The sequence below is a fragment of the Myzus persicae genome, unplaced genomic scaffold (genome assembly GCF_001856785.1).
Source record: "Myzus persicae strain clone G006 unplaced genomic scaffold, MPER_G0061.0, whole genome shotgun sequence".
Lineage (NCBI taxonomy): Eukaryota > Metazoa > Arthropoda > Insecta > Hemiptera > Aphididae > Myzus > Myzus persicae.
The window spans coordinates 25592-135600 of NW_019103933.1; the positions used below are offsets into that span (position 1 = coordinate 25592).

The 110009-nt window shown below is 32.1% G+C and overlaps 4 protein-coding genes and 1 non-coding gene across 9 annotated transcripts; 3 read left to right on the top strand and 2 right to left on the bottom strand.

Annotated features, from left to right (window-relative positions):
• Window positions 1–585: 585 nt before the first annotated feature.
• Trnat-agu lies at window positions 586–659 on the top strand. The gene has a single exon. It is a non-coding gene; the product is annotated as a tRNA-Thr (tRNA).
• A 9864-nt stretch (window positions 660–10523) lies between these two features.
• On the top strand, window positions 10524–12278 carry LOC111036542. The gene is made up of 3 exons (XM_022318595.1): window positions 10524–11520; window positions 11671–11915; window positions 11988–12278. Exons 1-3 carry the CDS (start codon window positions 10528–10530, stop codon window positions 12217–12219), a joined length of 1470 nt encoding a protein of 489 aa, XP_022174287.1. The 5' UTR covers window positions 10524–10527; the 3' UTR covers window positions 12220–12278.
• A 20523-nt stretch (window positions 12279–32801) lies between these two features.
• LOC111036530 (MKL/myocardin-like protein 1) lies at window positions 32802–96721 on the bottom strand. 4 transcript variants are annotated; one of them, XM_022318568.1, is made up of 10 exons: window positions 73753–73813; window positions 53908–54186; window positions 37728–37793; window positions 37069–37365; window positions 36106–36680; window positions 35839–36034; window positions 35378–35733; window positions 34572–34816; window positions 34081–34492; window positions 32802–33780 (listed from the first exon to the last, which is right to left on the bottom strand). In XM_022318568.1, the coding sequence occupies exons 1-10, from the start codon at window positions 73811–73813 to the stop codon at window positions 33400–33402; spliced, it is 2868 nt and encodes a 955-aa protein (XP_022174260.1). In that variant the 3' UTR covers window positions 32802–33399. The 4 variants fall into 4 exon arrangements, with proteins under 4 accessions (XP_022174260.1, XP_022174259.1, XP_022174261.1 ...); XM_022318567.1 differs by having other exon boundaries at window positions 32804–33780; window positions 34081–34495; XM_022318569.1 differs by lacking the exon at window positions 73753–73813 and adding an exon at window positions 96448–96721 and having other exon boundaries at window positions 32805–33780; window positions 34081–34495.
• A 174-nt stretch (window positions 96722–96895) lies between these two features.
• On the top strand, window positions 96896–103416 carry LOC111036529 (ATP-dependent RNA helicase DHX8). Its single transcript, XM_022318565.1, has 18 exons — window positions 96896–97096; window positions 98325–98410; window positions 98488–98708; window positions 98782–99198; window positions 99327–99522; window positions 99604–99713; window positions 99775–99919; window positions 99992–100162; window positions 100349–100511; window positions 100583–100764; window positions 100842–101089; window positions 101198–101723; window positions 101802–101942; window positions 102018–102158; window positions 102227–102379; window positions 102443–102768; window positions 102835–103014; window positions 103098–103416. Exons 1-18 carry the CDS (start codon window positions 97003–97005, stop codon window positions 103318–103320), a joined length of 3723 nt encoding a protein of 1240 aa, XP_022174257.1. The 5' UTR covers window positions 96896–97002; the 3' UTR covers window positions 103321–103416.
• On the bottom strand, window positions 103341–105402 carry LOC111036532 (RNA-binding protein 40-like). Of its 2 annotated transcripts, none has more exons than XM_022318571.1 (4): window positions 105050–105402; window positions 104766–104977; window positions 103692–104696; window positions 103341–103609 (listed from the first exon to the last, which is right to left on the bottom strand). In XM_022318571.1, the coding sequence occupies exons 2-4, from the start codon at window positions 104906–104908 to the stop codon at window positions 103447–103449; spliced, it is 1311 nt and encodes a 436-aa protein (XP_022174263.1). In that variant the 5' UTR covers window positions 104909–104977; window positions 105050–105402; the 3' UTR covers window positions 103341–103446. The 2 variants fall into 2 exon arrangements, with proteins under 2 accessions (XP_022174263.1, XP_022174265.1); XM_022318573.1 differs by having other exon boundaries at window positions 105046–105402.
• Between the last annotated feature and the right edge of the window lie 4607 nt (window positions 105403–110009).

Here is a 110009-nt window from a genome sequence, read left to right on the forward strand (position 1 = left end):
ATAATTTAATGAACATAATTCAAAATATTTTGACATTTTTTTAAACTATTTAATATATAATAGACCTTTCAAGGCCTGTAGGCCTTTAGAAATATTATAAAAACTTACAATATCAAATTTTGGAATAAAAAATTACATTATTTTTTTTTCAAAAAAGACCTTTGCAAGCTTGAAGAAACACTCTGTGTATTTTAAATTTTACGCCATGCTAATATGAGTGAAGCATAGAATAAATCCAAAATTGTATGACGGAAAAAAAATCTAGTACTTGACAAAACATTTGATAGAATTTAACAATATAATATAGGTGCTTAGATACTACCCATTATTCTATGCGATGTAAAATTAAATACCTAAATAAATTAACTAACAAATCATTACGAAGGATTATTATATAAAACGTATATTATTATTTATAAATTTTGTTACAATATAGGTATACTATATTACTACCTACTAAAATAGATAGTAGATACGTTTTTACTAGCTACCATAGTTAATATTCTCCGAACATAATATTATAAAAGCTATAATATTTTTAAGAATATTTGTTAAATTTGCCCAATTTTTCCCTTTGTCCACAACGGCGCCGTGGCTTAGTTGGTTAAAGCGCCTGTCTAGTAAACAGGAGATCGGGAGTTCGAATCTCCCCGGAGCCTTTGTCGAGACCAAATTACCTCGACAAAATTTTTGCAGTTTTTTTCAATTTTGTTTTCAATATTTTAGTGTTTACTTTTATTGTTTGGTTTCTATAATGTAAAAAATCATTAAAACACATTAAAAAGAATGATTAAAACACATTCAATATCCGCAGTATATTAGTATATTATTCTAAAAATGATGTACCCATATTATGAATTATAATACACATTTTAATTGCACGTCCACCTGACAACATCGATATTAGATTTTAATATTATTTTTGTCATAAAATATTGCATTAAATTATTAATTTTATGACATATTTTCCAATATTTTATCTATTTAGGTTCGACAGTAAAAAATATATTTTTTAATATAAACAATATTAAACATAGTGCATTTTCGAATAATACGTTAGTTTGAAAATGTATTTAAAAGTGTGTTGAATATTATATCACACCAAAAACACTTCGTTATAACTCCGTGTAAAAAAAAGCTAAGTTAAAAAAAAAAATTAATAATGATTAAAGCTTTAAAAAACGTGATATAATATGGAAATTAAGTAAAATTACATTTTATAATATAACAAATACCTATGATGAAAAATAAGATCCATATTATAATGTGAAATACTTAGTCAACATATTGTTGATACATTATTAATTACTGTAAATACTGTAGAGGTAACTTAATTGTATTTATTTAAGTTTACTTCTAAGTCCTGCCAAATAGTTAAACATAATATGTTGACTAAGTATTTAACATTACAATTGATCTTATTTGTCATCATAGGTATTTGTTATATTATAAAATGTCATTTTACTTAATTTCCATATCATATCACGTCTTTTAAAGCTTTAATCATTACTAATTTTTTTTTTTTAACTTAGCTTTTTTTACATGGAGTTATAACGAAGTGTTTTTGGTGTGATATCAACTATTTTTAATGTTGATGTGTTAATTATCTTGTATTCTATTATAAACTGCAAGTTACGAAATGGTTTGTTGTTTATCTTTGCAATATTGTCAGCTGTCACCATGGAGTAATAATATCGTCCGTGGATCGTTGTAGTACATCGACTCATCGCTTATCCCCACTCTTCCTTCCGCAAAATCGGTCTTAAAAGTACTTTTAACATTTTTGCTTATAACTTACAAACTATCAAACCAATCTGCTAGCGAATTCTTCTGTTCCCACCTGCACAATATTTCTGATCGATTGATACCTCATACTACTTTATATGTTCAGCCGTTTGCCCTATAGATGTTGGCAAAGAGTTGACATACATTTGGACGATTTTTTCAATGTTAAAACTCGGGTGTCCTGTTATTATACGTTAGTGGCTATTTCGCTATTTTTGCTCAGTTTTTTTTTTTTTACTTAGCTTCACGCCACTACCGTCACGCTGGATTGATATTAAAATGTGTAGTATTTCATTACACAAATATCATTAAAATTTGTCATAGACGTTTAATTGGTCTTGAGTGTAGGTATCTAGTTGCGATTTTAGTGAATAGATAAGGAAAAGGGTGGCAGTATTGTGAAAAACAGTTCCCACACATTCCTGGTTTTTGAATGACGAAAAAAAGGTATCTGCTCGATACAACATCCTTGAGTATTATGTCACTGTAATATATTATGGACGTGTTAAATTTTAATTTAATGATAAATCGTTGCATGCTAATTCTTAGTTTCTATTTCCAAATATTTTATAATAATTTACTTATATTGGTATTGATATTTTTTTATAATTTACGCTAATTTTTTCCGAAACCATCTCAGATATTTGATGTATTATAATTGAATTATAATTATTGTAATACGTATTGTATCATAATAATATGTAATAATATTATTATGTATCATATTTTTACTAATAATTATACTCGTGTGCACATAATAACTCCTGGGCCTCCACACGAGAATACTCAGTGAGGCCCAGAGTTCGTTTTTCGAGAAACAAATTAATAATAATAATATAAGTATATATTATTGTTATTATTTATTGCATAATAATGACCTATTATAAGTCAACATAATTATTATAATATCATGACATCAGTTTGGAGAAAAAAAATGTTTGTCTTTATTTGTGATACCTAAGTCGGTTTTCCTCATAAAACTCAATTCGTTTTGGGCGATTACTGGCCGTAGACCCGAAACCTTATTGTTCCTCGTTTGAAGCGAAACTGGGTAGCAGGTAAGTGTCGTGAGATTAAAGGCCGTTTCGTGTGTTTGGAACGAGCGGCGAAGACGGCGTGTTAGATAGGCAAAACAGGGGCACCAGCGTCGACGTGACACGGAAATTCTCAGAAACCAAAATTATTAAGACCGTCTTTGAATCTCGGAGGAATTTAATCGAAACGCACTCACCCACAAGAGTACATCCCCGTTCACCAAACGATAATCATGATATCTTACCCACAGCTCCAGTCTGTCCGACACGATGTTGCAATGACGATGACGACGATTGTAACAACAACAATAATAATAATACGTAGGTAAAGGTATACTTTATGATGAATTATATTTTACTCGATTTTCTGTTTATCCGTCATCTGTACATTTAGAGTTTCAAATTTGGACCAATACCTCCGGGCTACGACAGTCGTATTAAATAGAACCTATTTATCCGCTGTCGTTCTCCAAAACTACTCGACTGACCGGCGATTCGTTTCCATTGAGTTTCATGAAATCATTTTCTATTATTATCATTATTTTTGATTTAATTATTGCACTATATTAGTTTATTATTGCTCTGTACTTAAGCATCGTATATTTATAATAATATGTGATATTTTCACTTTTGAACATTTCAGTTAATTAAAGCTGACACTCCCGATGACCGTGCAGATGACTGCGTAGGTAATCATAATAATTATAACGAAACGCAAATGAGGATTTTTTTAATTGATAAGCACGTAAATAACTGAAGATGAGAAAAAAAATATCTAATTATAGGAAAAAACGAAATAAAAGTCTTGGTGAAAATATATTATCAATACCGTCGATAGTCGGTTTGATTAAGGTTATTTAATAAACACGAAGACGTAGTAGTGCTATTAAGACTTAAAATAAATTACAGTCCTCGAATAATTATAAATTATAATATTCTAATGCCATAATTTTTGTCGTTATTCTTGAACCACGTCAAGATTGTTCTCGTAGCCTTAATTTAAATTAAATGGTTCAACAAACACGGCAACTTTTACGTTATATAACCGTTCATTACCTACAATAATCTCGGGATTTACGAATCGTTCTTGATTAGCTGGTAAAATAATTTATTATATTACCAACGCAGTATACCATATTTGATAATTCAATATTCAGGGTTTAAAAAAGTAAGACATAATAATATTCAAAAAATTGAACTTCCCAAATATGTATCTAGTAAAATATGTTTTTTTTTAAGTTCTTAGAATCTTAGAGTTTAAATAAATATAATTATATTGTTATCTACAAGTGTTCAGTGATTAAACACACGTTTGATTTTATATGCACAAAGACATACACACACAAAAATTCGTACCTATGCATATTACCTATGCAGATATTATATAATTAGCAATACTATTATTAAATGCTGTTGTTATTATTGAGTTGTCTCTAAATTCGAAAATTATACACCACCAGCCGTATTTGGTCAGATCGCCAAACACATTGGTTTCACAGCTCCCGGGTAATGATATTAACTAGACTCAACAGTTTAATACTTACATTATACATAGGTACGGTGATTTATTTTTATAGTAAACACTATCTTGAAAACTAAAACCCTTGTTTTGAATATATTTTATTATACCCTATGAAGTCATTAAAAAAATTGTTGAACAAATATTATATAGGTATAAACCTACACATTGTTTTGAAGTTTTTTAGTTGTTTCATAATTTCTTATTCTGTGGCCTAATATTTTACTCAGATGGATGAAAATCGGATTTCAAATGAGTTATAATTATTTAAAAATGTGGATGTACCACATTGATCATCTTCGCGAAATAATGGTAACTACTACTTTGCTCATAAAAAAACTTAAAACTAATTACAGAATTAAATAACTATACTAGTTTGACATCGTATATTCGTATACATCGAAATAATCGAAAAATAGTGTCCATACTCCATAATATGGAATCTATTATATATGTGGTATTTCAAAAAAGTAAAAAATACATAATAAAATATTAAAACGTTAGAAAAAAGATATTTTGTAAAATTGTTTCAAATTGCGAAAAAAAATATTTTCAAAAACGTTTATGCTTTTTGAAATAACGAGCACCAGCCACCAATTATAGTCGTTTCTAGGTATTAAAGAAGTTTCATCGTATCCCTACCTTTATATTGTACAATGTACATAGTATTATTATATCACATAGTAAACACTCAGGGCCCGATCATACTAATCAGGCATAGCGGTTTATGTCTAGCGCCTTCAGAATAATAGTATTATACATGTGTAGTATGGTTTCATTTCGGAATATAATTTTTCCTGATCCTGCGCACCTGGTGAAAGCCCCACCAGTCGTGGTACAAAAGTTTCGTACATTAACATGCAGGTCTTTTTTTTCATACAAAAGTTTTGCTTATAGAATTAATGCATTCAAACACAATATAATGAGTTATTTCCATCGGGAATATTTTATAATTATGATCAGCGTTGTGAGTTTACTTTATTTGCATATTATTTTTATTTAATTGAAAACCCCGAATGCTTTTGTCGAAATCCATCCCATAGTGATATTTCTGATATAAGTGCGATATTTTGTTTAGCATCCTTTTGCATTATTTAACATATCCACGCATAACTTTGCATATACATTCGTACGTATCATTTTATTCATTGGGTAAAATAGATTTTAGAATCATAATACGAAGATGTGGGCCCATTATGTTTTAATGTTTCAAAAAGATTCAAATTAAAGTTTTAAATCTTTGTTTTTATCTATTCCTCTTATCTGGTGAACAAGTTATGCATTTTTAGATGACGTTATTTCAAATAATTACTCATCAGTTTAATTTTATAAAATTAAATACAGCATTACCCATCGAACCTAGCCACTAAAAAATTTCAAAATTTAAAGAGCAATACATATTTTATACATACCTACAATCGAATATTTTCAGCACGTTTTTAATTTAGATTTCGTCTGTGTAGTTGAATATTTTCAAAATAATAATAATATAATAGATTCTATGTGTATTTATTATGCTTCAAATCTTATTAATGTAAACAATACGACCTTGCATTAATTTCAGTGAAAGAAAAGTAGTTCCTTCAGCTTCCTCTTATGACAACAAAGACTTTGATTTTGATGTTGTTTTTAGCAATATTGGTACCTACGACGAATAACAATGAATACAATTTTAGGATAAAAGATTATAAACATAATATTTATAACAGAACTTAATGAAAACAATATCATAATAATTCAATAATTCATAAACAACTCAGAATTTACAGACAATAATAAATTGTCATATGATAAGTGCATACTGTTTTTTTAGAAAAATTGTGATATTTTGATAAACGTTTTAAGAATTTTATAAATTGTATAATATTCGATACTTATAAATTAAAAATGATACATATATATTATGTTCGTCACATTCAACCTCTTAGAAAGCTATAAGTATACAGTGAGTTAAATTGGAAAACGAATTATAATTATCATCTGTAAAATAAAAACTTACTTATTGAAACGAAATTATATACTTCAAAGTTCTATCAAAAAAAGGTATAAAAGTTCGAGAAATGGCTTATGTTTCGAAACTGGATATTCATTGAACTTTGATATTTATCAAGGTAAATAATGTGACCCAGCAATAGGTTGAGTGAAAGAGAAGCAGCTACTTTGGCTTTCTCTTAAGTTTTATGACAATAAAGACTTTGATTTTTATTTTGATGGTGTTTTTAGCAATATGGGTGCATTCAATGAATAACAATGAATAAAATGCCGGGAAAAAAATCTCAGTCGCGGAACTATAAAAGATAATGGAAAGTATTTTCCTCCGGTACTTCATAAAATGAATAAAAGTTTCAAGCAAGGAGAATTTGATAAAGTTACTTCGAAAAGCATTTGTCATAGAAGGCAGAACATAAGAGGAGCTAAATGTGTAAATATCATAACAGTAGAGTTCTGATGTGGGCGTTTCCACCAACTACACATATTCCGATTCGTATATTACATAGACTAATATGTATGAAATTAAGCTTATCTTTTTTCGTTTGGTTACAAAAAATGAATTATTATTAATACATCAAATTATTTTTTTTCCGACGTATTTGGATAAAAATAAATTATGTAGAATTGATATTTCGTATTATTATACCTTTTGAGTAATTTTATGGGAGATATTATGAATGGAATTTCGTGAGATATTTTTGCATGTAATATTATACATAAATTATGTTGCATTATGTTATTTCCAACTTGTACATATTTTGTACTCTCTGCCCTTGGGGGCATTGCTTTCACTAAATAAATAAATAAAATACATTTATATCAATTCCTAAAATATTGTTGTAACTGAAAATGTCATTAAATATAATTTTTGTAAAAAAAAAAACTCAAACGTTTTAAAGGTCATTTTTTTTTTTGTGTGTACTTATCCTCATCGAGTTACAGTATGCAAAGATTAGCCATAAATATTTGGTATCAACAACGTGATACCTAGTCCATTACTTAACAACAAGTGCCTATCATAATTTGTATACTATAATGAAATATATACTGTCATAAGGATATCGAAAGTGTTTATTTTATTAAAAATATTAAATACAATGTATCTTGTAATATAATTATTTATATCACTGTAGACACTAGACACACATGCCTTGCTAATGAACTAATAGTTAACAGTATTGCACTAGTGCACTACATATTATATATTATATAAAATTATTATTATCAGTTGATGAGTTAAAAATTTAAAATTAAATTAAATGTAACCGAAAACCACATATTATGGCTAAACTCTTAAATTTATAAAATACCTATCAAAATATCAATAATGGCATAATGGGGACAAAAATGGCTAAGCTATAACAATTATTACTTTAACAAAAATCATATTAATTATTTAAAAATAATAAACGAAACCATATAAAAATAATTTAACCATTTTATATTAATATTAAATATCGCTCGTTGATCATAGTATAGGATACATTTTTATTTAAATTAATTACAATATTTTATTTTAGCTCTGAATTGTAATAACTACCCCGTCTGGTAATATAACACAAATAGTATACATGTTAACAATTGTATATGTATTTTCGTTTATTAGGTCATTATTGATTTAATTGTTGAAAATTGTCCGAATTTTGAAGTCAATTTTAATAAAAATATTTTTTGTTATTATTAGCACAATTTTTTTTTAAATTTAAATGATATTATTATGTATTATGCATTATCAAATATCTATTTAATTTAGTTTAAATATTCCTGAATCTGATTTCTAGGAAATCGGGAGACGTCGATGGTTTGTTTAACTTAGAGAGCTTACTGCTATTGCAAATGTTCCCTTCTCATAAATTACAGCTATTTCTAACTTCTGTAGATCAATTACTATGACATGGCTCTAGTGAGCTTACGCGTGTCATATATGTATAAAAAATCATTATTGAGGAGAATACTGACAATCCCAATGGCCAATGATATTTATATTAAATATAAATATATTTTGTTTTAATTCTTCAGTGTGTTATTCGATTTTGTTGTAATCATTTTTCTATGCCATCTAATGAATTGGTTAGTTCGTGTTAGTTGTTTAATTTGTCTACATTCTATATTATTCTGATATTGATGTGGCCACTGGCCATTCAAATGTCCTTATTCCTATAGACTACAGTTATTCTATTATTGACTGTGTTCCTATTTTCTGTTTAAGATATACTTTTTTTTTTTTTTATCGTACTTCATTAGTTGGATTTAATTATACGTCATATTCACAAGCCATCCTACAGTAATAATTCTATTTTCTCTTAATTTATAATACAAGATTCAATAACCTCCGAACAACTTTATACAGACCATAGTACCCAGTGTGAAGTATTAAGTGTATAACTACGAATTTTTATGTTTTAAATTATGATTTATATTTTTCATTATTTGTATTATTCCCTGGTTCGCTATTATCAGGTTAAGCTTCTGAGTTTTCGAGAAACTTAATCTTGCACGTGGCACGTTTGGATTATAGATTCCAGACATACACATTTAAATTTTAGACGTTTTGTGAGTTGTTTCGATTATTACGTAACATTTTAGTTCAGTTTCCCCGAAAGTAGTATATTGTTTTTGAGTTTAAGTTTTTACTACGTATTGAAAGTTGAGTTTATAATTTTCTTTTCATAATTATATAAGTCTTGTTATTACGTGACGTTTTCGGTGATCTAATATTATGTAATATTAATTCTACTTCTGTAATCAAAGGTATTTTCCTTATAAATACTATTCGTATTATTGTGTGAAATATGGTTATTTTTCAAAATCCGTACATTTCACTAGATTGGGTACCTTTAAGTAAATTCAAATTTAATGCTAAATTTAATTTAATTATAGTTAATCGACATGCTAGTTCTCTAGAGTCTATGTGTTATGCGCCTAGTTTATGTGTTACCAACTGTGTATGCAATATTCCTACACGTGCAGATATTATTATCGTTATTAATGTGGTTGTTTCGTATGCGTATGGCATCAGTAGCGCAGATTTTCAGTTGAAAATACACTATATTTCCATGCGTATTGTCCATAATTTACCATCATAATCTAAATGGATGTTGTATAATTTATTAATTTATTTAATTGTACATATCATTTTTCCTATCTTTCTTATGAAGACTTTCATATAATTTACCAACATTAATAGTAACATTTTCTATTCCTGGCATTACTTCTTAAACTAAAGTGGTTTGACTTTTCAGTGAACAGAAGGATTCACCAAGCACGCACAGGCCTATTTTTTTAAGTTTAATACTGAGTTTATTCAAATTGTGATTTTTTGGAATTTTTGCACTATATTTACAAATTATTGAGATTCTTGAAGTGTCCTACAATTTCAATACAAGCTTCTGTATTTTGACAAGAATTCTCTCTTTTTATTGTAAATTATTCAGTGGATATTTAAAAAAAATTATATGTACCTAATTCAAAATTTAAACTATTAGTTTTTTAGTTATTAAAATGTTTGTATTCAAGATAATAGTCCTTAACAAGAGTTTTAAAAAAATATTAAATAAACGTAATATTGGAACTATTGTACATTGACTATTAAATATAACAATTATAAAAATTGATAAAACATTAATTGATAGTTTAACTAATACAATTTTAAATTTCTCATAGCCCATTATCGAGTACTTTTAATTATTTTCCTCTGTACACAAAGATAAATAAATCAAAAATTACTTGTTCAAATTTTCTGAAAAATTACCCGTATATAGTAGAAAAGGAGTGTCCTCATTTGAAAAAGTACAAGTTCGTATCTACACATGGGTAGCGTGTCATGTGTTCGAAAATCATGTGTTCGAATGCTGTATGTTCGAACGTTAAGTGTACGAAAAATTGTCTGTACGAAAGATTATATGTTCGAAAGATTATATGTTCGAAAGGTAGTATGTGCGAAATTGTCGATAAATGAAACTAAACAAAAATAACCCTAATAACATTAATCGAGTTTTCATTATATTGGATTTCACACAAACTTATCTTTATTGATTTTACGTGGGGAAAGCATTATAGATATTATTAAAAGTAATTTTTTGTCATCTATCAGTACAGTTCGATACATCATTACAAAAGTATCGAAAACAATTTCCTTTGAACGTTGTTTTTAAATAATATTTTATACAATTTGTGTAAGTGGTTTTTTTTTTTTAAATGGCTAGTATACAGACATTTAAAAGTATACATGACAAGGAAATGTTACTTGTAAATAATTATGAATACATGTTTGATAAGAAAAGACTGCGAATACGAGATCAAAATAATATATATTATTGGAAATGTACAAAACGATGTGGAGCAACGTTTCGGACAATATTTGAGCACGGTGAACATAAACAAGACAATTGTTTTATTAATAATGACCATTCTCACCCACCAGATACAGTTAAACACCATTGCAAAATTCTAAAAAATAAAATTAAAAAATGTGCTCAAAATTCACAAGATTCGCCAAATCAAATATATCAAAACGAAATTGCAAATTCCAACGTTATAATTTCATCTCAAGTAACTAAAAACGCATCCAAGCAAATCGTAAAAAGACAAAGAAAAGGAAAAGAACTAGAACCAGTTTCATTAAATTTTATACCTTCCTTAGAACTTCAAAATACAATTTCAGGACAACCTTTCCTTTTGAAAAATGCAATCGAAGGAAATAATAAATTTATGATTTTTACAACTGTTCAAAATTGTATATACTTGAGGGAATCAAATTTTTGGCTCGCTGATGGAACCTTTAAAGCTTGTCCTGGAATTTTTAAACAGATATTTACAATACATGGATCAATTTCACGAGGTATTAATGACAACATTTGTGTACCATTGGTATACGTACTGATGACCAACCAAACTGAAGATGACTATAAAACAGTGCTAAACGAGTTTAATAATTTTGCGATTAAAAATAATATTTATTTCGAAAGTAATAAGGAACTTGAAATAATAACGGACTTTGAAAAAGCTTCAATCAACGCGATCAATGACGTCTTTCCATTTGTAACCCATTCTGCTTGTTTTTTTCACTTTTGTCAAAATATCTGGCGCCATATTCAAAAAGAAGGGCTATCTACAAAGTATATGGAAGACCTGGAATTTAATTTGATTTGTCGGCATTTACCTGCTCTTTCTTTTCTTCCAGTAAATAAAGTACGTATTAAAAAAAATTACATAACACTTACTTTTTTTAATTTTATTATTTATTTTATTACTATCTAATATTTCAGAGTCATGCAATGTTAATAATAATATTATTCGTGGGAACTTGCAATTTTTTAAATATATTAATATATTTTTTAGGTAATCGAAGGTTGGGAAATTGTGAAATTATTATTTAGTGATAACGAAAGAGAACAATCACTTTTAGAATACTTCGAAAATACTTACATTTATGGTAAACCAGCTATGAGACTACGTGGACGTATTAAACCTCAACGACACCCCCCCTTATTTCCAATTGACATGTGGTCAGTAGCTTCAAGAATTGATGCAAATTTGCCAAGAACAACAAATATTGCTGAATCATGGCACGGTCGACTTAATAGGTATAGGAACAATATATCAATAACCATAACATAATTGTTACAACTAATTAAACTATTAAAAAATGTTTATAGATTAGTATCAAAACAACCAGGAGTTTACAAATTGATGAGACAGTTCCAAAAAATTCAGAATGAAACTGAAAATTCTATAGAGCAAATCATTCAAGGCCGAACAAGTAAAAAAAGAAAAACATGCAACGAAGAACGGGAACAAAGAATTAAAAAATTAGTTCTAAGACTAAAAAATTTAGACATAAGTATTATTGAGTTTCTAAGAGGAATATCGTATAATTTAAGTTTTTAGTTTTTTTTTTATTTAGCATTTACATTTATTAACGACTAATTTATTTTACGAATTTTTGGTACCTATTTTTAAATTTAATTTTTTACGCAGAAAATCGAATTAACGAATATTAAATATTTTGGTAAAATTCGTGTTTAATTTATCGATAATTTCGAACATACGACTTTTCGAACATATAATCTTTCGAACAGACAATTTTTCGTACACTTAACGTTCGAACATACAGCATTCGAACACATGACTTTCGAACACATGACCCCTTACCCTATACATGATACTTCTTTATTCCTTTTACCTTTATATTAACAGAAAATATCTAAATAATTTAAAAATATTTAAAAATTCCAAAAATCAGATTTTGAATAAATTCAGGATTTAATTTTAAAAAATGCGGCTTAACGTGAAACACCATGTTCACTGGAAAGTTAAACCACTTAAGATAAAGAAGCAATGCCAGGAATAGAAAATTGTACTATTAATGTAAATACACTATACAAATAGTCTTCAGGAGAAAGATAGGAAAAATGATATGTACAATTAAATTAACTAATACATTATACAGCATTATTGAAGAAAAATTGAGTAAGTGTGCTAGGTGAATCGTCCTGTATATAGTAAAGTACTATATTATACATTTATTTTCTATGTATGGTGTAATTTCCTGTGTACATTCGTCATCAGTCATTATATACACATTATATTTATTAATCGTCATTTTTCGTTGGAAACTTAATTCTTAATGAATTTATATTGCATAATCTTCTGTTTCCATTTCTGTAAACTCATACACGACGTGTTTGCTTCATAAAGATATTGCTCTTAACATAGTTTTTGCTTTTTAGTAGGTCATGATAAAATCGTGATCTAATTTCAAAGTTCGCATTACATGGAATACTAAATTAAATAATTATTATTTCTTGATTTAATAACTAACTTAGGAATATCTAATCGTTAAGTGATAGGTTCAAAGGTAGTTTTAATTCTTATTTACGTGGAATTTAAATTATTATGACTAGTTTAAGTAACTTTGTTTATTCAAGCGATGATTCAGATAACGGTCGGTACTTGATCAAATTCAGACACGTTTGGATAAATAACACTAGTCAGTTAAAATTGACCTATTTTCTGGTATGAGAAATTCGTTCAATAGTGCTTGATTAAGTGCTCCAAAATTTATAATTACATGATATTTTTGTTTTGTGCGCGTGTCTGATTATTTTTTACTACTAAAAGGGACGCGTTTCATATGGTCATATGGAAATCTCTATAATTTTGTCCTTATTGTCCTTTGGGTAATTTGTGTGTTGAATTTCTCTATAGTTGAGATTGTGAAATTTGTAGGATCTGATCTGTATGTAATATAACAACTAAAAATACATCTAATAATAATAAATATATGATATATATATATATATATATATATATATGATAAATTTAATCAAATCACTAATGAATAAGTATTCAATAATACTCGTAATCACGAAGTATGAAAACTCAATCACGAAGCTTTTAGAAGACAGATACTAATATCACTAGTTACAACATATTATATTAATATATAATAATATATGTTGTATTGAAAATAAAAATAAAAATAAAAATATTTTAATAAATTTATTAAATTCTATATTGTGTTGACTAATCAATAACTATAACATCATAACATATTATTATATACTACACTGAGTATATTTTATTGCAACCAATTAAAAACACTATATTATAGTTATATTGTGATCAATTTGTTCAATAATTTATTAAAATATAACACAACGCACATTCAAAATATTTGTACTGCGCTTGATTGCAAAAGATTTAGTTACAGTATTTTAGTACATTCACCTTTCTGAGAACTGAGGTGTTATAGACCCTGGTCTTATATAACTATAAATAAAATAAATAAATCATAATATGCTTCAGAAACGCCAACAACACTGGTAGTTGAGGCGTATTTTTAAATAAAAAAAATAAAAAAAGAATCGTAATATATGATAAAAACATTATCACAACGCAAGCATTATCAGAATGACGTGTGAGGCCACAATAACCATATTATAATAACTGTTGTAATCAAAACACGGCTGTACAAACATCATTACAATCATCGGCCATTAAGATATTGACTAATACACTGCAGGAGTCAGCCGGACGGCATTTGTAACTTTGTAAGTATACGTTATAACCATAGTGATTAGTGAACACGGAACATATTATGTATAATATTATAATATTATGACCAATGTCCTACATTACAGACCTCTTGGATGAGTCTGTTCTTTGGTATCTAAAGCTGAACACCTATTACACGCCAATCGTCGCAATAATTTATAACTACTCAACACTTAAAAAAATTGCCATCAAGTGACATTCATTTTTGGACTGATAATAAAACAAATCTAACTACATATTTTCATTCATACAGTGTTATTGACTTTTTAGCCATTTAATTTAAATATACAGTAATAAATTATTTGTGTACATTAATAAGGTCCTCCAACTTTATCCATTATTGCGACTCGATCGAGTACCAGACAGCTCGCAACAATATTATATTATGTTTACTTACTAGTTACTACACTGAACACTACTAATAACTTTAACGTCAATGTATTGTGTTGTACCTAATAATTGTTATTTAGCTCTGTGAATATAGATTATGTGCACTCGTATAATTTTAGATTCTGAGCGGGGCGATGAATGTATTGATTTTACAAAGATGTGTGTGTTTTTTTTTGTGTTTGTCATCACGGTTTATCGCACAAAATTGCTTCGATTTTCTTCAACAGCAACTTTTCTATTAAGAATGTGAATCTAGTTGGTGCATTTGAGGTAAAAATATAAAATTCCCGATAGTTTTCAAAAGCAACAAGAATGACAAACAAACATTTAAGGGAAAACGGGAATTTTTACGCAAAACCAGTTTTCGAAAAAATCGATTTTGATTTTTAGTCTAACTCTAAAAAAAATGACAGTAGAGACATGAAATTTTCACTGAATATTTGTGTTAACATTTTCTATACATCATAATATTTTCAAAATATTTTGATTTGTTTTTAACTTATTTGTCGGTATATGAAATTTGCGATTATTATTTGTTTTTTTTTTAACTCAAGTTGATAAAAAAATTTTCAATTGGTCAAAAAACTTGTAAATGTAATACAAGGTTCCTCGTAAGTTGTTATTGCAAATTAAAAAAAAATTGAGAGTAAATCAACAATAATTTTTTATGAGCATTTAAACTTAGAGTTTTGACAAAATTTGTGAAAGTCAAGAAAATTAGAAGATTATATTTAGTTAGAAATTCATAAAAAATTTTCTCTTTATATATTAAGTTAAAAAATTTAATACAAGATTTCCTATAAGCTTCTCTACCTTTATCAAAAAAAATTTTTACCGGAAAGTCAAATTAAATGTTTATTGGCATTTGAAATGTACAACATTGGATATTCACTTGATTTATCTTGTGATGATTTTCTTATTTTGTTGTAATTCAAAAACAAATTACTGTGGACACTTGAAATTTATACCAAATATTAATTTCATCAATTCATAAACTTGATAAATTTCGCAAAATGTATTAACTAACTTTAAGTTGTTTTCAATTCTCATTTTTTTAAATTGTTTTTCTATAAATTTCATTAAAATTGTATTTGTTGAGTCAAAAAGCATGGAAATTTAATACAAGACTCCATGATATATTATTTCAATAGCAGTTGAAAAATACTAAAAATACAGTCATGATTTTTTTTATAAGCATTATAAGTTATTTAAGTTCAAATCTTGACAAAATCCATCAAATGTAATATTGAAAATGATTTTGTATTTAAAAATGTATTAAATTTGTTGGACCTATGTAATCATTCGGTTTGTGCAGATTTTATAGTTCTTGAGATGATGTGCATAGTATGATTCTGTATTATACATTATGTGCATGCTGGCGAGCAGTATTTGGCAACATCAATGGAAAGGCTAAAGTTCGGAGTCCTTCATCCCCAGCTAGGGCCAGCTAGCTCAGCTATGATGTCAAAATTTAATGAAAAAATATTAATATTTTTAAGGATTTTATTGTTTTGAAAGAAAGGTTGAGGCTTCAGGCTTAAAATTGGCTTGAATATAATGTTTTTCAGCTTAAGTCTTCCGAACACTTTGTAGACCTTGCAAACTGCAGTACTTACAAAATGTATGTACCTGTGCATTGACCGATCAGAGGAATGTAGACGATTTCACCAATTGTATTTTGTTTGTATTTACGTTTCATTGGGTCGAAGACGTGTTGTAGTAGGTAGGTAGTCGTTATTAACCTAATCTCGCCATTACATCGAACGAAAGCAACACGTAGTAAATCGCAATAAAGGCTAATGTTTATGGTGGGTAAACATTGACCTGTTGTACAATCTCAGTCGGTCATACACAACTCCGAACGAATATAACATTTAAGCAATATTAGTTGCCAGTTAGTATAGGTACCTATAGCGGATGAGTGGCACATGACATGACAGACAACACGACTGTACTTAACCGTCAAGATAATGTATAATATAGTAGTCTATACTATTGATTATTGCGTAGGTTATGTAACTCAACAAAGTGTCAAAGTCATAAACGCATTTATCAGACGGACATTTTCGATACAATGTACCTACACAATATACGTTAACACGTTCAATAATTTGTATACATAATAATGATGATAATAATAATAATAACTATATATAATAACTATAATAATAATAATAATAATAATAATAATAACGGTAATTACAATAAAAAACAATATTCGGAAATCGTAACATTAAACAAATTAAGTTTAAATATTTGATCGAATACAAATCAAATTTTCTACCTACTTAGCTCTACGCAAATGCAATAACAGATGCTTTTAAGTTCAATCTAATATTATCGTGTATTAAAAACACCTAACCTAACCTTTGTGTCCGTCTACCATCAAAACTCATCACCATGGTTACTAATGAATAAGAACAGTTATTGTCTATATCGAATACGAATTAAATGAATTTGTATTGAATTACATGTACAAATATTACAATGGCTGAGCGTTATAACTTCCCTGCTTTTTATTTAAACAGTCACTGATTGAAAGAGAATTATTAAATGTTCATTTTATTTCAAATATATTCCATTATATTCTATACATACATAAATGTTTGATTGAGTTAATTAATTTATTCAGAAGTCAAAAAATTACATTTCAGTAGAGATATAGTTATAGACGAATAACAATAATTATTTTTAAATATTATAAAAATATTTTTTTTTATAGATACGTAATATTGTTAAAAATATTTCTTGACAGCTTTTATAATCTAAATAGAACAACCTTTAAAAAAAGTATGTTTCAACGAATAATTATTAATTAATAAAAAAAAAACACTAACACAATATGACTAAAGCTTGTTATGAGATGAACTAAGCAAAACGAGTGCTTGAAATCCGATCTCAGTTCTACGTATTGTACACAAGGCGATTCATTTAGAAGTGTCTACACTCATTATTTCGAAAAGTCTTACGTTTTTGAAATTATTATTTTTTACATAATAATAATTGTGAAAAAAATATTTTTACCGTGGAGATTTTTAAGTTTTTGGATGACTACATACATTATTAATTTCATATTTCGAAGCAGTATAATTATTGAAGCATTTCAATTTTCAATACCTACTTTCAAATCAAATTTCGGACGAATAAGTCAAATACTTATAACTTATTAAAATACCTTCGATTTTCCGTTTTTGTTCATCGATATACTTAAACAATTTTCTGCTTCGGAATATAAAGTTAAAAATGTATACAGTTATTTTAAAAAGAAGAACTTAAAAAATTATAAAAATATAAATTGAATTTCAAAATCATTTGAAATTTAATTATGTAAAAAAATTATCATTAAAATAACAGTGTTGATACTGAAATAAATCACCATAAAATATAATTTGTGACTAATATTTTTATTCCAAAAATTACATTTTACTTTTGTCCATAAACAATTTTTGAGGCAGTAAAAATTCTACAAAATACTGAATTTACTCAAATTTCATCTTATTTGTGATTTCTAAAGTTATCACTTTTATTTTTCAGTAGTCCAATTAAGTTTAATCTTATTAAAATTTAACGCAATACGGAAATACGCGTAATTAATGTGATATCCTTTAACGCTCCATTTTAAGGAGATATTGATTTTGCAATTTTAAGTGTAACCTATAGCATATATTTCTATAACGTACACTGTCTACCTGCTTCATGGTATAATTATATACAATGTTAATCGGTTAGTTTACAAATCGAACGGCTGTATTATCTTGAACCGTTTTAATAAAAGCGCTATTAACAATATCCGTAAAACCTTTTTAATGCTCAGATTATTATAGTTATTATATACAATTTTTTTTTTACAGTTCATTTGACGCGTTAAACTGAACATCGTAAAATATTATAATAACACGCAAAACAAAAATTATTATTACGGCACATTGTTATGTGAACTGCCAAATTATAAAACTCAAACTTATCAGGATCATAATAATATCAATGCGTTTATTTTTCTAGTTTTTATCATAGTTTTTTATCTATGCGTATACGATGATGCATAAAAACAATTATCCTTGAACCGAATTTCACAACGAACATTTTTAATTTATCTCTGCAGAATAATACTGCATATTACAATCATTTTATTATGCGCACTACATGATGGATTTTCCGGTAAGTATTCCCAGCATGGTCTGCAGGATATGTTTTCATAACCTGCAACGCGAAGCACATTCCACTCAACTTGTATCATAATAATAATATGATAATATTATTATGTTCCTTGCCTGCTGATAGGTACAGGATGTTTCATCAAGCATGTTCATACTCGTGCTTACCTTTAATAATAAATGTTTATAAATTCTCTGTTTTATGTGATTTTTAAGTATGCTTTTAAGCCTATAAGGAGATCGTATTTCAAATACTTATATTTTTTAAAGTGCAATTTTTTTTCTGTTCACAACAAGGTTCATATTATTAAATAAATAAGGACTAATCTTCTGAATATTATCATGCAGATAATTTATTTGAAATTTTGTTTCTGAGTTATTGATATGTACAATATAAACATACAAAAAATAACAGAGCTCAAGAATATGTTTAAAAACATATAAAAAATAGAATAGATATTATCTAATATTTAATATACCTAATGTTTATTATTTTCTGATAATTTTCATAAATTTTACAATGCAATTAACTAATATTCAACTAAGTATCTTGCTTATATAATTTTCAATTCACCATAGCTCCCACATTCCATATCTTCCAAACCTGTCAACATGGACATAAATATTATCCATATAATTAGGTACAAAGAGTTGTATACCTACGCCAAAAAATAAAAGTTCCAATTTTGAATTGGATGCATAAAAAAAATCAATCAAAAAAGTGATCTGCTTAAAAATATTTACAGAATAAACAAGTGAATTCTCTATAAAAAAAATGATTTGAAACACTCTTTAAATAGTGTATAAAAAAAATCAAAGTATTTGAAAATATATACCCTTACACTTTATAGTTTATAGTATAAGTCATAAACATTTCAAAAATAAGAATTTGAAAAAAATCATTATTGAATAAAAAAGAGGGGGTTCTCAGTGAATTTCCCTGTGCATACAGTTACGTGTTACAATACTTTAATACATAACCGATTACCATGCAACCTGTACATAATAATTAGTACATACAAATATTATTATTTTATTTGAAATGTTCTTATTAATTCTTCGTGACGGTTAGGTTCTTTAATGATCAATGGTTGACGGTATTATACGTGCACGGATTTAACGTTTAAAATCCAAAACAATGACTCGGCTTCTTATTTATAACAGAAATAATATTTTTCCGAGAAAGGTTTTTACTCAAAAGGTTACCTTATACCACAGCAATGGTTACACTAAAAGAAACAAACTAAAAAGAAAATTAATTTTTTTAGCAACGACAGATGTATACAAACGTTCCACTTTAGCTATCGTGAGCAGTTATTATAAAATATTTCTACTGGTTCAATTATCCTTAACGTATTTAAATGGTGCGTCCATGTGTGTGTTGACCAATAATTTCCCCAGTGTATAAAAGGGAACGACATCGTAAAATGCATTATTTTTCACTAGTTTTTCCACTTCGATTATACGCATTTTTCGAGTCAATTAAATCTCCAGTGAACCAACACCATAATGTTTACTCGTTGGTCGTTACAGTTTCGTTTAATCATTTATTATTGTGCTTATATTATAATACTATGACAAGCATCGATTATAAAATCGTACAATAGAGAATAGAGATACATATTTTATTTAGTGCGTAGTGGTTGTTTTCTGTAACAATATTAAAGGTCTAAAACAATAACATTGGCTTTGGAAAATATCAGTACATCGGATACGGTTCTCGGCTATCTATAAATGATTAGTGAATAATGATCAATTACGTCACTGCAACAAAGTGAAACTTACACAGACCGCTTATTATATCGTATCCGCCCATCTCTTTCTGATATGTTGTTAATAACGTATTATAGGTAGTGTATTTGTTTTTTTTTTTGGAAGAGAAAAGTACACGACGTCCCCTGCAATAGGAAAAGTCGAGTGGAAAATGCGATTACGTCAATAAGCTCCGTACAATGCACTCCTGTCGGTATGTATCAGAAGAAGTTTTGCAAACGACTCGCGTTAAATTTCTCCGTCGGCGCGTTTTGTTTGGCAAAACTTGAGCTCGTCTCCGTCACTCGCTTGTCCGGTGCGGTGTGCGCACACGCGAAACTTCATTCGTTCGTCCGCAAACTTATCCATAACCATTTTGATCAGACGACCTCTATTTAACAGTCGTATTATTATCTCTGATATCCCGGCAAACCCGCTCGGGTCTATGTGACCGCACAGTGCTCGCGGCATACTTACCATAATATTATATTATTTATAACAGTAAACGCATCGGTGATGCCTTTAACCATAACCCGAACTTTAAAGTACTTACAACACTAGGCAATATTTTTATCTTAGGCCGCGCTCAATGGAGCGTGTATCATAAAAATATTGAAGTTTCTGAAATAATTTTAGATGACCTACCACTTATAACATTGTTATGCAGACCTTTACAATAACCTATTTTTCTTCTATCAATGCCCACTCACCCATATTTAAGGACTTAAGGTGTTGCCTGATCTACACTAGGAAGCTGCTTATTACACGCCACCGATGGTAATACATCTGATCTGAATTTCTAGAAGTCGATTTGTTGGAGTGCGAAGTGCATTCCTCGAGAATTTACAATAATTATTTTTACATCGTTCTCATATCTACAGAGGTATTAATATTATCACTAAATACAGCCAAAGTAGGTAGGCATTAGGTAATTAGGTTATAAAAGTATGCAAAGTGTGTAATTAAAATTAGTTTTTTTAACTTTTGACAAAAAAAGATATGACGTAGCACGTAGGTATAAAAATGTAATATTTTGACTGAGTTGAGTTAACATTTTCTCCTTAATATCATACTTATTGTTTGTTAACCACTTTATATTTATAGCATACCTAACTTTAAACGTTCTAAAAGTTGACTTAATATTTTACTATCTCAAGTTATTATTTATTTTTTATTAACTTGCTCACCTTTGAATATAATAAATTGCGAACACGATTTCGATTCAGAAACTACTCAGATGTGCTTTTTCTATTCGCAGACATTATGGCTTGAATATCGCGGCACGGTGATTATTCACTTTGCATACTAAACAGTGGTGTACGCGTTATTATTTGTGGCCAGGTATGATGTAATATTAATTTCTCCTCAAGACGAACGATTCGTTATGTGCAAAATCGATACAACTGCACAAACGTTAATCGTATACGATAATTATGATATACCAACAATCGTTGGTTAAATATAGTAAATAGTAATAATTATTGTAAATTATAATTTAATCAAAAAATAAATAAATACAACTATACATATATATACCATAATAGTCTTATACAATTTAACATATTTTCAGTAGGTAACCAAATTGCATAAAAAATCGTTGTAACTGATGTGTCATTTGTGTGAATATATGGTAAACGGTGTACAGGCTGGATCCTGTAGCGGTTGCCTAATTTTCCATGTCGTATGAGTATAAGATGATGGAGCAAGAAACCATGGTGGTCCATTCTGTATACATTATACGATACATAATATACTGATTAAGATACAATTTAATACCTAATCGCACGTCACATTATAATAACATACGTATTAAAACTTTAAATCAAAACCATAGAAAGTAATAGTTTAACGGTTTAAATGCATGGATAATATTATCATAGTAAATTTATTGAAGTTGAACAATTTGTTAAGAGTTTGTGAGACACGCTTCAATTATCAATAGGTATTACGGTAAAATATATAGCTTATGCATGTACTCATCACATTGTAGTTGCTTGATTGTTATTGTTCAACGAAATACAATCTATTTGGTTCTAATCATCAGCTGCTTTTAAACGCGTATTTAAAAAGCTAATTATGTATAATAAAGACATAAAAAATATTTTTAATTAATATACAGTACAATTTTTATATATAACAATTATATATTAAGACGCTGAAAAACATCACAACTGTTTTAAATAACATTGTATAGATCCTATATTTTAGTACAATTATTCACAAATGTTTGATTAAATAATAATGCTTTCTATTTTCGTGAACCATTCAAAAAATTGCATTAAATTGTCCTGTCAATAAATTTGTTTCGTATTAAGTTTTAATTAAATCTTGTCACTAACTATGACTAGTACCTACTACCTACCAACAAACATTTCGTAAATTAATAATTATACGTCTACTTCATTAATATAATCTCTTCTAGAAACATCGAAACATAAACGATCAGTACACTAATATGCCATTGATCTTAGGCTGAATCTAAAATATTTAATTTTATTATTCCACTCAAGTCCAAAAATTATTTATGATTTGCGAATATTATTATTTCCATATTTTTATTTATACGAAGCAATTCCTCAGTACAATAAATCAGACATATCTATGAAAGTTTAAATAAAATATTTGTCTCCATCCTCAATTTTCATAAACATATATTGCAACGTTGGATGTTATTTATTATCAAAATAAAAAATTTATTTATCATTTACCTTAGTCTACAACTATGGGTGATAACTGTTAAATACATTTTAAACTAAAATCATCCATATCACTAAGTACCTGACTAGAAAAGGTATTCCATATTCAGTTAATTAAACTCGAATCAATCCTCTATTTACTAGTATAATAAATATTGATCTAAGTATGAATTTAATTATGATTATATTTAAAAGATGAGTATAAATAAATAGATATATAAGGCATAATTTTACTGTTCACTTGACAAAATTAATTAAATTCATTTTACACATTTTTTGAAAATCTTTTTTAATAAACATAACTAAGTTTTAAAAATGCAATTAAAATAAATATTGAATTTTATTACATTTAATTTATGATATAAATTTAACATGATTGAATTATTTTTATAATTCCTTACAACTTCGCATATTATTATTAAAACAAAATCGTATTTGCAAAAACAAGAACAACCTAATACAAATAAATATAAATAAAAGAAATTTTTTGAATTCTTATTTTTTTAAATAAAAAACTTTTTAAAATTTTTTTACACATTACAACCACCCTATTATAAAATAAGAATGGTACCACTCCAACTGCAAAAACTATGCATCATACATATTGTGTTTCATTTGTCCAGTACATACCTGAGATCACACAATAATATCTTTTTATTTTTGTAACAGTTTTCAATTGACATTTTTAAAAACGAACAACACATTGTTATAAATAATAATATTACGTATCTATATTAATAATCATTAATCAAATACCAAAATAAAAATAGATAAATGAATACGGCGTTTTAGATAGGCAATTTAGCTACATTAACTACATTTTTTTATACACTACACTTGCAATAATTTTATTATCAATTAATTATTCATATTAAATGTACTACTGAACTACGACAGATTTTACCCACGCATTGAATAGGCGAATAAGCGAGTTACCTGCGTCCAAATTAAGTTGGTTGTTATTTAGTTAAAACTTTATTAGTAATATAACTTTAACTAAAGCAATTAATTATGCTCATGGACCATGTATATAAACTGTAAATTACAACAATGACTGCCTCGTGAACGTAATACATAATATTATGATGGCAAAAGTATACAATGGATGCATTTTTTTCAAGGTCTATGGGCATAGGCCGTGTAGAACATGAATAACATTACGTTCGAACCACGAGCACTATATTATAGAGGAGCTCAATAACATACTTTTCAGTTTGATTAACCATGCGAGCTACAACATTGCTTTTTTAATAATTCACCTTTTGTGAACGTATCTAAAATAATAATAATAATAATAATAATAATAATAATAATAATAATAACTACAATAGATGCGCATAATAAAAGCATAATGGACACAATATCAAACTGCGATGTATATATGCGGATAATATAATATGTAAAATACTAAAGTTTTACATTTACTATAATATGCATACGCATAGTATGTATTATTATTATGCATGTACGAAAAGAAAGTAAAAATGAACGTACGTAAAATATAATAAATATGGTATGATGATATAATATTATCTATAATATAAGATTAGATGACCGTCCTGGATCGACCTTTTTTGCATTTTAAGTACATGTGCATCGTGCCATACTGTGGTCACTACAAAATTATAGCCTATATGTTACCATGCTAACCTCCTTGATATCACTGATGGTCATTATTATAATACGCCATAAAGTAAGACTTAAATATGCCAAACATAACTATGCGCCGCAATTTAATACGTCAAATTCGATCACTATTGTTATCATTTTATTATTACTACCTATTTTCTATATGTATTCAAGTATATTATGACTATATTATTCGGTCAGTTTTCCAAATTCGAATAGTTTTGTCTATAGTATTACGAATACGTTTATAAATAATTAAAGATCTACAGTGTTGTGTCAATGTGTCAACATACCTCTAAAATTTAAACATAATGCAATATAGTTTCCATAAGATATAAAGATATGAATAAATAAATGAACCTTTTATGGATATTTGAGTAATTTGACTGTTTAGTGTTTACAATATGATATTCACACACTATCTGACAACTCACAACTCACCGGCAGGCCCGTTCAGAGATATTTTCGGAGTCTGGAGCAGAATTATGCAAACCCTTTTTGATTTAAATTGTATTTCTGGATAGTAAATCTAGGGAAGTAGGGACATACTTATCACAAAAATGTGCTGATAGCTCTAATAGTCTATAGACTATAGTTTTTAGACTTATTGATGGTGGCTTATTTTATTTTTGCATGGATAAATGGGGCATCGAGGGGCCCCACGGTCTTCTGGTGCCTGGGTCAATTTTGAACGAGATACTCACCCTCCCCCTTTCTGAACGTGCATGCTGACAACAGATGACAAGTTTCTAAGATGTTAAAAAAATAATAATAATTAAATTTATAAAAAAAATATTCTATATAATTTGATATTTATAAGAAAATTATTATTTTTTTTAACATATCAGACACTTGTTATCTTCCAAGAAAAAACTAATATAAATTATTATATGTATTCTTAAAACAGATAATAGTCGTAAACAAGATCTAGTTGCAATTTACGATACAGTAGACAATTCGATCGATTCTGATGATACATACTATTTGTACACATATTGTTTAGTTATACTTAAGCAGTTTAGTTTTTCATATAGTGTAAAGTTTTTATACTATAAAATGTACAAATGACCACTTAACAATACCTAAAGGCTAAAGGTGACGATAATTCTACATACACAGACCCATGAGACGTTAGGAGGCTCCCTTTCTCTAACCTCGGCTTGTTTTCTTCATTAGCTTAATACAAATATGCCATGAAATCATAATACTAATAATAATAATAATAATAATAATAATATTTGAGTCTCGCTTTTGACAACACTTTTAACCAACGCTTAGATAATAATATAATATTATATTATATTCAACAAAATAATGAACACATACCTATAAGGCTATAACAACAATTTATAAGCACCTACTAATTGTATAATCAGAAAGAAATTGTGAGTATTTTAATAAAATAAAACTGAACCGTCGAGAAGTACAAATGTACAATTATAGTGTTATTAGTTATTAGTAATATAATATTATGTATATTAATTCAATTAAAAACAATAAATAATTTTAAAAAATCATACTTGTAGCAATAGATGAAGTGAAACTTCTTTACAGAGGATGTGAAAAGAAGATTCAACACGACTGTCAAATATTAAGTTTGTAATTTGAAAAATAAAAAATAAAATTTTTAGTAAATGTATTATTATTGTACAGAGATAAGCTGATAAGACAAATTGATTATTATTAACTACCACAGAAACTGTGGGATCCTAACAGAAGACCGGATTTTGCCCATTGACTTTATACTATTAGACAAGCTATGAGTGTATGGAAAGCGTAACAACGCATAAAAGGAGCTTTTTGATTGTTCGATTACTCGTACGCACGGTAGTTTTTTTTCAAAAACATGACAAGACGACAATGTATAAACTAAATAATGACAATAAAATGAATAAATTAAGTCATTAACAGATACTCATTTTACCACGTATTAATCTTTATTTTTGAAATTTATTTTGAACAATAAAGATAAGAATTCCATTCTAAAAATAGCATTTTCAAGTTTTTTTTTCGTAAAATAGTCAATAGCTATAACAAAATTATCAGCGTTTAGAAAATGTTAAGTATAAATTAATTATAAAAATACTTATATGATATATTTTAAAATTTACACAGAATAACTTTTAAAAAAGCATTAAACAAAAATAAAGTCAGTAACGAGTATACTCTGTCCAGCGGGAGAACGCGCAGAGCACCGACCAATTCTGTTTCCCCCACGAGACACCATACCATAGGGGAACCGGTTTTATAAGCGAGTGACACGGATAGAAGCGGAAAACCGGTGTGTTATCTCGTTGCACAGAGTATAATCTAGGAATTTAACCAAAAAAATTAGATTAAACAACTAATTGCTTAAGATAAAATTTAATTAAATTACCAACAAAAAGTTACCTAAAAAGTAATTTCGTTACACCAACTTGTAACTCAAGTATTACCAACCAACACTGTACATTTAAATTATTGTATATTGTATACACGATGCATCACCGTGAGATGTTATTGTCATTCTAATCGTAATGTTGTTGTTATACTCAGTTTTTGTCTGGGAGTATAAGGTCTTTGATTTTGCGACCCATTTTCATTTATGTATTATATTATGGAGTCGGATTGTGGTAAACAGGGAATGACGTTTTTTGCCAGCCAGTCAGTTTACTCAGTACACCGCCGCCGGAATGCCGGAATATTTACTGCGCTAGGAGGAAAGCGGTGACAGGCCGGCTAGATCCGATCATCTGATGTCGAGTAAAGTTACGCTTTTTGGTCGCAACGGCCATTATTTTAATCCATTTTATACTGTAGGTCACCTTAAAAAGTTTTACTTTAAAAACACAACGTAGATTAAATACATATAAGATAAAATAGTATTGTTATGTAATATGTACGTTTATATTATATTTTATAAATGTAATATTTGTTGGCCGATGTAGGGCGATTACGAAAACAAATTAAATGCCATCGGAAAAATTACGGTAGACTTCTCATAAGTATTATAGGTAGGTACCCACTGTAAGGGTGAGCTTACTCATTGAACTTCAAGTACCTCGCATAACTAAAAGTAATATCTAACAGCTACAAGGGCTTTAGGTTCAATATTTCATCGTTTAACATGAGGGAACAATGTAATGAAACTTCAAATGCCATTTTTTTGATAAAAAGTCCCCCGAAGGTCTCAGCACCGTGCCAAAACGTTCGGTCAGGTTTTAACTTCCGTAGGTATGTAGGTACTGCGGCTTCTTTCACAGGTCATCCGCGTGATGGAATTAAATCCCTGATAAAATTCGAGAATTAATTTTTTATTTTTGTAGTAAATTATTAGTATTTGTGGCTTGCAACTGTCACATGAAAAAATGTCAAAATCTGCATATTATATATTTACAGACAATTTATGGGTTCTTATATTTTATATATAATTACATATTTATATAGTTAAGACAGATAAGACATTTAGTCAGAGGTGCATAATAAAATATTAATTATCAGGTGCCACAAAGCCGTCTACGTTTGATATGGAATACATTTTTGATTCATTATTGTTTAGATATTATAGGCACAAATGATTGAATTGGCGCTTAAATAATTTCGTGGACTGAGGCAGCAATATAATAGCAACTATCAGTGATAACAAATGTTTCCAAATCAAATTGAACAGGTACTAGGAGCTCTACTAGGAGACATATATAGATACTTCTCCAAAAATAAAATAATTTCTAAGTAACTGAATATTCAATAAAACTGAAAAAAAAATAAACATCATGGATAGTATAACTGATGGTACCTCATACCTCAGTTATTGGACGGCTTTAGACAAACACAGTTGTAGTCAAACACACAACCGAGTTCTCCTGTCTATAATGATATAATGATATTATTATAATATTATGTGCTAAAATATTAGCCTATACACAAATTATACACATAATAAGTCACATATTTTTCATTGTTTTCAAAACGTTTTTAATGCATCAAAGTAATAAGAAAATCATTTTTTAACTATAGTCTTTATGTTTATAGGCTTGTGCCATATCCACGGGTGGATACTCGTGATCTGATCGACACGAGAAAAATAGAATCTTCAGCGGCCGCCATGATCATATTCAACAAAACAATTATATAACTAAGTTACTTAAGCTAACCTAACCAACCACATATAAATATTATAATATGTCTAAGGAAAAAATATAAATGTTATATTACACTATTACAACTATCTATCTATATCTATATTTATACTATTATATAAAATGGTAAGGGTTTTCTTAGACCGCGCTAACCGAGAAAACTGTTTTGGCTGAAATTTTTCACTGTTATACTTGACAGTCTGCTGGAGGTCATAGGACCAACATTTGTTTAGAAAAATCCACCAGAAAGTAGGAAATATGGATGTCAAAAATAAAACAGTGGCGCAATCTGTATAGGAAAAAATAAACTAAATAATAAAAAGTTGTTGTTGTTGCAGATTAATGTAATAATAGTTGCTATTGGTTAATCGGGCATGTTTGTTGATTTGAGTTATTATTTTTCGTGAATTACGTGTACGCCATTTACGAGCATAATTTGTGCTTATACTTTTTGATTATTCTTATGAGTTAAATTTCGGGTAAGTGGCTAATTTATCATCATGCCAAGAGCGCCAAGAGCATACATTGGCAGAAGAACTGCCAATGCTACTCGAATGTATAACAGAATGTATAACACAACAGAATGTTCTCAAACACTTGCATAGGAGCAACGTAACGCTTTGAGTATGAAATCAGCGTTTAATTATCAATCCGAGATTGATTATTTAAATATTAAAGTGCTTCAAATAGGACCAATGACGATATTATGTCCTAAGTGCCATGCAAAAAAATGGAAAGATGAAATCAATGGATTTTGCTGCGCTGACGGTAAAGTTGTTTTACAACAATTTGAGGATCTTTTATAATTAATTTATTTTAATTTTAATTAAATTTTTTATTTTTATAAAACTAGAAAAATTAATGTAATTATTTATACATATATTGTATTTATTATATTTTATATTATTTATATAAGTTTGTGTCGTTTATATTTGGTACATTTATTAACGGGTAACGAAGTACACGAGATCAGCTAGTACATTTAATATTTTACTATATTATTTTTTTGTTTTAATGATTGACTTACTGAAACTAGGTACTTTATAATTTTTTTCAACATTCCCAAATATACTTTTTATGTATTATTTTACACGATATGTTTTGCTCACTTCTAACAACGTTTTTAGTTTTTATCTCTCTTCTCTTCTGTTCCTCTTTTTCTTTTTAATTCGATTCGAAGCATAGTTAAGTAGAATAAAATATGTACATGGCGGCTGTGTTAATATGCGCAGTCCGAAGAGCGGTGGTCAATATAGTGTTGCGAATAATCAAAATGTTATATAATTTACAAAAACAATGATATGAATAATAACAATGATTATGATATGCGCGTGTGACCAGTTAAAATTATAGTACGAACATTTACCTATACTTGTCTAAACCCCAGAAGCTTCCACAATAAATCCAAATAGATTGGTAGGTACGTAAGATTACTTAAGTACAAAGTCAACAGAAAGTCAAGAACAGAATGACGTAGTGACTAGTTGGGCAAATTTTACTGTAACCTCTGTGTTCGATAATGATATATATATTATTTATATTGGTTGATGACATCTGTAACAGCAGATTTGAGGGTCAATAAGCAAAAAATAAATAATACCTCAATTCCAAGTTAAACAAATGTTGTAGACTGAAGTGAACTGTGATGGTGGTCAGTCGATAACGCTGGCGCACAACTATTTTTCGTTGGGGCTATGATACATGTGAATAAGGCGAGATTTTTGTCATTGCTCAGTCATACTATGCTAGTCTATAATTATAGATTTAAGCTAAGTTTAAATATGTATTAAAGTATATTTATTTACATTTTATTTGTGAGTACGTACATTTTAAATGTATAATAGTCATATTTTTCAGAGGCCCATTTTCATCAACATAAGTAGTGGCCCACAGGGGAAATCCCGGTGTCCCGGCGGCTCTATCCGTCCCAGACCGTAAATATCCTTAATTTACTCCCGACCAATAACCTAACCTTATTATTTGTACAAAATAATCTAACCTAACAACCATACGTAGTGAAACCCCCTAAGTTTTTTTTTGTGTTTGTATCAACTGCATCAGTTTATATTTTTTTTTAAAAGATTTTTTACAAGTCGGCAGAACATAAATCTTTTGTGTCAAAAGAATTAAAATTGCTTACAGCGCATTTATAGAGTAAAATTGTTTAGGATTCATGCAGCTTCAAAACAGTTATCTACAATGGTGAGCTGTTTTACAATAGATATATAATATATATTTTATACTCTAAAATATTTGTATTTACTTACACAGGTAAACTAAATAAAAACCCTTTGATAAAAATGTTGTAGAATTTTTTTGTGTAAAGACGCTTTTTAATAATCCCTTCAAAAGTACTACACAAGAAGAGGGGAAAAACAATACAAAATATTTAACAATCATTTTTCGATTTACTCACAAATATATATATATATAATTATTCAGCAAAATGTACATAAACAAAATACATAATCAAATAAAATAACAATAATTTGAACTTAAATTAATTCTATTGCTTTTATGATTAGGTATACCTACGCATAAATGTTAAGTCAAAAGTTATAAGTATAGGAATTTTTTTTATTATCTTTTGATTTTTGTTTTTTTTTAAATTTTTTTTTTTTTTTGTTTATAATTATAAATTTTGATCTAGAATATTCTTGACTAATTGACTAATTGATTATCATTTAATCACAATGACTATGGCATACATTATTATTATAGTATGATAAATTATGATATACATACACAATATAATAAATTAATATCGCTATAGCAACCAATGATCATGAAATGTGAATTTATTTTTAGCGAAAACCTCTTGATAAATTTTGTTTGATAAAAATTTCCTAACAATATTTTTCTAGTACAATATTCGTTTAGTGTTTTTGGAATGTTTAAAATAATTTTATCTATTGATTAAAAGGAAACAACACATGGATTTTTTACGCGTGATTTACTTCACGAATGGGATGACAAACATAAAATATTGTTTTACAGATAACTATGTATGGACTATTACATAATATAGGTAAAGAGCACCATTGTTTATATACAGAACAAAAAAAAAAAAAAAACAAAAATAAAAAGAAAGATAAGTAATAATAATAAGAGTAATAACAGAACAGATTAAAAATGTTACGTATACAATCGTTCTTATCAAAATATGTCGATGAAGGAAGCATAAAAGGAAAATGGTAAAAGTCACAAATGTTTAATATAATAGAGCCGTAAGACGCTGAGAAAAGGTTAATAAATATATTTGTATTATACATTGGAGAGAAAAATATTTTCTACAAAAAAAAAAATAATAATAATAATAATAATAATAATTCTGTTTTCGCCCGGTACGACGCACAGCCCATCGAGGTAAATGACGGCACTAGGTGTGCCGTATGCCGTTTCACATGCGCTCACTATACAGTATAATATGGTACTATTTAAATAACTATTCAGCACCTATTCATTGGTTAAGCGGACATTACAATTATGTATATCGTTTTTCAACCGCTTTTTTTTGTCATTTTATTACTCCTTATTTAAAAATAAATAAAAATATAATTTAACTATGAAATTAGTAATACTTAATAATAATTTAAAAAAGACGGTTTAATACAAACATTATTATACTATGTACAAGATACTTATTACAAATAAAATATATGATATTGAAAATAATGTTTTTGTTTGTTCATTAAACACTATAATATATCATTATGCCGGACGTTTTTATTTTAATCTTTTAAATAAAAATTAAGGAATGTAAACCACAGATAATGGATTTAATGGGTTAGTTTTTTTTATTATTTTATTTTCAGTTTAAAAAAATAAATAATAATAATAATACAATTTTGAGCAATGAAAAAGAAAAGAAACATTAATTATATTTTTATAATTTCTCTAAATAAATATTCCTTAAGTAAACACGACCCTGGTAAATAAATGAGCATATATAATAATTTTTCGTCAATTCAAAGTATTGTTTTTAATTATTTAAATAAAATGTAATCAATTTTTTTAAAAATCTTTATACACATCGGTCACCGCGACCAATCGACTCGAGGCGATGCCACTATGGGAAACGTAGACGTATGCGTTTATTTCATACATTCTTTAACGGCGTTGGACGAGTCACGAAGAGATGAGAAGAGACAGAGAAAAAAAATAGACGAAGGGGAATGGCGATAACGATAGCGCGCAACACGCACGTGCACCTATACTGAAGTAAACGTTTACACGTCCGTAGCGACGGTAAAAAATATTTTACACGTGAAATTACGTCGCGAAGTCTATTCGGTCCCACAGGAAGTCCATGTTGGCGGGAAGTTTGAAGTCGTTGTCGGTGGCTTCGCCGTTGAACAGGTCGGCCAGCGGTTCGGCCGACGGCGGCGGCAGGTCCAGCGAATCTAGCCAGTCGGTGTCCACGTCCATCATCAGGTCGTCGTTGCACACCACGTCCATGGCGAACGGATCGTCCATGTGTATGTCGAAATCGGACGTCGCGTTTACCGCCGAGTGTTCGACGCCGGATCCCGCTGACGTCTGGTCGTGAGCCGCCGACGCGGGCAACTCGCCGTTCCTGATCAATATCTCCAGGACATCGTCCATCATCTGACTTTTGGACACATTGTGCCGGCAAGTGTCAACCAGATGGTCCTAAAAACGCCAAGACAAACGACAGGTATATAGTTTATTACGATATTATCATTAGTAATTTGTCAGTAAAAATATAATATTAAAATAAGAGGGACGTAACGTTCGGGTTCAAGCAGTATGTGGGCACCGACGAAACGCTCAACGATGTTTATATTTTAGGATAGCAAAACAAATTGTAATGCTTCGAATAACATTGACTAGACGAGAAAATTGAGGGAGTTCCCATTCACACGATGTTCTGGCTGAGTATGGGGATTTAGAATATTATGTTATAACATTATAATATCAGTTTCGACTCACGTTTTGAAACAGTTTCGTGTCGTCAAACACCATTGGTAGACTGTTGATATCAATGTAAGGTGGCGATGACGGTGACTGTGGTTTTACATCTTCCTGTTTTGGACTTAGGTTGTTGTTTTCCAACGTGTCCTGGTGTCGATTTTCCGACGATGACTCAACAACTCTTTCTACTTGCTGCTGCTGCGATGGCAAGCTTACAGTGGTTTGCTGGTGCAATTTCACGTCATCCACAACCATGGGAATGTCGACTTTGTCGTCGTCAGCCACTTTTTGGAACCCTGAGGGGGTCTGAACAACCGTGATCGTCGGCTTATTGTTATTGTTAATACTAGTGTTGTTGTTGTTGATGACGTTGGTGGTGGTTAAATTGGGTTGAACGAACGTACCCAAAAAATTCGGCAGAGAAGTCGTTCTACTAAAATATATATAATATAATATAAGAAACGTGACGAACGATTAGAATGAAATGGAATGTAATGTGTGACACATACCTTTGACTGTTGTGGTCCAACTGACTCAAAATTGATGCCGCTTGTTCCTTGTCCAATACTATTGTATTGCTCCGCCGTTTAGTCGTCTCAAGATTGTTGTTGTTGTTGTTATTGTTGTTATTCTTCATTAAATTATTATTGTTCGTCGTTAAAATCATGTGTTTCTGTTGTTTTTGCTGTTGATTCAACTGTTGCTGCTGAAGGAAGGCTGCCAGATTCGCTTTCGCATTAACCGGCTGATGAGGCTGCAAAATAGATGATATCGATTAATAATATGAACAAAAGTTTTTAGGTTAACGGTTATGGTTTTGATCATTAAACCTAACTGGCAACAATTGCGAAAATTGTACATATTATGCTGAAACAGAGGACACACATGGTGTTATTTTAAGGTAGGTACCTATAATGTCGAAAAATTGACCATGGACAATACGTTACCTATTTTTCATATAAATATTTAAAATATTTACATCTTTATGTATGTGTATGTATATATACATTATACATATACATATCATACATGCATTATCTTAAAATAATAAGCTGTTGTAATCAACAATAAAATAGCTTAAAATGGGTTTAAACATTATTATTTAGGTCATTAAATTTGAGAACGGGTCGACGCCGAGCCCGTTGATTACATTTAATTGACTCGCAATATAAATTCGATTATGTGAAATTACATTGCAATCATTAAAGTCTGTTACCTAAATGCGTTGTTATTGCTATGGAGTTTTATAAATGTACTTAAACCAGTTATTTTTTGGTAAATGTGTGTTAAGTAGTCTCATTTATATTTTCATTACCTGGAATGTTTGTACCCTGGTCTGCTGTTGTTGTTGAAGCTGTAGTTGGGAGTTAAGCAGTTGTTTTTGTAACTGTTCAATGCGCCTCTGCTGTTCACGGATGATGCGATCTTCTTCTGGTGTATTTTGTGATCCTGGTGATGGTAAGGGTGGTGGTGGTGGTGGGGGAGGTGGTGGTGGCGGCGTAGACGACGACCGTGGAGGACTGTTTGGATTCGAATGGTTGCCGGGCGATAGCATTATGTTCGACAGTTCCGAATTGTGTTCAGCAAACGATCGTAGCCTTTCAATCAACTGTGGCTTCGGCCCAGACACGGGTAAATTACGTTTCTTCAGTTCAGCCTTTAAGTCACTCACTAAAAATAAAATGAATGATTAAGCTCACCAAAAATAAAAGTATATTATAATGTTTGTATACAGGCATAAAAGTATAAATCGATATATTCCTATATAATACTGACCCTTTAAATCGTCGAGATTTCGTAACGAACGGGTTTCGATAATCTGTGGTAGATTGTTGATGGTCTGGGCGGACGTCGTTGACGAAGCGGACGATGGCGAAGACGACAGCGACGACGACGATGATACGGTAGAAGATTGTTCAACGATAGACGAGGTTGATTTGTGTGGGGGAGCGGGAAGTATGAGTTGAGGATACTACGGATAAATAAAATTTAATTGATATCATTCAAACTTCAGTCAGATAAAAGGTACAATCGAACTCATACTTTTTGTTGCCACTCGAGTTGCCACTGCAAGAACAACTGCTGCTGCTGCAGAAGCAGCTCGTACGAGGTCTCAGCCGAATTTGCGTTTAGATTTTGTGACTTATGCGCACTCGGTGGTCCCTTGTACTCATGGAACTTGATCGTCCTGGTCTTCGCCTGTGACTTACTCTTGCTCTTCTTTCGATTCTTGTCCTTACCCGGTGCCGGCTGCTGCCCATGCACCTGTAACGGTAGGGTGGACGGAGGCATTGGTGGGGGCGCCGGGGGCGGTGGTGAGGCAACCGAACTCATCGGTGACAAGCTGGACGTGGATGAGCCCAGGGGTGAAGGTAGTAACGTTAAAGTGACGATACCGGCGTTGGCAGCGGCCGTCTCTATCATGTCATACGCTGGCCTGTGGGTCAGCGCTACCGCCGGTGGCGGTGGTGGAGGAGGTGGTGGTGGCGGTGGTGGGGAACACGAACTTCCAGCGCCACCAGAACTCTGAGAGTCTTCGTCTAGTATCAAGTACTGATCGGGGAGTTCAGGCTTGATTTTTTGTCCTTCGCTGGTTGCTTTGAACTCAATTTGACCCTCTAAAAAACAAATTCATTCGATCAAGACACATGCGTAGAACGAATGCAAACACAACAGCTACAGAAAAATGGTTTTATACTAACAACTGTATTTCGCTCAATGTACAATAAAGATTCTAGGTTCCATTGATGCCTATATTATAATTTACAGCATATGTCTATAGGCAGATCTTAAAAGTATGACGTAACCCATACTAATAATATACCATTTATTATTTATTATTAATTTTGTGATATTTTTCTACCTACTGTAAATATAATAATTCTCTAAGTTAGGAGTAGGTAAATGGAATCTGTTCTTTGCACTTTTGGTTGGTTCTTATAAAACAGTTAACTATGCATTTTTCTGGAATGTTCACCTGAATTTGCAACAAATGCATAAGCATACCTTTAACGGCCCTTTCAATGGGCTCGTCCGTGTGGAGTATATTCTTTTTGATCAATTCCAAAGGACCGGGTCTGTGTGCTAGCTGGGTATTTAGTGAATCAGCCAAACGACACTTGACCAACATGCGCTGACGTTCGGCTAATGATCGGTCCACGTCGCCGACGTCTTCTAATATGTGCTGTCTAACCAGCTGCTGTTTGTCAGGCCTCTGTTGAATTTTGGCTTTCAACAGATCGCCCATCTTGGCCCTCTCCAACTTTTGTCGTTGTTCATGGAAGGCTGGTGGGCTTTTCAAACCTGAGAATACGCCAAGAGACGATTATATTAACGACTAAAGCACAACTGATACACTACCGTAGTAGTATCGAAAAATAATAATTAGACAGCAAAATGTGGACCGCAAGACGAGGCGATTGAAACACGATAATTTCATCAGTATCTATAATACATTATAATTAACGATCGAAGGCCTTAGATTAATACACATTAGTCAGATTGAACGACTAAAACGAAAGAAGCGTTGTACGCCGCACACACAAGCTAATTTTAAACAGTCGTTCAACCCTGAAAGGGCGGTGGTGCATCGTAAAATATAGGGGCGAGTCTAAACACCGTCTTGCGTGCCGTTAGGTATCTGCCGGGTGTGGTTGTATACTTACAGGGCATAATTCCTTGGGCAACCAATTGGTTAATGGGTCTCCTCAACATCAACTTGACTTTGAGAGCTGAAACAAAACAAAATACAAATTCATAAAAATAATTATAACCAAGATGAATAAGCCAGAGAATAATATAAATGTGTCGCGTGCGTACACAATTATTACGCTTATGGTTTCGGTCATAAATTAATGGGCGTAATGTATAGTGTGCCTGGACGTGTATGTGTGTGTGAGAGTATAAGAGGATCGAGTAGTTAAAAAAAAAATCATAATCTCCATCACGTCCGTTATTTTTACGAGCATACAAGCGGGTTTTTCTATTTCGGTACGGCCGGCGGCGGTGCGCTGGCTTAAGAAGACGTTAAGACTGTCGCGGGATATTAATTTGAATCTGCGGGCGAGTGAAAAGAAGAACGGGGGAAAAAAAAATTACATAACACGCACCGCGGAGAGTAAAACGTTGAGATTTTTACAGGCTGTGGCGCGGCAGAATGAATTATACGTGTCATTATGTGGACATTGTGGCGGCGGCGGTCGGACGCCAAAAAATAGAATTTTTTTTTCGTCGAACCGATAACAACACATTGTAAAACCTCAGCTTTGGCCGTCGCAGTGAAAGAATTATTTCGGAGAGAGAGAGGCGGTGGTGGTTAAATATGCACACATAATAGTATATACACATCTATATAATATTATATATATTATATATAGGCAAATACTTTGCAAACCTGTGCCAGACAATTAGGTACAATTTTTTTTCCTGTTTTCTGCTACCATTCATACATAAACTTTATACGCCAGGAATCTACAATTAATATTTTTGGCTACTTTTGTAATTCATGAAGTTTTCGGGGGCAATTAAATTCAACGTACGTTTTCGATGTTCAAATGAAGTAGAGGCAAAATGAAAAAAATTAAATTAAAACTCACGAAAACCTCATTAAATTCACCATAAAAAATAACAATTTAAAAAATACATTTTTCGCCCTTGCGCCGCCATCATTTACAGATTTAGAAAAGTCAGACGAGTCGGAAAATTATGGTTAAAATGTTTCTCTTTTCATATTTTACCGACGATAGCAGACAATCTGTCATCGTTGCAAGACGTATTTGACATTACAAGACTGCTGCACCGGTCGGATAAGACGACATTCGTTTTCGGAGAGACGGCTATTGTTTACCCTAGCACCGCCGTTTGGGGTCTGCGCAACAATGATAATTCATGTACGACGACAGTCGTCGACGAAAAATCGAATTTGGCCGGACACGAGACGCGAGCGCGTTATTATTAAGTTTCTATATAGAGATGGGACACGACTACGGCTCGTACGGGTCAAGTCCGCAACGATCGTATCACTGCGAATGCATGCACAACTACCGCGACGATTGTCAACGCGTCGCTAAACGGAGTTACTTAACAATAGTAAATAATAATATTATGTACATATTGTGTACACAGACAGATACGCATATATATATATATATATATATAAACGGTTCGTGATTGATGGCCTGTGCTTTACCATCGCCGCCGTGTGGACCGCACGATTAGAAAGGGCCGACGACGACGAAAAGGGACACCATACCTTGCGTAATTAGGTATATACATATATTATAATTTATAGCTCATAGAACAGCGATAATATAATTACAGTATAGTATTACATATACATATATTTGTGTTAGTATATGTGTGTGCGCACAGTCGCGATCGCTGCAAACGTTTCCGATTATATATTATAATATTATACGAGATGAATATCTTGCAAGCGACGAGGTCTTGCGAAACCGATAGAGCTATAAATGGGAGGTTGTCGATCGGTGTTTTTTTTTTTTTATATTCTCCATAGGTAGGTTATATGCGCGAAATGACCGCCACACAATCGCAACGATCATACGATTGTGTACTATTATTATCCGTCGTGATTATCCATGTAATATAATGATTGACGTGCCAGTGTTTATTTATTAAATTTTTTTTTTCGACGAAAATTATGGTTTCGATATTAAAATCATCTGGACGAGAGCGCAAAAAACCGTACGACGCGACGATATTAAAAAATGTTTTCCTGTCAACAACTGTCGACCGACGGTTGCGCCGCAATCGCTAAATGTGTCATCATTAGCGTGATTAATTCAATGCCGAGCGACAGCCGAGACTTGGCCGTAATTATTGAATTGGGTAAAATATAATATATGCTTCGGTCGAGTAACGTATGGTAAATACTTAACAGCAATCGTATGGTTTTTCTTCTTTTGAGGCTGCTTAACGCATATATATGGCGCATGTATTGGTACATATATATACCAATACGGCCTCAGAAGCCAAAATTCATTTAATTCAAAAAGAAAAAAGAAAAATATTAACGAAGTGAAGGAAATGTACAACCTAGTAGTAAACTCGGCTCTTCTGCAGGTGAATATTAAATTGAATCGAGTCTGGAATACCTGACTCCATCCATTATATATTAATTTAATACAATGTGAAGTTTTAAGTACGATAGGCGACAAGTACAGCTACATGTTTTTCGACCAATTCGTAAATTGGACATATTTACCGGTCATATACGGCCTAGAATTTAAACTTAGTAATTTAAGTCTATTTGGATTTCGAATAACCGTGTAAGAATACAAAAATTATGAAATCATACGTGCAGTATGATACGGCATACTTACAGTTTAAATATTTTTTACAATACACCTTTCACAGTTTTGTGTTCTGTTCATTAATAATTGGAAAATGGTTTGAAAAATCAACATATTTTTTCGAGTCATTAAACGATAAATATACGTTAAGTTATGTTTCAGAAAAATATATTGTTGAGAGTACTTTAAAAACTCTTGGTCTTTGGGTTTAAACATATAGAACCTATAAATGATTTCAATTGTCACCACACTACCTAATATATTTATCGAGCAATTCATTATTTCTAAAAATAAAAAAAATTGTTCGGGCCAAATGAGCTCGAGATAACTTTTCGGGATCACGGGTCGTTGACTCTGACTAAACGGATTAATTAACGAATGTTTTTATGTTACTAAAACAATATTATAGTTTCCGTATTAATTTTAGATCATTGTGTAATTTCACTATCTGTGTTCCACCAATTAATTGCATTATTGATCAACAAAATATTATATCGTACAATAATGCATGTGTAATCTGTATAGTCCTCGGATTATATATTATATCCATTATCCACTGATAGTCCGCGGATCACTGCAAACTTCAGCGAGAACGCAACGATTTTTGTCAACAATAACTTCTCTGGGTGGGCGGGGGTGGGGGGACTTACAATATCAATATTTACCACGGCATAAATTAAGCCGTTACATATTTTTACTAATAAATTAGTTTGTGATTAAAAAGTCAAAAATTCCACATACTTCCCCGCATTCTTCTTATTATAATAAATACAGTACAGTTCTGCAAATTAGAAAAAAACTCAGAAGTATTAAATATTTTGGGCGAAAAGCCTACAAAATATAAACGCCACACGAGTCAACGACAGTACTACAATAATAATCGACAAGAACATAATATTATACATTTTATATATACCTACAAGCGGCACAGTTACGTATTATATATAGAGTACAGTATATAGCGCGTATTGCATATTTTATGTATTTTATTCACACCACCACGACCTGTAATATATTATGGTACAGTTATGTGTTGTCAAGGCGACGATGAGGCATCAAACGCGATTACGCTATATTACGATGACAAAACGAATGATAGTAAAATTAAAAAAAAAAAAAAGATAATGCTGTGTTTATTATCCAAGAAGACCTCGTTCGAGTTTTCGAACAATATAATAATATAATAATTATTTACGTGCGAACAACACTTTGCTGGGCAATTAATCTTGTCGCGGTGCACGTCGTATAATAATATACAGAAATTTATCGCGAGAACAGTACCTACCGAATTAATATTGAACGTAATATAATAAATTCTCTTTTTTTTTTTTTTGTTTTATATATAAACATTCCCACCCGCCGACATTCCATATGAATTGTTAATCGTTGTTTAGGGTTGTGTTGACAACGCGCCCGTCTATTTTTATTAAACACTTTAGTTCATATATTGTATACAATATATATATAGTAATTTGTACATATTATTATTACACACGTTCGGATTACAGGCGGGCGTCATCTTAGAAGCCAGTCGGTCGTAACCTACGATGACGCGACTTTATTGTAATCGGCGTTTTGTTCCTCGCACACGGGAATGGCTTAGCAGCTGGACACGATGCCGTTAAAATAAACGCATAATATTATACATTTTAGTATAATATACGCACACGACGACCGTGTTTATGCTATATACGTCGTATATTTAATATCCATTGCACTTGGTTTGGTACGGTTCGATGTCACGTTACGGTTTTGATCATATCCAGCGCACGACGTATCGTTGGCGAATTGCGACCGAAAACAATACATTTTCGTTAAGTCAATCGCCAAGCACAATAACACATATTGCCCGCCGCCTTATACACACGACAATACTATGTTATAGGTAATACATCGAATGTTATAAGCCCTCTCCCACGCGAGGCACTAGACTATAATATAGAAATACGATACATGCGTACAGCTGAAGATGACCTGCCGATCGTATGACACGTCGTGTAACCGAAACTTACTCGCAGACGGTTTACCGAGAGCATATGGGAGGGACACGTTTAACCGACTTCGGGAGTTGCTGTACACGACAAGAAACTGCGAATGATCTGTGTGAAAAAAATGTCAGCATACACAAGACGGGAAAAAAATCCCTTACCTCCGCCCCCCCCCTCTTCCACAGTTACCCGCATATGATTCGGCATAATGTTCAACGAGCATTGAAGATTTTGAGTTGCAGAAACATCACTGCAGATTACGGACCACGCGGTTCCTGCACAGATACAAGAGTTGGCGGCCGCAGTCAGAAGGTATAATAGATGAAATCCGGGAGCGGTACTACTACTCCATTCGCTCAAAAATAACTTGACTCTTCTTTTCGCCACCCACGTCCTCTCTTCACTCAAACATGATTAAGTGGTTGACTCTTTTAAATTACTACACGGTTTCGCGTACATAAATTTGGGAGGCACTGATTCAAAATTATTTATGTTTGATATTATATTTTAACTCGTAACGATTCTATAACACGGATAATATAGCGTATTAGCGTGTAAGGATTATTACAACATTATGTCATAATATTGTCATTTATCTGTATAATATGAATACCGATCCGATTTACAAACATCGAAGTCTTTATCAATAATACATTTATATTTATTAATCGTGTTAAATACCATAGTATTACGTAACAACAGCTATATCGGTGGACACAAGAACAATAACTTCTTTTTGAAGAGTACAATAGTAGAAGCCCCGAGGAGATCTCTGGTAATGTTAAACGGCTTAATTGGACTAATTTTGGGACACGCTTTCAAAAATGTTGAACTTGAAGTCATGGGCTAAAAGAAGAAACTAATTTATCATATACTCGGGCTAAAAGAGAAAAAAAATGTTGGGCGAAAGGAGTTACGACCCGCGAAAACTGGCAGTCATCGACGTCGGGCGCATAATATCATTATGTAGATACATGTGCATATGTGTATATCATTAAGACACGATATCAGAGCAACACGCAATTGTCGTCAGACGTCATTACGGACGGTTATTAGACGTTTTGTATTTCGTCGAGGCTACGATGACTGCGCCGAAAGAAGGAAATCGTATAAGTCATACGAGCGAAACTCGTCGGGCGAAGCCAATTAATAACCCCGGTCCACCTGCGAACATCACCGCTCCTTCCACCCACCCGGACGGCCGTGAAAATCTCCTCCTCCTCGGGATGGGTGAGCACTTGTCAGGCGCCACAAAATGTGGTGTACGATTCTGTATGGAAAACAGGGGCGGCGGTGAAGAGGTGGCCGAGTGCAGGGAGAGGAGGAAGAAAGTGCCAGAGATTTTGCAGCCCGCGGACAGACCATATGTCGCGACAGCGCATAGACGACGCCGCTGGGCACGTGACATAATCATAATCATAATAATATTACTATAATGGGTTTTATTTCGTAGAACGGCAGCGGCGGCCACTTGTTATTGAAATATTATTGTTTCGCTCGATAGCATAATAACGGCGCCACTGCAGCCGCCGGAAAGTCGGTATTATTATAACCTAAACACTATACGCGTATAACCGAGTATCAAAATAATATTATGCACGTTTCATATTGCAGTCGTCATATTGCATCGTATATCACCGGCGCAGTCGTGGTCGCATACAATTATACGATCGAGATTATATATTATCCTTCACAGCAACAGTCCTTTTATAATAATCATAATAAAATTAATGTACAATACGATACGCGTTGATAAATCGCATATTATCGTATTATTATTACAATCAATAATATCGTTTCTGCTGCAGCAAGCGACTGAGAAAATCGCAAAAAACCATCCACCTCCACCAGCTCCTCGCGTATAAACGACCCACCCACCCACGAGTACAGAGTTGACATGTGTGTAATAATCGTCGGTTATTAGTCCACTGCGAGCATAATAATATTATAATGCACACAATATATTATATTATTTTATTATTATTACTGACGTGCGCGTGTACTGGCTGCAGTATAATTACGCAACGTATAAACCGCCCACGGGCCCGAGTAAAATATATTTATATATACATATCATAGTATACGTATATAATATACGTTATATATTACGGCCGTGTATCATATATGTTTGGTTTATTAATATCGCACGTGTCGTCCGTGGCGAATCAACGGGACACGATTTTATATTTTGCGGTCGCCGTTACGCACGCCGCCGCCGCTGGTCACTGCGGCGGCGGCGGCAGCAGCGATGACTGTGCCGTGCAGGCGGACAAACGAACGACGAATATTCGGCAGACGAGATAGATTTAAAGAAAAACATATATCTAATTTATATAATACATAAATTAATGCACGTTCGTACGGGGCCTCGTAGACTTGGAAACTTCTGATCCAATTGGCACAATATTTTGCACACATCGCGTTCGTTGAGACCCGGGGAGTGTTCTTCGCCTCGTTTTTCAATCCATATAGGTTGCTTAGGGTTGCCACCTGGCTCACACGTGAATTTCGGTTTGGCTCGGAAACCAAATAGTGTTTTTGTTTATATATAAAGGGTTGCCAATGGTTACAGAAATACAATTGTTTTAACTGTAGCACTATAATATGCCATACGTTACAGTGGGATTTCTTTTTAATAAAATAAAAATTAATAAATAGTTTGTTATTGAAATGTTTAATGTTCAACAAAAGGCTATGTCAGTACGTTTGTTGCTTAAGTGTAGACTCAAAAACAACTATACCTATTTGGACGAAAATTTCAGAGATCGAGGTACACTAAAACCGAGATGCAGTAGAGTGCCGTATCTTATGTTTGTTCATTTTTTACCGGACGAATATAGGTTATACAGCTATACAGATCATATATTATAAGTACTTGGCATTAAAAAATCAACTCAACGTACTCATCTCGGTGCAAGATAATGTATAATAATATAGAATAGAATATTAAATCACAAGAAATATAAAGACACATTTTTATAAACAATATTCTGTTAAAGGTGAGAATTTTTTTACACGTTTCTCCAGACACTTAAACTTTAATAGGTGGTTGGAAATTATACTTATCAGTGAGCTAAATAGTTTGTTTTATTGTTCGGTTAACACCAAGTTTTTAATTTATAAACCACCTTCCTATAGTAAATAATAAGTTATTAATAATAACTATCAAAATGCTAAAGGCATTAGACTTATTAATGTCTTGATGCATTATTTTAGACTATTTATTATTTTAAAATGATCACCTTATTTCATACTACTTAATTACTAATGATTTATTACTTTTGTTATAATTATCATTTGAATACGGAAAGTTATATTTTTTTATACCATTGCGTAATGTACTGACGTTAATTATAATTTGTAAATGGAGTTTTCTCCGTATATATAGTAATAAATAAATAGTACATATTCATATTTCATAATATATATGGTCAGTGATAAATCTTAATATATATGGCGTACGAAAAAACCGATTCTGTTAAAACTACGTATAGTTTCTCCAACAATTTTCAAAGCTACAGCGATGTAATCGCAGCATAGTTATGTCGGTCGCCCAAACGGTGTTTTAGATATTACTGAATTACTCAATTTATTACTGATATTACCAAGTGCAATGCGACACTATAATATACAGTCCAAAATAGTAGCGAAAAATCTTGCAATAATATGCATGTGAGTCCTGCATAAAACTGGGCAATTTTCATCACGGCATCAAACAACATATTACAAAAACAGTAAATACAACTTGTTTGTTTTTTTTTTAAATTTAAATTTAAATCCGAAATAGTGTTGGACTCGCAAATATTACATAATGCACATATATCGCACCAATATGAACGTTTATGCGGATATACAAACCGTGCCAGCTGCAGCGGGCTCTCGCAGACGGAAGGGCGCAGCTTTGCGTCGGCAATGTCGTATGGACTGTTTAAGAAATCGCGTTAACACCTCTTGTTTTCGGAAACCGTGTTATTATTATTATTATTATTATTGTTGTTACGATCCAAAGAAATCCGTCGGACGTTACAGACACCAGACTCGCGTGTATACGTGTGGTATATGCAATGAGTGTTATATGTGTATGGTGTATATATATATATATATATATATATATATATAATATATATACGACAACGTGTGGTGTTTTTTAACGTTTCGAACAGGCAACTTTCCAGCATCGACCGAGGCTGAGGAGCAGACGAAAATCACTGTGTGCTATATATATTAAAGACAGCACGAGAATATTTACTATAAACCTAATATTATATTATATAAACATGTAAATATTGCTATACACGCGTCATTATAATACATACATCACACGAATGGAAGAATATTTAGGTGGGTTAGTTTTTCATCTCCGCGTTTCCCCGTGCCAGTATAGGTATTAGGTTGGTCGAGTTTTTCGCCTTCGACTTCACGGCTCCAGCATGCGAGTTATCGCAATAGCTTTATTGTTATATTGTCCGTTTTTTATTATTTTTTTATTTTAATGATTACAGCGAACCAACGGCCCGTGATCGTGATTGGCAGTCTCGGAGGCGGGCGAAAAAAATAAAACGATATTATATATATATACACCAGCGTATACGTATATAATAATAATGTGCAGTATATAGGAGAGCCGCGGTGTCGCTGCAGGGGCGGCGGCGGGTTGGTCATTAAAAGATGTATAAAGATAATTAAAGAATCTTTTATCACGCCAGAACACAGTTGGCAGTGGATGCGAGAAAGCACTTTCATCGAGTGTGTCGCGCGAAACGGCCGCCATCAAAGCCAGCGGGCGCGCGTATATATATGTTATAAAATAATAATATGCGCACCCGCTTCGGCCACCGCCCCATTCGTATATCAATATACGCCGTCGTCACAGCCGGCGATCGTTGCCGATCTTCATCGCGAAACTAGACCAAACGTAAACACCCGATTTCTTCGTATCACAAAACCACGATACATATAGGCGTTATTATATGCATTTCAATCTTAGAGGGGGGAGGGGGTGAGTCTCCGAATGAATTATATTATTTTCTAATTTTTGCTATACTAATAAAATTATAATAGTATGATTAAATCAACAAATGAAAGACTTTTATACATTATATAATATACTTTAACAACATCCATAGATTGTATAATGTAGCAACTGTTAACAGATTATACGAAGATAAAACATTTGTCTTATTGAACAAAAACTTGTTTAAATTCTCTTTCGATTCGACTACATTGAAAACATCTCATTCGATGTGTGAAATAGAAAATAACCAATAGGTACTCGAATATAGTATGGTATTCATCCTACGATTAATCCATGTTTTTTCATACACAGTACGATGTCTAGACCTGAACGGATATGTTAGAATAAATAGTATTACGGTGCAATATTCAGTCATCAAGCGTTATAAAAAACACTGCATCAAATTTTTGTTTTTTAGAGATGGAGATAGCGAGACCCCCAGCCCCGCCCATATACACGTATATATGATGTAAGTAAAAGTATCTGCGGAAGAAGAGATCTCTGTCAAAGTATAACCTATAGGGGATGCATTTTTAAACTTTCGAAGGGAGGGGGGCTCATACATTTATTTTTAATACGCCGTTCCGCTAATTATTCGTTTTATGAGCGTAATAATGTCTAATAAATAATAATTGTATCGTAATGTGTACAAGATACAAACTTATTTCTGACAATATTTCATATTGAAAAAACGATATAACTTTTCGTCACAGGGTTCAACTGCTGCCGCTGCATTAAACAATAATATTAGAAACCATCATAACATGCACTCGTGCCCAAAAAACCTATATATATATTATACTTATCTTTTTCTACCGTACTTCCCGGAATATCGTTTCGGTTTCCAATAGTTTGTCTCGTAGACTTCAAACGAAATACATCGGTCAAACGTTAACTGTCAAACAGTTTTGGCACGCAAAAAGATCGACAACTGATTGCGACGGCTGAACAAACGATCCTAGAATAAGACCTTTAAACGATTCGCCACTATATATTATTATGATTCCATTAACTAACATTTCTTTGTAAAAATTTAAAAAAATATATAGGTACGTTTCTTGTGATAATTAGCAAATATTATGTATATTATGTTGTCTAATATATATTAGAATGTTCTAAATTACCGTTATAACGCTGTAGCGACATGTTTTCAAAATGCATGGATTCAAATGTTTTCGGCACGCACAGGGACGTCTTATGAAATGGAAACTGACCAAATTTAAGTAGAAACAAACGCACCCACGTATTTTTCCGTGCTTTTAATTCGTAGACGCGCATCGAATATAATAAAATATAATGATGATTACCGTCGCATGAGGTAGGAGGCACAAACACAAATATAGCAACGCCCTAGCTGCAGTGGCGGTAAAAAGAAAAATGTGTTCATGGCGGAAAAATGTGAAAAAGAACATTATTCCACTGACATACAAACGTTAAACTACGATATGGTGCCAAAATCAAACTCCAAGCTGGACATGACCTAGCTAGTCTGGCAAAAATATAAGACCAAACATTTAGTTTGCGTGGATAAGGTTTAATATTATAATTTCTCCTGCAGACTTTCCGAAATGAGTTATATTGAAGAAAAACATAAGGCGTCCGAAGAAATTATGTCGGTAAGCAAGGTTTAAAGCAAGCTCTGCACAAAATCATTTTCCAATTACAATAATTTTCCATAATTATTTTTAAATTAAAATCACAGCAGAAACGCATAACATAACACTGGGCAAACGCGTCCTGGAAATTAAGTTTTTAAACCGTTGTGTTGAGCGTTTAAGTGGATCAATAACAGTCCGCAAAATGCGAGAGAGGTGTTTATACTATATAATATACTGAACAAATATTTATAAATAAATATATAGGTCTCAGCCGAAGGTTTGATTTTTTTTATTTCTTTAATGAAGTCTTATCGTTTTGACGATCGGTTCCAATTTATTACTGTCTAACCAGTATTTTATAATCCGCACTATCAAACCATTGTCGGTGGTAAGTCGTCTGCGGGAGTCTGCTGCTCGAGCAAAGATTACGAACACATAATGATTGTATAACTAAAGTATATTAAGATTTATCGTTTATCACTATTTGCGTCGTTTATATTTGTATAATGTAAGTATGTAAAATATGATGATAATATTATAATTCGTTTGGGATGATGCGTAATAATTAAGAATAGGTGACTGTTGCACTGCAGTGCGAAGATTTATTGTGCCGATGACGAGAGATTAGGTTAGATGAGGATTTTCAAACGGTGTGTATCCTGCGGCGACGGTGATATTATGTGCGCGTCAAAATAATGTATACATCTCTAAGTTTCGTTACGATCATAATAATAGTTCGGCAAATCGAACGGCACGTTTTATATATTAATCGACTCGTTTGTGTACAACATATAATATATACTACACACATATTGTCAAGGATGCAAAATTCAGTGAATGGACCCCACGCTGATTGCCTTCAATAATAATCGTAATTAAATTGTCATAAATTACGGCTCTTTTAACGTATTAATATTATATAACATACAGTAGCGACCCTCGTCGGAAAACGATCGCATTAATATATTAAATTATAGCCACACGAAATACATGTTCGAGCATGTATCTAATGACATAATATATTTTAACATCATTTACCTGCAAGTTGCAACGACTAGATCATACTATGACGTATTCGTTTCCTGCTGTGGGTTATATGGAATGAATCAATCGGCTCACGTACCAGACCAGATTTGGCGGTATACGTGACAACTGCGAGCTTGCTGGTCGCGGGATATCTAGTGTTGTTTTTTACGATAGAATTTGATTAAAGATAATGATATGAACCAACCAAATTAAAAACACTGGGAATCTCTGAGATTTAGTAAAACGTACAACTTTTAGGGTTCAAACAGTCATGAACTCAAGTCTGAAGCGTATTTTTATGAACAAACTTATAAAAAAACTTTCCCCTATCATATTTAATATCCTCTACATCACGAATAACCAATTCTAAAGTATCATGTAAGATCAGTTTTATAAACTGTTAAAAGTCCACAAATCAAACTGGGTTCGAATGACATTTATTTTTGTTCATTTTCTTAAAAACATATGAAAAAACGTTTTCGAAAAATATATTTGCTTAACAATTTACAGTGAAAAAAGCTGTTCTCATAAAAAAAAAGTCTGCAGTATCATCATAGACGAAAGTACTCTATAACAGTATGAACCAATCTAAGTAATTGAAAACACAGGGTTCTCGGGTACATAAACTCAATAATGAAAAAAACAAGATTTTTAATAAATGATGAAAGATGGGTGATTCGTGGTGAATCACCATGTACAGTGGACGTTTAATATCCATTGAAGGACACGGGAGTCGTATTTCTTTCAATGATCAAGTCATATATATTATCAAATCGCATTGTATAATAAAACGTACATCTGCAAGCACTGCAGCGACTGGATATAAACACAAACGTTTACATACAAATAACAGTAGGTGAGTATAATAATAATGTACGCGCAAGACAGGCTCGAGCCGCGGTCACGTATCACGGACGATGGTAATAATAAGAAAACGACTTGGTATATTATTTTGGTATTAACACGTTTTTCGTCGAAAAGGATTTACTTGTTTATTAGTTTTTTATCCAGCGGAGGCGTATTAGTAACGTCGTCGCACGCGACAATAATCGCGTGCCAGTCGCGTATGTTTATTTGGGTCATCGACTCTCAACGGCGGCGGCGTCACCCCATGGTCTCTCCGTAGGCCGAGGCGGACGTTCCTCTCGCGATCTGGCACGCCGCCGCTGTCTTCAGCCGTTTTTCTCGAAACAATTAGCTTCCGTTATAATAAAAATAAAAAATGAATGCAACCGAACGCAATAATATCAACGACGATTTATCGCTATATCAATTATATAATTATATACATTGTTGCCGTCGCCGTCGCGCGAAGACATTAATCGTGCAGTAAATAGGCCATCGTTGCAGCAACAACAGCAGCCCAACCCTATCTCGCCGTATTTTTCGAATACAACACTGTCGCCACCGACGCGACGCCGCTACCGCTGACGCCGCCGTGACGGGATGAACGTCCGGCCCAGACGCCGTTTTTTTTTCACTTATGACTATTATTAAGTTATTTTTTCAGTTCGATTTTCGGCGGCGAGGGCCCGGACGACAGATCGTGACATAAACAATGCGATTTGTCACGCGTCGGCTAATAAAATGAATGTTTATATACACAACATAATTATTTTAACTTTAAACAAGCATCTCCTATACACAGCGCGGCTCTAGGCCTACGAGTAATATATGTGTTCATCTGTATATATATATATTGTGAGTGTGTATTAAAGAGACGCCATCTCGAAACTTTTCGTAATAAACGATCCAGCAACAAGAATCTGTCAAAACGGTATTCCGACGACAATATGTTTTCAAGTGTTTTCTTTTCCTATTTATTATAATGTGTACAATATTATTATTATTTATTTATTTATCAACAGACTTGAGTGAACAGAAAAGAAAAACAGCTCGCGATAACAGGTCACGACGATGATAATTTTATCAATAATATGTTTACAACACGCGCCCGCAGTAAACAATCGCTATTCTCGGGATCAGAATGATGAAATTGGACTTTTTTGATTTTTTTAAACAATATTAGAGAGTTTTCGTCGCATCCGCCAACACCAATTGTAACGTAACATTATAAAACACATATTATATTAATTTTAGGAGAACGTCGTATCCACATGTTCAGTATTTTCGTCTTGTTATTTGTAGCGCATGACAGACCAACATAATTTATAACTTTGTGTTATTATAGCTTAAAAATATTAAATTTAATTGATCTATAATCAAATTCGAAAATAAGAAGGATATTTTATCAATAAACACTTTTTTAAGATACTATAATTTTCAGGCGATTTTTGAGCATGTAAAATATAATTATTTAAAAATGCTCATAACTCGCTTTAAATGAAATTATTGAAAAATCACAAAAAGAGAACACAAATAATGTGCTTGCCTTTAAGCCTTAAAGGTCAATTCACTCTAATATATTAAAGCTATAATGACACAAAATTGACTGACTGCTGAACGTACATTTTAGTATGCGTTAGTGAGAACGGAGACAACATAATATACGAGGGTAACGGAATACCAGATCCTCTCATATAATGCAATGAAAATATGACATAATAATAAAAATATGTATTTTATATGACTACAGAAGTGAAAAACGTATTGCAGACGTAGATTGTACTACTATTGAAAGCTCTTTAAGCTATCAATTTATACAGTTTTTCGCCGTCAGATATTTTCGTTTTCATGAATACGTTGATAAATTGTATACTGCCATAATAACAAAATGTTGATTATGTATTTACTTGTAACACGTACAATTGAAAGTTCTCAACAGGAAAACATACGACCAAAACAAATGTAGAGAAATAGAATTTTTAAAAACGGATAAGCTTGCGACGTTTGCAAATGTAAGTACTATAGATTAGTATAAAATATTTGTATTTGTACCATAGATATAGGTACATATTAATAAGTGAGAATTGACTTAATGTTCCCGCGTCATTGAAATGATTAAAAATTAAGTGTATATAATATGTATACACAACAATATAAACACCACGGTATAGTGAAACCACGGTTAAAGTAGGTATTACGTGTAAACCTAACGAACGACTTTAAATTTATGCACGGGAGTGGTGTCATTATCTCGTACAATATATATCCAATAAGTGTTATATCCGGTGATTTGGAAGAGATAAACGGACTGTCCATCGCCCCCGCACAATTTACCCTAGAAGGGAGGGGGGCTGGGCTGCGAATAATGCATGTACGCCAATATAATAGGGAAACCACACCCGCCCCTCAAGTACGGAATCGCGGTTAACCGCTGCAGGTAAAACGTTCGAATTTTAAATCGTGGGCTATTTATATACGACCATTCAAATTGTGTGGTTAACTTAATTAAATTAAAGTAAATTGACCAATAATTGTATTTAACAATAAGAACATTATTATCTGCAGTGGTCTCTCGTTGTTTTAAGATATTTTAATATTCAAGCAAGGCATGTGTGCGTTAAATATTAATATTTTAAAATGCTAATGACTCTCTTGAAAATTGTAACATCATAAATAATCAGTGAGAGATTATAGATAATGTTCTTATCTCTAAATTTGATTTGATAAGTTAAAAACACGAAATGGAACTTCTGAACGTTCATCTTTTGGTATATGTTATGCGTAAGACGGTAAGTTGGTGATTTGGAGGAAATAAACGGAATTTCCATCGCCCCCACACGATATCCCCGGGGGAGGTGGGACTGGACCACGAATCATGCATATGCACGCCAATATATTGTAACTCCGCCCACCCTTCGAGTATGTATTTCATCTCCTTCGATTGTCGAGTCACAAAAATAATTCGCTAACCAGATATGCGATACAGACAGTAGAGTTGCACTTATGTACCTATATATTATATATTATATTAAACATAGTAAACAAGTCTGGTCGTTACTCACATTCTTTGTTTTTGTCCATAGACTTTTGCAGCGGAGATTCGTCCACCTCGGCTGAGGGCGGAGACGATTGCGAAATATTGTTCTGCATGGTCAATGGGTTGGTGTGCTGCTGTTGCTGCAGCTGCTGTTGCTGCTGCTGTTGCTGTTGCTGCAGCTGCTGTTGCTGCTGCTGCTGCTGTTGCTGTTGTTGGCGGAACCACTCGGGGTAAATTGACGAAATGGTGTCCACCAGGTCTTGGTCAAGCTGAATTTTCCAAAACAGCTCACCGCGGCCGCGATCTACGATAAGAACAGAAAGAAAAACGAAAGAAATCAATTAAGAGTCGTAACAAATTATAACATAATACGATTATATTATGCACAATATAAGACACACACAGTAGGCGCGTACTGTTTTATTTCTCATATGATATCACATCCTGTAGTATGGGCTGTTTTTTAAGTTTCGCAATTCGCAGGATGAAGGTCGTCGCCGTGACGTGCACAAATAACAACAACAACGACGACGACGATGAACGAGAGCAAACCACAGCATAAATACACGTAACGTATATTTAATATTATAATTATAATGAAAATTATGGTAATTAAGTTATAATAGTAATAATAATAATATGTATAATGTATATAAATATTATAATAACGCGTTCCATTGTCGCGCGAGCACCGCGAGCTTACAGGTATAAGGCTGGCGCTGGTGGGCGACCTGCCGCCGCCTGTGCCGCCCACGTGCATCTCCACGTCGTGTCTCAGTCGCCTACTCGTCCTATTATATAGCCATTTGCCGTTGCACTGAAATTCAGACGTCCGATGATTGAAGACGGTCGACTCGAGCGAATTTCCGGTGCCAAACACGTTCCGAAAGCCTACCCACCCTCAATATAACCTATACAACCGATAATACACTAAGTAGTTGCCTACATATAATATTATATATTATACGATCAAATATCTACATAATATAGTATATATTGTATTTCGACTACTGTAGTATGTCGGCGAAAGGTCGCGGACGAACCGTTTATTGCATACACTGAATGGGCAATAGTATAGGAGCGATGACACGACATGGTAGTATAATAATATTATTAATAATATACTCGTTCGTGTAATCTCATTATAATATTATAATACAATACAGTGCAGAAAACAGTTCGTCATTCACATTGTATAGTCTCCGATAGGCGGATTATACTATGCACTATATCACAGCTAGACAGATAATATAATAATATAATATATACATTTATAGAATAGAATATATACTACGACCGAAAAGAAGCCAAGGGATATGACACCCTCCCCCGACCCTGTGAGCACTTCCCTGCCAATGACGAGAATGAGAAAAGGTTTACATTTTGTTTTAAACGTAGTTTATTTTCTTTACGCTATCATTATAATATAATTTTATGAGTCATGACGAAATCGTATTTTACTATATTTTCTATTAGTAACTGTATAGTTTATTGTACAATAATGTATTTAATGTGCATTTTATATTAGATCAAATTAATATACTATCCGAGAAAGGCCCCCTTATATTATTACACATTGCGTAACACCATATATATGAACTGCATACTACATGTGTATAAAATAACGGTCACTAAACACACCATACGCGATGTAATATAATATACTCGTCGTAATCGACGACAGTACATATAGGTACTGATTACGAGCGAATGGAAAAAAAAAATATAGCGTCTTAAAACAAACAACCACCTGGACAACAAATATAACACATAACACAATATTTATGCGATACTCGGTCCGGTGTATTATATAAAAATAACGCCTTTTGCGTGAACAAAAAGAAAAAAAAATTATAGTCCAAACTTATCTATATATTGCATTGTAAATGATGGATTATATACCTACTTTCCGACGATGACTTTAACATACACACATATTTCAATATAATCGTTAATATCATCAATATATATATTCGCACCAACTGTTCGTCGTAAATTAATCGTTCAGACATCGTTTTCGATAAAACGAATATTATTATTATTATTATTATTTTTAACCGACTTTATTATACGCGCATCGTCCGTCGATTGGGTTTAAATTTTAAACAAATCTCGGTTTGTTTGTTTACCCGCGATTATATTTTGTTCGTCTAACGCGGCTATATACGTGAGTATTACACGCTGTATATTATGCTGTGGTATAGTGTAAACCATTTCGGTGAATCGTACTCTCGTAAATATGCATATGCTGCGATGTGCGAAATAAACAAGTAAGTTACGATACGATACAACATGCATAATGTATGGAGGAGGTATCTATACATATGCTGTATAAACAATATTATTTTATATCGATACGATGACAGTATCATACATGGCAAAATGGAAATATTATGTATAGGTACCGCGTGTGATCAAACACAAAAAAAAAACGACTGAACGAAAAGAACCGAAAATCGTTTTCTCGTACACATGATGGAAACCTCGTATTTATAGAATTTTAAAATGTTCAACCACTGTTGGCGAATACGACAGTAAAATATATCGGTATTGCAGGTACTCTGCAAATAATAAAAATGTTCATATTTTGTTTTTTCATAATGTCCAAGAACATTTTTTTTTCGAAATCACAATGATTGACAGAAAAAATTATAATGTATAACGGAATGTACAATTAAATATATCATAAGTACCTACACATATATAGGTAATACGTGTATGATATGATATCGTATACTGTATGAATGATGATGGTATATACATATAGGTATAGTCGCAATGTAAACGACGGTGAAACAAGGACGCTGGAACAGTAAAATACAAAATACCTAATGTTTTATGCATCGAACGTATGGGCCGTTTCTGCAGGCTCGTCAGTCGTCATCGTCGTCCGGTAAAAAGCGCGTCATGTTTTTTATTTATTTTTTTACGCGAGGTAGGCCGGGCAATAAATTAACGTCAGATCGCTTGTGCACACCAGCGTACGTGTACGCACAAGAACGAAAAAATAAACAATAACCGTTTATTGTTTTCGCGATCGATACGATAATAAAATATTATATTATATGTATCGCCGATATATATATATACTTTGTATTTATAATATACGCGTTTATACAATAGGATGTCTTATCGCACACGTGTTATTTTCTCTGAAATGTATAAGAATTCAAACAAAACAAAAAAAAACCACAAAAATCATATTGTGAAATTCTTTAATAATTAATCATTGCAAGATGCAGAGTATTCACAATATATATTGCAGTATAAATCATATGCCAGAATTCAATAATTATGATATACACATATTATGCATAATAATAATATAGTTAACGATAAATTGCAACTTATTGCACGTTATTGACGTTACAGTATAACCGAAATATCGACTTGTCAATGGCCAAATGTAAACTCCTATACCTAAATCATCATTAAATGTAAACTCCTACACTAATAACCTTTTAAAATTTTTACCTGAAAATCAAAGATATTGTAATCTCCCACATAGAAATTTTTTCCTTTAAATTATAGGGTAATATTACTTAAATTCACAATTTTGAAGTTAAAAAGCTCAAAAAGCTCAAAATTATCATAACTTGAAAATAATAAATATATATTATTTAATAAACAAACGCTTGAATAGAGCTTGTTTATACGCTGTATGATGATTCTCGAAGGTTAGATTATATCCATATTATATACTATATACTATACGTTCATATCGGCACTTGCAGTACAAAATATTTTAAATAGATCAGCGATATTTGGTATTATGATAATGATTATTGTTTTTTAACATTTTTATTATATTTTTCAAACCATTTTTATTTTATGTGTTAATATATTGCAAGACTGATATTTTTTACAGCAATACCTACGATATTAATTTTTTGTAAGAGTTAACACTATCTTTTATAGGAGTTAACACTATCTTTTGTAGGAGTTAACACTATCTTTTGTAGGAGATAACACTACATTTGTAGGAGTTTACCATTCGGCTTGTCAATTGGGTATATGGCGTCCTCTAAGATACCTAACCGACGAGTGACGATGATATTTTTATGCTATGCGAGTTGACCCAAAAGTGGATTCTCGAACGTGTTTCACTCTTTTTAACACGATTATTGTTGTCATCGTTTTGTCGTGGTACGAACCGCGAGAAGATGTCATCATATTATATATTTTATTTATTGTTGTTTTGTGACCTGTTCGGCTGTGCACGATCCTATATATTATGTATTAAGCTTAACAACGGTTGATGTGTTTTTTAAAGGTCAGAACATCATCTGTTTATCGTATTAGTTTTGTCAATAATTTAATTTCAAAGCGAGACATTTTAATTGACACAATTGAATGTTGTAATTATTATGTATCATACAGGTACTCATACATTAAATTATAGATTATAAAATCTAAAGTATCGACTTAATACAATGGTTAATGTTCTTACCATTAAGATTTAAGTTTGATGATACGTCAATTCACTCAAATGACATTAAAACTAATATCAAAACATTAGAACTACTGAACAAAAATGTGCCATGTTATATGTTTGTAAGTCAACATACTGGTATAGTTAATCTTAAAACTATTAGTACGCGATGTCTTTAAAGCGTGAAAATATACACACGTCGTACCAATTTAATAGTGGACAAATAAGTAAAAAAAAAAACGTTACACTAATGAGTAATGACTAATCACTGCACGGACAGAATAGTCGGATTGGATTTTCCAATCAGGCTGCAGTAAATTCCCAAAGCTGGATGAACATACACACTGGACTGGTAGAAGGAAAAAACGCATCAGTCACCTATACGGCTATACACCTATTTAATATACATCAGGACAGTGTGCACAGAACAACAATTCGTAATAACATTATAATGTCGTCTGCTTGTTACGAGAAAACGAACACAACAATAATAATCGCGTAGAAAAAAAGAGAGAAACACGCGATTACGTGGAGAATCTTCTTTTGGGTCGATGAGCAATAATATAATAATAATATTCCATCGTTATTTATATCATATTATATACGAAAACAAATGTCACCCAACGCTATCCGGCTGCCCCTCGAAGAGTGCTGACCGTAGTTTCGCGTTGGCGGTCCGGCTGGACCAACAGGTGTCGGCGGCCGGTCCGTCCCACGCGCTTAAGCCCGTGCCGCAGTGGTTTCACAGCAGAAGCTGATCGGGAAACTCGGGGACCGGTACATACAAAGACAACGCGTATTACAAGCGCATGCTGGCGCCATGGGAAAACTGTATATTAAGGCCTTTAATTTAAAGAATGCACTACACTCGGATGCAAACGGAAATCAAAATGATGTAAAATGGCGATACTCGTAGCACGTATCCAGCATATATTATAAGAATTAAAATAAAATACAAACGAAAGCTCTGCCCGATATTATATATAAACGCGTCTAGGTATATATATATATATATCTATACACGTATGCTCCGTAAATTTAGAACACAACATATAATACGCGGCCAAACGCCTCCCACAACTGTACACACATCATAACATAATATACGTGTATGCTAACGCGAGATAAATGCACAGCCTTGTCCGGATGACAGACAACCAGACGCAGCCTTGGACGAGACGACGGTGAAAGCAGCTTCTCCGTACGCGAAAAAAAACCAACACGCATAATATACGATCGATATACATATATATTATATACACGAACATATGTGTGTTATACGACAGGTATACGCACACGACAAATAACATAAACATAATATGTAATATTATAACGCGGACACCTGTTCGGCGAAATCCTAGAAAACGGGCAGTCGGTAAGGGTTAAGAGAGTGCTCGTGAACCGGTGTTCACTGGGGTCGAGTGGAGCTGTCGGAAACGCTAAAAAAGTTCAATAAAAACTCAATTCTTTCTAACCAGCATTAATTGTAGAAGCGTACACGTAGATATAGGTGAGAAGACCATCTGTTACGTGGGTGATCACCCTTATTGTTTTTATTTTATTGAAATACATGGATGAGGAGAGAAAATAGGTCCAGTGATCCACTAGACCTAACCGTTACTGCCTGTAACAGTTGGTTAAAAATAGTCATGTCGCTGTATTTTTTACACTCGGCAGTGCCCTATAGCAAAACTCAATTTACTCCAACTGAAGATTCGATCTGACTACTGACCTGGAGTAACATATATGTGCGGTACATACTACATATACTACAATGGGTGGACGAGAGGCAGGCAAATATAGATATTCTTAATACGCAGGTAAAGTATTTCGGATCAAGATTCACACTCAACGTCTAAATGTCGAGGCAACTGAAAGAAATATCACGCAACTTGAACCAAATCTAAAATTTTAGTCAGTTATTAACTACATATGTAGTTACCCTAAACAAATACGACGACACATGTTGTGCGGAGTGCACAGGTCCACGTAATGGTTCTATTAAAAGGCACCGATAGTGACGGTTACCATATTATTTGTATTACCCCACTATAAAAACATCGTCAATAACGTCATCTTTAAAACAGCATCATGATTTATGCAAGCAATGTATTATAATAATAATAATAATATGATGTACTTATAAGTTGCAAACGCGTAAAAATGTAATTTAGTATTTTAAACATTATTACATTATTACACGTGTAAAAATATATAGTGTGTACTGTGTATAGTAAAACTACGTGACTTTTATATTGATACCAAATAATTATATAATAGCTACAAGTAGCGTGATGGTAAATAGGTAAAGTCAGCGAATTTTGGGGCCCACGTGATGGGGAGAGCTAGTGCAGTCCTACCACAGTTCTGTGTGTATATATAAGTACCCATCGATAAATTATAATATATAATGTTTGTGTATGGTTTAGATAATATCATTGGCTCAAAAAGGGGGGATTTATCCATCCCAAATTTTTGTCACGTCCTCCTAATTTAAAAGTCAGTAAGTACGTAGTGGTATAAGCGTATAAAATATATAGAAAATATTATGCGGGGGGAACCGTAGTCGAACAAAAAAAAAAAATAGGATTATATGGTTATTATTATAAGATTACATATATATTATAACGTCAACGTGCTATTTTACTTTTTGACTGTTGCCCGAAGCGTACATGGCGGCGGCGGTGACCGGGAATACGTATCGGCGAACGGTAACCGGTGCGGCGGCGGTGGAGGCGGCGGCGTTTGCCGGTCAGCTTGGCGATTACACGCGCACGCGACGAAAAACCCGAACGGGATGAACACTATACGGCTTGACGCACCGCCGCCGACGACGAAGGAACAACACGCGCGGACCGGACACTTCGGCGGGGACGCGCGACACACACAGCACGGAGACGACCGGGGAGAACTGCGCGCACACTACGACCGGTTCGAACGACGTTTCGGTTCGTGATGCGTGCAAGTTCGGCGAGAACGGTGCGTGCAAAACTGTGGGCGAATCCCACCACTCCAGCCGCGCGATGGTGGCGTGCGTGAGAGCGAGAAACACCGCAGCGGTGACGCGGGCACCGGTTCTCCGCGCGTGTCGGCAGGGTGGGTACCACAGTGCCGATGGGCGACGACTGCAGCGGAAAGGACGCTTGGAACGTTAGGACGTGCGACCCTCGCTTGATATCATACGAGTATAAAACAATGGACATTTCATATTTCGAAATCACATGTCAAAAAAAAAAATCGTATTGCAGAGTATTTCGTATAAAAGGACACCATCGTCATACCTGCGTAAGTGTTGTCGCCAATCTTACAAACGTACAGCACATCAAAATGTCAGTGGAGCAGAACCAATTTCGTGTTGTTATAGCTTAAATATTAGAGCGAAGACCTATGATCAAACTCAAATATAATAGTAATGATGCAATTGTGTGTGATCTCAAGATGGTTTATTACGACATCATTTTTATATTAAAGCGAGTTATGAGCATTTTTATATTTATAAATTTCACATACTCTTAACTCGCTTAAAAATTAAAATATCATAAAAGAACAACGAGAGAACATAGATAGTGTTCTTATTTTTAAGTTTAATTATAGGTCAATTAACTTTAATATTAAAGTTAACAACACAAATTAATTGGCTCTCCTAAATGCATATATAGCTACTATGTTGTACGTTGAAGACGGAGAAACACATGTGGGCACGTGTGGCGTCCTCGGTCCTCTCAAATTTAATTATATCAATTTAAATCTAATTTGGTTTGGTTCTCAAAAACATTTCGCTAAACAGAAAATTATTTAGTTAAATGGAAGTTATTCTCTGCTTATATGCATAAAATGTTTGCACGTGTCGTCTATATGTTGATAGGTACTACAGACATAAAGGTCGAACATCAACGTCAATACAAATTGTATACACCGTATGTGTGTGTGTGATTTTGTGTATTTCGGTATTATATGTAGTATGAAAATTGTATATCCATTGACATTTTTCCAACACAAAACGCGTGGCGGACGAGCTAAATTATTTTGTATTCGTTTTTTCGGATATATATATATATGTGAAACTCTAACTAGGTATATAGGTACCTACATAAATTAATATATAAAGATTCCATATGCTATTAAATAGAAATCTGTGTTCGTGATATCATTAGTCCGACCTACCTGTGATGGAAGCGGTGCTCCACCCGTCGTGCGCCAATCGACGTAAGTATAACTACGAGAGGCACGTGAAAAGGCTGCGCTTTATATTAATGAGTCGCAGAGTGCACGAAAATCGCTTGTGGACATTATAATCGCGCTTAAGGACATTGTTTTTTGGCGACCTCACACACGCGCGCCTTTGAGCGTTTAATTGCGTTAACCCAGTTTACACATCACGGCACGGTTGCCACCGCACGTAATGATAAAATAAAATTTAAACGGTCAAAAAGAACTTGGGTGAGCGGTCGAGTGTGTGTGGGCGTATTATCACCTTTGAGCATATTTTTCGCGATGGCCAGCCGCCCGTCCGAAGCGTCGCGACACGTATGTACGCGGTTTTGGGTACGCTGCCGCGAGTTTCACGGTCATCGGTAATGAATTTCGCGCGCAGTCGGTGTCCGTGTGCGTCTTATAATATCAAAAAAAATAATAATAATAATAATAATAAACGAGAACGGTCTCCGTACACTTCAAAAGATTAATGTAATAAAACGTATACTGAAAGCTGCTAGACCGAAGAAAATATACGTTGGGGGGGACGCCCGTCCGAGCCAATAATATAATAAAATATTATTTTCGCAAAACGACCGCGGGTAAAGGCCAAACGTGACTTTTTTTCGGCCACAAGGGCGTTGAGTACGGCACGTAATAATAATAATAATTTTGTTGTTGTCGACGCCGCCGCCGCCGCCACCGCCGCAGTTGTTATATTATATTATTATTACTATTAGGTATAAAATAATATATGTATTTATCGGTGGACGGCGGCGCGTGTGTGGTAACCGAACGCACATGGTCCCGACGAAGGGACGGCCGGTCCGTCCCAGGTCCCGGCCGGGACGACGGCCGTCACAGGCGTACGTGCGCGTCGGCCACGGACCATGGGTGTGGCCGACCTGGTGGACGGAAGACCGGCCGGAACAGCGCCATATGGTCCGGCCACCCGGCCGGATGACGTCATAACTATTACGAGGACGGGCCGCGTGCGTAGAATGTACATACGCGCTGCCGTACTAACTGCTAACGAGCGGTTTTGAGTTTCGCATAATACAATAACAAGAATAAGATCGCAATGATTACCAAAATACGCTCGTCGCCCCTAAATTACTCAAGTACGGGGGGAGACTTCCTCTGCGCTCACTTAATATATTTTATGCAAATTATTGTCACTCGCGGAAAATAAATAATATTCTTAGGAATAACACACATTTTCGAAAGCTCGCAATTTATTAACGGCGTGTCAAGGGAACGTGTTACGCAATACTGCAATGTATAGACAAATAATATTGGAGTAGATCAGAAGAAATACTAACCTATGAGATTCGCCGAAAATGATTTCCGTTTTTCCCAGATCGACCCTAATCAAGACAAATTTAAATTTTTTTTTTTTATCATCGACCGCTGTTTACTTCATTGTTTTGTCGAAAATCGAGCATAAACCAATTGCATCAATACCATTCCGTAAATCGTTTGATATAGTATAATATATAGGTATCGTATAGTAATATTCGTCTATTAGAAAATTATACATTTATTATTAGGAATATAATTATACAATTAACATCACATTTTAGGTACGGATATCTATAATTATATTATATACGATCATATGCATAAGAATATATAGAATGATGAATTTAACTACAGGCTATATACTCAAGTTCTAAGTATACTTATTTAATTTTTAAAAGAATATTCATATTAATTATAGCATATAGCAAAGTTACATATTCTAGTATATCATTATGATTTATGAGAGCATAAGAAATCGCTTCCATTTTCCAAGTCCAACGTGAAATTATATTCTAGTATACTGCAATGTGATGTTATTACGTAAAATTAATAAACTAAATCGATTATTTTTTCCAATACTATTATCCTAAGTATATGGGTAATTGTAATTATTCAAGTCCCCGACAGTATAATATAATTATATATAAGTAGGTATGTCTACCGAGTACAAATTTTACATCACATAAAAACTGACAGCAGCTGATTAGTATACGATACACGTAGCTATAATAGCATTATTATGAAAACCAATTGGCCCATTCATATTATATACATATTTATGGAAACCGATGGCGAATTCGTTTTGTAGTCATGAGAAAAAAAAACGTATAGCCACGACAACAATAGTTGACTTTCACCGTTAACGTTTTTAGATGAAAAAAAAACCACAATCTCACATTACTTTTAATATCATTATTATTACTAGGTCAATGGAGGCTCCTATATCTGGCGTTATATTTAATAACAACATTTAAAATATCATAAGTACACAAGAACACTAATATTGATGCAACGGGTGGTGTTGAAATATATCACGTATACGTATCATAGTGTATATACTGTTTAGGAGAAAAAATGAAAATATTTATCTATTTTACTAGATTGTGACAAGGATGACCTTATAACAATAAAGTGACAATGTTTCAGGAGAGTGAGGAAAGTGGTTAATAAGAAAATATAACACCCCTTTAATTTTATTTTAACTACCCGACTATTAATTGTAGGTATATATGGTGTTGAACAATTTATGTACGTTTTGCTCGTTTTATTTTATTTCTAAAAGCCCGCATCGTTAGTAAATAGTAATTAGAAAAAATATTATTATACTGCTACGATGACTGAACTAAGAACAAAACTGTCCCGATCGCGACTAGCTTACATCCATAATCTTTTACGTATATAACATCGCGCTCATTCGAAAAACATATGAGTAAGCGGAATAAAGATTATAGAGCTCCCTAATGAAATTGTTTTCATCCTTCGAGCAAACAAATTAATTAAATATTAAATGTAGCCTAGAGTAAAAAATAAAAGATAAAAAACGAAAACAGACGTCTCGTGCCAACGGTAACACAGATTAGTTTTTATTTCGGCGTCTCACCGTCGCAACCGTGCGGTGTAACGCCGTCCACACGAACATAATCGGACGCGAGTACAATATTAATTATTATTACTATAATGATTCGGTATGATTGTAATGTAAAATATAATCTCCAAAACAAACACGAAACGTTCCAATCCCAAGCCAGACAACGCCGCTGTAAAACTCACAGGAAGGCGGCTCGAAATGCAAAAAAAAACCTACCTATATTATAGTCAAGCGAAATTTCTTATTCTCTCTACCCCCACCCCACATTAGCCTATCAACACCCCTCCCATCACCAATCCCTCAACAGTTTATGATAATAACAATAATATATTATAAATTCGTCGTACAGTCGTCACACATATACGGCGCAGACGAGACACGACGCGTATTATATATAGGAATACGCGAGTGTGTTCTCTTCTCCTGTCATAATAATGTGAAAGTCTATAAGACGTACGGGCTACATATATACGTAATAAACGTTTTATTACGATAAATCAATGCCAAGATGACGACGACGGCGTTGTCGCATTTTGTTTACTCGGCATATATTATGTTTATGCGCATTGTACGGTTGCTATTCTGCAGGCGGATACGTAGGTATGTATATAAATACTGAAAATAATATAATACGAGCACAATATTATATCCTCGTCTTAAAACGACAGAGATCGGCGAGGTTTTTCGGAGTTGAGACATGAGAAAAATGAATGGACAAAATCGCGGCGTTTACCGTAAGTCGGAGAAAAATAAATAAAAACGATTAAAATTCAACGTCTAGTATTTATACAGTATAGGTCTATAAATGCTATACACGCATTACACGCTCGTACAGGATAATATATAACACAATAAAATGTTATAATATTCTGTGATATCTTTCACCTTTAATTCGTATAATTATTGTCATAACTCCAAAAATTCTACATTGTGGTTTCACGTTTTAATTTTAAAAAAATAAAACGCATCGTTTAACATTATTAATACCACTTCAACCTGAGTTAAAATCATATAAAATCCAACGAAATCAGCAAACTTCAACTTTTTGATATTAGAGCAATTGTCTCCGTTGTTAGTGAATTGTATATAATAATTAAACAACAACAGTTGAATGTGCAGTTGATAGTTGGATAATAAATTTTAGATTCTGAGCGGAACAATGAATGGTATACCTACAGAAGTCGAGATCAAGATACCGCTCATCTCAATGGTTTCGACTGATCCAGCAAAAGGCCGAACTAGGCGTGCAGGCAAGCGACGAATTAATAGATTTTCTATGGGAGGACTTAATCCTGAAAACTCGTTATTTTTTATGAATATATTTGGTAAAACGGTTTAAAAAACTCTCGCTAAATAACTAAGCTCTAGTTATAATTTAGTATTTTTTTTAAGGTTGTAATTTTAATCCAAATATATATTTGTTATAATCTGCAGTTTTCGAATTGGATAAATCAAAGAAGGGGCTACAAGGACTTTAAAAAAATAGCGTCCCGCAAATTTATATAGACCTCGACTATTGTGGGTATTTTGTTAGCCATTTATACGTACAATCCTACAAATTTAAGACAGACTGCATCTAAAACTATTAATAGTGTATGACATATATGCATTGACATTACTAAACGGCAAAACACCACATTGACCATATCTTAAAAAAAAGATCTGCGAAAGTTTTTCGTGGAATACATTGACTAGTTGTCTCCAGTTTGTCCGTCGAGACAGAATCTCTTAGACTTCTGGCCACGTAGGATTCACATTGAGTGTTATCAATAGTATTATTAGATAATTTTAGTCATATTAATCTTGTACCTAACATGCTTGCGATAGTTGCAGACATCTGATAGAGTGACAACTGACGTGTACGTATAGTATAGGTATGTACCATTTATTGGTAAAGATATTTTATTTCATCGATTGGTAATTTAAATTAATTCCAATGATAATAGAACAATAATAATATGTCAAAAGTTGTAAATGACGAGGTATTGTTTAGTGGGTGCCTAATTTTGTTTTCAAATTATTTATTATGTCCTGCTGTTGACATCAAAATATCTCCTGAAAAGCAATATTGATATATGTAACAGTATTATATGGAGTTACGAAGTAGCATACGAATTAGGCCGCCGATTTGTTCGGTGGCCGGTTTATTGTTGTTTTTTTTCCATACGTATATAATAAAATATATAGGTACTTGTTATTATGTGTATATAATAGCTTTCGTACAAATCGTTTCTGCAGCGTCGACGTCGGCAATCGCGGGTTATATTATATTGGCGGCTACGATGAATTAATCAACCGGCGGCAGCGGCACGAACGTTTGCCAACTACCGTTTGATAAATTCGCGTTTTAAAATCGAATCAATCACGAGCAATATTATTATGACGTATTAATTGCATATATATATACATACATAATTACACATTACATATACGCGAAAAGTGTAAATCGCAAAGCATAATATAATATATTATGGTCGCCGATGGTTAAGATTTTAGCAACGATTACGATGTCGACACGACGCAGCGGTGACACTGTGTGTACATATAAATATATAATATTATTATTAACAGGACGGGGGATAAGTCCCCGTAAAAACTTCGCTTTTTTTATGCGGTGGCGACGACGGACGACGACGAGCACGTTGAGATTTAAACGGCTAATAAAACGCCGGGAGATGTTATTTTTATCTGCACGCTAGCGCCGCGAGACCGCCGATTCGGATTTTAAGTTGTTTTTTATATCGTTTTTTTTTTACACGGGTTCTCGGCATCGATCAACGCGTTTTATAAGTCACGCGCGTGCGGTTTTTAATTTTTAATCACCGTCGTCGGTCGGATTCGTTTTGTGTACTTTCTCCCTACCTATATATAATGATAAATAAAAATACATGAATATGCATTATTATGCATTTACGCATATACAATATACATAGGCATATATACAGTATATATATATATATATACTAAAGAAAAAGATAGAGAAAGACGCGTTTATTCTAAATTATTTATTTTTTTTTTTTTGTAATTCGCATAATTATATATAATATGTATTTAGTTTTGTTTTATTTACTTTTTTTTGTTTTAAAATGTTTACACGGGAAATCGCGAGCAGCACACGCATAAATAATACAATCCTTTACGTATTATTCACCGACTATAATATTAACGAATAAACAACAAACATTGAGATCCTATCCGTCGAATTCTTTTTTTATTCCTCGATAACCCGAAATTCGTCTCGCGCACCATCAGTATTCCACTGCACGTCTGCTCGGGATATGTATAAGTAAACGTTTCCAAACGACTATTCTCAAAAAATGTAATTCCAATCGAATGTTTTCAACAGTAAACTATGCAATAATGTCGTGTACTATTATCACTGAACACTTTACAGAATAATAAATTAATGGATATTGAATGTAAAATCGAAAAAAATGTTAATTCTTATAATCCCTAAACATTATAAACCTATACAGTAAAATACTTATTCATAAGCTAAAACAACAGACGTTTTGAATTGAAATCGGAACTATAAGAAATTGACACTCTTAAAATGTTATAGTAGGCAATCAAGTTAATTATTTAAATGCCGTTAAGAAACCAGATATATTTCAAACGTTACAAGGCAATATATATACAACGCGGAACAACAGATTCACGCAACGGTCGAAAATAACTTAAAAAGTTCGTGACTCTTCCAGGCAAGCCTGCATAGTTCATGTGTACTTTTTTTTATACAGGGTGATCCCTTTAAGTGTCTCTACCACTCATAATTTTTACTTAATGGTTAACTTTTTTTTAAATACTATAATTTACATAATTAGATGGCATTGCAAAACGCCATTTTTGAAAAAAAATTATATCTTCACAATGTCCTATCTTTTAATTGTTTAGCCTTTTGAATGAGAACATATATTTTTTGTACAATTCCGATACATAAAACCGAATTTTGGACGATAGTTAAGTATTTAAAGTTTAGATAAGTAGATTTAATCGGCCAAACATTTGAGAGATTGCCACTTTAGCAGGTAGGTACGTATTAAACTCCAAAGTATAGAAATACTTAAAAATAATTAACTACTTGTTTAAAATGTGGTGTTTTTAAATGGGTAGATATAGGTAGGTTTCCGAAAAATAAGCAGCTTATGATTATGAAAAAAATTAAAACTGATGTATCCGAAAATGTTGTTTTGCAAAAATAATATGATCGTAATAGTCAAAATCTATTGAAAATAACGAGTGAGTAGGTATTACGGATCACCTTGTATTATTATAATATACGTCATATTATTGTTATATTTATAATTTGTAATATGTAATATGTATATCATATAGTATGAAACCGATGGCGCCGCGGACGTTGCACAATAATTTCACACGTCGCGTGTGTGTCGTGTACATAATAGAGTTGTGCAGCGTGCTGCCTACGCGGGCGATCGATGTGAAAAAAAAATTAATCAAACGGCAAACGCGCATAACACGTATATTACACGATTGTACCTATACTACACACGACGACTGTCAACAACAATTTTACGATTATCACAACAACAATAATAATAATAGTAATAATAATAGAAATCATTATTTATATTATTATCATTACGGCGGCCTAAACTATTCCCCTGAGCACGACCGTCACCCGGTCCGCATCCGTTTACACCTCACTGCAGGAGGAGTTGCACGAACCGCAGTCGGGGTGTGTGCGCGCGCGTGTGTGTGTGTTTGTGTGTGTGTGTGTGTGTGTGTGTGTGTGTGTGTGTGTGTGTGTGTGTGTGTGTGTGTGTGTGTGCGTTTGTGTGCGTGAGCGTGATTGGCGTCGTCGTCACTTTATCGTCGTGACAAATTCGCATCGGCATTTGTTGGCAAACGACAATGTGGGACTCGACTATGGTCGGCGAATGCCGAACCGCCGCGGCAAATCTGCTACCTAAACGCGACGGGCGTGCATAGCACAGCGAGTACAGCAAACTCGCGTACTCGCGCGCGTATAGTACGCGGTACACTCGCGCGTACACGCACGCGCAAGCGCACCGCCTCTCTCCGGGCCGCCGCGTTTGTATTGTATGCTATACGTTTTAGAACCGAAAATAGCGTTCATTCCGCCCGGCCGCCCGTTGCCAACAAAACGCCATCGCACACAATCGCGCCGCGCTGGCGTGTGCCAATAACCACCAATATAATACGCTCTAAATAGGTCCGTCTATAACCCCATTACGACCGATGCTGCGCCGCGATCACCTTGTCTCCAGGACGAACGTCAAAATAATCGCCAAACGACCCCGACCGTCACCTGCGCACCGCCCCGCTATGCTCGTCTATATAATTTTCGCAGTGAACGCTCGAGTGTACGCGCTACAATGCGTATACAAATATAATACTGAGGTACAGAATATTATAGCGTATTGGTGCCTTCGAGCGGCACCTGTGAATAATGTCTGGAGCGAGAGAGGGAGAGAGAGAGAGAGAGAGAAAGAGAGAGAGATTCTGCAAGAGTGCAGACGGAGTAAGTAAATAGTTTGGCGCGAGATGATTATGATGAGATGTACACACCTGTAAACCTTTTTCGATGATTCTGTCTCCCGAACCGTTGTCCGTGCATGCGAATAACAATAATATGCAATACACAACGTCACAACAATAATACGAGTACAATAAAATAATACATTAAAAAGATGTATCGAAATACCATTCATTGACAATAAAAAAACTTCATACATTTTACACACATGTATTACAGTCTCTAACGTTAAGATATGGTTTCCCAGTGATATATACTGTTGTACCCATACTAAAAGTTGCTGGTTTTTCTCACTTTAAAGACAAACTAAAATATTGGTTCTACAATGAACTCCATACAGGAAAAGAAAGAAATTATCTGTGTAATAAATCAAAAATGATTATTCATATCATACTACATATCACCGTTTTCATCCTCGTTTTTATTTTTACTCCTAATTTATAATGGTCATTAGTTTTAGATGAGTACCTGTACTACCCACTCTAGTTCTACAATAAGGGGTTTTACCTCAGTGTACGCCATGCTAGATGTATCCCGTTTGTGTTAAAATGTCTTACCTGTGAGCAACATTTATTTAATTCTAGCAATAAATAATACTTTTATTATTATTATTATACATAGTTTTCGTTCCAATCGCATTGCGGTCCCCCACGTCACGGGCCGATTAAATCGTCGGAATATTATGCTTTTTTTTACTCCCCCTCGTCGAAACGGAAGCCGGTCGATTAATTTTTGGAACCTACGCCGAGAGGAAACGTCCCCGTGTGTGCGTGTGTACGTACGCGTCTATTTATGATGCTAACTGGGTCACACGGTTCAGGTGCGTATATAAAAGACTGCCGTAGGGTTAACTCACGTGTACAGTATACGAATAGGTATATATTATATTATATATAGTGTCATATAGTGGCGTCACGGTTGCAGCGGCGGCGGCGGCGGAGCGGCGGCGGTGGTCGTATTTCTAGACTCGGCCGCCCGCACCCGGTGGACCCGCTCTGTGTCAAGGACGTTGTTCAGCGACGACCGCGAAGGATAAAAAGGACGACGGCATTTCGCTTTGCAGCCGCTTTTCAGGCTGGAGAAAGCCGCGTGTACGCGACAAATGATATACCGTAGGTACACGTATATTTGTATGTGTGTGTGCGTATGTGTGTGTGTGTGTGTGTGTGTGTGTGTGTGTGTGTGTGTGTGTGTGTGTGTGTGTGTGTGTGTGTGCGTGTTGCTACTGCTATGTTGTTCCTATCGTTCTATACGCTCTTAACCATCANGTGTGTGTGTGTGTGTGTGTGTGTGTGAACGCGACGTATACGATTATTGTATACACCTAGATTTACTATACGGATTTCGATCTACGCGGTTGTACGCTGTTGAATGAAACGTCCCACTCACGGATGCGGCACGATCTCCACACGATCGCACCAATTCGCCGACGATTGATGTGGTCATGTGGAATAATTAACGGACGGCCGCGTGTATGTACCGTATACCAACATTATATTATAACGAGTATAATAGTATATATACATGAAACGATATTATAGAACTAGTGTTATGTATACGCCCAGACCGTCAGTCCAGAACTCAGCCAGTGATTTTCGTTTCGAGCGATTTATTAAAAGAACAATCGCGTTTCCGGGTTATATCATTATAATATTATTATACTACTACATATTATTATATAGTATATATTACTGCAGGATGGCGACCGGCATGCTGCAGTGTAGCGTAATTACACAGAATAATCCTGCCACGAGAGTATATATACAGTTCGAGCCAATTTGGCGACTGCATTTAATATTTCCTCTGGCCCGGAGAAAAAATAAATAAAAGTCAAGACTCTAGAAACACGGTAGAGTGGTTGCATTAGTATGTTTTCTTTGAGTTTTAAAATTAATTATTATGGTCAACGAACGTCGGCGAGTTAGCGAAATAAAAAATTATGGTTCTGTACATTTTTTTTTTTATTCCGAAATACAAAGTGACGATCGTCGTCAAGAATATAATATTGTACATTGATAATGGCTAAAACACCGATAACCATAGATACTGATTTATTTATTGCGAAAATAAATTATGAACAATCGAGACATTAGGACAACAAACGATTCATCAAAATGACGAAACTTTGCATTGTGAACAATATTCTCCTTATACGCTCGCATAATAAATTACATTAGTACGCATGCAATAAAGCTCCTCTGACGTTGACAATTTGCATCGAACTACGAAATGTCCACCGGGATAATTACCGGTGATAAGATTCGAATAAAATAATATTACTTGGATTTTTAAAGAGTTGACTAGGCGGTTTGGCAAACGTCCTGTTTTTTTAAAACCATACTGTATAAATATATATATATATATATACACACACACACACACACACACACACACACACACCGAAAGTATATATCTATGCGTATCGCGCGAGGATGCGACGTTTATCATTCGTAATCATCTACTGACAGGAATTTTTTTCTGGCGTAAACCGGCCGAAACTAATCTAGGACGTGTTTCGAAATATTATACGAATGCTAAGAGCTATGATTAAAAGGATTTAGAACTTATCCTAGGAACCGATTGCAGAAGAATCGTTCGGCGGCTATAGCCTCAGCGCGCAACAGTTGGTCGGGCCAGAAGAGAGCGACGCGACAGCGGCTGCAGCCACATTCGAAATCCACTCGGGCAAGTGATCTACGCTGTTATATGAACGAATTCGTGCGACTACGTTTATCACCTTTTACTAGGAGTACATGTCTCTATCATTGTTTGAATAACCGCATAATATATCACGATCATTATTTATATTGTATAATATTTTGTGCAACAGTACCTTGACAGTGTTTACAACAGCATTTGGCATCTGGTACCTCTGTGCTGCTGCTGACCGGCATAATGACCCAGTGACTCTACGGGAGACGACCTCCACGCTCGCCGTTCCTCCCATAACACGCGCCCCTCGCCACCTCGCGCATCACCGCCGATGACCGCCGGGACCGCCGCCGCCGTACTTCCGTCGGTGTCGATGGCGATTATGTCAGGACGACTACAGCGACAACGGGCCGACCACGAGAGTAAGCGTTCATCGGCAGATGGTTGCAGGCACCCCGATGACGGGGGTGAAAGAGGTTTTGACGACGAGTTGTTGGTAGTACACACACGACACACCGTTGCGTTACGACGCGATAAAATACGAGACGACGACGGCGATTGATTGTTGTGTGCACAGCACTATATATTGTCACAAATGTATTTTTTCGCTTTATTTGTGTGTAGTGTACCTACGAATGTATAAAACGAGCGAAAAAATCGGAAAACTCGAAAGCGTTTTCTCTCGGATGCGAATCATACGGACCAAAGCTTATCGTCAGCTTCTTTCTGTGCATGCGTGTACCTATATGATTGTGTATTTGTATGCGGGTGTGCCCGTGTAGCGTGTAAATGTGTATATTATGTGCGCTGTTCGTTGGAAAATAAAAAAACTGTTTACATCGGTTTTGCACTGTGCGCGGGGTAGGCTGGCGTTTCGGCGTCTGCGGGCCGTATGCGTTATAGTAACGTGGTCCCGGGGACGTCGAGCGCGCTCGGCATCAGTCGGACGCGGAATTCCTTGGCACCCGTTCAAAATCCCCCGTGTGCGTGTGACTAACGGACGACGGGCCCCGACGATCAGGAACCCGCGATCGCACCCCCTCTAGACGTCAGTATACGACCCTCCTCCGGACGTACAAATAAGTGTACGAAATATAGCTAGGTAGGCTTATAGCGACGACCGCGCGATTTCCGGGTCGTCCGTTCGGCGACGAGAAAACGAAATAACAACAAATATAATTGCCAATTTACAGCGTATTACAATACAAACATCTAGCGTTTCCGAAACCTTAATTGTGTTAAGAAGATTGATATTTAATATGTTATCATCATTAAATACCAAACTAAATACCATCCGCGTGAGTACCTGCAGGATAAATCAATAACATCACCCATACGTATTGTATAATACGCTAATATTCATATAATAATGTATTATCAGAGCAGAATTTATTAAAGTTATTAGAGATACGCGCTCACCCTTTCACAAATTTTAAGGCATAATGAGTAATGATAAATTTCAAAATTCTAATTACAAAGAATAATTTTAAACAATACAAGTTTAAATTCGAGTATTGAAAAAAGAATTTAATTAAATCAAATACTTGCAAAATTGTTTAGAACATCGATAAATAACCAACAATATTCTTGCCTTCAAATATGGTACACATATATACATTATATATACAATATATACATTTACATTCCTTGATTTTTTTTTATGTGACACAGGCAATATAAAATAATGTATAATAATAATTTAGCGACAATACAATAGATGAAATAACTGTCAAAATAAAGAAAACAAATATTTTTTTGGCCACAGTCGTCGCTTACTTGTTGAGACTTTTCCTCCCTTTATTCCCGGTCTGTAAATTATAACGCAAATAATAGTGTTTTTACCATTATCTTTATGATCAGTTTTATAACGTGGGGCGATATATGTATGCACATATATATAATATAATATATATATATAGGTATCTATTATAGTGTATATTATAAATGTATTATATAGGTACGCCATACGAATATTTATGTGTTCGGCGTACGACTAGGAATTTATAATTAATCGCACGAAAATATGCAGCTAGACCCTAGAGAAGATCTATATTTAGAACTCGATGCGAACCCCGGCGGATTTATGGCCCAGTGTGGGCAGCAGCCCGTTAACGATGCACTTTTTCGCACTTTTACCCGTGCGTCGGGGTCAAAGATAAGCTGCATACGCGCGGGGGAGTAGTGAAAACCCGTGGCCGTCAACAAATTCAACGGACCGGGAACGCGCATAACCAGAGCCCAAGGGCGCCACATTATAATATTATCTATACCTATACTGCAAATGATAGATGTGTGAGCTATAAAAAAATGCCACCGACGCGAGACTTAACCCAATTATATTATGCTGTACATTTTTGAACGGGGAGGGGAGGTGGTTGCGTTTGTTTACCAATGCTGCACCGCGGTATCATACCCGATGCTAAGTCTCGAATATGTACAATTAAAATTGCATTCTTGGCGCCGTGTTCCTCTTGCAGCAGACACCTCATCGAGTATATATCAACAGCATATACATATTAAAGCAATTATAGTACTGCGCATTATTCAATACATTTATTATTGAGACATGAATAGACAATATATTTATATCGATCTTTTTGACATTATTGGTGCGATACAATGTCTTTACCGTTTCAGTAACACATGATGAAATCGTAATAAGCAATTACATTAAAAATATTGTACATCCATATTATATACTGAGCTTCGATTTATAATAAAAAACCAACGCACGTGATCATAAAAACATAAGAAATGTTTTTGTCCTTCAAATTTTACACCTGCGGGCTAGATTTTAAGCTTTATCGATTCAGAATAAAATAAACTAGATTTATGTGTACACAAAATAATTTGCAATAATGCACACATTTGCAGACTATACGTAAAATAAAACCACTATAAAACGTTTACGAAATGCGCAATTTAACGAATAAACATTTTTAGGCGTAGGTACTGTAAATACCTAAAATATTTCAAACATAAACTAAGATACATATTATTATTATAAAAATAAATACAGAAAAAATACTGTCACATGAAATAACTCAAGCACTAACCATATTACATTCTGTTTTCTCAATATTGTTTAAAATTGATTTTGTCTATTTATTCATATCATTATAATATAAGATACGAATTGATTATATTAGTTCACGGACCGTGGTTCAAACAACTACACAGAACATCGTCATATATACTCAGATCTATATTTTGAGTCTGAAGCATATGCTTCTACTTAGTAGTTAGTAATAACAGAAATATGTTATAATTAATTTATTAATCTAAAAAATACTGCAGTAGTTTTGTCATTTGTTATTAAACATTTTTGAAACTCATTTTTAACGTTCATAAAATATATACTTGATGACATTGAAAGAACAAAAATAAATTTATAGCATACAGAAGATTGAAATTGTTAAATATGTCTAATAAACTTGCGCAAAAAAATGTTAAATGTCCAAATGAATTTCCTTAGAAAGTAATTATTTTCACTATAACAATATGTTAAGATTTTAAGAATTCCTGGCACAATATCATGGAACTTTAAGTGATAGCAGACTTACTTAACTAAACAATTTATGTAAACATTATATAATATGATCACTGTTGTTGGCAAATAAATGATCATAATTATTATAATTTCAACACGTGAAAAGTGTTTTACAACTTTATAAGGTGGAAGGGGGAAAAGATTGAAAAAATCGTATTCAATTTATTACACAATTACTTTACAATGTAAGAAAGTTTCCATGTGTATTTTTAACTTCATTCTAACTGAATTTTTTAAAATAATATTAAATATTTCAATAAATATTGTACTTTGTATAAATTAAACATTATAGTAAAAGATTATAGTACAGGTTTTTTAAATACAGACATATTGATTGAAGAAAAACGGCTAAACATTCAAATAGACGAGCTGAAAATCGCAGCTATCTACAAAAAAAGTACTACTAGTAAGAGTACTAATAATAAGATAATAATATAATGTTCAGTATACCAAATGGCATTTATGTAAGATCTATAAAATTAGATAATAATATAATTAATTACATGAAACAAGGAACATACCCAAAATAATCAATGCATATTATATTGGCCACACTTCAATTGGAAATCATTGAGATTGCAAATAGAGCAGTTTATTGTTAATATACCAATTCAATAAAATAACATAAATTGCTTACTCTGAATACAACGAGAATTCGTTAAGACCTTAAGAAAAAATATTAGTCAATGAAAATCCACCGAATATATATTTAATTTTTCATCCACTAAACAAACATTATTGTTAAGACACTTAGCTAATTTCATGAATGTTTACCATTATGATACTTAAATTAAATATTCGCACTTCGCAGTTAACTTAATTAAAGTAAACCCCCACAAATGTATGGTGTTGATGTACCCAGTAGAGGACAAGAATTAAAAATATACATAGACTGAAACTCCGAAATATATATATTAATTATGATTATATACTCTTTCCATAGAATGACGGATGTCGGGATATGTTAATTTACCCACACCAATGAAATTTGGAACTTTGCTAAAATGAGTGGCCCGCAGTACATTTCCCACAAAACTCTGATCCAACATCGAACAACGTATTTACATTTAATATCCCCAAGTATATAACATGCGTGTATAATCTACAATGCAGCAAACAGGAAGAACGCATGGGCGCGCGAATCGTAGTGGGCGCCCTCGGTAAGAATGGATCGGACCAGCTGATCAACAGGTTTATACGGCTATTTCGCGATGTCGATTGTGTGTCTGTATGTATATATAAACTATATATATATACATATGAGACAGAGAAAAATAGTATACTGGTTCGCCAAAGCGACGATATATTTTTATTTTTTTTGTTTTTATCCAGGTGGGCGACTGCGATGGGCGTAATAATGCAATAATATCCGAATTACGAAGACAAAATAAGAACGGAAAGACGCCCACTGCACTTGAAATACACAGTGTTTTTATTCTGTAAAATCTATAAATTAAAACAAAAAAAATGCTGCCAACTGACCACTATTAGACTTTCATATACATAATTTTTTATGCTCAGTGTAAGTCATTTTGAACAACAACCATTACTATATTATTCCCTACGTCATGTGAAGAAAAGTACAAAATAATATTGTACTTCAAAATACTCAAAAAGCTGTAATCATCATCATTTCTTGTCGTTACTTTATTATTGCGGACACCAACCATCACTTAACAAAAAAACATACTCATTTTTCCTTTGGGCAAAAACTGATAACAAAAACTAATAACGCACTATATATCTAGATACTGACCTAAGTTAACTAAATTAATAATGTAAAAAGGAACGTGAATTAGGGACTTTAAAAACACTTCGTTAAAAACATAAGTAAGTGAAGTTACTGTAAGCCAAATGTGAAATATAGCTAATAATATTCAAATTCCGAACAAATAAAAGATAATAAAACAACAAAATATTTATAAAAAATAGAGATAAAGAAAAATCTTATTAATAGGTGAGTACCTAGTGGCTACTGTCAGTTGAAAAGAAAATTAAATTGTGGCCCTTAATATACTAAGGTTATTGTGAAACTAAAAATGAATAAGCTATTATGAGTAAATTATGTATATATATATATAAGCATGATTTATAGTTTATACATAAGTATTAAGTATTTATGTACCTGGATTTAATAATTACCAATAACATTTAATAGAAAAATTGTTGAACTTTAAAATATTATCAATGTTCATTGTGTTCATTGTCTAAAAAAGCAATTAAATGTATATTTTTACCAATCACACATTACGTACTAAAATCGAACATTACTTTAATTATTACCTATTGTTTTCAATAATTTCCTTTATCAATACCTAACAGAAGAAAAAAAACGTTCAAATGACGAGTATTAACTCAAGTGTATTCAATATGCATAGGTACATAAATACTGAAAATAGAAAGTTTTGTAAATCGGTATGGGTACTAGTTGTAGCGAGTATCGAAAAAATTACAATACGTAGGCACATAATTACGTATATTATATTTTAATATACAATACATAAGTATATCCAATGCACGTCAAATCAGATTTCATGTGTAGAGATTATCAACTCAAAACACTAATATATCGATCATACAAACACATTAACCTTAATTTGATGCTGATTTAATGTACCAGAATTCAAATTAAAATATCAACCATATTTTTGATAATTTATCGTTTCAAATTTCTAAAACTTGTTAAAAACGTATCAGCTACATTATATAATATAATACAGGTAAAGTGCAGTTGTTCAAGATTACGACATGATTAAACTATATATTATACAGCCCGACCACCGTCTGCACTCGGTAGATGAACCCAACGACGGCAACGTGGACGAGGAGCTTATTGAAGCTGCAACAGCCACTGCAACAGCCACGTGCCTCAACTCGAGGATCGCCGACGATGACGACAACGCCAAGACATATTTTAATGGTCATGACCCTCGTCGTCGCTGTGACTGAGGGAAATAAATAAATAATATAATGCGAAAGTCTCCTCGAACTTTACAGACTCCACGTAACCGTGACTAAACTGCGAACGACTCATAACATATGATGCAGCTTCGCTCAACCAGCTTACCGATAGCTCTGTGCCATTTTAATAATATATAATCTAATATACTACCCGCTGCGGGTAAAAAATATAAGCGAGAGAGGGAGAGTGAACGATTCTTTTGACGAAATTGCACACAATATAATTGTACTGATGATGGGATGGCAGCCGGACGTTGTTTGTGACAACACACATGCACAACAAATTACTGTGCATTTACGGTCTATTCGCCCACGTAAATTGGCACATGTAACTGACATTTTTTCCCCTTTCTTCATCGCCGAAAAAACACGACCCAGCAACAGCGATTATTGCGATTTTTATTTTTGAAACTGGCAACACACACATCGAAAACAACAATTCCAGACGCCTCCGGACAACAACAGGCCGTCGGGGACACGAGATAGAACGAGCCGGGTGACCGCGTACTGTGGAGAAGCACCAAAACTTTTCACGCGACTACATAAGAATAATAATAATAATATAATGTTTCCTCCTACCCGATCAACTCTCTTGCCATACCACAAAACCATCTCTCATCGTTTTCCGTCGCACCCATACGGTTCCTCCGGCTTTTCATCGCGATGGGCATATATAAGCAATAATACATGGCACGTTATCCTTGCAAATTCCGTAAATCAATATATAAACGCACATATTGTATACCTATACGGCCGTTAAGGTTTGACGACTTTATAATTTTGTGTTCTAAACGTAATATACGTGTAGCATTATATGATAAAACATAGAATACCTATAGATATATAAACACTAATAAGTAATAATACACACCTACATTATGTCATTAAACAATATGCTATTTTACGTACTCACTAGTAGTCACTCGTTAATTAAAAGGAGCTCGAACAGTACTATTTACTTTTGTCAACATTTTTTTTTACTGTAAAGCTTTGTAAAAATGTTATATAATAAAAATGACATAATTTCTATAGTTACTAAAAAATATCCAAGTAATATTATGCACATCCAAAGGCCACAAAAGTATAAGTAAATAGTTTAATTTTGATTTTAATAAAGAACACTCACAAGTTATATAGTAAAGAACTACCACCATGCATGACAACAGATGACAAAAAATAATTACCTAAACAACAACTAAGGTTAACATGTTGCCTTCATATAAACAATGAAAGAAAAAAATTTTTCTAGTACTTATAATTTTTGTTTCAAAAAGTATTAACTTTTTTCTAAATTTGTATTTTGTAGTAAGAAATGCGATTCTCATATTTTATACTACATTCCATTATTTATTTATACTTGTTGGTAAAACCACTATATCAACCTTTGGTTTTTAAAAGGCAACCCATGTTTTGAATTTTATAATCTGAATCAGAATATTTTTTAACAATTTTAATATCTAAAAATATTAAGTATTACCTAAATAGTTTAATTAATTAATAAATATTTAAAGCAACTACGGTGCCCTATCAATTTCAACAAGTGCCCCTTATTACTTAACTTTCCATACTTTTCCTTAACGTATATGTTCCTTCCTATATGTTAAGCATTTTCTTATTTACATAAAAAAAACTATTCGTTTTGATTTTCGATATTAATATACATGAACATTTTTATAAAAGTGTTCTGGTTCATATAATTAAATTAAGAATATATGTTAGGCTGCCATTTTAAACATAGGTAAGGGTTAATTTATAAGATGTTTGATTTTATTAGTACCTAATATAAAAAAATGTCATTAAAAGACCGAGAATTTTATATTTTAGTTAAAATTATTGTACATCTATTTCTCGACCAAATTATCATGTACAAGCATTCGTTTTACAGAAAGCTTATTAAAAATAATTTTTTCGTGAGACATAGCTGATCTACAAGACTCCTTTGGCTGAATGATCCGGTTGAAAAGAAATTATCTTTCAACCCAACCGTGGGTGTAAAGAGCTATGGACGGACAGCATTTTTATTGGTTTCTTCAGTTATTTATGTTAAACTTCGTGGCTATTTGGCAAAACCTCGTTAAACATAAATTTTGGTTGACGGGCAGACGAAAATGTTGGCATACAAAATTTTAGATTTCAGTGTTCCGGTGTATTAATCAAATTAAATACAGCAAACACTAGGAGAAATCGAATTTTTATTTAAAAAAGAACTGTTAATTTGGAAGAAATTAAACAATTATATTTAATTAGTGAAAAAATATATTCATTAGATAATTTAAAAAAATAAAAAAGAAAGCCTGACTATTACTATAATTGTGTAACTCCAATTTCCGTAAAACGATCATTTAAACTTAAAAATGCCTATTGTTTTTGTTAGTTCATTCTCATCTCGTGACATATAAAATATCAACTTTAAATAAATGTATGCAATAAACTATACAGGTTCAACTACAGGGATGATTGCCTTGTCATAAATTAATAATAATCGAGTTATAATATTATTATAGAAATACATTTAAGAAGTCGTTCAACTTTAAGTAGGTATAATATAATACATTCATGTAAGTTGCAAAAATACCCATATAATAGTATTACAATATACTAATTGTAAGTTTAACTTATAACTGTGTTAAAATATTATTAATACACTTTGAAAAGGGAGGGAAGTAGGTAATAGCTCTATAGTAGAGTAGAGGAGTCGAGTGTACCTCGTCATTGATATAGGCACAGTAATGGACGTGTTAAATTTGAATTCAAAAATCATCGTGTACGATGAAAATAAACGATTGTGAGCGAAGAAGAACTAAATGTTTGATAACCAATAGGTTACCAAACATTTATTATACTAGGTAATAATATTAACATTTTAACAAATACCTACTCGCATTTTTTTTTAGTTTTTCAAATTATTTTTAAAAAGTAGGTAAGTACTAAGAATTTTTAATTTTGACTCCCCAAATTGTACCTACTAACCAATTGTCAACAAAAAAACCTCCATCAAAGTTGATAACTTTTTTTACTAAAAAGTATTTTTGCTCAAATAATTCTAGATACATTTAAATTTAATTAATTAATTTTTACCCGTTAAAATTCTGATACATTTATAATATATTTTATTATTTATTCGCAGCGGATATATTTCATACGTACAGTATATAATACACTATATATATTGTAGCAAGTACTGCAGCAGGACGAATAATAAATTCTTAAAACATGATACACAAAAATTGTAAATTGTTATTTATATATCACTGTGTTGAAAGTATAAATGCGACATACATTTCAAAAATTGTATTCTAGAAATTAATTCAAATTAATAGTTTTCGTAAAGAAAAAAAAGAAAAAAAAAGAAGTTGATGGATTTAATGATAACTGAAAAAAAAATACTAATATTTTGTGAAGACTCGTGTGAAATTTTAAAACCATAAGTAAGCAGTATTTTACTATATATGAATTAAAAAAACAAAATTACTAGATATAAATAGCATTGCACCTGCCTATGTAGCCGTCTATACTTTGACCCCACAACTTATTCATATTACATAATATATAATATAGTGATTGTCTTTCGTATATTATACTAGATTTTGGCCGATGCATCTTTAGGGCATAAGAAGAATAGTTTTTTTTCTCCTCGAAGCTAAGGTAACAACACATAATAAATCATCAAAAATAACAAGCACACATGTAGTTGTAATTTTGGGGTGACAATTTATACGATTTTGACAACGTGTGCTTATTTATATAAAAGAAAAATACGTACGTAAAACTCTCTACAGACGTTTAACGTGACAATTTCCACGGACTAACAAATCATATTTTCTGGCATCGACATCGGGACACGTACGCCTGTAACACACCGTATGCACCATAAACCCACTGCAGACGCCCCACGTACACGAGTGTAATTTATTTTGACGCCCGAAACTCCCCGAACCTTTAGATTCATTTTCTTTTATATCGTTTACATTTGTAATATTATGTATATAAATATTATACATATATGTATGTATACCGAAGCTTATAATAACTTTATTATTTTAAAATGTGTTGTCAAGACCACAGCGGCGCAGCAGAAAAAATCTTCATTAAAGAAAGTCATACTAGTTAATCTAAAAAAGATTTTGTAATTTACCACGCATCATTCTTACGCCCCGTAAACACATGGTTGTCATAAAAATTGCAGGAACCTCAAAAAGTTGTATTTTTATTCAAATCTATTTAATGAAAAAATTAACATCAAGAAATTTGTAAAACGTCAGTATATAAAATTCTATTTTTACCAAGATATGAAATATCGCTGATGCGGACATATATTGGCGAGCATTTTCTCTGTTTATTATTATTGTTATTGCTGGAAGGAGTAAAAAAATTAATTGCACAACGACCATCGGGATTATGTAATACACACACGTATACTTTACAACACGTAAATTTTAAATAAATCCTGTAGAAAGGGAAATATATCTGCAATCTCAAACAAAACGATAAGAGTGGCAAGCCAAAAATATAAACAACACTTTAGTGTGGTGTAGCAGTTGCAGAAATACTTTACATACAATTTAAAATGATGTTAATAATCAAGAGTGAATCATATGTGATTAGTTAAAAAAGAGTGAATCTAAAGAACAAAGTTACTATAGGACAAATTATAAAATGCTGGCAAGGTGTTTTTTTTTATTAAGAAAAAAAAATAAGAATAAGATTAGTGTCTAACGAATTATTATTAATATTATAGAATGTTTCGACCATTATACTTCAACGATGAAGATACTTGAAATAATGCGGCCATTATTGTTAAGTATAAACATTAAGCGTTGTTTAATTGTAACATGCCTCTCAATATAAATGACACGGTTATACAGTTAATAAGTTGTTTCGCATAAATTGCCTGGAAAATGAATTTTTTTTATCTATTTACTCCAATAAAAAAACGAATGTGTTTAAATATAGGACCTGATTGAGGACTTTCCCTGCAGGGCCTGCACACAGAAAAAGCCTATAGTGTTTTCAGCTTAAAATTTTACGAAGTTACCACTTTTTATGGTTTAAAATGAATAGATTGTGAGAAAAATAATTTTAAAAAAACTTAATCATATTTTTTTTTCATGTACAAAATGTATGAAGCTGTTAAATAGTTACTGACTAACGGCTAACAAAAACTTGAAAAAAATGTATGCACCTACCAGTAACATCTACTGTGTTGTAATTGGAATGTCGGACTATGCATCCACTATTTTGTCAGTGCATGAAATATATAATATAAATATACATATATAATGTTTATGATATATTTTATACGATTTTTTTCTCCGAAAATTATGAGTCTTAACGATGGCAAAAATTATAATAACTGTTATTGTACCGAATATTTTTATCATTTGGGTCATTGAGTCAAAATTAATGAAACCATAAAAAAAATTGAATTCAAAAATTAATATTAATATTTCAATTACATTTATACTAAGAGTAAATACATAACGATAATAGTCTGAAACAAAAAAGCACCTCGGTAATGCAGAGAATAGAAAATTAAGAAAAACATAAACATTTTTATTTTAAACAATGAACCAACTTTTGAAATATAATTTTTTATTTGAAATAGTAATAAGTATGAAAATACAGATATAGTAATTTATATAAATATAAATATTTATTATGTTTAAATGGTACTTCTGTCATTATACTTAAATGTATTACTTTCTTTATATTAGCATTCTTAAGTAATAACAAACTAATACTTAAAAAATCTTATATATTTTGATATTTTAATTAATCATTAGTGATGTTACTGATATAATTATATTATAACACTGTGATTAATTAAAAAATTACGTGAAACTCAATGCGACCAATATTTTATAATGTTCATACAAGGGTAAGAACCACGATGAGAACAGTATCGGTCTGACGTAGGTACAACTGTAATTATTCTAAAATGCATACATATATTTATAAGTTAATATTGGTACTTTTACTTCATATTATCTTAATCAATAGATTATAAATGTATGAAGATCGAAAAAACTGCGCTTGTCTCAATTAGATAAGTATTACTACACGTTTTAAAATCTGATTTAGGATTCTTAAAGGAGTTGTGTTTATAATGATGATAAACTTTTCTTTTTTATCTAACAATATTCAGAGCATAGTTACCCAATATAATCATAACTTGTAACTATTAAATGTAGACGAATTGCATCGAATGATTCAAATGAATTATAGACTTTCTTTTACACATTTTTTAGTTTCACTAACTTATTGTCAAATACGCAAATACAAACAGACATACCTATAGCTTTGATGTGAGCAAAAGAGACAACATACGCAAAAAAAAATGCTTTGAATTTCTATTTTAAAACTGTGTCCAACCTTAGGGACAAACATCCTGTTCCTTTAAAGCGCTAAAGCGAAACGTTGATGTTAATATTTTTTTTGTTAAACAAATCCTAAATATATCATTTCCAAACAGAAGTCCATCAAATACCAACCAACAAACAAAATTTAATAAAATCAAAAAATAATTTTAAATAAACATACATTTTCTATGCATATAACTTGATATAATAAAATAAGTAAGAAAAAAAAAACAATTTAATATACAACATTATAAAATCCCTTAAATATAAATTAACTTTTCTATATTAAAATTAATTGTTTTTTATTATTTAAGATTTATGATTTAAACTTACAAGAGTAACTCATTAGAATTTTAAAATAATAGCTCATTCTTGGTTCTAACTGTCGCATAACTGTATACAATATCATCAAAATTTCAAGGATAAGGTTTAATGAAAAGTTTTAAAAATACATTTCTTTTAAGCTTTGAAAAAATGTACAAGATGATTATATTTGGTAAACATGAAAAAAATAATTTTTGAAAATAATTTTCAGATATTTAATTCATTGCAATAATACAATATTTTTGAAAAAAATTATATTAATACTATTTCTTATCGTTCGGGGTACCTAATACTTATCATTTTGGAGCTTTTAATTTTATGAATGACTATTATTACTGCTGATTATTTTTCTAAGAATCTCAATATAGAAAAATCTAGTTTCAAATGAGTCAAAATATTGGCTCACTATACGTAAGAAATTAAATAGGTATGCTGTCATTTAAAAAATTTTAAATTTTAAAAATGTTTAGCAATATAAAATTATAAAATATTTCATTTTTTCAATAATGAACTATTGTAATTTGTGATGAGTTCAATTTATCTAAAAAAATGTTTTCACGGATTGTTAAACTTAAAGTTTACCGTAAGATTCGGCCTTTTTATAAACTTTTAACACTTAACTAAACTTACTTTTCTAATAAAAAACTTCACCAACTTATTTTTATCAAGCTTATATTTGACTGTCATGATTTAAAATAATAATAACCATTTCCCCGATACTACATTATTTATTTTATATTGGCGAAATAAAATTTAAATGATAAATATATACATTATATATATACTAATACATTTATTTATTTTTACATTCAAATCGTTAAAAATAAATAAAATTTTAAAAATTGACGCATATACTAAATGCATGTCATTATGCAACGAAAGTGTTGCTATTGCGTCATTTACATGTTCTAAATTTATCACTAGGTATTATTTTTATTGATACTATTAGAATACATAGTAAATTTGGACAGGTAATAATCAAATTGATTCAAGTCAAATCGACAAGAAAACATTTTGGTAAGGAACAATAATTTATTCGGTTATAATTATTTAATTCTTAAGCAAATAATAATCCATAACTTATCAGACACTACTTTCGTGACAATGTTATTCAAAAATATATTGTGTTTTAATTATATTCATATAATACGCATAATGCAATAATGCATCCACAAAAAACCCATATTCGTACATAGTAAAAATGTAGCTAATTAGTTGCTCGGAAGTGCAATAATTACAATAAGTACCCTGTCAATCGTCAATAACGACAAAGTAGGAGAGGGTGGAATTACTTTTACTCGCAGTTGACCTACTTACATTATTTCAGTGTTGGCCCAGCCAATTAGGCAGGCCTGAATATGTAAGTCTATTTGTTTAAATGACGCGTTTTTATGGGCGTCTACAGATTCGTGTCATATATGATTGAAGTTCCAAATTCAGATAGCTCAAACTCCGCCCACGGTCATTAAAAAATAGGGGGGCAAATTTAAAAAAAAAAATGTAGGCTGAGCGGGAAGTCAGCATTTCTAAATTTAAGTCACTGAAACAGTAAGGAAAAACAAATTGAGCCTGAGTGCCAACTGTCAACTATAATCCGCACTAAGAGCCGTTCCAGATCCACTAACGGCGACGAATCGACTGAGTATACTGGACAGACAGAGTAGACGTAAATATAATGACAAAAAAATCTGATGATTTATTAATTTCAAAAATTTTGTAACACAAAAGTTAAAATTCTGGGGGAGGGATTTACTGATAAGAACACACAGACAGCATTCGCCACAATTTTTTCGCTTCTAAATAAGAAAAAAAAGTACAAAGTTACACGATACTACAGTACCTACCTAATAATATCACATAAATGCATAACTCTATATAATATGAAGAAGCAGTAAAAAAATACTCAATTACTGCAATCGTTCTACACCGTAAATATTGCATTTTTTAATACTTTTAAATTGATGTTCGTAAAAACTGCACATTTATCGACCACCATTATACATTGTAAATCTATGTATTTTTCTTATTATTTGTTGACTGTTGTTGTCAGAAATAAATATTTAATGAGCTTTCAAAGTTATAGTTCCGATTTACAGTATAATTTCCAAGTATATATTGTAAAATATATAAATAATGCGATGCACCCATAAAAAAAATGAAATAATATTGAAACTTTACTAAAGAAGTAATTTATTAACATACACAGAAAATTGAATGTTACATCATAATACAGAGTGCTCAAATAATACTCACCCCCGTTTATCATTATATTATAATGAATTAATTCAAATTCTGATTTTTGTATTTTTAAACATAGGTAATTACTTAAATTAAATATTTTCAAGTTATCTAGATTTTTTTGTACTACTTAAGGAATGTCCTATGAACCTATTTTTTTTTCAAATCCCTCTTTTTACTGTTAATTATTTAGTACATATATTTTTTTTTATGTTAATTTAACTAACGAATTCAAATTTCTAACAAGTAATTTTCAGTTATTAAAATGTTTATACTTAAACATAAGTGGGTAACAGTGCTTCAAAAATATGATTACAAAAATATAAAATAAAGGTAATATTAGATCCAATAACAGCGCTTATAATTCTAGAAACATTTTTACAAATTATATATGCTGATAGATTTATATTAATTACTAAAGTGTTTAAGTCATCATAGCTCTCATATCTTCCGAGCCCATTATCGTGGAGTGTGGACCTGTTTATAATTTAATGTTAAAGAACTCAAAAACTACTCGTTCGAACTCAAATTTTGATAATTTAAAATTTCCAGAAAAATAATCCGCTAAACAATTTGTTGAAAAAAATGGTTTTCTTACAAAAATTAGAGGTTGGTGTATTCACAGGTTAAGTAATTAGACACTTACGTAGAAGAACATAACTAAAAATCTCGAGAATCTAAAAATATAACCTTAAAGTATATTTGAAAAATTAAAAAAATAAGATTTTGAATAGCTGCATTATTGAGGAAAAATGTGGGAAAATTATTGATGAATCACCCTGTATAGTGTACACAATACAGTTATCAAAGTTCGCGTTATCACGGCATGACTGTTTATACATAACACTAGTCAAACAGTATGAAAATAAAATCATAATATTATACATACTACACTATCGAGTCTATTAAATCTTACGTTAAAGTTTGAAATACGTCGTCCAAATGTTTAGTATTTTTAGTGACAATATTTAAATTAATAATTTAAAACTATTTGTTTTTAGGTTAGGTTTTTTTGGCATGATATACAGCACTCACGAACAAGATAATCCTCATCGGCCATTTTAATGGCATATTCTATCTGTAGTAGTAGCTTAATAAAATAACCGACTGGAAATTGGAATAAACATAAAAGGACACAAATATCCTATAATCTTAGTTAACAGCCGAGTTAACAGCAGACATAAAAAAATTTAAGAAAAGGGTCTTACAAAATAAACTATGCATAAAAATATATATAAGTATAACTATACGTATATTTTTTTATTTAATGAATCCCAAACGTTTTTTTTTAAAACAACATAATATGTTAATATTTATATTTCGAAACGATTGGCGTTATATAGGTGATTCCATTTAATAGTAAACAACTATCAGACATTTCTGAGACTCAAGACTAGAATAAACTGACTTTTGATTGTTAAATTATGTGTCTAATAATAAAAAATAACATAGGTGCTATTAAATTCAAACTATACCATCAAAAATGTATACAATAAAAATATATATATCATAATTATTTTACTTAAAAGTAAGGTATAAAATATACTAGCTGATCGATAAAACTATAAAAGAGTATTATATGGGGTATTATACTGGTAAAATTGAAGAAATATTTTTAAAAGACTGGTATACCAATAATGCACTAATAATTTGAATTTTTTTCGTTTGCAGTACTAGAATTTTTAGTTTAGAATGATAAAGAATTGGTTATACATACATATATTTTACTTTCCTCTGTGTAGTGGTCGTATCCATCAAAATTTAAATATATTATATTAATTTAACATACGCTTTATGTATTAGCTAAAACATTCACGATAAAAAAAATCAATAGTTTCCTATTAAAAATTCTCAACAAATTAACAACATATTTTTATAGACGATTGTCGTATGGGTACACTGCAAACAGCTAGTAAAAAACATAAACCGAAACAACTGCAGTATATTATTTGAATTATAAGTACATGCGCATATATTTTCACTCCCATAAGCTTATCTATATATCTACGTTAATATTTGCAAATGTCACGTATGCTCATTTTTCGCTTGTATTATTTGTATTACACAAACAAAAGGTAAATATTAAAGGAACATGAACATTTTACATTTATACGGTTATAAATTACTATCGTTAGTACAATGTAGGTATAATAATAATGTATTATTACTATTATTATTATTATTATTATTATTAGGAGAAACAGCTGCTAATAGACTTTCCACCGGCAACAAAAATATGACGGTCCAAGCTGTCAGCTCACAACTCTGATCTCGGGAAGTCGGTACAATATCGCTCATACCCAATGTATAAGGTCGGTGGAGTTTTTAAACAATTTAAAAAGAACAGCGGTAAAGGCTACGTTATTATTTTAATGTAATAATTAATAATAAACGGGCTCGAAGGAATAATACGTGGTACGTACTCGTACAAATCTCAACCACTGTGGTATTGTTGATAAAAAAAAGGAACGTATACCTATTAATAATATTATTATACAAGCGATGAAGGACTGTACCACTATACGACACACGATTTCTTAATATGTAATTTCATAAACTCAAAACTAAAAAGTTATATAATACGATATTATAAAATCACACATAATAATATATCACATCTATACATACTATTATATTTTATATTTGTACCGTTCGTACAAGAGTCACGACGTTAAGTTAGCAACAATCGGAGCAATAATTGTTATCTCGTCATTAAGCAAATATGCAATTCAGTAGTTCGAAGAATGCTGTTTTCTAGTCTAAAAATATTCATAAGCCGTTTATATTTTGTCGGGTTCTCGACCAAAAGCCATTTTTCCACCCACGTAACGGCCGAACATATTCACGCATTTACACACACTCACACTCGGAAACACGAGGTACATTATAACTTATTGCGTAAAAGTCACACACGACGCACGCAGACACACACATACAATAAAGCCAATACGCCAGCCTAATATTACCTACCTATAATATAAGCTTGATAAGTAGGTATACATCCAACGAATCAAAAACAACGGTATAATTAATATTTCATCCCCACAGTAGCGGTGGTTAGGTAACCTATTAAATTTGCTCTTGGACAACTTTGAACACCACATACTTATAAGAAACTTAGGAGTGGGCAAAGACAAATCACATCCATACAACAAATACTTATTATTGGCTATTGGCTTATATGTTTCAATATAAATCTGATGTTAATATTTATTTGAATTTTTTGTTACCATATATAAGTAAATCAAATATTAAGAATCGAAGGATTTAAATGGTTTATATTTTTGTAACGATATTGACAATGTCTATTAATGATAACTATAAGTAGTTCCTAATAACAACTCATAACATTATTTAAATATCACTATCACATTATTTGGAACTAAAGCTCCTCTTATAATAATCAAATCCTAAGTCTACCAACGACGACATATCCGAAGACGTCAACCTGAACTTTGATATATACGGTAGTGTGATAATATGTACAGCATAAATCGAACGCATAAATCACAATAACGCACAACTGCACAGAAGAATCGCTGTGATTGAGCGACAATTTTTACAAATCAGCATAGCCACGTATGTATATACATTAATGGCAAAAATATCATACAACATTATTCAAACAGTTGAACACTCGTGATTTAAGACATAGTCCTCAAACAATTGTAACTTTATGTTTATATATCTGTTATCAGCTGGTTAGCATTAACCGACACTTAACCGGACATTGTAAGAACTAACGTTAGACAAAAATTACGAGTACCCGTGCACTGACCCAGCAAAAAGTATATACACACAGGCACACAGCGGATATTTAAGCATACTAATTACCTATATTATAAAATTCTGGATACACGATTTTTGGTAGTAGGGCGGGGCGTACTGGGGCCGAAATATAGACTATACGAGACTTTTATAGAGAACGCTGTATGTACGAGTACCTAATGTGTTTTGAATTTACGAAAATTTATCACGCGCAGTAAAAAGTAAGCAATAATATAATAACAATAATAATATGCAAAAGCCAATGGACATAATAATATTATACATGCCAAAATAATACCAGTACATTGTGCGCGTGCATGCGGCGTCGTTCCAGTTAAGCCAAATAATAAAATAAGGCCATAAACCATGTGCCAGCGCCAAACATAAAATGAGTCATTTGTTTTCGTATGACACAAAAAAGCTCTAAGCCGCTGCCCCAAGACGTGGTGCAGGCGGGGGCGAGACAGACCGGTGGGGCTATTTATAGTCGTTAAGAGTTTCGCTGGCCGACAAGAGAAAATGGTCAACAACTTTACACACCGCACACACATACACGAACGGGCGCAAGCGCACACTTATTTCATACTCATGATGTATACCACGGGTGTGTTTTGCGGCCAAATGCAAACGACGTATGCAGATGCGAAAAAAATAAAATATAGAAATATTATCGCTGACACTGGCAAACACACGAGGCGATGCCCTTCAGAGTCTACCAAAGAAAAAAGTTGCAAAAAGATTCTGCAGCTATCTCGATTATCGGTACTACAATATCCCGCAGAGATTAGGCGATTAGCACTTCCAGTTTTGTCACAGCAGAGCAGGTCTCCCGCCTGATACAAATATCAGAAAAAGAATTCTAACGAGCACTCCGATGTCGGACACTCGGACCAGTCACATATACCTGTGACATGACATCCGTAAACAACTCTTCTGTATGGCTGTATAACGGTACGCCAATAATATGCCATCCACCATAAGCCATGCGATATCGGATATCCTAAATAACAAATATTAAATAACGATGTCGTGCTGTGCATGGTATAGAAACGTACAATAATTCTCGAAGCACTTGCATGCCTATCATTTTTAATATTATATTAATATCAACTGTAGTAAACGATTTAAAACGACGAGATGTATTCAACTACCATAATGGAGTATAATCTAACTACCACTTTTGTATTGTAACAAAAATATACCTATGTTAAGCTCAAATTCATAGGGGAACCTGTTAAATCTATAGTTATTAGTATTTATTCTAAGGCGTTTCTAGCCACACAGCTGTAGCAGTTTAGATTAAACGCTGGTACCTATAGAAACTTTCGATATAAATTGTATTATTAACAAAGCAAATTTAATCAAAAAATATATAGGTACACGAAAAAGTATGAAATCACACCGATTGTCAACATTATTGTTCTATCATTGCCGTAATTAAGGGGGTGAGGTGCTAGCACCAATAAAAATGTAGCCATACTTAATACTAAACATAAAAAAAAAATACTTAGAGGAAAAATATTGATCAGGTAGGTACTCGTATTATAAAGATTGAGAAGGTAAAAATACTTTTATTCCGCTTAATAGTTTGGTCAAAAACCAATAGTTATAAATTATAAATAATTCTATTACAGGTATAGTAGGGTGCCTCAGAAACCACAACATTGATGTATTTAGGTGATGCACACCATACATAATAGCATAGAAAGTATTTTACACAGTTCCTATAGATTTTTTAGTTTTAAAAATGACTTCATTGCCAATGATTATCATTCTTTAAACAAACACATAAAGATTGTGAAATAATTTTGCCTAAATCAATAGGCTATAAGTTCAAAACTCAGAATTCAAAATTCAAATAAACCTAATTCTGATTAGATCAACTACCTAATTCTGATTAGATTCTAACTTATTTTATTATCGATATTCACAATACACTAAAATAAATGTTTATATTTTAACTTTATATGATACTACTGAAGTCTAAAATAGACTTATTTATCATTATAAATTATTGGTTAGTAGTTACATAGTATTACTAAACCAAATATTGCAATTTTGAATAGAATTTACAACTGATTTTAGATAAATTAATTTTTACATCAGTTTTAGAGCACATCATAAAGAAAAAAAAAATCAATATTATCGCCAAACATTATAATCAATCATGAGTCATTACGTTGTGTGGTAACAAAAAAAAACACAACTAGGTATGTAGTATAGTTTCAGTTTGTTCTACCAACACACATTTCAATTAATATGGACCAGTTGAATTAATTATTTCCAAATAATAATGGTTAAATTCAATATTTCATAAAAACAACTATTAGTTCCTACCTAAACTACTATTATTCTATCTCAATAAAGATATAAATAAGTGTGATGAAGAACTAGCAATGTTATACGCATACCTACAAACAAAATTATAAGCCACATGAAAAAAAAAAATAATTGAATGATACAAAAACGTGTAGTTCATGTTTTCATTTTTGTTAATTTAAAGATTTAACTTACTAACTATCACCGTTTAATAATATCCCAGGGAAAATATACCATTTGTAGGATATACATATAATCTCAATTATAATTTACCTAGTCAAATAAATGTAATGACTTATTAGTTATTATAATATTTTAGTAAATATAAATGGGAGTATAAGTTAAATTGTAAATCAGAAATTCATTAATTTGTTGAATAAAAACATGTAAACAAATTCACTTTTTAACATACCTACCTACTTCATAATAAATGAAAATGAAATCATTAATGATCATTATTATTTATTTATGTAGGTCAAGGTTAACTTTATGATATATAATTTAAGATATCGATGGATAAAAATGGACAAAAATGCTTTATCATTGTTATAATAGTGGATTTATGTATTTGAAGAAAAAGTTAGTTTAGTATAAACAAAGGCACTTTGTCCCAGCCTATTTAGTTTCTAAATATTATGATTGTACAAGTTATTTAAAACAACCAAACCACAAGGTCAATAATTTGCTCAATAGGTGCAAATTTAAAAGTAATTAATCAAAGTTAAAAAAATATTTTTTCTTTGAAACTTAATAATCGTATACCTATTTCAAGTCAATGAATAAAATGTCAATGAATAAAATGTCAATGATAAAAAAAAGCACAGTGTTTTTAAATGGTTATCATTTTTATACATAGAGTACATACCCAAAAGTAAACATTGATAAACTAAATTCTATAATATTAGTAATGGGTGCAACAATATAATATTTTTAAGTAAAAAAAATTAGATCTATACCTAGATATGTTGGTTTTAGTCTCTCTATACATTTATCAACACAACTACCTACTTAAACAACATTACATGTACCAAAATATTGAGCATAATAACTACATAATACACAACTTTTGTACCTAATTATGACGTAGTTAATAAACACTTTAGTAAATAATAGTGACAGAAACTAGATACTATCTACACAACCACAACCTAACAAAAAAAATATTTAACTCTTTGGTTGTATCAATACAACAACCAAAACAGCAAGTAAAAACCTATTAGATAAGTATCAAAGAAAATGTGGAAATCATTTGACTACTAATGTCTAACAGACATTTTGGTATTTTGTCTATATAGGCTAAACTACGCGATTTTATTTCACTATTGCCTAGTCAATAATAGTCAAAAAATACACTCACATTATGGCGTTTATGGACGAATTCCGATGGATACTATAATATCTGAGTTGATATTCATTATTCTAATTTTTCTTTTGGTTGTCTGCATCTACAAATTATTGAATTTCGCAGTATATTCATTGACACTGACACTGGTTATTTACCCTAAGCACCAAACTACAAAACATACAAGAAAACGTAAACGAAATAATGATAACATCGACTTAAGTCTCGTTTTATTCGAAAAATATAATATGAATTTTTTTATGTGTAGGTATTACAAATTACAATAATAATAATAATAATAATAATAATAGTTGAATCGTATTGAAAAGTCTCTCGTTTCAATGATAAGCATATCGCCAACCTGACGGAAACTAAATGGAATCATTTTCACAGCGTTGGGGCTCCCGATTCATATCAATTGTTTTCAAACATTTTTAAAATAATAAAAACACTATTTTTGTTGTTCACTGATAATATTCCGTCGGTTTATATTTTTTTTAATCACTGATCATTGATCAATGATCTATGATCATGCTTTAAGTAGTTTAAAAGTTAAGACTTGTGGATGAAATGGATGAATTACCAAAATTGGAACATTTGTCATTAGTGTCGAAAATATGTACCGAATTAGAAAATCATTTGGGACTCAACGACAAAGATTTGGGTAAGACATCATTACTTAAACTCATATTTCCTTATTATTATTAAGTATTCTAAATTTATATTCCTTATATTATATATACTAAATAAACTAAGAAATTATTTCTTCCATAACTTGACCTGCTCACTAACAGTAAAAAAAGGGTAATTCTGGAAGGCAACCCGTAATTGCCTTGAACAGAAAAATACCCAAGCCCTACTAAAAAATAAGAACGGTAATTGGTGTAAAACAAATAAAGAGCTAGCAAAGTCTTTTGTTCATACCTCACGAATGTCTTCCGACCTCACATTGGCTACAACATTCCTGGCAAAAATATTGAAAACTCTCTTCTGCTCTATCAAACCGTTTTCTCCTGGGGAAATCCAATACTGCATAAAATAAGCATTTAAAACAAAAATGTCACCTTTTAAACTTAAGACAAAATTCCCTATATTATCTCCTAAGTAAACATTCCAAACAACCTACAAAATAAATTGTTGCTTTACAAATCTCTTATGAACCATTTTGGACTTATGGTGTCCAATTATGAGGAGCGGCATAAAAATCTAACATTTATAAAATACAAACATTCTAATTATATCACTCCCTATAATTACTAAACCTTCCTTTGATGTAGAGAACGGTAAAGAATCATACACTGCACTCAAATTTGACTGTCACCGAAAAGGCCACATCCTACTACAAATACTTCCACTCCCGCCTTGGGAACCATTCAAATCCATTTATTCTGCTCTCAGTTAACACTCCTGTCCCCTGGTGATCTACCGAAAAGGCTTTAAAGGTGTCTTGACTTGACTCAGTTAAATTAAACAGTTAAAAATAAAAACTAATATGTAATAACATTGTACCTACCTAATCAGTGTTCAGTTCACCATAAAAATGGTGATTGTTAATTTAATTTTTTTTTAATTTTTTATAATTGAAATTATTATAAGAGAATATTATATATTTTATACATATATTTATTAAATGTCAAAAAAATTGAGCTTCCTAAAAATCTTTCAAATTCATTAAAATTTAAATGTAGTTCACATTCTAGTTCAATTTAACAAAAACTAGGAACATTTGAGTTTCATTCACTAAATATAAACGTACGTTTCTTCTTTCCAAACCCTGTATGTAATATAGTCTAATCATGTAGTCAATATCTGAGTTAATCATTACAGATTGTATATATTTCAATAAATGCTATAAAAAAATATTTAAAATTATATATTTGATTAATTTCTAGCTGAATTTATTATTGACCTGGCTTACAAAAACGATACATTAGAAGCATTCAAAAAAGCTCTTCTGCAAAATGGAGCTGAATTTTCAGTTAGTTCACATTACTACCACATACATTATACAAGTAAATGTATGTTTTTATTAATTATTATTTTTTTTTTTTTAAGGATTCATTCATTGCCAATTTGCTACGTATTATACAACACATGCAACCGAAAACATCTAAACGATCAGGACATAAATCATATGATAATATTGAAAAAAGTGACACATTGGCATGTAAATTTCCTGGTTTAGCAATACCTAATGACCTTGTTGGTGAAGAAAATGACCCCATTAGTGCTGTCATGGCAGAATTAGAGTCTTTTGCTCCAATTCTTAGCACCAAGTATGAATTAATTTTATAAAAAAAATAATTAAACTATTAATTAATAATATTGTATTTAATTAATTATTTTTAGTGGCACTGAAGATGAAACTAACAAGCCAAGTGCTTCAGATGATAAACGTCTGTCTAGAAGTCGATCTAAGAGTCATGATCGACAACACAGGAGGCGAAATTCTAAAAACAGAAGTAGGAGTCGAGAAAAACATCGTGGAGACAAAGGTCATGATAAACAGAGAGATAGACAAAAGGATAGGAGTCGTGATAGACATAGGAATAGAAGTCGTGACAGACAAAGGGATAGAAGTCGTGATAGACAGAGGAATAGAAGTCGTGATAGACAAAGGGATAGAAGTCATGATAGACAGAGGGATAGACTGAGAGGTAGAAGTCGTGATAGACATGACAGAAATCGTGATAGACCAGGGGATAGAAGTCGTGATAAATATGACAGAAGCAATGATGGACAAAGAAGAGACAAACATGAAAAAGAGTACGTTATTTAATGTTTTCCATATTCATTAAATGCACATAATAGAGTTCCAATTTATGCCAATTTTTGCATGTCTTGTGTAAAAACCAATTTTTAATATATTTGAATATTTCTGTGGTTTTGTTTAGAATTGAATCAAAGAGCAAATTTCCAGAATTGGGAAAAGTGTATCCTGGTAAAGTCTTGAACATTGTAGACTTTGGTTGTTTTGTACAACTTGATATGTTTCGTCAATCCCAAGGGCTTGTACACATTTCACAATTACGTCAAAAAGGAAGAGTGACTTCTGTCAGTGATGTCGTTTCTAGAGGTGATAAAGTCATGGTAAGTAATTATCTTTTAGCAACATCGACATGTTTAAAAACTCTGTGAATTGTCAAAATATTAGTTATTCAATTTGTACAGGTAAAAGTTTTATCAATAAGTGGTAACCAAAAAATTTCATTATCCATGAAAGATGTTGATCAAGACACTGGAGAAGACTTAAACCCAATGATACAGCCTGAAGATTTAGAGTATGATATAATATATCAAAATAACATAATATCTTTATTACTTCTGCTTTAATTATTTTAGTGAAGACGATGATATGATGGGTGGTCGTAACCCTGATAGACCTACTTCCTTATTAGAACTACAGACAATTGCTGATGCTGATGAAATGACTAATTTAAAACGTATGAATAAGATTTCATCTCCAGAGCGCTGGGAAATAAAACAAGTAAATTTAGATAAATAAATGTAAAAATAATATATTTTCTTACTTAATTTGTTTTTTAATTATTAACTTTAGATGTTATCAGCCAATTGTATTGACAAAAGTGAACTTCCTGATTTTGATGAAGAAACTGGTATTTTACCGAAAGATAACACTGAAGAAGAACAAGATATTGAAATCGAAATTGTTGAAGACGAACCTCCATTTTTACATGGACATGGTAGAAATCTCCACGATCTCAGCCCAGTATGCATTAGAAATAGATCAAAATTATAAACTTTCATGTTAGGCTCTTGTGTGGTTACATTGATTTGCTTATTTACTATTTAGTATCATCATAAATTAACTTTTATTAACATCTTATTTATACATCTCGCGGTATTTATATTTTTAACCATTATAAATGTATAACAGTTTTAACTATTTTCTTAGGTTCGTATAGTTAAAAATCCAGATGGTTCTCTTGCTCAAGCAGCTATGATGCAAAGTGCATTGTCCAAGGAACGTCGAGAACATAAAATGTTAGCACGTGAACAAGAAATGGACTCTGTTCCTAAAAATGTTACTAAAAATTGGATTGATCCTCTACCAGATAGTAAGTGATATTAAGTTGTATTATATAAAATGCACTTATAATGATTGCATATAACTTTGAAAAATGTTTAGATGATAGTAGGCAGTTAGCTTCAAACATGCGAGGAATTGGTTTGACTGCCCAAGATGTACCAGAATGGAAAAAACACGTTATTGGCGGTAAAAAAAGTTCATTTGGAATGAAGACCAACTTGACCCTCTTAGAACAGAGACAAAGTTTACCGATTTACAAACTCAAAGATGAACTCATCAAAGTAATACTTATAATACATCTTTAAGTGAAATTTAAGTTATAACAAATGTACATATTATTTATATTCATTTACTATAGGCTGTAACTGACAACCAAATATTGATAGTCATTGGAGAAACTGGTTCAGGAAAAACAACTCAGATTACTCAATATTTAGCCGAAGCTGGGTTTACATCAAGAGGTAAAATCGGGTGTACTCAACCTAGAAGAGTGGCAGCCATGTCAGTTGCAAAGAGGGTGTCTGAAGAATTCGGATGCAGATTAGGGCAAGAAGTTGGTTACACTATTCGTTTTGAAGATTGCACTAGTCCAGAGACTGTAATCAAGTAAGATTGATTATTAATTATCTGATTTATGATAATATTAGTAGTATAAAATATTTGCCCTACTAGTATTCTTTGAAAGTCCAACAAAATATTTTTTATTGTTTTTAGATACATGACAGACGGCATGTTGCTGCGTGAATGTCTAGTAGATTTTGACCTAAAAAACTATTCTGTGATCATGTTGGATGAAGCTCACGAAAGGACAATAAACACTGACGTTTTATTTGGATTATTAAAACAAGCTGTCACGAAAAGGAAAGAACTAAAACTAATTGTCACATCTGCCACTCTAGACGCTGTGAAATTTTCACAATACTTTTTTGAAGCACCCATATTCACAATTCCTGGACGTACATTCCCTGTAGAAGTTTTATATACTAAAGAACCTGAAACTGATTATCTGGATGCATCACTTATTACAATTATGCAAATACATTTACGTGAACCACCTGGTGACGTATTGCTCTTCTTAACTGGTCAAGAAGAAATTGATACAGCTTGTGAAATTTTATATGAGAGAATGAAGTCATTAGGTCCTGATATACCAGAGTTAATTATTTTACCTGTGTATTCGGCTCTACCTAGTGAAATGCAAACTAGAATTTTTGAAGCAGCTCCTCCTGGATCTCGAAAAGTATAAATAAACCATGAAAAATTTGTTTTTGAAAATTAACTTAAATATATATTATCATGATTATATTTTTTTACTCAGGTTGTTATAGCTACCAACATTGCTGAGACTTCATTGACGATTGATGGTATCTATTATGTCGTCGATCCTGGATTTGTAAAACAAAAAGTTTATAATTCAAAAACTGGAATGGACTCTTTGGTTGTAACTCCAATTTCACAAGTACGTCAGTTTTGTAATTACTTTTTAAATATTGTGATTGTTACACTTAAATAAAATTATATATTGTAATTTTAGGCACAAGCCAAACAAAGAGCTGGTCGTGCTGGCCGTACCGGACCAGGTAAATGTTATAGACTTTATACAGAGAGAGCCTATCGAGATGAAATGTTGCCAACCCCTGTTCCTGAGATACAACGTACAAATTTAGCAACCACAGTATGTTGTTAAATATTTAATTTCACTCATTTGTCACAATTTAAATTTAAAAATGATTTACTCTCCAGGTATTGCAACTGAAAACTATGGGCATTAATGATTTACTTCATTTCGACTTCATGGATGCTCCACCGGTTGAAAGTTTAATCATGGCCTTGGAATCATTACATTCTTTGAGTGCATTAGATGATGAAGGTCTACTTACCAGATTGGGAAGACGAGTATGTATCTGCTTTAAATAATTTGAATGTTTAATGAAGAAAACTATTATTATATGATTTAAGATGGCAGAATTTCCATTGGAACCTAACCTCTCCAAAATGTTGATAATGTCTGTTCATCTTCAATGTTCAGAAGAAATATTGACTATTGTATCCATGCTTTCTGTTCAAAATGTCTTCTATAGACCAAAAGATAAGCAAGCATTGGCTGATCAGAAAAAAGCAAAGTTCAATCAAGTTGAGGGAGATCACTTAACTCTTCTGGCAGTGTACAACTCTTGGAAAAACAATAAGTTTAGTAATGCATGGTGCTATGAGAATTTTGTCCAAGTACGAACACTCAAACGAGCCCAAGATGTACGTAAACAATTGCTTGGAATCATGGATAGGTAATTATTAAACTATATATACTTTTCACTAATACATTTTTTAAATGTACTTATACATTTTTGTAGACATAAGTTAGATGTTGTTTCGGCTGGTAAAAACACAGCTCGAATACAGAAAGCTATTTGCTCTGGATTTTTCCGCAATGCATCTAAAAAAGATCCACAAGAAGGTTATCGTACTCTTGTTGATGGACAGGCAGTCTATATTCATCCTAGCAGTGCTTTGTTCAACAGGCAACCTGAATGGTTTGTATTAATAAACAAATATATTAATTATACACTAATATCAAGCTAAATGAAACTCAAGAATAAATGTATTTTATTATCAGGGTAATGTATCACGAGCTAGTTCAAACAACCAAAGAATACATGCGTGAGGTAACAACAATAGATCCAAGGTGGCTTGTTGAATTTGCACCAGCTTTCTTCAAATTCTCTGATCCAACCAAGTTGAGCAAATTCAAAAAGAACCAACGACTAGAACCACTTTACAACAAATATGAAGAACCAAATTCATGGAGAATTTCAAGAGTGCGAAGGAGAAGAAATTAAATTTTTTTTGTATATTAATAATTCTTTATGTATGACTCAAGTATGAGTATGAATGTATGACATTTTAAATATAAACATATGTACAAGTGATTATAATTTCTACGCATTAAATTATTGTATTAATACTTATTTTGCCGTAGCTGATCTGGCAAATTGTACGATCATAGGTTTGTCTTTTAAAATATATCCATTAGTTTCTTTCAATGCCTGTTTGGCGTTTTCCACACTTGGTAATGTCACAAATGCTTGACCCTTCATACGTCCATCTTGCATTAATCTTACATCAAACCTGCAAATATTGAACATAAACAATAAGATATTCTAACAAAAATTAATATAGTAATTGTAATACAAAAAATAATTTTACTAACATAGTTCCTGGTTTAAGATCGTCAGATGTGATAAATCTCTTATAAATATATTTTAAATCATTATCCACCACTGTTTTTGCTAAATTTTTTATGTATAATCTACATGATGGAGCTCCAGGATAATAATTCTTAAAAATAGGCATATTATTCATATCTTTATCGGACAATCTATTAGTAGCTAATTCTTCTCTACTGATACAATCTCCTGTTATATCATCATCTGACTCGCTTTCTTTTTTAGCTTCTTCTTTATTTGTACTTTTTACTGAGTATATTACACCAAATCCTCCTTCAGAATCAGCAGTAGGCCCCTCGGCTGGTTTTAGTTCTGCCGAAACTTTAACTTCGATTTTCTTTGGTATCTCGCATTCAACAGTGTCAAAAACATTGGCCAATTCAACTTTGGCCTTTTTTGATGCTGTAATTGCAACTTTTTTTAAACGCTTAGGTTTTATGACTTTAAAGATTTTCTTTTTCAACACAGATAATTTAGGTTCTACATTATGATCACTTTCATCATTACTTTCCATTTCTGATTCTGAAAGCTCTGGATCAGTTTCATCAGTAGTCGTAAACTTATCTGCAGTTTCTATTTTCATAAACTTATTCAGGGGGAAACCTATGACAGGTTCAAAAGGTGCTGGCAGGTTCATACGATTCATCAAATGTAAGACTTGATAGTAAAATTTCTGATTACAAGCTAATGCATTGGCAATATTTGACAGTATGTGTGGGTTTGGATCAGGATAACTATAGTGCAGATGATGTGGTGGTGGTTGGTTAAGGTCGATTGCAGCTGACCAACTATTTAATTTTTGTAAATAATCCTCTTGTAACTGTTTTATTTTGTCAGTATTGCATTCAGTTACTGGTAGTGGTTTAGGACATTTCATTAGGTTGGTGTCAAGATCATTTACAGACAATTCGACAGACAACCTATAGCCCAATAGTTCTTTTTGATGCAACCGTTGAATAACGGCCTCGGCAAATTCTTGGGATTCAAACCTACAAAATATGAACAGTGTGCAGTGGACAAAAAAACAAATACATGGAATATTTAAAAAAGTTAGATACCTTGCATACGCTATACATCTCCGCTCCGTTTTCGATGTTAATATTTTAACATACTTGGCGCCAAAATACTTGAGAAATTCTTCTTTTTCTTCAGACGAAATTTGTGGAGGAAAATGGCGCACTATGATTGTAGCAGATGCCATAATTTTTACTTAAACTGAACATGAACAATATAAACCAATAAATTATAGTATCCTTTATGAATCTAAGTCCTGAAACAAATAAATAGTCAGCAATACAGACAAAATTGTTCCCAATACAGTTTTAAATAAAAACTTACGTACGTAGCTATAACAAATAATTATTAGGTACAATCATATAATGTACCGACCACATGAGAAATATTACACCTCATCCAGAGATGTTATCGAAGAAAATTATTTATGTAGCCAAATAGTACAGTTTAATGTTTTGGGTAACTTGTAAATACTAAGTTTTGGGTAGGTTAGATAGTTAATGTAGTTAGAGACTTAAAATATAACCATTAACAACAACATTTTGCGAAATTATAGCATTTGGTAAAATTTAGTCATAACTCATGAATCGAATATTCACATTACAATATTTTGGAAGTTTGGAACTGTGAGACTCCTCAAAGTACCGCCAAATGCCAATTGGCACCAATTTGACTTATCACTTATCACTTAAGCCGCACTAAACATAGATCTCAGTCTTATCACTGTCTCGCGTGACATAGATAATAAATAAGTGATAATAAAAATGATATCATCGAAGATCGCCGATCAAAAACGAAGATAAAATCGTACTTATACGTTAGCTCTAAAGAGTAGAGAGAGAGCCTTAATAATAGTACTAATAATAATATTAAGGCTCTCTAGTAAGCTCTATCTAGCTGCAGCCATAGACGTTTCGTCACAGATTCGTTTTTAAAAGTTCAAAACGACGGCGGCACAATAAAGTCCAAAGCTTAAACAAAGTATAATGATTTTTTTATTGTTCCTATAATTTCAAATCAATTGTTTCTTATTGTCCTTTTTTTATCAAATTTTTTAAAATAATTCTATTATCTATACGTATCTCTATAGGCTTTTGTTGGTGGTTAAATTAAAACAGATTTATGAGCCTTTTTTAAATTGTATTATCTTATAGTAGGTATAATTTTAAGTATTGTATACTATATTGAGTTATAACTCACTTTAAAATTAAAATTAAATATCAATAAACCCCTAAAGAGAATATTATGATATAAGAATTATGAATTATGATATCTTCATCAGCTTTAAATTTGACAGACAGCTACGGTTTGGAGATGCCAATAATATTCTATATCTATGATAGATAATCCAACTCATGTATATTCTGTGCCCAAGACGGTCGACGAGTGATTCGAAGAGAAAATATCTGATTACAAGGACATTACCAGTGCCGCAACAACCGCAGAGGCAGCAGGGGCAATGCCCCTGTAGAGGGCCACTAATCGTCGGCTCAGGGGGCCCCGACGGCGGCACCCCGCATCTATTTTAAATGTAAAAAAAGTATGTCTTTAATGAAAAAAATTGAATCATTTGATTTTTTTTAAATTATATGTGAATGGGAGAAAATACTGCCTCCATTACATGGAGTATCAAAAAATTTGCAGTACAAAGATACAGATTTACAAAAAGCCCGTGATCAACTGGAGAACGCATACGATTGGTATAATCGATTAAAAAATTAAGAGAAAATTATGATAATGTTGTAGACGATGCAAAACTATTATGTTTAAAATGGGGAATATCAACTAAATATAAGGCAACTCGACCACAATTTGCAAAAAAAAATTTTGATGATGTTGATGGAGACCGAAGACTGGAAATAACTGAAGAAAATTTCAGAATTAAAGTGTTCCTTCCTGTTGTCGACACTGTATTAAGCCAATTGAAAAACCGTTTCTTAGGCCTGCAGAAAGTATGTAGTACTTTTGATTTTCTCAGACCTCAATTAATTAATGAATCTGGAGAAAATGCAATTGTTAAGGAATCATATGACTTTGTAATTAAATATCAATCAGATATAAGTTCTGAGTTTACCAGTCAACTTATCTCTCTTAAGGAAATGATCATAGACAAAAATTTAAAAACAATTTGTGAACTTGCAACATTTATCCTAAAAAATGATTTTTCTATAAGTACTAGGAGCCTGCATGCTATTCTCAGTATTACCTGTTACAGTTGCCTCTGCAGAAAGATCATTTTCTAAGTTAAAACTTATTATAAGAACTTTCTGAGAAATTCTATAGCACAAGATCGTTTGACTACCTAATATAGGCATATATTTATACTTAATATAGAACAAATAAATTCGTACATTAGAATTAAATTTAGAAAAAGTTATAAATGACTTTGCTAATTTAAAAGCAAGAAAAATGAATTTCCGTGATTAATTTGAATGATTCTATTTCTATAGCACATATTATTATAAGTATTATGATTTATGACACATTTACAAAGACTTGAACTAAGTTATACAAATGCATTCCATATTGTTTGTAATTATTTTTTTCTATATAAATAAGTACCTAGTAGATACCATATATTATGAAATTTGTTGAATTAATGTATTATATCAAGTAATAAGTATAATAAATTGATATCGTATTAATTATTATTATTTGTACATGTTTATGATACATTTTTTATCATTTTAAATTTGGTAAAGATTTTTTTTATACAATTAAATGTTTAAATATAATATAGGTAGGTGCAAACAATCTTTTTGCTATGCAATATTTTTTTAGAACCATACATTATTACAAAAGCTTTAATTAATATTTATAATAAAAAAAGAACACTAAAAGTGTGTTTAATTATATTTTAATAATAATACACTGGTCACTGGATATAGTGGGCCTTCACATTATATTTTTAGGCTTTTAAAAAAAATCACCATTATTATTTATATTTTTATAAGTAACCTATAAAAAATATTATATACATAGACCTCGGGGGGCCCCATATATTGACTTTGTCCGGGGCCCCAAGAATCCTAGTTGCGGCACTGGACATTACACAGGTATATTTAGTTGTCTACTTGTCTCCATCTTACAAGTGCTAAACTGTGCAAAATGGCAAATTCAAGCTCAGCAGATAACGTTTTAGCTTCGTTAGCTTATACGAATGAGAGTGAGTAAACTTATAAATTATTATAAATTTTAACGGCAGAAGCAGAGTGGAAAGTCTGAAAATGGGAAATTATACTGATCATTATAAGTAAAAAAATCTATAAATCATTGCAATCTGGAAATCTTTAAAACAAAACTCTAAATTTAAAAAAAGGGATTAATAATTGAACATTTAGAATCCGTCATGTTTGATATTGATGGCAATTACAGAACATAATATCTTTACATGGTTGGATATGAATATATTTGAAAAAAAATTATCAAGTGGATGATATAATTTTTGCCGACATGAATTTGGTTACCACCCCACCCCTCCTTGAGTAAGAATATCATATGTTTTTACGAGGTTAATTTTTAGCAAGTTTGAAGACTTGAAGTATTATAATATAGTGTACATTTTTTGCTCACCAAAACATAGAATTATCATACAAATGAAACATTCATACAAACACAGATTAACGATCTCGTCAACTAGTCCACTACAATTTATAGACTATCAATCAAGTGAAACGTGAGCTACACAGTGAGTATTTGGTAGTGTAAATTATACTACTATGCGTCCAGATCACTTTAGCCGTAGCACTCGTAGCAACCTCATACCTGTGTTAATGTAATGTTCATCGTTGTACTGAGAACTATAGAAACAAAAACAGCACACACCTTTACAACAAAAATTGATAGTCAAGAATGGTGTACAATACGTGGGTCGATCCCGGAAGTAGTGCAACTCCGAGCCAACCCGCGGTGGAGCAAGGGCAAGCCCCAAAATCTCCACCATGATTCGAAAAAATTAGTTTAACATGTGAACCACTGAGTCAGTGGAGTACCAGATGTTAAGCTGATAAGAACAGATACTACACTTGATCTTAGCCATTAGGCCGAGAAGCGATGACTTGAATTAATCGTTTTAGAAACTATAAGAGAGTCCTTAAGCGTGCGATTTGTAGAGGTGTGTAGCAAACGAAGAGTTGTTTAATCATGATAAGTATGATTTTGAGTACAATTAGCATCACAAGGTACAATTCTTTTTAAACAAAAAAGGAATTTATTGATTTTAGTAACTTTTCAATTTCGTTTCTTTTTTGTTGAGTGGACGCTGCGATTGTAGCTGTGAATACGATACTGATCGGTCTGTACACGCCATCTACCGATTGTAACACGCAACAATATGTCTGTACCACACAAACATGTGTCTATAACAGCGAATTAAAGATTTTTAGAAATCGCAGACCTAACTATTTTTTTGCTGAATACCTTTTTTTACAAAACATCTATACTATGTTAACACAATCAAAATTATAGTACCTAATTATTTTAAATACTGATCTCAGTGAGAAATCTATAAGTTTAAGATTGTACAATGGACAATGATTTGAGTACTCTTATTTTATTAAGTAGGTAGTTGTTTTATTTACTTAATTATTTAATTATGTATAAATTATACTTTTATATAAAATGTAATATATTATAATGGATAGATGCCCAAAAAATATCCACACTACCAATAAAACATTAAAACGTGAATTTATATTAGCTAAGTAGTAGAGTGGTGGTTAATTCTAAGTAGAAGGACAATGTTAAAAAGTAAATTATAATATTATATGGCATTATCAAAAATCAATTCCTTCGAATCACTCTCTGAATAAAAGGTGCACAAGCATACAGACTGACAAGTGACCCGTAATTAATATCGAGACAAACACTGGACTCGGGTAATTCAAATTTTAAAGCAATATGTCATAGATTTGTGTACAGTACCTACATGGCTACATTACGTTTTTTAGTTTGTGATTTAAAATTAACTGTAGTCCCAGCTTAATTTTTTTATCTCTTTCATAAAATGCATTTAAAAAATGTATTTAATCTATATACTATAATTCGTGGATTAAACGTGAGTAATTTAGAATTTAGATAGTGCAAATTCTGACTTCAATCAGAAATCAAATAAACAGGATTTATTGTATACGATTTATCATCTATAAAAAATTTAAAATTTAAAAAGTATAAAGACAACGTGAAATTGTACTCAAAGTATCCTCTCAAATCTCGTCTGAAATAATAATATACAAGCCAATCTATTTTGAATATAATATACATCGCGGATCAACGTGCTACAAACACAT

Coding starts and splice junctions, on each gene's coding strand:
- LOC111036542 (XM_022318595.1), top strand. CDS start 10,528: ATGGCTAGTATACAGACATTTAAAAGTATACATGACAAGGAAATGTTA. Junction 11,521..11,670: donor CTTTTCTTCCAGTAAATAAA/GTACGTATTAAA, acceptor TATATTTTTTAG/GTAATCGAAGGTTGGGAAAT. Junction 11,916..11,987: donor TGGCACGGTCGACTTAATAG/GTATAGGAACAA, acceptor AAATGTTTATAG/ATTAGTATCAAAACAACCAG.
- LOC111036530 (XM_022318567.1), bottom strand. CDS start 73,813: ATGCCGGTCAGCAGCAGCACAGAGGTACCAGATGCCAAATGCTGTTGT. Junction 54,187..73,752: donor CTGTTGTAAACACTGTCAAG/GTACTGTTGCAC, acceptor TTCTTATCGTAG/ATCGCGGCCGCGGTGAGCTG. Junction 36,035..36,105: donor AACTCGAGTGGCAACAAAAA/GTATGAGTTCGA, acceptor ATTTATCCGTAG/TATCCTCAACTCATACTTCC.
- LOC111036529 (XM_022318565.1), top strand. CDS start 97,003: ATGGATGAATTACCAAAATTGGAACATTTGTCATTAGTGTCGAAAATA. Junction 99,523..99,603: donor CTAGAGGTGATAAAGTCATG/GTAAGTAATTAT, acceptor CAATTTGTACAG/GTAAAAGTTTTATCAATAAG. Junction 101,090..101,197: donor AGTCCAGAGACTGTAATCAA/GTAAGATTGATT, acceptor TATTGTTTTTAG/ATACATGACAGACGGCATGT.
- LOC111036532 (XM_022318571.1), bottom strand. CDS start 104,908: ATGGCATCTGCTACAATCATAGTGCGCCATTTTCCTCCACAAATTTCG. Junction 104,697..104,765: donor AGATGTATAGCGTATGCAAG/GTATCTAACTTT, acceptor CATATTTTGTAG/GTTTGAATCCCAAGAATTTG. Junction 103,610..103,691: donor GATCTTAAACCAGGAACTAT/GTTAGTAAAATT, acceptor CAATATTTGCAG/GTTTGATGTAAGATTAATGC.